Below are 123,124 nucleotides of genomic sequence, written 5' to 3' on the forward strand. Positions count from 1 at the left end.
TTGTATATAAAATGTCAATGTGGGGCCCTGTTTGCCCTGTCAGAATTATAGGGCCTTAAAAGCTGCAATACGGACCTAACTGTTTGCGAGAGCACTCGCATTTGCGGTGAGCGGAATCGAAGAGACCCTTTCCATTTCTACCTACATAAATAATGTAGACTTTGAGCACGTCTATTATACTTAACTCTATGGTTCTTTTGTTGAGTAAGTTGTATTAAGTACCTATAAGTACGTTGTGACATATTTTTTACCTTATATGTCAGTCTATAGTCGGAGTTATACGAATAACTATTTTAAAATTAGAATGAGAGCAGTGGACAACGATGTCGCCTGCACCCCAGACAGAATGAAAAAGAAAATGTCATATTTGTGGTGATGATATTTTTCGATTGAATGGGAAACTGTAAAATTATTAACACCTTGTTGCACCTGGACTGGGAAATTGGACTTTCTGTCTATATACACACACACGCTCGTAGGGTGGAAAATGACCTGAGAAAAGGGGCATGTCTCAGAAAAATCACCGGCTAATCTCAGGCATTGAAGTCTGACCGATAATTTAAAAAAAATATGTTATCAACAAAAAGATACCAAAATCTGGAAGCCTAGTCACCCAGACCTAACAAGGTAATAGCGCCACTATTTTTTTTTCATTAATTCACTATTGTCGTTTCACAAGGCATTTTCTTTTGCGAACTAGCAAACTGTGGAATCGACTCCCAGAGAGTTACAATGTTCAACTATTAAAGTTAGAGTATAGTCCTCGCTTAGAGGTCAGCAATGCACCCAGTAGAAATGGGTATCCATGAGCTACGACGACTACCCTATGGGTGTCCCGTAGGCTCGTTTGCCCCCAATTATATAATAAAAGATACAACTTATAAGGATAATATCTAACAACATGTCGTACTATACATAATAAAATTATATACAGTATAATAAAATACTATTTTAGTATTACATCCGGACACACAAATATAGTGTCAAAACATTATAAAACTGTTTATTAAATTATTAACAATTTGCATATAAATTTCATTCTAGTCATATTTAACTCCTAATAATATATATTTGAATGCAAAGATTTTGTAGCGTATCGTAGATAATTACCGTTGTTTGTGAAGAAATATATCAATTTAACAAAGATAAAAATGGGTTGTGATTTATATAAATATAGAACATCCCATAATTTCGTGATCATATATGGATTGCAGAAAATGGTAAGTAATTTAAATTTGGACTAAAGTGAGAGTGACTGAACTATATAAAAAAAAGAAACTGCCTAAATTCATTGTTATAAATACAAAATTAATTATTTTGGAGCAAAATTACGTAACATAATTTCGCTAAACGAGGATAGCGCTTCAGCATTTTGTAAGATAATTGAAATTATACTGACATTATAATTAAGAAAATACTGGCTGCTGCCTGCGACATCATTGTTAATTTGGATAAAATATTAAATAAATGTTTTGTACAAGTCCCAGAGGGATTCTTTATAATATAGACACGTATAATATTTTCTAATTTGTACAAACAATATTAAAGCTGATGAAAGCTTGCGCGACAATTGACCTCAAATCTCTAGTAACTCCAACTTATTTGGTGGACGTTTATGAAACTAAGTAATGCCGGCTTAAAATTTAGCTAGGTCCATTCACATTAAGAAATACCAAAAACATATATATTGTATATATGGTCCGCTAGAAACTGTTGTAGATGTGAAACGAGTCTACTATTGTTTTTTCATCTAGCGATAGTCGAATTCCCTTCTAGCTCTATTCTAAAGACCGATGTTATGCAGAGCAGCAAAACAAAAGCAGCCCCTGCATACGGGAAAAATTTGGTTTGGAATTTCTGGCATTACCGCGTCGCAACGAACCCCGTACCAAGATATAAACGACGCGAGAATATCAAAGTCAAAGTCAAAAATCGTTTATTCATATCAGTAACACAATAGTACACTTATGAACATTAAAAAAAAATAAATAAACAAGAAGGACTGGCAATAAACTCTCCGCCACTATTTTTAATAGTTTTCATTTTTATTTTACACAACGTTTGCAAGCATTACACCATGTTCTAAAAGACATCTAAAGTAATAATAATAATAACAATACTATAAATAATAATAATACTATAAATTAAAAATAAAGCTTTGTCTCAGATAATAAAAGATCCTCTATCAGCAGGAGGCATGCTGAAATAGGAGCACGCACTTACATTCTCGTGGGACACGCAAATACATAGTCGAAATAACTAAGATCACCGCAATCACGAATTCAAGTACGACCAGTCTCCACAGAGTACCCGTTCACGAGTATGACGCATGACTAGTCATCGGCCCCCTCACCATATTTTAGAAAGAGAGATAACCCGACGCATGGACGCCGATACAACTAATGACATGTAAGCGAGCATGACATGACATCCTTGAAATGTGAACTTGGCTACATAAGAAAATAATAATAATACTGAAATAATTTGATAAATCGCATAAAATTACGCAAATTCCACCCAACACCATTCCTTTATTATCAAAATCTATTAAGTGATTATTGCTCGTAATTGCTGGAGAAAACATGTATAGTGTAACAATATTCATCGGTACTTTAATGATTTTATTTTTCTAATTTACTTTTATTGAGTCCTAGGATAAAATATGTAAATAAGAGTGAAGACATTTTCTGTTTTTACAGCTGCAACTAACTATACATATATACATACATATAACTATGCCGGCTTTTTCTCTCGGCCTACACCCTCTGTCTTCTTTGCCGGTGAGTAGGGATGCCTACAAGTTCAAATTTAGTGACGTGGAATAAGTGATACCTTGATGATCTTATGTTCCAAAATAAACGTATTTTTTTTACAACAAATACTTATTACTTGACCTTCCACAATTGTTAAGTAGTTGTAGGTATATCAGTTAAAATATTTATATTAACTCTCTCGTTTTCGGTTTGAGGAAGGGTTTACAGTCTAGACTTGCAACGAATAGTATAGTCGGCAGTATACCGAATACCGAATATTCGGCGAGGCTCCTGACCGAAATGCCGAATATAAGGCAATTTGGCTGGATTTCAGCGCCAAAAACTTGTACAGACTTGTTTCGCGCTCCTTTTTTTTGTTCTAAATTAATTACTCATCGCCCGCGCGCTAGCTGTTATATTGCTAAAGCACCGCATGACTACTTAATGAATGATTATAAAAGAAATGAGAACCTTAATCCTTCTAAATTTTGTTAACCAAAATAATTCAAATACATAGAATCCTTCATTTTCCTCCAAATTTCTTCAGAAGATGATTATGTACCTGTGTTATGTAGCAATGACGACTCTAATGATTATAAAATAAATTAAAATATGAATACATACGAAATCAATCGACTTAAATTTTCATTTTACCAATTATTTCTCTATGACGAAATATTTATTTATGTATTCGGTAGTCGGCTGAATAAAAGCAGCCGAATTGGCCGAATACCGAATACTAACCAAAAATTCGTTGCAAGTCTAGTTTACACGTTTTTCAGTTAAACGTTAAAAATAATCACGTTATCATTTAAGAGGCATTATACATATATAGGCTCCAAACCTTGGATATTAATTAAGGGTTGCAGTAGTAAGTTGCTGTTAAATGTGTTTTCTATAAAAAATCCTTTTATTCTGTTTTAGTATACCTTTTTTTTATATAGAACAGGGGCAAACAAACGGGCAGGAGGCTCACCTGATGTTGACCTACACATCATATTCACGCATTAATAATTTATGCAGTTTATGCAATTCTGACTATGAGCTATATGTAATGAGGTCATTTTGCTTAAACGATTTTATATAACACTAGCGGATCCGACAGACGTTGTCCTGTCTATACGTCTTTAATTTGAAAATTTCAAACTTTTTTTAATAAGCTAAAACATTCTGGACCATTTTGATGAAAATTATTATTCAAATGTTATGACAATATCTAACGATCCAGCACATGGTCTACAATAACACAATGATAACAAAACTTTTTTTTAATTTGATCGCAGCGCTAACTGTCGGGACAGACTAAAATTAAAATTCGAATATTATTTAAAATTTGACAGTGCGATGGTAGCGCCGTCTGTCGGATCCAATGTAAAACATTCCAAAATCAACAACTTCTAATTAATTAAAAAAAACATTGTCCAGCGGCCAAAATTGTGAATCTAAACCATTCTCGAATCTTCACGAACACACACAAAAAATTTCATCAAAATTGGTCCAGTCGTTTAGGAGGAGTTCAGTCACATACACACGCACACAAGAAATATATATATTAAGATTAATAATGAAATTTTGATCGAAGAAGAAGTCCATGGGCGGCGGTATTACTTAACATCAGGTGAGCCTCCTGCCCGTTTGCCCCCTGTTCTATAAAAAAAAAAGTTTGACAGTTGGACTCAAAGTTCTATGATTAGCTACGACCCATAAACGAGTCCAAACAAATCTGTCTCGCTTTCACAGTTAAGAGCTGAAGCCAAAGTCACGATTGGATCCATAAAACAATTTAGAGGTTCATTTATTGCCGCTATAAGGAATATCGGCCTCGCGCACTGTTTTTTTATGGCATTCGAGTCGCGTGAAAGTTTTATTGGTGTTTTGGGAGTCGAACTGGCTGTGAGGGTCAGTGGAAAGGTTATAAATAGGATCTATATAGGCTATAAAAAAATATGAAGAGATTCATAAAAGTAGGGGTGGAAAATTATTGTATATTTTGGTGGTAATTATATGAAAAACTTAATTGTAATAATTTTACAAAAACATTAGCCCTGCAACCTTTTTCGGTCTGGGCTTTGGTATTTGTTTTGGGTTTTACTTATAAGGTGGTGAGCCTGTGCCTAACACAAGTTATTACTTTTTTGATTCTAAGGCATTCCAGTTTCCACAGGACATTTTCCTTTAAGATCGAGTGTTAAATGACAATAAGTCACAGACTATAAGTCATAGCCAAAAAGTCAATAAGTTAGTAAGACTTAGATTCCATTGTTGGTTAGCCAGGATTCGAATCTACGACCTCAGAGATAAACTTTGAAGTCTCGAGGCGAAACAAATCCATATACTAAAGCAAATCTATTAGCGAAAACAAGTGATGTTCATTTGTATATTATCTTTTAAAAACAGAACACGTAGGACAAGGACCAATTAAATTTATATAAACCATTAAAATCCATTTAAAATATTAAAAAGTTCGTAAAAATCACAAACTATCTTCTATAAGTACTTCCAACAATGTAAGTTTATTTTAAATTGTCATTTGAAAACAGACTAATTTAAGGTGGGTAGGGGTTAACTACCTGAACTTAAAGTTAGGTTATAACTTTAAGCATGCAACCCGTCCCTAACATACACCCAAGATTAAAAGAGTAAAACAAGCTTTTGTTGCTGCATATAAATTATTTATATTAAAGTAACTGTTTCATGAGCCATTGAGTATATATGTAAGACATAGACATAACAATTATTACTAACAAAACACACAAACAGAAATACACAAAATTACTTATTTATTTATAGCTTTATATCAGAATACAAAATATATACATTATTGTTTTTGTTAATCTACGATAATTGATTCTATGTGCCCACGGGTAAAGGCTTCCTCTATTTCCCTCCATTTGTCTTTATTGTATATCAATCTCGTCCAGGTATTTCCAGCCATTTCCACGATTTCGTCGGCCCACCTTTTAAATTGCCTACCTGGGTTGTTTATGGCCTCACACACAAAATAACAATAATGAATAAAAATGATACGCATTATGCTGAGGAGCAGACTGTTCCACAGCACTGGTCAATCTGCCAGACACCACAGTTAGACTGCTCTTCATTATACTTATGAATAATTTCTTAAAATATCGTGTAGCCATTAGCCTAATCGAATAGTTTGGCAGTCGGCGGAGTCAAGGTGAATGTCAGGGTTTTGGCACGCCTCGGTTTGTGTTAAAGGGAGTTCGAATAACACGTGCTAATGTCACAGAGTAGGGATTAGTAACCGGCTTGTAAACAAAACATGACCTCTACGAATGATACCATGATTTAATTTAGTTAAGAGCCACTATGCATTCGATTCGTCTTGGGTTTTTAGCTTTTATATAAGTTTTTTAGCAGATTCAAATGTATTAAAATGTTGCTATCCAAAACGATAAAGATGATACAAAATACGTACAGACTTTCGGCTGTAGAAACAATAACTAAATCAAAATCATCCTTCACCACCCTTCAACAATAGAAACTAGAAAATATATAAGGGCACTTTCGCAAATCAAGAAAAGCTTTTACTATATAAGCTCACACGTAGGTATTTAAGGAAATGAGAGCGCAAATTGGCGAAGCAAGCGATAATGCTTAAAATATTACAAATCCCCATTTTCTAACAAAAAATCCATCATACGCAGTAAAGCAGTAGAAGACAAGAAGATACAGACAAGCAGAAAATAGGTAAGTACAAAGTGTTTTATTGACTTAAGTTAGATATGATAAGCCACTAAAACATAATAGTTAAATCAATTCTTTAATAAATTTTAAATGTCTTGTCTATTTCCTATAAATCTTGTCTGTTCTTAGTTTACTTAAGTCTATTTCCATAGCTGGTGTACGCCCACGTTTGACATCCGTATAAAGCTAAGTGATATTCGATTCCAATCAGCCATAGCTCTTATACGGATTCAGCATAAACAAAATCAAAATATCGGCTTGATTCAATTTGAATAAAGTACCCCGCAATGGCCGTTGATACACACTTTGCTTAAACAATAATTATTCAGCTCTTCAGTCTTGATAAAACCTTGATTTAACTGAAAATCTCATAATACGTCGAGAACATAATAAATATTTTATTTAATCTTCAATACAAAACCAATTCTATTAGTGACTCTAACTAAACTTACGAATAATCTAGTTATTAAAGTATCTACATATCGCTTATATATAATAAGTTATTAGACACTAGATCAGTTGCAACTATGGCTAATTATAACCAAAGCGGAATTCCTTATCAATAAGTGTAAATCATTCACTGAGTTATAGTGAAATTGTGAATGAATGGCGCATGCGTGAAGTATTCGTGGCCAGTACCGAGATTGTCTTAGACTGGGGAAGGCGCTTTTCCGGCGATTTTCCGAATACGTAAACAATTCGAAGTTTCAGTGTAGTGAAGTGTGGTGTTAGTGATTATATATTTTAGAGTGACGTGGTGATTTTTGGTAAGGCTAAAATATACTTTGATGTAGTCTAATTTTAATAAACTTAATAGTATGATTTTAATGTAATTATTAATAATAGTAACAGTAAAGAAAAATAAAGTTATAATAAAGTTACTTTACTACATCTGATTTAAACAGGATTTTGCTAAATATAAACTATTAAGTGTAATTTTAGAAATAAAGCTTGAACATTATTGTTGAACACTTAAAATAATTATTTCATTCACTGGTCCATGGATTGCATATGAACTTTAAAACTAGCGTTATTTTCATAAATAAGAATATGAGCTGCCCCATCTTCAGGTATTTAAATATTTGTAGATGGCCTGGTCTTATTATGTGACTAAACCTGTTACGTTGACACTTAATTCATGTATAGTTCAACTGCAATGTCAAATATTTTGCAGTCTAAGATTTCGAAACTTATAACTTCATATTTTTATAATATACTTTATATTATGGGCATGTTTGGAGAGTACCTTTACAGATTCTTATGATAAAGTTTTAACTGTAACATATATACACTCTAAGTAGACACTCTTTTTATATATATATATGTACATATATAAAAAGAGTGTCTAGTCCTGTGTTAAATGAAAACTAATTAATATATACATTAGAGTTATAATAATTATTTGTAGTCTGTAGGGGAAGAGTTAGTTTAGCAAGGGAGTATCAAACTTGAGATCGTGCGTTCTAAACCCGGATGTGAAGGCTGATCACCTAATTAACCATAAAACAAATATAAATAGTTAAAAGAGAGGCAGAAATGTGTCTGTTCACACCATTCTTCTTCTTCAGGTGCTTTATTGCTAAAGGTTGGCTGTTAATAATTTAAATTGCCCGGTAATTTGTGCTAGTCTAAACAGTTCCTTGGTTCCTTGGCCGGTCACTTTCATATGTTCTACAACCAGGAATTCTCCCTTCGGAGTGATAACCCTTGCCTTGAATATTGCCCATCATTATGAGCGGCAACAAGTATCGATGATGACGTAAAACGTGTCTCGACGTGACTTTCCATATTTTAATAGTCTGCATATTCCATGCCCATTAGGGGTAGGTTTTTATGTATTCTTATTTATTATGCTGGAAAGCTCCGATAATATACGCGACATAAACCATATAGACATATACCATTACGGACTTTTCTGTAGACCTGTTTAGCCTGCGTTTGCAATGTAAGCGGGAAAAATGTAATTATTTACGACATCACATTAGAAACCTCAAAAATAACAGTACTTCTCCACTATTTAATGGATGTTATTATACATATGAACCTTCCTCTGGAATCACTCTATCTATTAAAAAAACCGCATCAAAATCCGTAGCGTAGTTTCAAAGATTTAAGCATACAAAGGGACATAGGGACAGAGAAAGCGACTTTGTTTTATACTATGTAGTGTTGATATTGTCTGTTACTTCGTCCAACTAGAGTAATGTTAGCGTAATGCTTGCGATTCTCATCCTGAGTGCAAAGCACCTAAAGGTCGACTACGTGTATCGGTCGACGAAGGCTGAGGCTTATTATTAAAGAATCAAATAATAACTAAATAGATACAGCAATCTATTCACACCCCAAATTTTATCAATACTTCTCCTTTATAGTAGATATATGTTTATTTCATGTATCCATGATTGATACTCTGAACCTGAAGGTTATGGAAAAATTGTATTTTAAATAGTTGCGCTTAGTGATTCTAAAATTGTTTTAAACAGAGATAAATATTTCTGAGTAGCGTTTTTATATGTGTATATATTTATTTCTTTTTTATCCCAATGTATAATGATACATTGGGATAAAAAAATATATATTTTAAAAACGTATATTTTTATATTACAAATATGAATTGACAGTTTAATGTAATAATTATTAATTAAAGCTAGCATAAACTAGACGGTTTTTGACCCGGGAAAAAATTGAACTTGCAATGTTTAATTAAATTTTAATAATGGATATCAAAAATTAATCTTTAAAATATCAAGCATAATAATAATCCTCTACAAACTGGACATATTTGTGTCAAATTCAAAACCTTGCAGTGATTTTGTATGAAAAATGACTGACTCGTTTCCCATACAGATTTCCCTCTATGGATCGAAGTCGTCACAAAAAATATAAATGTGAATTTCATTTCTGAATATTGTTCAGACATTAATCAATTGTGCCTTTTAAATGTCTTTTAGTACCCTCGGGGACTTTTTTCGGAAGTAACCATTAACTTTGAGCGCGGTATTTTTTTGAAATTCTATTTTCAACGACCCCAATACGCTATTTTTATCTCGAGTTTTTCTTTTCTATCGATTTTTTTACGAAGGGCAAATGCGCAGAGGTCTTAGGCTCATACTAATAAAGTTATCTTAAGTTAATCTAGTTTAGAAATTTATAAATAGAGCCTGCAGTAGAATAGTTTTAGCCTATTGGTTAAGTACACCCAAGGTCCTTTTAATCTTATATATGTAATAAATTTTTCTTTATACATGCCCGATTAATAACTAATAACGTTTGTTACCTTTATACCATGTTCCACATGACATCTTAAGTAATGAATAGTCAATTAATAATAATAAAATAATTTGACGTTGTTTATCACTTTATTCAAAGTAGTATCCGCAAGTGATATTTTTTGTCTCACTTATTTTTGTGTTCGATGTTGTAATTGTTAACAACTTAACTTAGAAAATAAATGTAATTAAATTTAAATTTATCTTGTGTAACATTAAGTATTTAGGTGGTAGACCTACATTAATAATTAAGTAATTGTATTACCTTGGGCTTTAGTTCAAGTAAGGCTACCTTTTTAACTTAAAACCGTTTATCTCAATTTAGCCACATTGTGTTTTGCGAAAAGTAAAACACGTGAAGGTTAATGAGTCATAAGGAACGAAATCCCAACACAGTTTAAACCCGACAGTAGGACATAAATATTTTAACACGCAAACGAAATGGTTGACTTGACCCATTGAAGTATTTCCGAACCAATTCGACTTAGGGTCCTTCAAGAAAAGAGCGTACCAATTCTTAAAAGGCCGACAATTCACTCGCGAGCCCTCTGGCATTGAGAGTGTCCATGGGCGGCGGTATAACTTAACGTCAGGTGAGCCTACTGCCCGTTTGCCCCTTGTTCTATAGAAAAAAAAGAAATGGTTCGTAAAAGTGGAGACAATAGATTAATAATTTCTTTAATTCAGATTATGTATACAGTTTCACAGTTAGTAACAATTTGGTCTGAGTTGCTATGTTATTATTAGTTAGTAAACAAAACATAAAATCTTCTGTCTATAGACAGCATACCAACTTTCTTTGTAAACAACATATTTAGGATACCATTGGTGCTACGCCTATAATAAGTGACTCTGAAAGCAAATAAAATCGACTATTTTAAATTAACAGTGCCGTGAAATAGCAACCCTGTACATGATAACAACGACATAGGGTGACCATAAAATCAAATCACAGAATCGAAATAAAGCGAGCCGCCGTACAAACATTAGTATCTATAGTTAAAACTGTTAGTACGTGCCGTTCCACTGTCTGTTCAAAGTGCAAGGGTCGTCAAATGTAAAACCTATCAAAACCAATTCAATACATGAATGGTGGAAATTTTATATGGAAAAGATATCTCTCTGTAAAACAAGAACTACAGGAAAACTGTTATAGTTTAGCAGAAAATTATTTAAGTTGTTATTAGAGAAAGCTGAGACTCCTTTTCTTGTCTTCTCAAAATATTAATGTATGTATTATTATGTATTATGAATAATATTCTTTTGTAAATTAAAATTTCTATATTTCCATTTTCAAATAATCTATCTTGCCTCTTCCATAACTTAAACGCTAAATTTTATAGTATCTACTCTTAATAGATTTCGTAATACGTCTTATAATAATGAGCAATTATTTTATAACACTAGCAAAATCGTAATTAATCAATAAAAAATACAGTAACAGTGGATAGCGGTAGTTTAAGAAATACATCACAACTTTTAACCGCATTTTTTGCGGATCAGGTAGTTTTTAAATTCTTATACATGTCTTTTTATCATATCATAGATTTAACATTGTGCTAATTACCCACTTGGAGTCTCAAAGCTTCGACTCGAGCATTCGACATGAACGGCTTTATTTTTGAAGATTTAATATTGCTTCCCATGGTTACCATTCTTTTACGTCGTACTTATACAACGCATGCTTTAGCTCATGTTTGTCTTGTAAAATACATAACTTCCCTAAAATCCATCTCAAATTGCCTTTTGATTACTGTAATTTGAACAACTGTTTAATTTGTTCTGTGCTTTAAGATAGAGAAATTCTTCGTTAAATAAGGTAACTCGTTGATTTACTATAAAAGTAAATGCTAGAATAGATTTAATCACCACAGACGCATTAACCTCAATTAAACTCACGGTGAGTCAGAGGTTTAGGATAAAAACTAGGCATAGGTCTGTAGTTTTTAACAACATTTTTGTATGGCGAAACAAATTACTTTTTACAGAGAGCTTCTATTTGTATAAAAAATTAAAAAAAAACGTAGTTGATTTTTTCGCAAAGGGACATAACAACTACATTTAATAATTAGATTTCTCGTCCGGAAATTTAGTTAGCAATATTCAGATGCTTAGACTTCGTTAAATAGTTGTTTTTAACAAAATTAAATCAAATTACAAACAAAATAATAATATTATATTCGACAACAATACATTTCCTCCACAGCTTTATCAGAAAATGACATATTTGGTTTATACGACCAGTTATATCCAAATTGATGCTGTGATCGCATTGTTTTAATACGTTGCAAGCTTTAATAAGGCATCACTTTTATTATTTAGTATGTCTAAATATGTATACAAAAAATATCATTTATGGAGACAATAATATACAGCTTTTGAATAAAAATATACAAATTTATATTATATATTCTCTACAGATCTTTATAGGCCACGCTATTTACTTTATTATAGTCACAATTATGTAAATAAACATCGCTATCTACTATTTCGTTCCTCGTCCCCATATACATCCGACCTGAACATTGCTGGCCTTGGCTAGGGCGAGCCACTCTCATCACTGAAATCGTGATGACAGTGGCTGAAGGTAGAAGTGCGCACTTAACACTCGCTCGTACGGTAAAGGAAAACATCGCGATCCCGTCGTTTGACGCAAAAGTCGACGTCGTGTGTCAAGAATAGAAACTGACCTTGCCTATTAGAAAAAACAACACGAAACGGACACACAAAGCTGAGAAAAAAGACAAAGTTGTAGCACAACTGCCTTTTATTCTATTCTAATTTGTAGTTGCAGAAGTTGATTGGTACTCTGCCTGGAGTTAAACTGAATGTTTGTATTGGATATTTAAAATCAAATCGATGAGAATTAAAAAAATGCCAACAAGAACCCCTCTTTTTATGTCACGCTAACTAAACATGTAAGTTATACGTTTCAATGAAAACTTTGTGTCGTGTTGTTTAGGTTGTATTTTTAGCTTCGAGGGAAAATTATCGGGTTTTATTGTGTGATGATTTTATCGAATTTATTATTAAAGGCGACCTTTCTTTGTAGCTCATTCAGTGAAATGTCGATAAGTCAACTTGTAGTCATTTTTGAATATTTAGTTTGTAGAAATATCCTAAAATATGAATATTTCTATCCCAGCGATACCCAGCTTATTTTCGAAATCTTACAGAAAATTCTGCTTTTTTAAGTTTTTACACTTTAAAAAAATTTCTGTTATTTAACAGAAAATTAGAAAGAGTAAATACTCTTCAATGTAAAAAACTCTTTTATATATAAAACTATTAGGAACTATTGTGTGTGCTGCCAGAACCACAATATGTTGTTATCTGCTAGTAAGTGCTCTACTAACTTGACAGACACAAATGTGTGATTGGGAAAGGCGTTCTGATTTTCCGAGTGCAAGAACTTTGGGTCGCTGCCGCAGCGGAAAAGTAGTTTTCTTTCAAACCTCACGAACTAATAGAAATAAGAGTAATATAAGTTCAGTGTAACGGATTGATATTGATATCGGAAATTATATAGATATATATCCGATCCGTACATCAAATTCACTATTTTTAATACTTCAGTTATTATTTTCGTCATTATACATATATGATGATATGCACAACGCCGCTGAATAACTTCAAATCAAAGTGACAATGGTATGCTTGTAAGTCTTCGAGGGCAATATAAAAAATCGATTATGATATACGTGTGTCGACACTAATAGCGCCTGATTCGTTAGGGTTGGCGATAGCTTTGAAATAATAATAGAAAACTTTCCGTTTCGTTTCGTTTCTCAAGCTTTGTAATAACAAAGTAATGACGAAACACAATATGTACATTGTTCGTAAAAAATGACTGGCTATAATTATAATATTTCCAGTAGCGCTATAACTTATAGGTCTAGGCCCAACATTTTCATATCTGTTTCGTGCCTACAGGCACAGGACAGCCAACATTAGAAAAACAAAACAAAACACGCCGTCGCCTTTGTAAGCATGCAGGCTTCCTGACTATGATTTATTTTATGGATTTTTTTATAGGAGGACCACGACAATATTAATATATTAACAGTAATATTATTATTCATAATTTTTCTACAAATAATATCAAGTATTGTTACAAAGCATTTTTTTCCGAATCAGCATCATTCCTAAATAATGGCATCGATTGCTGAAATAAAGAGTGATAAGATATTAACCTTTATATGTGTGTTCCAAATACGAATTAGTCTGTTATTGATGCTTTCACAGAAACCAGTTTAATACAGTTTCTATACGAACAATCAATCAAAGCTAATGTAATAATTGTAGTTTATATGTCAAAAATATATGTCATTCAAATAATCTATAATAAAAATTTACTCACGGAATATCGATATTTGATAAATAACCTTCCCCATCCCTGTTAGAATGAAATTCTCAGTCACGGACATCGTACACTCAACGAGAAAAGTTCTCCGATAACTTTTACCGCTGACTGTACTTAATTAAGGCTCGGATCCATACTAATATTATGATGCAAAGTCCATATTTTAACATTGATTTATATGCTACTGAAATGTTATTTTTCGTCACTCATACTTTACCACTGTAGCAAAGATAATATTTTTAACAATGACATTACAATTACGTCTAACTCCCAACCCTTCCCGATGAAAATAAGCATCTTGTAATTAAAGGTTTTAAGAACAATTATAGGCTAGGCCATCATTGATTTGAAGTCTCTATATATAAACTAACGTCTATGAGTTGTTACGAGGCTAGCCGAAAGAACTACTTATAAAATCTACTCAGGCCTTTGAATGGCCCTGAAACAAATTTTATAGTTTACATTTAAATAAATATAGTTATCAAGGTGGTTTCTTTGAATACTTGTATTTTGTTTAGTTTACGAAAGATTTTTTTAATGCGTAAGTATACATAATATAACACTGTTCCCTGTATCATTTGCTGACTGATGTCTACGCCATGCTACAGGCGTATTATTGGAGTTTTTTACTACCATTAACACGCCAACATCCAAACAATTCAACTCATAGAGAAAACTTGTCCGGTTCTAATTTTGAAACCATTCCCGCTGACCTACAACTGTCTACTTTTTCGCCGGTTACGTTGTCACTGGCTGACAATTTTGAAATAAGAATTTCTAACTGAATTTTTGATACATTTAAGATTCACACTGAATGAGGTTTCGACAGCCACGTTCTCGCTTGCCACGTGATCATTACGATGGCCACTACAAAATAGCAGGACAGTACGTTTGTGACCCTAAGACATAAAATAAAAAATCTCTAATGATATTTAGCTTGTTAAGCGACTGATTTATTATATGCCCAATATTTGACGTTGATTTACGTTTAATGCGGCTCTTAAAATAGGTTGTGACCATTATTCAAGTATGATGGATGGTGTTATAATACACTGTTTGTGGTTGTAACTTATTAGGGAAAAAATAGCCATAATAGCTTCGTGGTGCTGATAAAAGCCGTGAATCGTTTCAAGATTCCATGTCATAAAAAAAAGTGGGTAGATACATGAATGTGTTTAATTCATTGGTCTTATTTAAATTACAAATAAAATAAAGCAATAATCTAACCTAGCTGGAGGAATTCAATTGATGGAAAGAAAACAGGCAGTTTGATAATAAGAGATATCTTTCAGTTAACTCTTATATGTACTGTAAATAATAAATTTGTGCTGTCATGATTGCGCTGTTGGTTGGTGGATTGTAGACCGTCACTAGTACCAGCTTTCCTCATGAAGGTTCAGGAAGGTTCTAGCGACCTCAGATCACCTCAAAAGTAGTTTAGAGGTTAATTAAGTAAAACAAATAGTTGATAACAACTTTGAATTTAATTTTGAAAGGTATATTTTGGACTTTCATATATAATATATATATAAACGAAAATATGTCATATAAAGTTATATATATAATCTTGATCACATTTCTGTTTATTATGATTATTAATTAGGTTTAAGTTTTATTTCGGTTTAGTTTAAATTTCCGATTTTTTTTGCTTATGTATTTTTTTCTTGCTTCTTTGTAGTTTCTATGTTATCACCATCATCAATAATGAGATGTAGTATTTTTTAGATACGCAATTTATATTAGAACGTATATTTTTTCTTATTATTATTTATGTATTGTAAGAAAAACCCACCTGAACAAAACAAAGGGAAAGTAATGTACACGGTGTTATTTTGACATTTTAATCTATAATTAATTAGTAATACAGTGAATATATCCTTAAAATATACGAACAAATATTTCTAGATGAAAAATTTTCTCTTCCCCAAGCTTAAAAAGCTTCAAAGGCTCTAGTTGAATTTTAATAATAATTCAAAGCTTGTTAATGAGCTCCAAGTTTGATGGCGGAAGATTTCGTGTTTTGTCTGCAATTACTTGAAATTCCTAATTTCTTTGCAAACAGTGGTTTCATTATTGTATTATCTTAATTATCTTGGAGGTCATTAACTCAACTTTTGACAATGTTACATGGAAAAATACGTAACAAAAATTTTAATAAAAAACCACTTTGTTAAGTTTTATAGACTTGGCTATTGTCGAGATAATAATTTTTGACGTCTTCTTGAAGCACCTTAACTCGTGAATTTGGAATCACCTCCACAAGGAGCTGGTTAACAGCATTATGTAGTTAATTTGTAATTTGGAACAACCGACGCCATGCGGTTAATATTTCGTGTGTTTTTTTTATCGACTTTATATAGGGGCTCTAGGAATTTATATAGGGGAAAACGGGCAGGAGGCTCACCTGATGTTAAGTGATACCAGTGAGTGAGAGGGCTCGCGAGTGCGTTGCCGGCCTTTTAAGAATTTGTACGCTCTTTTCTTGAAGGACCCTAAGTCGAATTGATTCGGAAATACTTCGGTGTTGTATTTCGTAACCAATTTTATATTATGTTGCTGATGTTGCAATTTTAAGTCTGAAATAAACTATTTAGGTTGGAAGGTTGTTCTGAAAGCTTATATTATACAATATCTAGTGCTTATAAGTCTAATTTAATAAGTATAACATTGTCATCTAAACAATGTTAGAGTTATTGAACACAGATATCCTATATTATATAGATAAATTATAATTGTTTAGAACCTGTTAGGTTCCCAATTTTATATAGCTATACAAACATCAATCACTAATTAATTATCTGTCAAAACTAATGTACAAGAGTTTCCTTGTCAAATATGTCCAATAATATCTCAATAGAATGTAGCTAAGAATTCATTTCCGAAAAGTCCCCATGCAGTATATAGTTTCCGTTCAGAGCAATAAATTTGCATAAATTACCCAAAAAAACATTAATGCACCCATTACAATTGAAAGGTGGAACATTAAAGCTTGCAATTTAGATCAGATAGCAACATTTTGGCGCATTGCCTACTTTATACATGGCAACCCTGGTACATTCACCAGAGTTTGGCAAAAGGCTTGGGAACTTATTCTCGTTGATTAAAAGAAGGTACACGATACGACAGTTCAAATTAATAGAATTATTGAATCTTTTTTTTAAACTTTAATTATTAGTAGTACCTAGTAACACTGAAAATGTTTAGAAAATGAAAAACGGCTTAATGTAGAAAGTTGCCAATACTTTTATTGTTTCTCGAAGTAGTCTCCGTTCCACTATACACATCTTCGCATTTGATGAAAGCACTGAGAAAAGCAGTGGGCCCATTCTTCCATAGAGGTCTCTTCTATGACATTTTCATACGCTTTCATCGCATTTTCAGGGCTCGTAAAGCGAATACTTACAATTATATATTTAGTTCTTGGGAATAAATGAAAGTCGCAGTGCGCCAGGTCGGGACTGTTTGTTTGTTTTGGGTTCGTAGCAATATATCCAGCTTTCATCGCCTGTGACGATTTCAAATACAACATTTGAGTCACCGTTGAACTTATCTGACATTTGGCGACACCAGTCCAAGGTGTCTTCTGGTCGTCGGTTAAAGTATGGTGAATCCATCTGGTACAAAGCTTCCTGTCACCTAAATGTTCGTGTAATAATTTTCGAACTTGACTCAACTACATCATCACAACAAGAACTGCTGAAAGGTCACTCTCTTAGTGAGGTCAGTGCATGTATGTGTCGCACCGCACTGCGCGCATATCATCATTGTAATTGCTACGTTACCAAAGAGTTCTAAAATATATTTTTTTTTATTAGGAATGTTTCTTAATGGCCAGTGTTAAACATTCAGTGTTACCCATCTTTATTAGTCTAATGTAAGAAATTACATTATTACGTAACAAGGAAAAATTCTAATAATTTTAAATTTTAATCTTAATAATTTATTAAGAAAGCTTGAACTGAAAAATGAACAGGAAACGATGTTAAAGAGGCTGCGATATTATCATTGCTTGATCGCAACCTGAATAAGGCTTCTTAACTAGGTAAACAGCTGTATTTGCTCAGTAAATTTAACAAACGAGCAATTGGACGTAAAACTTACTGCATGATTTAATTTTTAATGCCTCGCCGCTTTTATAATTTAACACTCTAAGACGTTTTATATAACGTTTAAATACAAGAATATGTTTTTAATACAAGAACACCTCAAATAAAAAATTTCAACTTTAAAAAAATATAGCTAAACTATTTTCGAAACAATAAAACAAAAAACGTTAAGACTTAAAAGTTGTTTTAGCCGTTAAGAGGAGATCCATTACAACACAACACACAAATAGAAGATTTATTATTATTATTTGAATTTAAACATTAAATTATCATTGTTTTGAAATTTACCAGTACTCAAAATAACTTACAAACATGTTAGCGCGAGTGATGATGGACCGTGTAGGTTTTGTAATTGCGTTTGAATTCAAGTAATTCTCACGTATATTTATCATTTAGTTGGTTACTGGCTTAGCTTTTAGTTCAAAAATAATACTTCAAAATGAAAGTATTGGGGCTGAATTAGTATTGACGTAGTGGTTTCAGCAGGTGCGATCCCTGCACCAATGGAGTTTCATATCTATGTGCGCTTCTAAGACAGCGAGTGTTGCCGTCCATAATCCAAAAATCTACAACATGTGTCAGACAGTCTATGCAACAAAAATTGGCCAAGAATTGGATGTTATGCAGTGGCCAAGACGCATACAGGGTTTTATTAGTAGAAAGTATTATTGTCACGAAAACTTTTAATTTGTATGTAAAACTTAAAGTTTTACATTTTATTATTTAAATATTCCATGATACATTTATAGTATTAGTGTGTTTAGAAAACTTTATCTAGATCTATAAAAAATCATGAAATTATATTATATATATATAAATTATATATATATATATATATATATATATATAGATATAAAGGCCAACAACCTTAAATAGTGTTGTTCTCGTCACTGTCAACTAATAAAAATAAGTCAACTCCACACTAATTTCATCAAAATATAAACGTTGAAAAAGATTGCCAAAAAGATTAAAAGCCAAAGGCCAAAGCTAATTAGGGTTTTCCAGCGAATTTAAACAAAGGTCGTGACAAAAATTCAGAACCTCGAATTACCGAAACTAAATAAGAGTGAGTGATTACAAAAATAACGAACATTCGGGAAATTCGATATTTTTTAGAGCTCGTAATATAAGTTCTGATGGATCTTATCATATTATTACACTGGACGGCTATATTACAAATTGTAACGCAAATAATTGTTTTTGTGTTATTCGACAGAGATAATACAAATCGTACGTTTTATAAACAATTAAGCGCTGCCAAAGATCATGACATTGATAAGTGATATTTTCCAGTCGAGCCCTACCTCAAAACTGAACGCAGTTTCGTACAGTTTTTAATGTACATTAACTTAAAAACTGAAAACACAGTGTATTGATTGCATGAGTGTGTGTGACACAAGTAAGTATAAGACGGTATCATCTTATATCATGTAAGACGATTCCTAATTATTCTTTTATTCTTAGTGTGCGGTGATATTTCTATAATAATGATAATAATTTATTTACTTCAATGGAAAAACAAAAATCTTCTATTATTGTGTTAGTAAATAAAATAACTAGTAAGTAATTTTAGTAAATTTTGTCCTAAATTTTATATGAGTAAGTAGGTTAGTTTTAAAGTAGATTCAATCGTAAAAGAATATTTATAACACACTCATTTTATTTTTAAATAAATGATTAATTTAAACATTTAGAATAATCACATCTTAACCTGTTACTAATTAAGAGCATTAATATAACCACCCCAATACCCGAGTATAACTCAGTCCCCGCGTTAAATCAGACCCTACCGAAATTGATACCAATGAACGAGACGTTAATGACTCTATGTTTATGACTTTATGGGGAACACGCCATAAATTAAAGCATGTTATGAGGCAGTGACAAAAACTTGTTTTTAAACTAATAAAAACTTTATTTAAAATTATGCTTACAAAACTAGTGTTCAAATAGGAATATGGAATGGAAGTGTCTTTCAAAGGATCGGGGCTTGATACTTAAAGGTTTTGGTCTTGGCGTTTAGGAGTAGGGATACATTAAGTGGAACAACTAATTAATCTTAATTTATCGTAAACAGATGGTTAAAAGAAATTGTAACTTGACACTTAAAAGGTTTGAGTATTGTCGTTTAAAAATAGGGACACATTACATGGAACAACTAATAAATCTTAACTTATCGTTAACAGATGTTTAAAAAGGTTTGGGTTTTGTCTTTTAAGAATAAGGATAAATTACGTCGAACAAACTAATAAATCTTAAATTATATCGTAAACAGATGGTTAAAGAAATAGTAAATAGAAATATTAATAATATAGTGGGGACCACATAACACCTCCCCCCTTAAAATAAAGGTTGCGCCTGTTGGCGTGAACTTTTTGAGGAATTTGGTTGGGTGTTTTCTTCTGCGTCGTTCGAGCTGATAGAAACCGTCGTCGTCGTCGTCGTGTTGAATGCAGACATCGGGATTTCAATTTGTTGCCGTCTTCGGGATTGGTCGAAACAATTATTAAATATTTGAATGCATCCTTGTTTGTGAGAGTTTCTTCTTGGGTAAAACTTGTAAAGAGTATACATAAGAAGGATTGAGCCAAATAATAAACTCGTTAGAGTGAAAGTATATGGATGTTCTTGAATTATATATTTATCTTGATTTAGTATTTTAGAGTGATATTTGATCTCGTCTTTAATTGAGAGAGTCTAAAGAAATCGTTGATTTGGATAAGTACGAGTTCTGGATTATACAAATCTGGAGTCCCTTCGATGCAGGTATATTCCACGTCGACAGTAACAATGGGGACTTATGTTCTTCGATTCCGAGTCTTCAGCGATGAGTGTAACCATTGATGTATTAAATTTGCATGTAGGTTGTAGCAGAATTATTCCGTGTCCAAATATTTCGCCATGTGTGGTTTTTCTGTTGCATTCTATAGCATATGTAATTTCTTCGAAAGTATGAAAATCCATTTGTTATTTTTCTATTAATGAAATGTGTTGAAGTACGCGGAGAATGTGGATACCGCGCAATTTTGAGGTATGTCTTTAGAATTCGTCAACAAGATGGAAACTTCACAGATAGGTCGTGCGTTAGAATTGTAGACTGTGACCTTACTGCATACATGAAGGTTTGAAGAGTGTTCTTTACACTTGTCCACGGAGTTCGTCGTCAGGTATCGTTGACTGTTTTGCTCATGGCAAGATACATGTGCTCAGGTAGGATTGTGGAATAAAAGGAAGATGTATTATAGGAATTGAAATTAAAGTGTATAAAGTAAATATGTTATTTATGACTAAAGGAAAATTTAATATATATAATTTTGTTCATGTAAATGTATGATGTAATTGTAGCAGAGTTTAGAATTTTATTGATGTTTTGAAAAATCACGGTTACTACTAGATTACCTGATGTTTTAGGTGACTTGATGCTAATAATTATTTGTAAAGACTTACTAAAAATAAGACGAAGGATGAACTGCTGAATAAAATGCTTTCAACAATATTATCGATTTGTTTTTCTAGAGACGTGACGATTTCTAAAATTATTGTAGTGTATTAAAACAGTCGAGATTTGTAATAAATACACTAAAATTAAAGAGTAAAGTATCCTTGGAATATAATATAGGAATTAATTTCCATTAATTTTCGTTCATTATATGTTCATCGTATGAAATTTTTAAAATAGTATTGTTTTAATTATTAATTTAAGTAATTAATTAATTTAAGGTTATTGTTTTAAAATATCATTCGTAGAAATTTGTTGCTTTTCTAAGAGAAATACATTCATAATAGTATTCGGCATCTTTTACGTCTGGTGACAACACCTTAAATATGGAAATAACTACTTTATAAAATCTGATATAGAAATTATTCATAAAAATATTCAAGAATTAGGCTACGACTTCTTAAGAATTAAAATTAAACCTATTTGTCTTATCTCTTTATAATTCTTATATAAATTTTGTATAATACAATGTAAAATATTTTTCCATTATGAGACGTATATGATAAAACTAAAATAAGGATTATTCATTAGTGTATAAAACGAATATATATAATTAGGATGAGTATTCTCCTCTCTGTCGTATATAAAAATGAGAAATGCTATAGCAATTTGTAAACTGAAATAGAGTTAAAATTGGTTTGTAAAATATAATAAAAATAAATCTAATAATGGGAATTATTCTAAATGATTCATGATTCGTGCAACGGTCTTAAACGATTTGCATGAACTATTTAGTTTCTTCCATTAGTTATTAGGAGTCTTCACTTTGTTTTCACAGATAGTAATCTTACAATTATAAATGTCTGCTAAATAAGATGTAATTTGTAATTGTTCATTGCCTTTTAATTTACAAGTTGTGTCATCTTTTAAGTCAGGTACGTATAGTGATTTCAAATCGTTTTTCTGTAAACAGCTAAGAAGTGACTTAAAATAACTTTCAGAATCCCAAGGGTCGAAATATAAGTGTCGAGAATAATTAAAGTAGATGTTTTGTTCTTTATTAGAAATCAATAAGTCAGTTTCGTAGAGTGATTTAGACCTTTTTAAAAGTGGTTCCATTTGAGAACACATTGAAATAGCTTCGTTGAAAAGGTTGTTCTTATGGGAAATGTCACAAGATATAGGAATAAATATGTCTTTATGTCGTTCGTCTAACAGCTTATCTTGTGAAATATGTAGATTTGAAATTTCGAAACTAAAATCTGAAGTTCTCTGAACATCTGTAAAGTGTTGGTAGGTTAATTGTAAATAGTCGTCGTGAGAATCGATTTCGTTCTTATCAGTACTTTTGTCACAAGTTAAGTCAATAGTATTTGTGTTAAAAACTGGGGGCCTAGGGGTTTGAGTCACAGGTTTATCATTTATGTGGAATGTAGCATGTAGCACATTTTCTGGAGGAGGAGCATTTAAAGCGGAAATAGAAAAAGATTGAATATTCTTGTTTTTCAAATTCGCCTTTCGTTTATTTTCCATAGAATGGTATTTTGAATGCGATTTAGTAGTAGTTTGAGATACAGCGGGCTTATAAGATTCAGAGTTATTTTGAGATACAGTGGGGTTAGAAGATGTGATGAGATGCTTAGATTCAGAGGGTTTTGGAGATACATCGTTCTTATTAGATATAGTAGATTCAGTGAGATTCAAAGATACAGTGGGCTTATAAGAAATAGTAGAGTTTGTATTGAGACCTAAGGTTTGGGACTGGCTACCCTGTTTGTAGGTCTGTATAAAGCTAGCTTCAAAATCTGTCGGTGTGCAAGCTTCTTTGCATTGCCTCCGATAGGCTGGTTTATTATACAAGGATGCAGGCACAGTGCTTTGTAACACTCGACTTTGGTTGTCGGTCGCTTGTAAGTTTAAATTTAGGATTGGTGCAGGGATAGCGCGCTGTTTATTTTTTTCGTTGTATGCCCTCTTGCGACATTCGTTTATTGTATGCCCGATATTTTTACAATACGCACATGTAATTGAAGAAAATCTAGGGTTAGGAGGCTTAAATGGAATATTTGGGTCTCGAATAAATTGATAATTATTATGATAAGAACTACTCCTTATTGCTGGCCTAGGTGTTGGAACTGGCCTAAATAATGATTGCCTAGCTTTGTTCATAGCCCTAATTTGGTCTTCCTGCATTGCGAAACGACCTGCTTCTCTCAAAGTATTGAAACCTTTTGTTCTGAGCATTATACCCATGTCTGTAGAGAGACCGTTGAGAAATATACTTAAGGCGGTTTCCTCGGTAGTCGCTACACGTCCGTCTAATGTCGAATCACTAATTTCTGAATGTAGTTTCTCTAAAATTTTGCAACGACAAAGATCTACCCTATGATAAAATTGCGTTAAGGACTCATCGGGTCTCTGAAAAATGGATTGCAGTTCTAAATTTAAATGTTGAATTGTCTTAGTATTCGCGAATCTTTCAATAAGAAATATCTTTAGTTCATCCCACGTTTCATACGTTTTACACCGAACTTCTGAGGCCGCGACGCCTTTAATATTATTTAGAGCACAAATTAACAAAGTCTCCCTTTCGGACGGAGATGACAATTTAAACACAGTATCGCAGGACCGAATGTAACCGTATATTTCGTCATGATTGTTTGTGTCGAATAAAGGAATTAGATTTATAAGTGTCGTTATATTGACTGGTGATGCCTTCATTATGTTTTTGGTATTTACTGACATGATGATGATTAAAAATGTAGAATGCGTGTGTAGTTGTTAGTAGATATGAATAGTGTAAAAAAAAAAATATAGTAATATAGGATAGGATATATAACACACAAAATATAGAAAAGTAGGAAAAAGAATGAGCCACAAGTAAAATGCCACTTACCACAGTAACACGAACCACAAGAGCATAGTATCGGCGAAAACTATTAAAAGCCTAAGGCTACCGTACTAGGCGATGCTTGTCCTTTGTACGTTTTTTTTCGTCTTGCTACACAAGTAGATCCTACCGACTGCGCCAAATTTGTTATGAGGCAGTGACAAAAACTTGTTTTTAAACTAATAAAAACTTTATTTAAAATTATGCTTACAAAACTAGTGTTCAAATAGGAATATGGAATGGAAGTGTCTTTCAAAGGATCGGGGCTTGATACTTAAAGGTTTTGGTCTTGGCGTTTAGGAGTAGGGATACATTAAGTGGAACAACTAATTAATCTTAATTTATCGTAAACAGATGGTTAAAAGAAATTGTAACTTGACACTTAAAAGGTTTGAGTATTGTCGTTTAAAAATAGGGACACATTACATGGAACAACTAATAAATCTTAACTTATCGTTAACAGATGTTTAAAAAGGTTTGGGTTTTGTCTTTTAAGAATAAGGATAAATTACGTCGAACAAACTAATAAATCTTAAATTATATCGTAAACAGATGGTTAAAGAAATAGTAAATAGAAATATTAATAATATAGTGGGGACCACATAACAAGCAGATATTCGTACTTTTGACTGTATTCCATTAATTCCAAATTGTGTTAAACTGTATCATTTATACATATTTATACGGTTGGTTATAAAAATTATATACTTATACTAATATAAATATATTTAACGATTTTAGCGTTGAAACTTACGCGTCTATCTGCTTAGCTAGCAAAGTCTGTAGATAGTAATTATTATAGTTCATATGGTACATGATTTTTATACTTTAACATCACTTGGATAAAAAGAAACTTTTGATCAAATCAATAACCTCAATTTTTTAGATTATTTCAAAACTTTCGTACCAATTATGAATGTGTTAGTTTTCTCTTTATTTTTCATTTATACAAATGCTATTCGTATGAAAATATACGACAAACAAAATTTAAAAAAACATTTCAAACAAATCTAAGAAATCTTTACTTAATCTACAAATTATTGTATTCTTCGTATTAATAGGGTTTAACAATCTCAGAAATATTGGATAACTCATTTTATTGGAAAAGTATGGAAAATTTCGTGAATTTCATTTTGATATAACTCAAGACAGGTTATTTGGGTCATACACCTTATTTTTAGATGACTAGTGTCATTGCCCGTCTCTTAGATAATAATTTAATTATATACATCATAAGGCCTGGTTCAAACCAAGATTTTGGAACTAAGCTATACCTAAGGACCAATGGACTTTTATTTCTATGATCTTATCAACACTTGTTTTGTTTGTGCTTTGTACTTGTATATGTAATATCAAATTTTAACTTATAATTACGTGGCATATCTTGGAATCAGTGTCAGATACAAAACACCCTAGCCTTTTTCCCTATAACAAAATTATAATTGAATAAACTACAGGAATGTAGGCAAATAGTATCTTCGATCTTTAAGTAGTGTAGTGAATCTGTGGTTACATGATAGTAAATTGTATGAAAGATAAACAATGTATGCGCCGGTTATTACACTAGGTTTCATCAATGTATCTTCATAGTCATGAGTCACATGCCAAAAAGCTTAACTGACAATCCACGTAGGTGCGTTAGACTAGAATTACCACCTGAGGCAATTACTTTGTAATGTTACACGAATAATTTTATAAGCCTCCGACTGGAAGTAACTAGAAGTTGAACTATGAGTACTTATCTTCTAAAAATATGGGTGCTCCAGAATATTCTATGAATCGGTGTTGTAATATCGATTTATATCAAGCTGAATAACGCAGAATATACAACTCTATATATAGAAGAAGACATGCATTAAGTAAGATTTATTGTTTAAATAGTAGTTCGATAATATCTAAGCTTAAATAATTATTAATTAGTTGCTTAAATTCTCGATTAGTAGATGCTGATTTTAAATATCGTTGGCAAGCGCTAGACGTTTTCAGCTTCATAAAAGTAACTTCTAATGAACAATTGTGAGTACGGGTTGATAAATAATGCCTATATATGTGCTGCTATTTCGTTCAATACGAATAAGAAACTGATAAATAGGTCTGATAATGTTAGTTGATTGGGCTAGGTAAAAAAAATAATTGCAGGGACATTACGGTAATAAAATTATAACTCCAACGTTGTGTCGAATTATGCCTTTTTGAGTTTAATTAGTAATTATTCATTTTATATTCATACGATATTATTGGATTGTTTATAGCGAGAACGTGTTAAAAACTGTAATGTTTACTAGAGTGCAACCGAAGTACTCGTAATTTATCTGAAAATCTGTACACTATCATAACCATTCGACGAGTACAACCAGCTTATCAATTATTGTTCGAGCAAAGGGTTCCATCTGTGCCTGACATTGTGGTTTCAAATAATGTGTTTGTATAATAATTATCCGTGTATATATATACCCGTGTATAAAAGTCCTAATATGACCGCAAGTTACAACTTCGTTCAAACATTGACATTATTTTTAAAGAAACGCTTTGATAGCTTTACATGAGAATTAGGTATCATGTTCACCTAAAAACAATAAATCAGTTGCCTAACTGCCTTTTTAGGCCCAGACCCAGAGGATCAGGCTGGATTTCTGTATCTGTTTCATTATGATTTATCAATAATCTAATAGGCAAGTAGGTTATCGTCCTGTGACTGACACACGCTGTCGACTTTTTTGGTCTAAGTAAAACCTTTGTCCTTTCAAATTCCTCTCGATGTTTTCCTTCAACTTTCGAGCGAATGTTCAATGTACACATATTAAGTCCTGGTGCACAATCAGGGATTGAATTTACAAAGTGCTGAGATTCGCACACGGAAGCTACTAGGCCGAGACGACTCAATATTTAGTTGTTATACATACATAGTTGCTTTTGTTTTAGAAAGTATTTTCTGGAACAAAGTTCCTTATCGCGCATTGCGAAAGGGGGCTAGGCGGAAAAAATTAAGACGGAAAGTTGTTCTCGTCCGATCACCGAAGTAAGCAACGTCGGGTACTTGGATGGGTGACCGCCTGGGAACGCCTTTTTTTGTAGAATAAGAAATGAAAATTATTTTTGGAATCACTAACTAAATAAGTCTTATTTTTGTTTCGAAAGATCGAACGTACACCATAATCGATGTACAAAAATAGACAATGAAATCAAGTTTTTATCAACTTTCAAATGTATGAGTTAACTTCCATTTTTATGTATATTGGTATAACATAAAATAATAAGTATATATTTTAGACGCGTCCTATAAATAAGAAGACAAATACCACGGAGTTATCAAGGAACAATACAAAACTGTGTAACGAAGCATACAAAGGGAATTCAGGGTTTTCGGGATTCGTGTCAAGTGCCCTCTCATTTTTACATCTATTACAACCGTGTTATCGCTAGGCGAAGAATAAATTTGGCAGATAAGTATGCAGCTTAACAAGATTTTAACTACGGTCGGAAATAATTGAACTCAGGTAAAACCTTATGAAAGAAGACAGACCTTTAACTGCGCTTCTTTATGTCATTTGAATATGTTTACTGGGCTCATATTGATATATATATTGATCTAATAATATTATAATATATCCGATGTAGCGACAGGTAAAATCATATAGGTATATAGTTTATGCAAACATTATACCAAACTAAGTTATGTCGAAAGGTAAGTTAAGTTACATATATGTACATTGTACATGTATTATATAACAAAGATTAATAACAAATACACATTTATAGGTATATATGTATAGTATTTATAGGTACTTGAAAATACATGGGTTCATTATATTATTTATTCATCGGTAAAAAAGAACACAACACACACATCACTAGGTGTTTAGAGATCACCTAGTGATGGTCTCTGGTAAGTGGTCAACTGATTTAACTATAATTGTTTGTTTCAACTTCAACAATACGAAATAAAACAAAAATAATAGACGCGGCTAAATTGCTGTGCCGCCTGAAATGGCGTTGGGCGGGGCACACAGCAAGAAACTGCGACAACCGTTGGAGCGAGAGAGTGCTACACTGGTACCCGCACGACGCGCGCTGGCCTCAGGGTCGCCCGCGCCGCCCCCCAATGGATGAAATGATGGCGGATGAAATCACCGCCGTCACCGGGGTCACCTGGCCGCGCCTGGCCCACGACAGATGCGAGTGAAACCGGATGAAGGAGGCCAACGGTGGACAAACCAAAACCTAACAAGCAAATGATTATTCCTAAATGTTATACTGTATTTTTTTCTCAATTTCAAAATCAATCAAACTTATCATCTATTGTTATTAAGTTTTGGAAATAAAGGCTATTACTATTAGGTACTACTGTTTGTTTCAACTAACGATTGACGAATAAAAATTCCTGCCGGTTAAATAACAAAGAACTACCTTCACTTCGCTTATATTTTGGCTATAAAACGTTATGCATATACTACCAAAAAATAAGAACGCTAAATCCAAACGTGAATTTAAACCGTGTGATAAGCTAAGGCTTATCACGTTTATCCTGAGAAGCCTTTCGTTAAATACATACCTCGCAGAAAACAGTTTCCTCATCTTTTAATATTTATCATTTTTAATATTTTAACAAAACTAAATACACTATTATTGTGAAATATTACATATCCAATTTAAAATACAAATCACGTTTGTAATCTTTGAAAAAAGAAAGAACATAGAGTTTATGTTAAAACTAAACAAATCAGTATAAGTAGTAGTAAGATCTCGCGATCTTACTACTACTACTACTACGAAGTTTTTGACATACACATTGTTATATACACACTCAGTAAGAATCGAATCTGAATCTTATACATAATGTGATGCTAGATATGCATTTCATTTTTTTTTCCATGGGCGGCGGTATCACTTAACATCAGGTGAGCCTCCTGCCCGTTTGCCCCCTGTTCTATAAAAAAAATATACTAGCATTGACCAAGAAAATACTTGTCACATTTTCCAAAAATATCCAATGATCCTTAATTTGGTATATTGCTAAAGCACGAACTAAACAAACTTTTAACAATACCTATAAAACTTTTAACAGTGCTTCAGATTTTAGTTTCAAAGTATTGTTCAAAACTGCATTCAGAACTTATTTGAAGTGGCAATTATTTTAATTACATCTTTAGTTTATTAGTTACATGCAATCCTGCAATCAAAACTAAGTCCCGAGACAAAATATTAGTAAATTACTACTATTTCTTTCGTTATCTAACCAAAAAAAATATTATTTATTTATAACTGTTATGATTAGACAATACACATATTATATAATCTCCAGTTGGTACGACGGAGGGTGAAAATGTAAAATGAATAATGAAACGACGACGACTAGCGTTTAATTGTTGCCAACAGTATTTCTACTAGATAGAGCGAGAGAGAGGTGGCGATCAGAAAGTATAGGCCACAGATAAAGCTTCTCAATTCGCTACGCAATCATGGTAAGAACAACTGCGCATCAAAGCGCGTAGAGCCGTAGCAACGCGTCAAACTCGTCCTAATCGTAGCAGTCACTTCAGTAGTATGTTAATATTTTGTGTCTAACCTACGACGCGTCACAATTACTACTAATGTATCGTAATGGTTTATCGATCAAGATTGACCAAACTCGGAAATAATCGGCAAAGCAATCAAGACTGATTGTTAGGCTGGGGTTAAGTTCCAACAAAGGCTATGTCTAAGCATTACAGTTATATAGATGTTCGTAAATGGATTAGATTAACAACACTACAGGTGTTTAGATTACTTTGGAGAGAATAGTTGATGATTTTAGTTAATCTCTTTTTTAATATATTAAAGTCGATTAGGCGTTAGCAGTATGTAAACTTTTAGTTTGTATCGGTATTAAAAAAAAAAAAAAAAAAAAAAAGTATTTTATTGAATCACAAACATTAACATACATGTAAAATTGAGGTAGCCCCAGTAAGTTAAATAATACTTGTGATGGAGCAACCTCGCAACTTCCCTTAAATTATAGATTACAATGTTTGGACCAAAACAACTGAAATATGACTTGACAAACTTAGTTACAAAATATATTATTTTTCTATTTATTTATTTTTGAATTAAAAACTAACTAAATTAAACAAATAATAACGCACGGTCTTTGCGTGCGTGCGTGTGAGTGCGTGCATGTGTGTGTGTGTGTGTGTGTTTGTGTGTTTGTGTGTGTGTGTGTGTGTGTGTGTGTGCGCGTGCGTGCGTGTGTGTGTGTGTGTGTGTGTGTGTGTGTGTGTGTGTTTATCTGATTCTCGTCAAAATTAATTCTGTTTCTTCATATGTGATAGTTTTCAACCACCCAGTTACGGTATTCTTACAATTATATAATAACATCGGATATATATTTAATTTCTGATTCAGTTTATTATAGATGTAGGCAGCCTGTGTAGTATATTGACGTTGAGCAGAAACTGTGTGCACGCGTGGGGCGTATGCTACAATATCTTTACGTCTCTTCTTTAGTTTACCTGGACTAAATGGTAGTGTTTTGTGCATACGTAGGGTGATATGCAAAATGTATAATTTTCTAACGCTCAATAAGCCACTATTTCTGTAAAGGTCATCGGTAGAGTGGGTGTTATTTACCCCAGACTTTCTACTCTGGATTCTGTAAATATCTTTTATGTCTTGCTGGCTCATATTAAAATTTACAGATTTTGAGAGACACAATACCATATTAATTAAGTCGTCTCTATTTTCGTTTCCGTTCTTTGGCACATTTTTAATTTCAATACATGTCTTCCGAGTTGTCCTTTGCAGATCCTCTATTTTATCTTCTAGGATATTAATATACTCCCTATCTTTCTTAGTCTGTACCTCTAGTGATTCTATCTTCTTCTGAAACTCTTCTTGTTGAGCAAACAAACGCGTGATTGATGTTTCTATGTTACTGTTAGTTAATTGCATTTCCTTGAGATTGTTATTAATTTCTCTAAGTTCTTGTTGCTGAGTCTTCGTAAATGACGCGAACAATTCTTTCATGTATAATTTAAATTGAGAAAAATCCGAAGGTTCAGCGGGTGAAGTATGCATTTCCTGTTCTCTTTCTACTCTGCACCTTTTATTGACCCTACTATTTCGCATGGAATTAAAATTCGGTGGTGTACTTTCAATACCTGCTTCATTTATGTTACTGTCAGATAACGACTTATTTAACTGTGTTGCGGACATTGTACCAGGGAATAATGCACAGCAAAGTAACCACTAATGCGTATCTTACAACGGGCCAATTAGTCACAAGGTAATTAGCGAAAGGGGTGTCGCTAATTAGGTAATTATCCAGTGGCGCTTGTGAAAGGTGGAGCTTAGCGGTGAGTGGTCGCCTTCAAGGTCACGTATGACCAATAGTTAATAATTAGGTGTGTTACCCGTACTTCTTGTTCGCTGCGCAGGCGCTGGTTTGTTGTCGCCGATCTCAGGTACCAGGGTGGCAGGATCGTTTCTCTGTCTACGTAGTCTTCACACGTTGGGTATCTTCACACGCCGGTTACCTCTTGTGATTTTATGCGCTCCTATTTTCTTCTTTGAATTTAGTGTTACCAAATTTATTATTTAATATTTAAATAAACTTTTACAAGGGGTCCACTACACGTCTACACCTATCGGCGGTCCGGGGGAAGAGGAGAACGAGGGAATATATATAAGTATTGGATTATTATTATCCAATACTTATATATAATTACAACACAAATAATATCATTATTATTTCATAGATAAGTACGTTCTCTATACGACTCTAATATGGACACGGAGATTGAACCTACAACCAGGGATAAGATTCTCACGTTGAAGCTCCTAGTCGAACACTGCTTTCTTAGTTTGTATATTAAATAAACTTTTAAACAATTGGTTATTTAAAAAAAAATTACAATTTGTAATCGACACAAGCCTCATCTGATGTTAAGAATGAATACGAATCCATGATCACTCACATGGCCAAAAGGCTTCAAACAGAGTTGCCCTCCTTTTAAGAAATGGTTCACTCTTAAAGGACCTTTAGTCGTCGTAAGTCAAATTGGTTTGGAATTACTTCAGTGGGTAGCAGGTTGCTTATAGCATTGGTGCGCTACAGATTTTACTGTTATATATACCCTTTTCATATGTTAATTATCAGCTCATTATACTATATTAAAACAAATTTTAACTATTATTTACAATAGACGCTTAAGTGTATACATATAAAATTTGCGATATTATTTTGTACAAAAACACCGTGTGTGAATCTTTAGGCTCATTATGTTTAGTATTTTCTCACATCCATTGTCCACACCTGAGAGCGATAAATCCAATTTGACATTGATGTATGTACTAGTTTGAATATCACTTTGCATACCTATTTCAACTTTTCCGTCCTTAATTTCGTACTGTTGTGGAGGATTGACGTATCGATACACACGATATTGTATTGAAATTTAAGACGATAATTGTTAAAACTCTGTTTGGGCTGAGTGCTTAGTGTAATATTTTTTGTGATGATTAATGTCTAAGGGTATTTGTGTTCAATGTTAATTATTTTTGTTGGTAACCTTAAAAGGACAAATGTATGACAAACTACGCGAGATATTTTTTGTATGACATAAATAATTTTGTTAGAGCCTTAGCTTGTTTTGCCCACCGCATAGCCATATTTTTTTTCTTTGTCATTTTGCATTTGTCGTTCGTTATTATGTCATAAGGCCAAGTAATAATAATTAATTGCCACAAATTACATATTAAAAATGTGTCCAGGTTCCTTAATTATTGAGAACTGTATTTCAGGAATTACTTACGAGTTAAATTTATTATATATAAATTTAGTAAGTCAATTTAAAAATTAATACGTATCTAAACTCAATAAAACATTCAAAGTTATTTATAATTTAATATAAATTACAATACTTAATTTTCAAACTAATTCCATTTAATATTGAAAATTTTTCACATTTCTTATATTATTATAACATAATATAATATATAAAAACTTGTTTAAATTACATAACCTAACTTTTTCTAATACATAAGGTTTTGGTGATCAGCGTATCATAGGCCTCTTCCAGCTGCTTCCATTCTTATCTTATGTTACCTCTTCTCGTTTAAGTTGTGCCTTCATATCACCTGTACACCTTTTACTCTGTCTTTCTCTTTTTCTTTTTCCGTCTCGTGGTTGCCATCTACATATTCCACTTTGTCATATTTAAATGCTGGTAGCCATTCCATGATATAAAAGGCCTTATTTGCCTGACACAAAAGAGACCCTAAAAGACACTCTTTCAATGTTTTACTTAACCGTACGACCGAAAGCGCACATTTGAGAAAGCATAGGGAGCGGCTTTAGATTTTTAAATGTAAAAAAAACTGTGCCATGAACATACTCGAGCGCGTCAGATATTGATAGCATCGATGTCATGTATTTTTAATTATGTAAGTTAATCTGATTGTTTTTATGATAGGGGTGAAAATGGGAAAAACTCAGTATGTTTTGGTTAACAACCGGGATTCAAACCCTCAGGATTAAGCATGCGTAGCTATCGCTCGAACTTTTCGGTTACATATATAAAGGTAGTAATAACCTCATTAAATCCCAGAGGCTCCTAACTTTTGACTAGCGCGGAATGATGTAGTTCTAAATCAAAGTCACAAAAATTATGTAGCGATGTGGAAAGAGGACCAAGGTCTCGCGAATAATTTTGTAAATACGGAAATATTTGTATAGCAATAAATTCTAATTTAGAGGAATTTAATGTGGTACTTTGAACATCATCCCACTGTCTCCATGGGCTAAGAGTTAACGCAACCAATTTTTGTTCCTGGTGAAATAATGATTGAATAACACAACGAATCAAAAGCTTAAGACATTACCATCGTGGATTAAACTATTACATTTAAATTGAAGCAATATATTTTAAATTTACATAAATAAAGGTATGGTATTTTATTCGACCTTTACATTTAAAGACGAGAATCTAGGTACTTGGAAGTTCTATAGTTAAATAGTTAATGTTGGCTAGATAATAGACTAAAATTAATTTAAAAAATATGTGACAAATTGCGTAATAAATGTTACTGAACCCCTAACTATATAACGGTGTATCCATACCACCCTGAATGCCAATTTTTTAATATAGTAATTTAATTTAGAAATAGCTTACGTAACTATATTACTGTTTGAATATAGACTCTAACACAATTGATTGATAGGCTAAATTCTATTAAAATGACACCTAGATATAAATATTAGTGTCTGCTACTTTATTTCTGTCGTCATCTTAATATAATACCAGAGTAAATTATTTGGCCCTTCTAAAACATTTGAATTCATTTTGCAATAACAGAAATATGCTAAAAATGATTTCTTTTTATGTATATTAAAATGCACAGTTTGTAAAATGGGATAAACTTGGGATAAATTGTCATCCCTTGTAAGGAACATCGTGGGGTTAATAAAATTCTACTCAACTAATAATTTCAAGGATAGATTTTTTATCTCTCTAAGGCCTAAAAGTTTCTCCTATAAGTGTACTTTATAAAGAACAAAAGAAATATCGTTTAAGCTAAAGTTTTTCACTTTAAATAGTTTCGAACCACTGAAAGTTCGCAACTCGAGATTTAGTTTCCGGCCACTGAAATTTTGCTTTGAAACACTAGTTTTAAACTACCGGATAAAGTATTGAATAAAATATTAGGCTTTTACGGGTTTTAAATTCGTTAGCGTTATAATCTTCCTAATGAAAAATTAAGTAAATGAAGTTTATTGAAAGCTGGTAAAAGCTAGCAACTAGCGAGAAGTGGCAAAGGGAATGGTGAAAGTTTCTCGTTTCGAAGATACATTTTGGGTTACAGAGCTCGCAGAGTGAAGGTTTTAAGAATAATAAATTGTTATTCAAGACCATTAAGAGCATCCTCATAAATCATCATAAATTTCAAAAACACGTACATGGTAATAACATTTTGAAGAGTCTGATCTGGCGAGGAAAACATCGCCAGGAAACTGACTTGCCTTAGACCCAAAAACGTCGAGGGCGTGCGTCAGGCAAAGAAGGCTGATCACCATCTTGCCTAGATAAACAAATAATCATAAAACAGATACAGAAATTTGAGGCCCTAACCTAATAAAGATATAGCGCCATTGTTTTCTTTTTTAATATGGCATAACTGTTATGTAAAGTATCAACAGTTAGATAAAATCTATAATACCATAGTACCTTACGACTTTTGTGAAATACAAAATAGGTTTAAAGACTTTATTTTCTCAAAAAAGACACATAAAATTGTAGTCTTTCTCAAATAATCACAAATCGTACAAGGCAACAAATTTAAAAGTAAAGGTAACCAAAGACACGCGAATAAAAACCAATATAATAGCTTAAAGCAAAGCTTTCCGCATACGCTCAGGTACGTAACCATATCCTTAGAATATTATGTACGTGGCCTAGTTAGTAACAAGATACACCTAATACAATTTATCAGACGATGTTCAAAGCTAGAAAACTTAAAGCTAGCCTACATTCCTATGCAAATAGGATTTGATAAGCTTTTCGTTGCAAAATATAAGGTTGCAGTGAATGTTAATGTCACATACTGGGAAGAGGAATGTTATATATATTAGTATAGAGGTAGTTTTCTCTTTATTTATAAATTTTATACGTATTGTTATGTATCAACTCCACGCAATTTGTAACTTGTGATTTTTATAAGCCCCGAATTGATTCGGGGTGAAATGTAATTTTGGAGGATTTGTTTGTTTAAACGGGAGATCTCAAGATAGTAAACCTTCACTGAATGAATGAATGAATGAATGAAAATATGAATTACTTTTCTAATATGCATGGACATCAAAATTTCATACTATTTCATAAGAGATAAATATCAACCATATGCCGATTTATTCCTCCAGATATATTTGAAAGATAAAAGAATTAATTTAAATCAGTCCAATAGTTATTTGGCAAGTTGCCTTGAACGCCGTCCATTTTGGCGTATATTTGGTTTGTTAAATTTTTAAGTCTGAAATGGAGGGCCATAGAGTACAAATTACAGTATTCGAGGAGGCCTCATATAGAATGCACAAAAAAAACAAGAATAAACATAAAAAAAAACAAGATACCTATATAAGAATATTTTTGTGCTTTTCTCAGTATGAAAGAAAATATTTACAGTTGTTAACAATATACAGTATTGATTTCTTATATTTTTTATTATTTTTCTTGTTACTCGTTATCCTATCTTCCTTTAGTACCATTGACAGAAATCTCTTAACGGGAGCACGAGGACCTCTTCCAGCTTTTTCCAAATTTCTCTACCCATTCCTCTCTTTCTCCATTCGCTTCTGCTAATATATCTATATATTCTACCGATCGTATTATAGAGCGAGCTATTTTTCCTTCTCTTGTAAAATATCTACGCAAGGCAAATCCAATTAGACACACGAGGCCCTGATATATCGATTTGGACAGATGTGAGAAAAGGAGTCTCCCTCTCACTACCTTAACCAAATTAGATATTATTTTAAAAAACGTTTTAAATGACATAAGGTTTGTAATAGCGTCAGGTGGTACGGGATCATTGTATATGGCAATGTTACGATCAGCCTATATTTGTACTAAAGATTTGCCTTTACAAAATTATTTCATGCTAAATTATTTATTATATAATCTATAATTTACTTATATCTATTGATGGTTCACATGAAAATCTTACCTAAATTATCGAATTTCTACTGGCTCTATAAGTACATACAAATCTTTGGCAAACGTAAGAGGAATTTCCGCTGTCAAGATTACGTCATTTCCCTGACGTAATATCCTATGACGACACCCAGCCAAGTGGAATGGCAGATATGGGTGTCATTTAAGTGCCTGAAATATATTGAACCCGAAGTAGCATTAGAATATAGCCCTTTACTCGTGTCCAAAGAATGTAGAGGCACTGTATTATATGTGTTTGTGTTATCATGTGTTGGAAAAGAGGTCGACAATCCAGACACAGGATATATGCTTTACGATACATATCTTATTGTACCAAGTATATGCCGGTGGACCGGTTTTTTGAAACAATCTCCGTTCCTCTCTACACATTGTCGCATTCGATGGCACCACTGAAAAAAGCAGTAAACCCATTATTCGTTTATAAGAAGATGGAATGTATTATTTATTAAAAGTTACTATAGACAGTTACTGGACTAGGTACCTATAAGGTATTACTATATTTATTTTAAAGGAATAAATCGTGTGCAGAACAAAAACTATTTCGCAAGCGAGGTTTCTAACTTTCCACTCAAATTTACCGAGTTTCGAATAAATCTTAACTTAATTTGAGATCAAAGGAGGCGCATTTTGTCGACGAGTCCTTCATAAGCAAAAACTTGAGTTTTGAATCGGTGGAAGTATTAATCATATTTGCTTCGTAAAAATTCACTTAGTCCTTGTGGGACAGACACGCGTTTGCGTCTGTTTAAGTTTAAATGATAGCCAGTGAACGTATATATTCCAACGTCAAATCTGTGCTGCTCTATGGGTGTGAAACGTGGAAGGTCACCAAAGACATCTCGCATCAACTCCTAGTCTTCGTCAACTTCAACTTCGTCAACTGTATTCGCCGTATTCTGGGCATCCACCAACCGGAAAAGATCTCTAATAAGCAACTTTGGGAGGGCTGCCGAGATACCCCGATTCGCCAGCAGACCAAGGGATGCAAATGTAAGCGGAATATACTCCGAAAGGATCATAAGCAAGCGCTTGATTAGAACCCTTAAGGAAATCGGAAGTCCTTGGCCCAGCAAACTAGATCAGGCAAAAGAGCTTGAAAGAGTTGAAACGAGTGGAAACCCAAAGCTCAATACAGAAGGCGATGGAGACACACCGTGGACGCCCTCTGCCCCAGTCTAGGGGTTATAGGACATATATATATATATATATATATATATATATATATATATATATATATATATATAAAATTTTACATATAGAGTGTGTGTTTTACTTCACTATTTTATGCAACGCATTCAATATTATAAATACAATGTCAACATAGTAAACTGCGTTCTGTTCCTACAGTAATGTAACTGAAGTGATAGAGGTAAAACATTCGTTTTCTTATTTATTTATTTATTAACTACAAAAATGAACCACTTTAACGTGTTCAAGAAGCAGGAGATGTAAGCAGGTGCTTACAAATATTTTGTAAAAATAACTTGGACATTTGAAACAGTGACGGATAGTTAATTGCTATTTCTTCTCGTCCGTTGTATGCCCTTGATTTGAGAACTGAAAAATTAATGTTAATTTTTGGGACTTGTGTCCAATAAGTTGCCTATATACATACTTATATACAAATGAAATATTGATTTGATTTAAATGGCGCCTGATGAGCATGATCAGTTTAAATGGAATAAGACTATACATATTTCTATCAGAGTTGATCTGTCCGAGTCACTTGAATAGCCTCACCCCCAAAATTAATATAAATTCTGTGGTATATTAAATGTTGCCTGTTTTACTTCATAAGTAAACTTAATTAGCGTCGTACTATAGCTTAATCATAAAAAGTAAAAATAAGATAAATAAATAGTACTAACTGCACACTAAAGTAGTGAAAATGGTGCGTCACTTGAATAGCATCAGTGAAATAAAACACAAATAAATAAGGCTATAATTTGTTTTTAATACTTTGTATACTTTCCATTGCTTTTAATAACTTCAAAAATACGTTCGGGAATAGACCTATATAATGAATGAATGTAATTTTGATCCAAATTATTAAAATTTTATAAATTTCTTGTTCAAGATCTGCGCTGCTATTAAACTGGCGTCCACCGGCAAATATCTGGCGAGATAGATAGCCCTAAATATTTTCCATAATATTCAAGTCCGGAGAGTTCGATGGCCAATCTAAAACTTCAATTTTACTTTTTTGAAACCAAGCTTTTGTTTCCTGTGACGCATGTATAGAGGCATTATCGTGTTGGAAAATCCAGTTCCGGTGTTTTAAAATTTTAAAAATATTTTTTTCTTTTCTTCTAATAGATTAGTATACAATGCTGAATTTGTTTGCCTCGGAAAATTGAAATTGGAATAGGCCCCTTATAAGAAACCGCCATCCATACCATTACTGAGCGACCTCCCAAATGACGACGTGATAACACCCGCTCTTCTTTTCTTAGATCGTGAAAATAATATGAATAACCATCTGGACCATCTAAATTGAATTTTTTTTCATCACTAAAAACAACATTATGCCTTTGATTTTTCCAAGACATATGTATTTTAGCAAATAACAACGGGCTTTTTGATATTGATCGCGCAAATGAGGTTTCCTCTTGATTTTCTGCCGTTTAAGGTTTGGTGATGACTTTATAATGCATCGCACGGTAGACAGTGATGCGCTGGTGTTTACTTCATTCGCAATTTGTCGCGCTGTCTTGGAAGAATTAGATGCTGCACGTAAAATAAGCCGACGTTCACTTGACGAAGTAGCCAATTTTGTACGACCTTTATAGTTTTTCCCATAGTTTTCTTTATTTTTCACATAATTATTAACTACCTTAGGACTGCGACCAATTTTTATTGCAATTTCACGGTGAGATAGTTTTTGATCCAAATAAAAATTCACTTTTTCTCTTTCGGTTTTTTTTATTTTTCGACCACGACCCATGATAGCTAAACATTTGAATAAGACTTCGAAAAAAATATATACGTAATAGTCGACGCTTAAATAAAGAATTGCTACCAAAAAACCAAAACAAACGCACGCGAGTAATGTTCGAATAGCACTGAGGCTAATCATGTGACGCGGACGAAATGTCGCACCGACGCGGGGCGCGGTATTCCAGTGCAGGTTCGTACGTGTTTTGTTTTGTATCGTAATGCACTGCGCATGAAGTCTAATTAATACTAGTATGAAAATAATATTCGTTCATATTTATACAGAAATTCCAAAATTTAGGGGTGAGGCTATTCAAGTGACTCGGACTGTATATATATAGCTAGAGCATGCGTCAACCCTGATGATGAGCATTGGAATCTATTGGGCATTTCTAGGCTATATATTTCTAACGTAGAAAATACAATGTGTTAGTGTTAGAAAGCATCGTGAGAAAACTTAAATAATAGTATTTATTTATAGAAATTAGGATTAGTTAGGCAAGGTTCGATGTTAGATTTTTTTAATGTTGCGCTCCTCTTATCAACAGTGAAAACTAAGAAGATTTTACCAAGGTGTAATACAAACTTCTTGGAACTGACCTTTGACTTGTATTTTAATTAACATAATTGAACGATAATTTTATATTTCTATTAATTTAAACATTATGTGTAAAAAGCACTTCATTATGTTTTGACGTATAATTGAACTATTACGATTTCAGATTTCCACGATTTTTTTCTTCAATAAATGGCGTTTTTCAAGTATGTATATCATTCAATACAGAAATGAGATCTTACATTAGGCCGGAGGCGTTTAATAAGAATCGATTGAAGGAAACGAATGGTTTTGACACTTAATGGAATGATAATGAATTTTAAAGGAGCTTAATTTAATGCTAATTTTCTTTTGCGCTGGTTGCCTTTGACAATGATATAGTAAGTAATTATGAAATTAATAATACTCATTCAGTAGGGTTGGACTGCAAAACTAAGTAATTCAATTTATTGTGTATTTTTTAATCAATTACAGTTTTCTTTGTGTAGTCATTATCTTATTTAATTATTGAAAAATATCACATCATGTATTAATATATGTATATAAAATTGTATACAATATTAATTATTTTGAAGTGAAACTTCTTTAGAATCGTTGTGATTTCAAACCGGATGCAACGGAATAGCGACAGTAAAAAGAGACAGAAACATTAATTCATATGATTTAACGTGGGAGAAAATGAGATAGATAAACTTCTTTAGAATCGTCGTGATTTCAAACCGGATGCAGTGGTAAAGAGAGACAGAAACATTAATTCATAAGATTTAACGTGGGAGAAAATGAAACAGGAAGATACAGCCTCTTTTTACTGCCGCTTTTTCATTTGATCGAATTTAAAACTTTCGTTGTTTTAGTTTTTACCAAATTAAAGATTTATATTAAAATGTATCATTAAAATATACTGTTTTTGAAGAACACACACATTTAGATAGTGGAAAATGATTAATTTATATTTGATTATAAAAACTTTGTTTTTGAAGGTTTCACTTCTACCATGTGTGAATTGCACATATGTTTTTTTTATTATAAATTAAGTAGTATTTATTCTATTATACTCGCGAAGTACTTCTAAGGATAATCAACAAATATCACTTATTCAGACCTAAGATACATTTACTTACTTGCTATTAAATATAACAGTGCAGTACATCGTAGTAGTTCACCATAATACACTGAAACAATTCCACAATACTTTAACACTGCTAATATACAAATAGAAACTAGACAACATGTAAATGATACAAGCTCTAAGTAATAATTGTATGTACTTTATACTTTGAAAGTCGTCCATTCCGCGGCAAAGTTTCAAGTGCTCAGGCCATTTGCTGACTCAGCGTAATTACAGTAATCTGTAGATAATGTAAAACGACATTCAAGAACTGTTTACTGAAATAAAAACAAAATGGGTCGTAGCTAATGAACTTATAATAATAAATCTTTAATACAGACTAAATCAAAAACAGATAAGGTAGGAACAAATGTGATCAATAAAAAAATATAACCAGTTTCTTTATTATTATTTTTACTTCCTATGCAAGCTGTGTCGCAAGTTAACTAAGATATATTTTACCCCTAGATTAACCAAACTTTCCATAGATGATAGCTCACCTACTACTACACCTATAACTCACCTATTTAAATCAGAAGCACACTAACACCTAATGATCCATTTGTCATGATGATCCTTGGCGACTTTCTTCTAGTCCGAACTTCTAGTTCTACTTTCTCAAAAATTCCTTTAAGCGTTCATACATTTGTCCCTAGGTTCTTTCTGCTATAGTGATTGTTCCTGTGGTGTTGCCCAGCATTTGTTTGTTTTTTTTTAATGATTATTTTTCCACATCTACATTTTATCTTTACATCATGGCTAATTGTTCCAAAATCTACCTTTATTATAGCAAATATAAATTAACAAGAATAAGGACATTTTTATGCCGACGGACTTAAACGAGAAACAAATAGTGTTTTGTATTAACTTCATATAGTCAAGTCACTGACTCAAGAGGTAGCTGACATCAATGTCACACTCTCGAAAGGTCGAAAGCACTGTCAATAAGTTGAAAGTTTACAAAACATTAAACGAGGGAGGTATTGTGCGCTTTAATTGATTATATTTTACATAAGCAAACACAAGCTCTTTATCGCTGAAGATTGCTTGGATGAGTATAGCAATAATAATAATAATGGTTTTTATATGAAAATTTATTAATGTATAACTTTTGGAACGTTGGTAAGGGTTAAATATCTTACTAATAATAAGAGAATTTTTGTCTCAAAATTATAGGTAATTGAGGCGTGTAATCAACAAAATTTGTCAGCTCACGGAAAGAGGAATCATATTATAAAATTATTAAATTCACGTTTAAAACCTGTACAACTAATTTATTAAGTTATTTTTAAACGACCACTATTTAAGCCTTGCCTTGTTTAGGCTATCACGTGATGTGTTTAAAATGTGTATTCAAAATATCCATAGCGCAAAATCACTTGCATCATGAGCAGACCCCACATACACACACACCTTACCCTCACTTTTACACCATCACATAACACAACCAAACTAGGTATCTCATAGTTAAATGTATTGAATTATATTTGTTTGTTTGTCCCCTTTTGTTAATTTTTGAACCTTTTTGTAGTAAAATGTATGATGTATTCCATCTCTGGCTATATTTTCAGTGTATTTCTTGTTATTAAATATCATTTATGTTAGCTGTAGGATTACCAAATAAATAAATAAATATAGTATTTACGCAAAGAGTTATGTTCGCGTACGTTGAGCCTTTAATTACCTGTTTTTTAACTACAGTGTATGTTTAGTATACGTGGGGGCTTTTGTAGCAATAAATTCAAGGGTTTCTAAATTCTTATATTTATGGTCAACTATTTTATGATATAATAACCACGAGGCACATACCATAAGTAGGTATTTTGATCTCCGATATATATTGGAAAATATATACATATACATATGGAAAATATATCAAGTAAAATTCTTTTGAGCAGTAAAACTCGAAACATTCACAATATTTACAGCCGGATCAAATTATCATATTGTCTTTGATATTTAAAGGGCTTTGTTACGGTAATGTTAATTAGATTGTTGTCATGGCATTTATATTATGATTAAGTTACAAAACTTCGACTACATTGTTTAAAGTTTTCATAAGCCTGTGTTGTCACAGGTGATTGTTACTGTTTGTGTAAGAATCTTATTATTTAATTTTACAAATAATAAATTTTAGGTAGATCTGTTAATTAAAGCCGCTTTCTTCCTTTGAATATTTACAATAGTAAATGTTGAAGTTTCATCCAGAGTCGAAGCAACACCCAAACTGTCCCTATTTATCAATGTTTTAGTTTCCGTAACTCCCGATGGCTGAAGAGACGGACACATCTCTGCGTCTTTCATTGCTTGTTAAATACAATGTACAAGTAGTAAATACGGCTCCTCCGGGCGGACATCGGCCAGCTCGGGCAGACCCCCTACTGGTAGGGGTTTTTCGTAACCTGCTGATGTAGGACGGTACTGGGACGGGCGTATAGCCCTTGGTGTCGTGGAGAGGAGGAGCGTCGTCTCGACTCCTGTCGATCTTCTGCTTCTGTTACAAACGCATGATTGTATAGCACCCTGATTAGCAATGTTATCCTAGTGATTTAGGGTGCGGCCCCCAATGTATGACACGTTCAAAACCCGATTTTACACCTGATTTATATATAAAAAAACTGGTATGTCATAGACATTTAAATTAGTCTCCGCATTGCATTAGTTGCAAAAGAAGTTTAATGAAACAGAAATCACATTAAAAAAGGGTAGGATTGAAAAATTATTCAAGTTATATCTATTTATCCCCCTGATCTGTTTTTCTAGGAAACAAACTTAAAATCTCCGAGTTACCATGTACCATGGAAGCAAATAACTCTCAGAGATCCAAAAACTCTAGAAAAACTCGAACCCTCGAGGCCAATCCCCTACTTGCTGGACTTAACAAGTAAATGCCAATACGGGTCTTATCATCACCCAGGTGCAGAGGCTAGCCGAAGAATGGGGAGAGTGGAGTAAGTTGTGTGGCGCCAGTAACGCAACCTTCAGAAGAGAGGAGTGCGACTGACACTACAATTATAACTTTATAAAAAGTGACAATTTAAAAAAAATACTATTATCAAAACGTTATATGAGTTTGATATTATTCCGAGATGGTATAAATATCGTAACACATAAAAGCCGAACTAAACCACAATAACAGAGCGAGAATTTGCAGAATAAAAGAAAATCTGATATGGCTTATCAAGTTACCAGTTAACAATACTTGGCATATTTTTTGGAAGCATTTTCAGAAGAAAATATGTATTCGCTTTGGCAGAATTATTTTTGCTGATAATAGTCGTACTTAGAGTCGACTATTGATATCGAAATCTAGCTCCTATTGTGATAAATTAAGCGTGCGGCAATATTGTCGGGAACATTTTGATTTTTACATCCTACAAATTGAATTTTAGTATCAGAATTATGTATTTCCTAAATAAAATTACTTCTATATATATTTAAAAAATAAAATTGTAAGCAACATGTGGTGTGTTAGCCGACTCTCATTCTTGAGGTCGTAGGTTCGATGCCCGGCTGTGCACTAATGGACTTTCTTTCTATATGGGCATTTAACAACTATCTACATATTTGTATGTTCACAGAGTGAATTCACAGTACCAATATTGTGTATATTATGTGTTGAATTTTAAATGTGTACGTGTTTCTAAATGTTTCTCGTCATTATCGTACTGGCATAGGTTGTAATAATAATGTGTGTATTTCTGTAATAAATAAATTAATAAATATTGGCTCGAACGGTGAAGGAAAACATCGTGATTAATTAAACCAGCGTACCTTAGCCATAAAGGCGACGGCATACGTAAGGCAGAAGAGACGGCAGCCTCATGATCAAGGCAAGTGATCATGAAACAGATACAGAAATCTAAGGCCCGACCTAAAAAAGTCGAAAGGCCACGGATTTTTTGTTTGTGGCTATTTGAATCTACCTACTATTACTACAGTAGATAGACATTTATTTTTTAATAAACAAACTGAAACAATATGCCCACCACCGCGTCGAAAGGCGTTCTTAGTATTTGTAATTCATAAAGTCGTGGTCTTTAGTACCAATAATACATTAAAATTATAATTATAACTAATTAAAATTCTTTTGCGAAGTACGTAGCAATCGTCCAGATGTTTTATAATATATACCAATACCAATTGAACTGTTTCAAAACAAGGTGGTGCTTGTGTGTGTGTTGTGATAAGAAGACTTTAAAGTTTTTAAGAAATATTTGTTCTGTGAATTTACATTCAGAGCCAGTGCGTCCTTTCTGGGAGATGTAAATAAAACATGAGACATGTCGGATTATTCTAAGTAATCATTAAATATTCCTGTAAGCTTCGTTTATTTTATTATTAATAATATACGTTTTATTGAGAGAAGAAGTATATAATTAAGTAACCCACATTACACTTTCACTAAATAACAGTATTGCTACTACGAATATGACTGAACAACGAACTAGCGATGCTAAGAATTGAGAAAAATCTAACGTCGAATAGCTCTGCATATTGATTTAACGATAAGATTAAAAAATGGGGAAAAAATTACTTTAAACTTTATACTAATATTAATTTAAACAATTTAGTTCCAGTTAAAAAACGACTTAGAATTGACGGTCCATATGTCGTAGATAATATACGTAGAAAAAGATCAGCAGCTTTGACGATTTAAAGAGGATTATGAAAAACATTTTAAACTGAAACTTTTATAACACCGTCTCAAACTTTTTGGCCTGTGTGGCGCATGTCGCGTGACAGTCAGCCGCGGAGTAGGGATAAAGTGAAAAGCGCTCGTCTTAGCAGCCAAGGGAAATATAGCGGCGCCTGACCGTGTAGTGTTTACACTATTATTCATTTGTGCCAGTGGTCCACGCTATTTCGTATGTTTTTGTCAGTATTCGTTTATTTAATATGTGTATATAATCTTAATAATTGTTAAGTATTTTGTATGTCGTACTCTCAAAGACACTGAGTTCAAAAAAAATATTCGTTTGAGACTTAGTCTACTTTTATTATTTCCCATTATAATTCCAATTTACCAAGTATAAAATATAGATTGATAAAACGATTTTTATACCCTTAATGGATTATTATTCTAAATTTTTTTAGTTAAATGTCTATAATGTGAAAAAAGTTTCACTTTTACCGGGGGTTCACAAAACCACACTATTATTTTTTAAGTACCTTTATCACGAATTGGATAGACTGACGATGAAAATTTTACTGGTAGATATTGTTCATATAACTACGATTAGTCTTTCACGAAAATGCTTTTCAATATTACAGACATTCTTTCCCCGTATCCAGGCTCAAAGAAACGTAAAGTAAGGCTAAATTCTATTTGCTCGCTATGTGTTAGTAGGCGAGCTATTTCACACTCCGCCGGCTCTAATATCATCGACCACATCATTTATTTGCTCGCGGCTGAACTGTGCTACTTTCAAAAAGAGCTGGGTAACTTTTTTATATCAAGCAAGCATAAAAATAGGCGACGCATGATATAATTGTTGCAGGTTGTTTAGGATATTGCTTTAAATTATGCTTTCATCACTAGGACCATTGTGCGTAAAGTCCAGGGTAACTTAGCCGGCCTAGCTTCTTCCAGAAGCACATAAGTCTCCTGGGCATGTCGAAGTCTTCACGGGGCTATGCACGGGGAATGGCTTATGCCATTCATACGATACGAGCAATTATTTGGCAGAAAAGCAGAGAAATTACCTTGTATACCTATTATTAAATTTCCTTTTGAAGTTAAAGAATAAATATTTGATTTAATTTTTTTATTCAACGTCATTTCATTAGAATTGAAATACAATGCAGAGGAGTAAGCACTCACAACACAGATCATTGGTTCGAATAACAGCTGTGGATCAATCGAATTTCTTTTCTTCGAATTGCGTTTTTTTTATATTTCCAATATGCACTTGTTGCTACGATCAAAGCGAAATGTTATAAGGAAACGTGTAAATCTTAGGGCAAAAATAATTTAGTATCAGTTAGTGCCTAAAATAACTAATGATACAAACGTAGAACGTACATACGCGCGTATTTTTTTGATCTTTTTTTTAAATCGTATTCTCTCTGTCGTGGGTAAGAAATTCGAGAATATTCTGTTTTTAAGACGCTTTATATATGCTAGTTATAAATCTAGCACGTAAAGTGGACATCCTCGAAGCATTTTTTCCCGCTGGACCCTCGTTACAACCCTCATTATAACAAAAACGAAGTCTTAGGTACAAAACAATTTTATTTTACATGAAATTTCTTTTACAAAGTATCACTCATAAATAACACTTGAAATTTTTATTATAAAATGACGGTGGAGATAATGGAATTTCTGATTATGTAGGAAGGAACTCTAGGCCTAAAATTATTAAACGGTATACATTTTTCAATTAACATAACGTATATATTATGTTATGTTAATAAGATAACTAAGTATTTCGTTTTGAATGTTAGGTTACAAATGTAAGCTAAATAATTTATTTGTTTATTAAAAACTACGGGATTTATTGAATTGTTGTTGAAATTGAAAATATATTTTTGTGTTTAATATTACATTTATCAACAGGTAAAACACGCTACTACGGAGTAGAGTTCCAATGATAGGTGTTAAAAAAACTCAGTACGAGCTTCCGGTGTGTGGACCGAGCAAATTATCTTTGGCAGAAATGTGTCTCTTGAAAAAGATGTTACATTGCATTGATTTATTTACATATTTTTAAGGATCACTAACTTTTTTATAGTAATTGATTTTATACTAAATTTTGTACAAAATTGGTGAAGGCATATTTAATAACGCCTTATCCAAATGAACTTATGCATTACAAGCATTTTGAATAAAATAACCCTTCTCGTTCAAATAATATCATTGTATATTAAATTTTAAAATAACTCCTGAATGACATTGTAGAATTAGTTGACGCACGCATTTATAATTTCTTAAAAGAACGCAGGTATCTATAAGGTAGCTAGGAAGTAGCAGGTTCTAAAAAAATCTGGATTAGATAATAAGATTGTCTTTTATCAAAATTATATACAAGTGACGTGTGAATTGATCCAATTGCCTACCGAAAAAAACCATTTCATACTTAGTTTTACAGTTACATTCATTTGGATAGTCTACTAAAAATATTTACAACGAAAAAGCTAGAAAAAGCTGTTAAGGCCTTTCCCAATATGTACATAGTTTCAAATTTGTTTTTGTTATTCCATTAGTACTGTATTTCTCTACGAAAAGCATTTCACTGAATGTTTATTTAGAGGCTTCAGGCAGTCCATTCGAACCTTTATTTACGAATGCAAAGTTTCTTATAAAATGAGACTATTGTCCATGGCACAGAATATTTATGGGCAGTTATATTTAAATTATAAATTTTAAACAATTTTAATGTTGCCATTTCATTTAAAACGAAACATTTGTTAACACATTAAGTGCTCTTTTCTCGGACCCGCGTGGAGCGGGGTCATAGTAGCGAAACCGTCCACTCGTACCCGTCCGAGCGTCCCGTCCATTTTTATGAACCATTGCCATCCTTAGCTCTCAGATCCGAGTATTCGGCACCCAATGTGCTGTATGCCGACTATTTCATAGTTACTTAATCAAATTCGCCAAAAAAATTTTTGGTTCCCGGCTATTAATTTGTATCCATTCCTTAAGCATTAAATGTGTTAAGCAGGGTTGGTATTAAGAAATAGGTCTTTCTGGGGTAATATGACATTCAGATACGTAAAAAATTCAGAGCCTCCTACTACCCTTTTTTGTCGTGGAGGCGTAATAGTTGTACTGGTACGTGGTGTACGGGTTGGGATATTGTATTAGCATTGTCAAAGTGGCGTGTAGACTCCAACTACATCCATTGGGCTATGGTAGGGAGTGAAATATTACAAAGAAAGGCACTCGTATTTATAGATTACATAAGTAAATCCCCATCGGTAAAGTTTCGCTAGGAAAGTCCCTAGTCGCCCAATTAAATATTTACATTAGTTAGAACATACATGTAAAGATAAAGCTGTATTGATAGGCAACATAATATAAAAGTTTGTCCATGAGTCGATCTCGTAAATATTTAATTTACTTTGGCAAATTTGAAAAGATCTAGTCAAGAAATTACGTAATTATTATCAACTTTAATGTTTTTTTTCGACTATATTAATTATTTACTATATTTATAATTTAATTAAAACGTGGCATTCTCTCTCGCTTCATCTCACCTAATAAAAAGTCACACATCAATTTCTAAATGAAATATAACTAATTAAGAAATGTAAGAAATTAAAAAGTTTCTTATTGTTTACATATTTTTGTTTGAATTTCTCAATATAAATAATAAATCAGTGGCACTACAACCTCTTTAGGTCATGGCCTCAGATTTCTGAATCTGCTTTCATGATCAATTTTTAAACGTAATAGGCAAGTAGGTGATCAGCCTCCAATGCCTGACAAACGTCGTCGACTTTTGGGTCTAAGACAAGTCGGTTTCCTCACGATGTTTTCCTTTACCGTTCAGGCAAATGTTAAATACGCACATAGAAAGAAAGTCCATTGGTGCACAGCCGGGGATCGAACCTACGACCTCAGGGATGAGAGTCGCACGCTGAAGCCACTAGGCTAACACTGCTCCAATTTATTAAGATACTGTTACTAATATTACTGTGCCACAGTCCAGTCCACTTCCACAACACAATGGCATGCCTGTTAACGTTGAGAGCACGCAATTCTAACTTCTGACCTACTACAATTAAATGCGTTATTTGCTTGAATTGTCCCATTAAAGCAGTTTTAAAGGTATTATCATATTAGTTCAAGCTTTCAATTTTTTATTACATTACCAGCGTCTGTTATCATAACTGGGTCACCTTCTGAAAAAAATGTTCCACATATCCAGTTCCAGGTACATATAAACTTTCGGTATGCGAATTTTCATTGTATTTTACAATTTTTCATGATTTAGTATTATAATATAATATATATAATTCACTGCAATATTAAAGAATACAAACCACGGAATGTTAACAATGTGAGTTTAGAGTGAGTTCGTACCCACTCTGAGGACTTGCGTGGACTTGAATAGACTTTTTTATGTGCGTATACATAGAATAGTCGCTCGTACAGTGTTTATATGTAACCGGAATGTGTCAAATCCAAATCACAAAACAGATACTAAACATCGGAGGCCCAATTATTAAAAGGTTGTAGCGACAGTGTTTTAGTGTTACTGTGCGCTATGTGATTTATATAAAAATTTAAAATACTATATTTCTATTTTTGATCATACTATATTTATTGATCAAGTACAAAATTAGTTTTAGTTCTGTCATTCTATCTTCTGGTTAAGACGCATAGACTGAAAGCATAGCCATACATGGCACAATTGTAATTTTGAGGTGTAACAATGCACATAGCAAAGGCACCGAATATCCTTAACTCACCTTGAGTTTCTATGAAACGAAAATAATTAACCTTATTAGAGAAACTGTTTAAGGAAATTATTATGTAGGCCGTTGAGTACTTTTCGTCCCACATAAATTCGTTTGCTATCTGAATACCTTGACAAATGTTTTAATTAAGCTTTGTATAACTAACGCTATTACAACATCGTCCACGGCCTGTGTGCATACAGACGCATCCTGACCGAGACTATAAGTATCCTAACTCAGGTTCTGGGGATGTCTGATCTATCAGAGTTGGTTCCGCATCTTACTCCGATTTTTATATATTTGTAAGTTAAAGTGCATATATATCCTGCCCTCTGTGCTAAAAAAATGTCTTTGGTTTTGAGCGAGTAAACATAGAAATTATATGAATAGGTTTCGTCATTAGATGACGTCACTGGCTCTTTGCTAGGGAGAGCCAATGTCAGCTAATAGTTGAAGAATAACTGAAATCGTAATTCGTGTAACGTAGTAAGCTTTACAACACAGTCATAATAAAATGTTGGGATTGTAATAAATACTGTTTTGACTTAACTCGTTTTTTGTATAACACCTTTTAATGTGTTAAGAAATACTTTTTGTTGCCAAAGGCTTAATAATAAATTTCTTAGGCGATTATTAAATTACGTGATTTGCGTTTTTGTAGCTAAGAATTATATTGAAATCGAAATAGGTCAGAAATATCATAAAAAGGAAAATACTTTGGGAAAGCAATTTGGGTGTTTTGTGAGGGGAAACGTTAGCCGGTATAGGTTAGGGATGAAACACCATAATGATTTACTAGCTTTAGCTTGCGGGTTTTGGCAGAAAATTATAAATTTTTGCCTATATCCATATTTTAGATGCACTGTTTTTTTTTGTTATATGAAAAAGGCGCAGCTGTAAGGTTGAGACTCACAAATAAAACTTGATTCCCGTAGGTATATAATTTTGTGTCTTACTTAGTGCTAAGTTTTGATTTCTAAATATATTTCATGTCAAAAACTAAAGACATAATTTCCTCTGATAAAATCAAACACATAGTTTCAAAGCTTTTGAATTAAGTTCGTGTCTTACAGCATATATCCACATCCTATACAATACTTGGCTAGCTGAACACGCGATAGGTTCTACATAAACGATAACTGCTCGCTTTCATACAATTTCGGTTTGACAATTGTTCTAATAAATCGATACATTTGAATTAACAATGATTTCATGCTTTACATATTCCGCTATATTGTTAATGTAATATGCACATATCAGAATATCGACATTGTATAAAAAAAACTACAATTTGGTGTATGATTTGGTATCCTTGGAGTATTTATTATATTTTATTATTTTGATTGATAGATGTTTTGTATGGATATAGCGAAGGAGGTAAATGGAAACCACAATTGAATTGATCAAGATATATCTATTTCTACTCATTTATATCACATTTTTAACGAACGAACGTTGCCGAACGCGGAAACCGATTGTGCCTCTTTGTCGCTCGTTCCGCGCTCTCGCTTGCACTTCGTCTTAAATGGAACGCCTCGAAGCGAGGTAACGCCGTCATTGTTTTTCAATTATAGGACGTCTTCAAGTCAAAAAACATTTAATTATGTAGGTAAAAAGGTAAAATAATGAACACCTATGAACGTCACAAAAGAAATATAAATATATTTAATGCTTCTAAATTGACATTTACTGCCAGTTCTCAAATCAAGGGGGTAGAACGGAGGAGAAGAACTAGCAATAAACTCTCCACCACTCTTTTATATCGCCAAGTTTTTTGTTTTACACAATGTTCGAAGCTGCAACCGTATCGTGTTCCACTCGACATCTTAAGTAATGAATACTTAGTAATAATAATAAAATAAATTAAAAACAAAGATTTTTCCTCTATCAGCAAGAGGCATGGTCAAATAGGAGCACACACTTATATTCTCGTTGGAATGTAAAGGATCGAAGACTTCAAGGCTATTACCATATATGTGTTAAAAATTAAAATTTAAGATACTCGACAGTTAACAATGCGAAAAGATATAATGATGAATGATATAATGATATATAAGGGTATCGTACGATGACGAAAGCCAAATATTTAATCCAACAAGAAAAACCTATAAATTAAGATGAACTACAAGTTTTTTCAGAAAATATTATATGCATTTGTTGCACTTTACCTTTAGTATTCACTTTTTTATTACTTCGGTTGCCTGGAAACGTAGTTATCGCTTGTTAAAAAAGCCACCGTTGCTTTCCTAATAATTGATGTTATCTGCTTAACACCTGAAAAAAATATATAATGAAAACCCCATTCCTATCTCCGGGAAGAGGATATAATCACGCACACAAAAACAAACTCAGTTCCACGTGATTTCTTATTACCGACGGGCAATATATGGGCCAATATGAATATCTGTGAATATAATCAATTCAATACAACTGAACACGTAATGTTATTTCAATTACATACAATTTTAGGTGAGTTTCGGATTGATTAAGTAGTTTATTTTAGTATGTTTAGTTTAGGTCGTTTAGTTAAACGGCAAGACTGTTAAACATGACATTTGAAAATTTGTTAAATACATGTCTTGATCTAGGGTTTAAAGTGCAATTCTAGTCTTATTCTGTAAAAAATATCGCCATTAGGTCATAATAAAATAATGCCAATTCCCAAATGTCATCCTATTAAGGCAAAGGCTAATGGGTGTATGGAGTTTTCAATTAAAGCCGCAGTTAATAGACGCGACGCTCCAGTGAGTCCGCCATTCATATATTTTGTTTGATTTCATTTGATACAAAATTGACTTGCGATTCCGTAAGCCCAATTCAACGTTTATTTTTTATTGAAAATACTTTTATACTGTGATTTAATAGTAAGCTGAAAAAAAATCCTATTTAAAATACACAGTGACCAGATTTATAATATATACACTAGTTGAACTGCGGTTTCACCCACTTTAGTTTGGTCAGTGTGACGTTATATGCCTCATGAAAATTCAGTTTTTTTTTCACCAATTATTTTCATCCAACTTATTTAAAAACAATCAATATTTTAGAATTATCACTGTGTTTTTTAACAAAAAAGTACATATATCCCCCTACCTACATATAATTACATATTCAAAATATTTCGTAATCTTTTGATCTTTGATCTTTCATCTGTTTTATTTTACTTCATAGGCAACCCAAGACAATTATTACACCAGGAAACGTGTTAACCAACGCATCGATCCAAACTAGTAAATTGATAATTTCAAATAATACTGGCATAATTATCAGAAATAAATTAGGTTTCTAAAATAATTTGAATATACTAATTGCATTTGCGTATTAGGTTGCAATGACCAAGTATTTAAAAAGCTATACAAATTGTATGTACAAACAACGTACTTCTCTAATTCATAGACGTGTCATCCACTCTGAATTATTATAGCAAAGAACAGCTAAATTTGTTGTTTGAATAGGTCCCAAGGGATCTGAATATAACTTCCCCTTAATTAACGGATCTTGCATACAAGACAAATGTTTATTGTTCGTACAACACATGTTTATCGCTTTATTTTATTGTTGGCTTATTAAGTTAATTAGCACGCTGTTAGCTGTGATTAATCTGGCCTTTGGGTTGTTATAATATGTTACCTTGTAAAAACATAAATATTTTAGGTGATTTTGAAGTTATACTTCTTTTTGAGCGTTAGAAAAATTATGATAATATTTTTTTATGCACACCGTCACAAAAAACCAACACCCTGAAGTTATTTATCTATAATCAAAATATTTTTATCTTGTTATAACTTCTTAGACGCGCAAAAGCGAAATTATACTTCTTTGGCGTGGCTAAGTACACACACGTTCGTATAAGTAAAGTCTATAAACGCGATTTATTAATTTGTTACATTATTTACAATTAATGTTTAAAGTACAAATTTTGTATAATTTTTACGATATAAAATTTGTCTTGGCTTCCGAAACGAGAAATTTCCACGTGCACCTGACAACTCCAACTAATTACAAAACTCAACAAATTTATTTACAAAAAATTAACATAGTCATCGATTGTTCCAAGTGACATATCGAATTGAATGTTCAATGTAACCCAGTAATAAAGTTATATAGTACGTAGGCACCTATCAGACGATAACAATGATTGTAAAACCATTTCAAAATTGGATTGACCGCACACTGCGCCTGACTTAATCATTACTAGAAACCACACAATGGCTATGACTTCTGGCAGCATAGATAAAACTCATTCCGTAATATTATGAATACAATACAATAAATATGTTTATTAAAAAATTACTTTTACTAGTATTTAAAAGAACATAGATGTAAATAAGACATTGATCGCTATAATTTTTTATGGTTTTAGATTCAACAAGTATATTTTATCCAAATAACTAGAAACTAGAACTTCGAAAACCTTGTTATAAAAAATATTATTTGAATATCCTTGAGTTTATTGTTGTTCCTCGGTTAGGGAAAGTATAGATTTATAGATTTTCTGTAAATTACCTTAAATACAAGAATTAAAAGTTCACAGATAATGCTAATTAAAATTCTGAATGGAATGCCGACTCTTGCCAATTCTCTCGTGATGAAACAATCGCGCTTATAGAACAAATCTTTCCAATTTAATAAAATATTACTTATAGTAATACTTGTTGACAGGTGCTAAACAAAATGAAGGCAACGTAACGAAGACTGGGCGATGCGCGCGTTACGTGCCCTGCGCGTAACATGCGCTCACTAAACGTGACCGCTTGCGCGGCGCTTCTCGATGACGTACGCTGGGACGAACCAACCAGCGTTGCAAGCCTTGCTGTCCTCGCTCTGATAGATGTCCTTGTTATCACAGGTAAAAAAAAAACCACCACTGCAAACCCTCTCAACTCTCACTGATCACGATTACTGAAACGAACTCGAAACGTGTTACAGTGTAATGAATTCAATTTTATATCCGACAAAGAAGTTTTTTTTTCAATGTAGAATCATACGTACAACAATATCGAACTTTTATTATATAATTAGTTTCATAGTTGTATTGAATTTAGCGTGTAACATAATTCGGGACTGATTGTAATATTGTGGCACACGTTTTAATCTGATAGTGTTTTATTGTGTTTTATTTTGAATTTATTTATTTTTACCCTTATATTTCAATCAATACATACATATCAATATATACATTATAGCTGTTTTTTTGTTGAACTACGATAACTGATTCTGTGTGCCCACGGGCAAAGGCCTCCCACATTTTTTTTTATTTGGGTTGGTTGTGGTCTAATTCCCCACGGGGACTAGCCGGGTTGGGGAATGCTTTTAGATAATAAGCAGTTTATTAAGATCTACGTTTCGTAGCATTATTATGACAAGCTATTGCTAGCGTGACGTTATTAAAACGTACACAACACAAGCGTGGATTCGCAATCTCTATTTTCCTTCAACCACTTGTCATAGTTAACATGAGACCCGTTATGTAACCACAAAACTCCTTGTAATATTTTTGTATTTATGTTAATAATGTTTTTGCTAAAATATTATATTACATTTCTATTGCAATCACGTACTTAAATAATTGAACTTTTATGTATTATAATATAATATTACTATCGATAATAATGTTTACAAATAATTTTGCTTGATTTGCTTTCCAAATTGTTATTTAAATACCCAGTCCCATCATTGAACGTAAAATGCTACATTTAATCGACACACTATACGATATTTCTCTAGGGTATTGAAATAACAATTAGTTACGACAAATTCAATTTCTGCCAACGTTCAATAAAGTAAACTGTACGAGCACTTTGAAATGTACTTTGCCACTTCAAATCAAATTAAATAAATTACGAGACGGTATTTTATCATACTGATGCAATATTAATTTTATTTTATGCTTCAAGAGATATTTTGTAACTGATACATATAAAATAAAGATACATTTTTGTGTCAGAAAAAGTGGTACATAAGTTTAATTTTTAGTAGTAATCTAGTAGGATAATTGGTGTGGGTATTATTTTGGAGTTCTATCGAATTAGTAGTAACTGTTAAGGTAGAATAATCTAGTGGAATAAATAAATAAATTCGTTCCTTTGCAAAAGACTGTGGTGTGGAACTCTTGATGTTGGCATTCTGGATCTGATAGCAATTAATCAATAATCATATTATGCTAGCCTATTAAAATATCAATGTATCTATTATATATCAATGTTGAGTAAATGTTTCTGTAAGTATCTCACAGAAGTCGCGAGAAATAGAATAGAGAGTAGGCAACTATTCAAACATTATTCTATTTTTATAAAACTGCGTTTTAAAACTCTGAACTAAACGCCAATCGTCGAGTGGGCGTTTGAATCAAAGCTATTCTAAGCATATTCATTTATTCCAAAGTGAGAGAACCATTAGCAAATTACATTACAGCTTGTGCCGAAGCGTAGTTTTTATACATACAAAGTAGACGTAGAATATTGGGAAAAATGTTACTATAATTTCGGAGCACTTAAAGGCCATTTTTAAACCGTGCATGAATGAAGGCACATTATACTTTGAATTATATTGGTGTCCGATGTGGAAGCCTGTTTTATTAGTTTATGACCTTCTAAATACTGTTGATCGTGAATCGAACCCAGAACATGTAAACCGGAATCGAAGCTATATTTCCTAACACGTGCTGTATACATAAGGAGGATATTACGGCCCTTATTTAAATATAAGGGATTTTTATTTAAATATAATTAAAAAAAATCACTTAATTTACATCAAAATAAAAAAACAGGAAAATAAGATTAAATAAATAAAGATAAAAGACGTAAATGGACGGTCTTACTGTTAAAAACAGTTTCTTACAAAACAAACTTAAATAATGTAAACATGAAATAAATACAATTATGTACTTACTTTCTGTGAAATAGAATTTTCTCGGAACACTCAATAAATAAATTCAAATCTTTTATGTATTTCTAAAGTCTTTACAAAGTTAGAAATCTCAAATTCGGAAGCTACTTCTAATATCATAATATCAGGAGTTATAAATCATAAACTTTGGCGAAGTCGGTAAATTCAAGTTTCTGGGCCACTCTTACAAACTTTTCAACTACCCACGTATATTTATGGAAATTCCTTTGCGATGGTTCCTATTTTTAGCAAAACTTATGTTTACATATATTGTCGTACATATTAGATAGAAGATTTTATAAAATTATCAGTAGATTTCGTATCATGTATGATGTTGTAGACTTAATAAATAAATAAATGATGAAAAGAGATTATGCTAAGACCGATACGACCATATGTTTAATCTATAGGAGAATTTCGCACATCAGGACTCCGTGGCTTCAGAAGCTCTTTTTCAATGTTAGCTGTGTATAAAGCGTTCCGTGACGAATCATACTATATTCCAATTACTACCTTAAATTCTACAGAGTAAGACCGTGATATTGTCGCACCAAATGTGTAGGACAAATAAATTGTACTGAATTTTATAAAACATTGTTGCACTGGAGATGCAATGTTTAAGACTTCAATGCCTATCAACTCAAATTGATTCTTAGCCGGGACAATTTTCAGTTGCTAAATTATGCAATAAATAAATTAAATTTTGTTAAAATAAAACTTTTTTATATTTTAACTAGAATTATATGGGTTATAATCTACATTGTATTCTAGATACATAACTTATGGCACGTTATTGTATATGTATTTATTTTATAGTATAAATACAAAAATACATGTGATTGAAATATCCTTAATTTCCTTTTCTTGTCACATAGTTTCGTAAAAATCAGCAATAAAATTGTGCGACAGGTGACGCGTAAAATTGCGATCCATAGCTTTCAAACCTTTTTCTGTTTGCTCTGGTTATATTTAGATGGGTTTTTGTTTATTCGACGCACGAAAAAGGTTGTTGATAAATGGCTTTATTTTTCTAGATTTATTAGTTATGAGAAAAACAATGTTGATTGACGTATAAGCTAGGCTCAGCTCCGCCGCAGGAATTAAATTGTTTTTTATGTGAATGGTACTACTAATAGGTATGGTAATAAGCTACGTACATATTATCCAAATATTTTTAACGATGGATGTATGTATGTAAGAAACTGCATTATACTTTTCTGAATTAAGTGTTGATTATGGTTACTATAAAAAAAACCACAGATATTTTTGGATGTTGACATAAAACAAACATATAATTAGGAACGTACTTTTTGAACTCCATTTAGATATATATCAAAACCCTCAAATAAGCAATAATTTTATTTCAATTTTAACTTAATTTAATTGAGTTTCTTATTACATTTACATTTTAACATGTATCCTTTTTTTTTGAGAAAGGCTTCCTCCAAGTCCCACCATTCCTCTCTGTCTACCTCTCACCAGTTTCTTTAATTTGGTCAATCCACCTTCTAAGTTTCCCTCTCTTTCGTTTTGGGCACCAGTCTAGTAATTTTTTGCTCTACTCTTTTGTTCCTTGCCATGTACCTCACTTAGACTAGTCTATATATAGATCTAGACTATAATATATTAAATAGGCTGCTTAACGTCTACTTGATCACCAAATACAATAATTCCACAGTTAAGGGACTGGCTTATGCAGAGTTGGAAATGCTACTGAGACCTAGCATGTATGAATGTGTAAGTTACGCATTCAAACACATTACACTCACTCATTTCAAATGCCCCTATACAATTCCGCGAATTACGCAGCGCTTAAAAAATAAAGATAAGAAATTGTCGTAAATAGTTTTAAAATGTAGTAATAAGTAGAATGTTAAGTGTTAAGAAAGAAAAAATATTTTATTTAAATTTCTACATACTAAGATTAATATGAGATTTTTTTTATTCATATACACATTTACTGTTTACGAGTGAAGTCGGTAAGGATAGAATCTAAACTTATTTTGAACCTAGGAAATTGTACGAACTTAAAGCTCTCGGAATCTTTTAGACAAAGCGAATACTTTAAATACCTTTAAAATGTAAGCGCAAAAACTACACGAAGGATGATTTCATTGTTAATTAAGATTTTTTTAAACTATTACTTATAACAAAGAGTTATGTAATATTATATATAACAAAGAGTATGTTAGATAAAAAAAAGATATTCATAGTATGCTTGGACTAAAGCCTATCACTGCAGAATAATGTAGTCTGCTATGGACTCCAAAACTACTTAACCGAATCCAATAAAATTTAGACACCGTAAGTATGATCTGACTTAAAAGATAGGGTAGCTTACATATACTACTGTACGTGTGTATTTTACTGAACTTCTGTTTTGATTGCGTTTTGCCCTGGATGATTTAGATTCGCAAATCAGCCCGGCAGATAGCGCGGCTGTCGGTACTTTCATACTTTGTTTAATAACCTAAGGACCACATATGTTGGGTCCGTTAGTATTGTTATATGTATATACATGTTCATATCATAAGTTGTCAACAGTAAAATTATTGCTTTAGCGTATCCTGTACCACCAGTACACTATCAAAGATAAAAAAGGGCAATGAATTGTCCAGATCTAAGTAGACTTAGAAATAATTTTATTTGTTCTACTACTAAATAATTATAATAAATTTACTTTATATAATATTCATAAATTTACTTTAACTGTGCAGTAAATTGTAGTCTATAAACTATACAAATTGCTCCCTATTAGAACGAATCAGCGAAACGAAGAAGCGAATTATCACTTTAATTTGTATCGAAGGAACCAGGGCGTTCTTCTTAGTTAAGGAACACCCCAAAACATTTTCATAAATGACTCCACAAGTACATATATAATTTAAACCTACTTTACATTCATCCGAACTGTAATTAAATTCAACAAAAGGGGATACAACAAAGCGAAGTAATCAAAATGTTTTGTTTGGACAGCACTTCTGAAACGCACTTTTTTCTCTTAACAGTAATGGCTTATGTGCGGCTTATTTTCAATTAGGGTTCTTGTTAACCAGCGTTTGATGCTGCATTATCTCGTAGACAAAGTGGATATTAGCTTCGAAACTATGGTTTTAATAGAGTACCGACAATTAAACTTACCTGCGAAAATAAAACAAATGATAGCGTCTTTCATGTTCCCTTTCTTTGATTGGACTAATAGACTAGAGAGGACAAATCGACAATCTAATCATCTACATAAAGATCACATTTGAAGGATCGTCATGCTCGCTTAAATGTTGCTGCGTCCTAGCTTCGGATTGTCTCTCTCCATAAAATATGGCGAGGAAGATGGTGCTACTTGTGCAAATTGGTCGTATTGAATTCTTACATAATAGAAATAACTGATGTTATAGTTATTGCTTTGCGAAATGGTGCGTGCTATACTTACGACTGGGCAGTTTTTTTTATGAACAACAAGTTTCAAATAAACATTATCTCTTTTAATTTGTACGCACAGTATGCTTATTAATAAAAGCCTCAATCAGGCTAGTTTGTTTTAAGTGATTCATGTTACCAAAGTATAATATTGCAGTGAAAAATATGACTTCCTAACTAAAACCATCGAGTCTCCATCGCGTTCGGTCTTGAGCCGAGGCTTTTTATTTCTCTTTGGTCCAAGTATTTCCGACTCTCTTTGCCTTGTCTGCAGTAATAAATATAATAAACGTTAGCGCTACATTCTATATTTTTTACAGCATGAACATTATGGGTATGGTTCAGAAACAAGTCTTAGCGAGAAGACTATCATTATACATCGTACGTCAAAAACGTCCCTAGCTAGCTAGCTTTTTTACTAACGAATAACAAAAATAAGAAACGCCGCGTAAAGCACGTTCGTCTTTAAGCAGCCTATTTCTATTTTATTTAAAGCATAATAATGGAGCCTAGTATCTGTTGTTTTTGCACTCAGACAGTTTTCAAGAGGACTTTGTTTTGAAAGTTATTATTATTTATGTAATTATAGCATCAAATCAACGTAAAATACCACTAGTATGTATTTCAAAAGGCACATGTACTTGTTTATAAATATAGTAGCGAAATTTTCGGTAGACTGAGGCTGTGTTGGGATGAAATTATCAAGGAGCTCGAAACAATAAGTGTTTCATATTAGACGCAAGCACGAGATATGTATTGGTATGGCGAAAGATATTGTGGAGGCTACGATCCATCAGAGGCTGTACAGTCATTGAAGATGAATAACCTTATAGAACCTGAACGTGAATGTATATTGGTTTTTTTAATTGATAGCGCAAATCCACAGAGAAGAAGAAATCTACAGTGGATATTAACATGTTTCGTATTAAAATAGTTTCAATACGAATCCTATGCGCGGTAAAAACAAGGTCTATTATTTATATAATCTGAGTAAAATAGCAGTGTGAAACCCTGATCTGGGTGAAAAAAAGGTGTTTCTAGATTAAGTAATAACTTTGATGTCTAGATCCGCTTTTCAAGATAATCCAATAAGCGAATTTCATTACAATTATTATTGCAACTTCACAATTAGCCTTTATTTCTTTCAGGAAACTGCCTAGTAATAGCTGCGGTCCTTTGCTCGTCAAAGTTGCGCAGTGTCACAAATCTTTTCATCGTATCGCTGGCAGTGGCTGACTTATTGGTCGGGCTTGCAGTGCTGCCTTTCTCGGCTACCAGGGAGGTGTTTAAGGTATTTAATAAGTACAGTAAAAAGCGACAATAAGCCCTTCGATACTTCTTGACTCACGTATTTAACTGATTATTTTCTCACGTTTTAGCCGCAAGTAGCTATTACTTATAGTAGGGTAAAAGCATAGTCCCCAATGGCTCAAATGTACAGTAGATTATACATTGAACTAGCACTTTGTAGTAAGATAATGAGGTAAATAACAGCTTCTAGACTCTAAGTATACATTTTGGCTTGGTCCTGGGAATAGCTTTGCATGCTTCAGAGTTACCTACCGTCTATCAATAAGTAACTAGTCTCTATATCCAAATTTGTTGTGGATAACATTTTATCGCTGTTTATTATATTTTTATTTTGAACAATATAAGGTACCATTACAGGTAAATGGAGTAAGTATTTAAATATATCACATACAAAATAATACAACCCCAATAAAACAGCAACCACCTACATCACCTCGATGGCTGCATGTCTTCCACAGTCCGTTTCACAAGGCATTTTCTTTTGCGAACTAGCGAACTGTGGAATCGACTACCGGTGGGGGTCACCTGAGAGATATGACCTCCAACTGTTCAAAATTCTAGTGTACTTCTCCAAAGGCCGGTAATGCACCTACTAAAAATGGGTGTCTATGGGTGATGACTGCCCCTTTTGGGCGTCCCGCAGGCTCGTTTGCCCCCCTATTATATAAAAAAACACAACAGTAAACCACAATAGATTTAAAAAATTACCAGAGGGGGAACTGATATGAAGCAAACCTTTTGTCAGTTCGCTTAACGTCTATTATTATCGCCTCCTAACGATCAGGAACCCTGAGGTGTAGACACTGGAGAACTGCCGAATTGGTTTCCTTATCACGAGTTAAGTTCGATGGTGGATGCTTTATGGAGATGTTTAAATAAAACTCTCGGTATGAAGCTGGGTAACAATTGACTTTAAAATATAAGTTTATAACTAACACAAAATTATTGCGACACTATCAAAAACAAGCTTAACTTATCGAAAAGTTCATAAATCTATACATACAATGGATAGTCCATTATCGGAAACAAAAATTTTAAAATACAATGTACAAGTGTGCTTAAAACTAAAGGGCTCCTATTGGCTTCAAGTTTAATGATTGTTTACATTTTGTTTTCGCTTCTAATTAGTAACAGTTGGGTTGCCTGGAAAAGATCGCTTGTTAGCGATAAGGCCGCCCGTTGCATCCCTTGTAATTTATATATATATTGTGTTATTTGTGTTTCTTTCTAGCAACGAAGTGTGTATAAATAAATAAATAAAATAACTAAAATATTTATATGTAATTTAACTAAAGTAGGGTTAAAAAAACACAAGTTTAAAAGATACAATATGATAAGCCCACAGTTATGGCGGCGTTAAATTATAACAGTTTTTTACTCCATTCCTCCTTCATTATTAAATGTTGTACGTTGAAGCAATAAGTAGTAAAAATTATATAGGCACTGGCTGAAAGTTGTGTATGGTGTACTTGTCATACGAATTTGGTAAGATTTTCGTTTATCATTTTGTTAATACTTGAGTGACAGATGTAGTATACATTAATTGTCACTCGAATATGACAATTATTCCTTTAATTATAAAGCATTATGTAAAATCTATGGATGCCATGTTTGTAAATATGTGGATATTTTGTATCTAAATGCGCCTATTTTAATTTAGTTGGTAGGTTTTTTTTGTTCTAGGTACATGGTTTTCACATATAATTAACAAATCAATGTATACGAAAATATTGTAAAACATTTAAAAGAGTAAGTATACAGTTTCTTGCCCATTCCTTTGCGTTTAATAGGCCTAATTGAAATAATTGATTTGACTAACATTGAATAGGTAGAAATGCAAACGTATAATTAATCTGACAACGAATAGGTGGTATATAATGTATACCTCTAGCTTTGTAATTTAGTAAATAATTAATTATTTCTAACAGAGTATGAAAGATGAAGTAAGAATTCTTTGTAAAGATACTTTCCAACTTTTACTTCTTTATTGGAAGACTTAATTATGCCATCAGTCAAGTTATTTGTATCAACGTCAGATAACGACTCTTGGAATTGAGAGCTAGGAAATAGAACCACAATCTTGTAGAAGTTTATTTAGTTCTATAACAAGCTGCAATCTTGTTTTAAAATGAGATATTTTTAGATCGAGTAAATGCACTGATTGACGGACGATAATTTTATAGTTTTTTCTCAGTGCAAATATGTACTTATTTCAAAATATTTTTTATTATAATATCGATGTGATGACAATCTATCGTAAGACAAGACGTGTCAGTAGTATATTTATTTGGATAAGAAATGATCACATGAACATCATGTTTATATTAAAACCTTAGCAATTATTAAATAACCATAGCATAACCCAACCAATAAATATAGAATATGCTTTGAATCTTATTAAGATGAAAAAATCCGTGCGTATCTTTTATTGTATATAAAGCGCATGAAACTTATATAAATATAAATTAGTTTTAGTTAGTTATTAATATTCTGTTTTTTATTTTTATTTTCTCTAGATTAAGGATCAAGTTTAGATTAACATAAATATGTGTATTTATATATATTTTTTATATAACTTCTGGTTCTTCTGGCACTTCTTGCACTCATCATTTTTATTTATTGTTGTCTTTTCTTACTAGGGTTGCCTGGAAGAGATCGCTTGTTAGCGATAAGGCCGCCCGTTGCATCCCTTGTAATTGTTATGTATTGTTTTATTTGTGTTTCTTTACAACGAAGTGTAAATAAATAAATAAATATATCATTGATATTGCGAAAAAGGAGCGAAATGTTAATTAGCGCTATATTAAACATAACGCTTCAATTGTTTTTCTATAACAAATGACAAGATCAAATCTCTCTATTAGATTGACCAAGTTTTTATTGGCAATATCAACTATAATTTTCGTTCCGTATATTTTTTATATGAACGTAAATCAAAGCAGAGTTTTCATTATGACTCTTAGATTTTACACATAATAAATGAAATATGAATCACTCTGTGAGTCAACTGTCAAACGACACGTAAAATATTACATCTGAATAAGCGATGGGCTTTATAACACTGCTATTTTTGATCGCGTGAATAAGCAAGGGATTAGCATCCACGAGACCGAAAATCTTTTAAACCCCTTGTATTTTGTAATAAAGTATTTAAAAAATGAAAAACATTGTCGTTACTAACAATAGGCTGGCCGCCATCTGGAGATCCTTTATGATATGTCATTGAATTGTGTGGTTTTAATCTTTACTGGTAATAATCAAAGAATATTTTCGTATAAGCACAATTGTCTTGACGTTCATAAGTGTACATTATGTTACCTATATTAATAAATGATTTTTTTACTTTGACTATTGTTTAGGCGGCAACAACATGAGTTGTTGGACAACTTACCAAATATGATTATAAAAAAATCGTGAATTAGATTAATTTATTGCGTGAAAGAAATATAGACCAATAATAATAATAAAATGATAACCTATGTTCTAAATTTAAATAAATCAAAAAAATGTAATTATTTTAAGGAATTTAGGATCAAGTTTGTTATAAGAGCTGGGAACCTGGGTGACACAGGTATTTTTACTTAAAAACGGTTCCCAAACCTTACACATAGGAATGCAAATGTACTTAAAATGTATAAACACTTTTTTATTTTACGATACATGTCCCAATATTAGGCATGTACATTACAGAAACATATATACAGAATAATATAAGTATATACTGAAATAATGAATACCATGAAATTATTCTACATGAAAAATTTCCACTGTGTTTTAAACTAATTAGACAGAAGGGCGTCGATATTTTTGCCTAATTAGTGCCGCTTATATCAATTCATTGGTGTAAAGTTCTTGTGAATTTATTTCTCACCAAAAAACGTTTAGTATAAGAATAATTTCTTTGACATTAATTGAACTTAGCATTGTCTATTATTAACGTAACTTTTACACATTAAAAGAAAAACACTTTTTTAACGGATTAAAGTTATATATTTTTGTATTTAAACCTATAATTTAAAATTGTGTTTAAATAATTATAATTAAAAGTGTTTTTCATTAATTGAACTTTGAAATTTGGTTATATTGTCAATTGCTATAGTTTCCATTTTTTCCCAATTCCTTTCAACTTCCATTAAGATTCAATTGAATCTATGAGGTTGCTTGAGCCATTTCAATTATTTTGTTCAAAAATAGATCTGATAGAATTCAGATTCAAGACACGAACTATTTGAGATAATCGTTTAAATATTTAAACTGAAAATATAAACTCACAATTATCGATAAAAATGAAGCCATTAATGGCTTAAGAACTTTAGTTCTATAAATCATTTATTAATGAAGATTGTTTTTTGAGATGAACATATCTATCTGTTCGTCTTGCAAGCTGTTGCTTCAAGTATGTAAGTTATAAGTCTCCTGACATGATTCCAAAAATTCTGGATAGTTCTAGTTCCAAAGTTCTGGTCGTATTCTAAATGTATTTTAAAACTACGATCGACATATCATGACAACAAGGCACTGTGTACTGTGTACGTCTCAAAACACACTTTCATTTACAAAGAAGGAACCAGTATCAAAATCATGATAAAAGACATAAATAGTGCGTGGATTCCCTCCGCGCGGAAGAAGTGAAACTTCGTAATGTGGACATGAAAAAAGAAAAGGGTCGAAATAGATTTTCTGTGAAATCAAAGTGTTTTTTTAAGACTAACTTTATTAACATTTCTTACAATTCACGAACAATTGTGAATCTTTGTAAATGAAATAATGAATATTATGAATAAAAATAGATCAACAAGTACGCATTTCAGCTTATTTTACGACGTTTACGCTGTTTACTTCGCTGCATAGCAATCCATGCGCATGTGCTTGAGATCTACCAACTAACTCTCTTTCTCTCTCCTTCTTTCTATCTTTTTGTATATTTCTTTCTCTCTCCCTCTTGCGTTGAATTCGCGTTGCTAACGCTCACGCTATACCTGTAACAGTAAACTAAGCGCATGCGTTCGAGTGCCACGCATTTCAGATTTCAGTCTCTATCTGTCTCTTTCTATTTTCCCTCCACAGGAGCGTTAAACGTTAAACGCAACCTTGTTGGAAGTTGCATTAGAAGTTTCACTTCAACAAGAATAATAAACTTACTTTCAGAAAATACTTAAAACTATGATATTATTAACACCGAGTTATTTTCCATATTAGCTATTAAACTAAAACGAAAAATGTATGTACATCTTAAGACTTGTACCACATATTACCATTTGCATTGTCACAGACAGATAGAGCAAAACGTTTCCGCCTGTGAGAATCAGCTCTTTGTTGGTGAGATGGGACTTGTATATTTATATTACGTCTTCTGTAGTAAGCGGTGAAAATAATGTTATGGTGAAAACCGGAAGCAGAATAACAAAAGCTACCTTTTCGACGTAGATTATTGTATATTCAATGATGGTTTTTACTTCTAAACGAGTAGGTGATTAACCTTCCACACCTGATTATCGCAATCCATAAGAAATGTTCAGATGTGATCGGGTAGCTGGCAAATCAATTAACGATTTAAAAAATATATATATCTGGTATTAAACGTCTAAATTACTCTGTAAAATCTATTAGGGACTATATAACTATTGTTTGACGAGAAATCAATTTTTTTTGCTCTGCTTACATTAAAAAAACCAACGCTTGTCAGTTATGGAATAGAGAATGTACTCTGTGTACACACTTATACACTACATACGTGGCATCTCTCAATATGCATAAGCCGCCATAGTCGAATAACCCTTAATACAAAACTAGGACAGAATACTCATTTATGACGATAAAACGTACCTATAATGCACATTGCTAGACTACGATATGATTTTTACTTAAACAATAGATACCTAACTATCAACAAAACTATTATCTTCAATTCAGTCAATACTAAGCTATAGAGATCTTTTAATTTTAACAGACTGTAAACGAAACTGTCATATCAAACTTACAGCATTTGTGAAGACATTTTTAAGTGAAATTAAAAAAATAAGCTAGATTATTTTGTCAGACATAGTTTTTTGACATTTTGTATATATTAAAAAGTACCTTAAACGTTTTGTTATCCAAATAATTAGTTTTTAATTTAAGGAGCTATCTATCTTAACCCCCGACTAAAGTAAAGTAACCCTTAATAAATCTCTGAGAATTTATAGTTTTAGAAGACAAAGGGTCTTTTGGACCCGTACGATTTTCTTATACCTAATGTTATGTCAAAAATGTATTTGTGTAACCTATTTCACTGTAGGTAAATTTTATTAACGTTATTGCGTTGTATATTAGCTTACAGACGTCAAACTTGATTTTTAATCGGCTTAGGAAATCTATTTTGTATCCTATATACAAAACTTACTTACTACGTTTTTTGCCGCCGGCTTTTGTATGTTATTTGATGATTCATTCTATTTTATTTTTATAACATGGAGTGTTAAAATGTATACTAAGAAATATGCAATGTCAAAAAAAATCGTTCCTCATACAATCAGTGCTCAATATTAAATCTAGAACATGCTTGATTTAACATAATTTTATATCAAAAAAGACTTAGGCGTTCGTAGGAAACTCGCCACAGGTTTAAGCAATAATACTCTCCAAATGGTTTCAAAATTATAACGCTAAACATGGCACGTATTAATATTCATTCATTACTGCGATAGAATTAAATCATGGTAACAGCTGTTAATTCGTAAGCCCGTACCATGTTATTTCGATTTTAACAAATGCAACCACAATTCTAGACTCATTGGCGCCAGACAGTCGTCCGCCTTAAAAAGGGTTCCAACGAGAATATTTGCTGCTCAGGTGTTATCACAGAAAAGATTATTACTTATTTCATTTTGGTCATAGATTATACTAAAACGACTAGATTTTTTTGACGAGAATATTTGCTGCTCAGGTGTTATCACAGAAAAGATTATTACTTATTTCATTTTGGTCATAGATTATACTAAAACGACTAGATTGATTTCCTAAAAAATCTATTACTATATATAAGTATCATAAAAATTATAGGTACTTAAAAGTATTTAAATTATATAGGTATTCTTGATTTATAGATAGATATATTTTATCTTTATACTGGCTGACCCGGTTAACTTCGTTGAGCCATACTGTGTAATAATATCTTTGTTACTTTAGTTAAACTTATTTTAAAATCTCATTAAGGCAATAATATTATTACAACGTTTTTTGCAAATACGGAAATGTTTTATTGCTTGCACATTGCGAAAGAAGAATGGCAGTTTTACACATCAGGCCTCTTCTATTTAGAGCCAATATGGCGATACTGCAAGTTAAAGCGCTTTCTGATATACATCAATTTTTGGGTATAACATACCTACATTCGATCACGATCAAAGCTTGGTTATGCATCTCGTTTTACTTTATTCACTTCAAGATCAGAGTTTCTTGAACTGACACGAATTCGACGGAAAATGATGCGTAGTTTCAACAGATTCTGTTCGTATTCGAAAAATTAATATATTTATGAATTGTTATTTGATAACTTATCCCATCATTTTATGACATATTCTGTTATTCGGACAGGAGAATAATGCACCAAAAAAGATAAAAATAATATCGGTCCAGCCGATCTTGCTATTCTACTCAATTACAGTAAGATAAATCAAGTTGAAAGTAATTCTTAAACGCGCTTTTAGAATAATTATTTACAATTAATGATTAACCAACACTTATCGCGAAAAAATAAATGTTTAATGGTTAAAATTTTAAAAATAAGGTTACAAGCAGTATTGACATAACTAATTCTTTTTTTAATCTAATATGTACTTAGTAGACTGTTTTCCTTGTATTTACATTTAAGTAAGAATTCAAAACTTTGACGTTATTTTGATGGCCTAGTGAAAATATTGAAAAGGACAAAATCAGTCGAATTAGTGATTTATTGTGAGTGCACGTTTCTTATGTTAAATAGTGATACATGAATAAAAAAGTACACAAAAACAGCGCTAGAAAAAAGACACTTCTTGGACACTTTATTTTATTAAATTAGGTTACATTTAAAATACTTATTTATATGTCTTTGTGTAGAGACAATTTATGAAAAACAAAAAATATTGATAGCTTATGTAAAACATTAGTTGTACTTAAATTATGTCACAGCAAATGTTACTAAAATCTACCAATCGCGTACCAATAACTCAAACTTACCATTCGTTCGAGTTACGATAGTAAGGTAAATCTGATTAAATTGTTAAGCTCAATGTTTACCCATGCTCTGCCGTGCCATTCTGACTTCAGCGTACGGTAAATTTATAAATTATGTAATAAGAGGGTAGACTGAGCGCGTTTGTACATTAAAAATATTGCTCGTTATAGAGAAGACATTGAAACTTTAAAATTGTTTATCTCTCAGTTCAATACTCTAAAAACCTTGGCTCTAACAACAGCAATGGCTGTATGTATTTTACGTTTATAGTAAAAGGTGTAGATTCACTTCATTTAAACTACGTACTCGAGTGGCGTTTTGCAATTCTAACAGACAAAAGACACTAAAAATATTGCAATGGCTCCTTTTTTGATGCATTTGGGAATACAATAGTTATAAAACTACATACAATGTATTGTGGTACGAATAGAAGACTGACCACGGTCTTGCCTTCAAATTTATAACTGTTTACACGGGGATTTCAAACACACAATATGTTTCTAAAAATAGATTTTTATTTATGAGCATGGTTTAAATTTCAGGTATGGATTTTCGGAGACGTCTGGTGTTCAGTCTGGCTGGCTGTCGACGTCTGGATGTGTACTGCATCCATTCTAAACCTATGCGCTATATCTCTGGACAGATATGTAGCTGTGACCAGACCAGTCAGCTATCCATCCATTATGAGCAAGAAACGCGCCAAAGCGTTAATAGCTGGCGTCTGGGTTCTCTCCTTTGTAATTTGCTTCCCTCCGCTGGTTGGATGGAAAGATAAGAGAGTGAGTATTGACTTTGTCCCGCCTAAAAAACAATCATTTCTTATTGAAGGGTTTTTAAATCTGACATTTATATTGCCTATAAAGTTATATTACAATGGAAAAGTAAAGGGATAATTTAGGCTTCAAGTGTGCGATGATTGCTGAGATTTGGTTTACGCTTCTAATTATTTACTAATATATATATGTAACTAAACTAAAGTAAGGTTACATAACCAGTGCTACAACCTTTCTTGGCCTCAGATTTCTGTATGTGTTTCACGATCATTTGTCAATCTAATAGGCAAGTAGGTAATCAGCCTTTTTGGGTCTAAGGCAAGATGGTTTGGTTAAATACCCACGAAAGTGCACAGTCGGGGTTCGAATCAACGGATGAGAGTCCCACGTAGCCACTAGGCTAACACTTCTCATAATCATAGGAGTTAAAATAGTTCGAATATATAAAATCTTTTTGAGCTATATTAGTTCTTATATCGAATACGTTAATATACTTCTTATATAACGTCATGCTACGTACGACTACATGGCTGATCTTCTAAGTTTTTAGAGTTCACAGTATTTTTCAAATCTTTTCCAAATACATCCTAAAAATTATGTTAAGTATTATGATTTATTAGTAATAATGAAATAATTGAAAGAACTAAACCCATTCTGTAACGAGTAAATTTGTAACTAAAAGTTATTAATATTTAATCGCTTATAAGACGTTAATAAATTGTATAGTAGAAAATTAAATTAGGATAACATTACCTAATACGGGTAGTATTATATGACTGCAATTATATATTGACTAGAATGAAATTCATATACCTAAAGTCTCCATATTGTTATATAAACCTATCATAAAATTAGGTTTGCACTGTTAGATTTGGATATTTCTGGAAATCGTAATACGCCGATTTATCTTGTTTTCATTGTGATTTCACGAAAATCTGGGATAATCTGTTCTTTTGTGTTTAAATGGCCGTTAATAATACTTAACGTTAGCTGAAATCTTTTTAGATGGTTTATTCATTTTTCCTTAAAATACCAAATTTATAGCTAAGAAAAAAATCATATGACACGATCTACTTCACAACGATGCCGTAGGTAATAGAAAACATTTTCCACATTCTATGTATACTTTGACTTTACATTATAAAATAAAAAAAATATATATAGTTAGTTTAAATTGTAAGTTCTTTCAACTATTATTCTAGCGTTTATTGCATTTTCTTATTAAAACCTTTGAAAATCCCTCGTATTGTAACTTTTTACATAAAACATGCATCTTAAAAATAATAATTAAAAGCGACCAGTATGTTTTCTTTTGTCTACAAAGAAAAAGATGCTGAAAAGAACTGTGACATAACAATAGCTTACAACAAACAAAAGCGTCTAAGTTTTAATCGGAATAGTGAAAATTAATTTTAATAAGAAAAAGAACGCCTGCTTTAATAACAAATTTATATTTGCTCTTTGAAACAAACAGTGGCTCGACTTTGCAAATACTTATATGCATTACCCGTTTTACTAATACTCGTATACCTACTCGTAGATTAAGTCAAGACTCGCATACTCATTGTATAGAATAATAGTGAGTATATTACTTTAAGCATAGATGGTACCAAAATAAGAAAACGTATTCGAGTTTATATTAAATTTTATTCATGAAAACAATTCGTGACAGTTATTATGATTGTTCCATCAACCATGTAGAAACGTTAGTGGGTCAATTTCAAATCTAAGAATCTTGATCATTATTATAGGTAATATAAAGAAATATATAAATTAAAGATGCTTTATTAATTTCTTCTGAATAGTTTTTTATTTAATAAATTGTCTCTTCACACGTAAGTTTACAGTAAGTAACTTCACAAGTAAGTTTACAGTCTCTATTACGTTGAAGACACTCTGATCTTGTGTACTATTTTTTCCAAGCATATCTAATGTAGATATTGTATAAAAAGTAACCAAATTTAGGGGTTTAAAAGGTTGACATGTGCGATCTACGAATCCCAATTGTTAGCAGGCTTTATTTGAAACAGTTTCAATGTGTTCATGTCAATTCAATGTTCAAAATGAAGTCACATACGTCTTTTATTTCCTTCATTTTATGGTTTATTTTCTATGTATTGTCATTTCGCGATTTTTTTTATATCTATTTATTATTTGCATTAATTATTATTGTTAGATTTATACAAGATCAATTAGTTAAGGTTAGCGAAACCCCATCAAGGTATTCCATGGTAGCTAATATTTTAACAGACTTAATAATAATATTACTAATTTCAGCCAGCGGATGCTTTGAATTCCCAAGAGATACATCCTCCCTGCCCTTGGACCTGTGAGCTGACTAATGACGCAGGGTACGTGGTTTACTCTGCGCTGGGTTCCTTCTATATACCAATGTTTGTGATGCTATTCTTCTACTGGAGAATTTATAAGGCTGCTGTAAGAACGACAAAGGCCATTAATCAAGGTTTTAGGACCACCAAAGGTAAGTGTTCTACGTTAAAGTAAATTTTTATTAATTCTAAAATTTATAACTAGACGATTATTATGAATATTTAAAGTTTGGAAAATTGTTTGCTATTAATAATTTAACGTATTATTATCTGGTAAATAAAAACTTCTGATAGTCAATGAACGGGCTTGCTCAAAGGATACCTACAGCAGTTCATATCAGTGTACTGCGTGATATCTGAAGCTTTCTTATATTTTTTTATAAAACAAAATACATATTACTATTTCAGGATTAGGAAACCGTTTTGATGATAATCGTCTTACTCTGCGAATACACCGAGGCCGAGGTTCTGCAAGACCCCATGGCTCACCGCTTTCTACAGCATCTAATCACTCAACCAGTACTTCATTGAGTGCTTCCCCAGAGAGGTTACGAAGGTAAACTATTAAATAACATAAAATATCCCCTTTAATACTCCAAGCGATGTACTTTACTAGATCCTGCAGTTCTGGATTTATTGGTCAGTTTTTTATAAATTTTAAATCTACAACCTTATCAATTGTTACAAATATTAAGCAAAAAAGCAATTTTATCAATGTTTAGTATTACTATACTAAACATTGATAAAATTGCTTTTTTAATTATTAAATATTCTAATTATTTCAGGCATTCCAGCGCTCGCCGGGCACACGAAAAGATCAAGATTTCCATTTCATACCCGTCATCGGAACAGATATGTCCATTGGAGAACTCCAGGTCCCCCAGCAGATCTCCTAGTCCTTCATTATATGCTGTACACTATGAGAGAGATGGAAGAGAGCTCACGGAGAGCAGACTGAGGGTTAGACCTCATCTTACACCGGGAACCCTGTATGATGAATTAGAGGACAAGCCTAGAACGAGACGAATGGGAAAAAGAAATATTAAAGCGCAGGTAAACACTGAAGACCATGTAGGAACTTTAATACTTAATCTTCTGAGTCTTTTTGAAATTTTATTTAATTTTTTGAAACTTTATTTCAATGTATTATTGACGATGGAGGATACATTGAATTTACGCGTAATATAACTATTATTATATAAGTGCTTATGAATGTTATACTGCTTATTTTTTAAATAATTTTATATTTATATTATATGTTTAAGGTGAAAAGATTCCGAATGGAGACGAAAGCAGCAAAGACACTGGGCATCATTGTAGGAGGTTTTGTATTTTGCTGGCTGCCATTCTTCAGTGTGTATGTAGTGCGAGCGTTTTGCGGTGACTGTGTAACACCAATCATTTTCGCAATACTATTTTGGCTGGGTTACTGCAACTCGGCAATAAATCCTCTTATTTACGCACTGTTTTCTAAAGATTTTAGGTGAGTAGGAATTTTATTATTATGTAGCAATCATTTAATTTACATGTCTAAAACTCTAAGCCACTTGTTGATAAAATAAGATATTTAAAATCCTTACAGCGTTTTACGTCTTTCCAAATTGGTTTCATAACAGGTTTTTTTTTTTATAAAGTACCTACCACACATTTATTTTTCTCAAAATGATGCTGCCTCCTCTCAATGTTAAATGGTTTATTTATGAGGATTACTTTTATTAATAATATAATATAATATTATTTTCAGATTCGCCTTCAAGAGGATAATATGTAAGTGTTTCTGTGCTGGCGGCGGCTCGAGGCGGGAGTCAGATGGCGCTGACGCCACAGTAACGGTCCGAAGGACCAGACCTGCGCATGGCCATTCGCACTCATTAGATGAAGACGCGCCCATGGCTAACAATAATAGGTACAATACATATTATACTAATTGTATGTCAAGTTATTGCTATGTAAATTTAAAAAAGATTCAATTTATAAGTCTGAATAAGTATTGCTTATGAATGTTAACCCTTGAAGAAAAAAAGAGTCTGAACTTCGATGTGTCGGCATCATGGCTTCTGATCGAGGTTGAATTGAACCAAGTAGTTCTTAGACATAGTTTTCGAAAACCAGATCAGTCGTTTCGGGATTTACTGAAATAAAGTGGTGGTGGTGGAAAAATCAGTGGTGTTGTTTGTTTCAGGTGACGTCAACCATTGCGACGGCAAAATGCTCATTTCCAAACGACCGTCGCGTGTGTATAGACTACTATAGATAGACTTTAGTTAGTAGTTTTTTTGTAGGTATAAGAAAAATATATGTGAATTGTAATTAATGTTAAATAAACTATGTAAAGATGTAAAGCACCATTCTAAATGTTGTAGTATAGATAAATTGTATGATTATAGTACGTATTTATATGTATTCCTGTCAGTGTAAATCTCAAAACACATCGGACGCATCTATGGGACGAACAAAGAATTTAAAATGAAGGATATATAATTCGGTACTACGCTCATACGTCCCACTCCTTTAGAGTTTAGGCTCTGCAGAGTACTAACTCTGTAACTTCTTTAGCGACAGCAATACCGACTTTTTTGTATGAAAATTAGCTGTATTTACGCAAATATCATTATGGGAATAAGAGAAAAGCCCAAATCATGTAGGTACAAATGACTATCAGACTCCAAATAGTTACGAAATGGGACGGAATATAGATAACTATTTGACGGTTTAAGTATGATTATAAATAGCACTACTACTTTATTTGATGTTAAATGTTGTTAAAAGGTTGTATAATTAAATTTTTTGTACAAACAGGGATCTAGTCAAATTTATGACAAGCATTATAGTCATAAGTAAAAAATACCTATAGTTAAGAAAGAGATATTAAAATATCTTGTTTTTTGTTACAATATTAATCTAGTCTTGATATAAGCATATAAAATAATGTTTAGGTAATTATAACACCTCATCTATTTTTTTCAAAAGAATATTTAAACACTTTCTACAATATTGTCTCTTAAGACAATATTTTTATTTGAAATTGCAATAAAAGACTTTCATGATATTATTATTTGACTGAAATTCAACTGAAGTTCAACTTTTATACTGATTTGGTCTTAAGATGTAGTTAAAATAATTAGTAAATAATACAAGTAATTAAAAACAGGTGTCTATATCAATCAAAGCAATACAATTTATACCTTACTTCAGTTTGTAAATATTAGTAAATATAATATTTAGCATAAAATTAAACATATTCAATATAAACAGTCCCACCATTTAAAATTAAAGGTTAAAATAACTTTAAGCAACATTTTTTCTTTAAGCAGCCTCATTTAATGAGAAACTTACATATAATATGTATACCCAGAATCCTCTTTCTCTATTGTTATATTCCAAAAGTTAATGGCAGATTTGAAAACTAAATGATCAGACTAGTAATAATATTAGCTAATTTCCCAAATCTGAAATTGACTTGTTTCTCGTTGCTCTTAGGGTGGGATTAATAGACTTTAAGCACATAATGACTCATGTAAGACAAAATCCTGAATTTCAAAAGATTACTTTATTTAAATTCTGACTTATCTGCATGTACAGACAGCTATTTTACACTTTTTATAATTTTAGAAATATTAGAATCGTCTATAATATTAAACTAAAAGACTGTTGTGATGTAATCATTAACTTACTTACCTATAGTTGATAAAATAATAATTGTATATGTTAATATGAAATATAGGCAGAAAATAGTCCTACATAAATATCTGAGTTTTTTTGTGTAAAGACATAGCCATTTTATTAGGTAACTGTTAGAAATTTTATATTGCTTTTTCTAAATCAGGTTTCTTATGCATAAGCAAATTGTTTCAATGTTAAGAAAAATACTTTTTCAATTTCAATAACAGGTATTAATTGTTATGGAAGTTCTGCAAGTACAATAATATATTTAGTTCCCTACCTTTTATTGAATTATTTCAATACAAGTGTCCATAAAAAATGTAAAAAATAAATGACTATCTGGTGTTATTACTCTGCTGTTTTATTTTTCCGACTGTTTATTCCAAACACCTTGTGTATGCCTGTCAATTATAATAATGTTGTATCTTATTTTAATTACATGACGAAGTTAAAAGTAATAAACTTTATTTTATGTTTATTAAATATGCTTGAAAATATAAGCATATCATGAAGCCACATATTATTACTATTAAATTTTTCACATATTTAAATCTCTAATTCATCAAATCAACCAATTACCCGACTTTAGTGTTCACTATTTACTAATTACTATTACTAGAATAAGAAATTAGAAAATAGATATAGAAATTTAAATAAACAAGATGACTAACAGACTGTTCAGACTGTACAAATGTGTGTCTGTGAAATCGACATTAACATTCGAGTATTGAGTTATCTGTCTCTTTTAAGACAACTGTCAAATGTTTCAACGTCAGAAGGGAAAAGTTAACACACGTTAAATATTTCTATTTTTAGAATTTAGTTTATTTTGACATCGTGTTCGTGGCAAGTTGTGTGATCGCGAATAATTTATTGTTGTTTTATTTTCTAAAAGAAATAATCATATTTACTCGTTTGCAAGCCATGCACACTTTAAGGCTTTTCGGGGGTGTAGAAGGGTAAGTAAGTTACAGTATCGTAGGAATAACTTAATTTAATCTAAATGTGGAAAGGAGAAAGGCTGCCTTGAATTCATAGGAATTTCGAAATTAAATATATTTTAATTACCTAAATGATCGTGATGATACTTTACTCCCATTATTGCTACTTACTTCTTAGTAAAAATTCTTAAATATTAAATGCCCGCCACTACTAAAAGTAGTTATTAAAATAAATATTACCAGGTAAAATGTCATCAATATAACTTTAATCTTTATTTTCATGTTTTTAAATTCTAAAATAGGTAGTAAGTAGATAAGAATGCGATGAATGTGCTGCATTCAATGGCCTTCATTTTTCGCGCTTTTAGTTCTGTATTAATTAATGGTGTATATCCGTGATCTATAATAATCCGGTAACCAGATTATTAATAAGCCTACAATACTATAGTATAAATGTTTAAATAAATATTTTATAAGAAATTAGGCTTAATGTCTTTGCCAACTTTTAAGATTAAATCGATGCAACGATTAGTATGAAAATGGAATAAAATCAACTTCAACAATCTGGTCTTGTAGTTGACCATAGAACTGTATATTATATTACAATTTCAATTTATTATAACAAGAAAATTCGCCCTCGTAAATTCGCTTAAATATATATTTCGAATAACAAAACAGCATCTTCGGTCCATATAAAAAACTAGATAAATGCAATTAATAACATTGACCACACTTGTAAGGTCATTAGAACATCCTTGCCCTATGAACCAGTTCTCCTCCTTAAATTAAAAGCACCACAAAGCATGGAAAGTAACGGAAAAGATAATAATACCCCAGGAGGGTCAAATCCCTCCCATGACCAAGAGGTCATGGCATCCGGTCCGCATCGTATTCTGGGGGCGGACCACGACCATGCGACAGAACCCAAAAACTCACGACCTGGCAATAATACGGAAATACTGATCAAGCTTACGGATCGTAGCGGGCCGTTGGAGGGGTGCTCAGGCGCCTCTAAAACGCCCTCTACACAAGGAGAGATCGCAAAAAGGGAGAACAATGAGACCGTCCAGCGCACTCGATGTCAATCACCGGTGCAAAGTGCAACCTGGTCCTACGCGATGGCTGACGATATGGGCTCAGACTCAACCGGCTCCATGTTGAGCATAAGCTCGACACACACTCAACAGCGTCCTCGAGGCTTAGGTGAGGCCCCTTGCACCCCAGGGGAGAAGTCGCGCTTTTGGCGTCCCCGAAAGAGAACGAGACAGGACGACGAGGAGAGTAGCTGCAGCGACACCCCTACTCTTTCGCGTGAACGCACGAAACCGGGGTACCAAAGAGCCCGAAGAGTGGAGAGAGAAAGTGAAGCCGAGGCGGAACTCGCGGTTCTTAACGAGAAACCCACCGAGACGGGTACGGTCGGAAACGCCAGAAAACGCATCGAAGAAAACCTGGCTGCCGTAGATAAAGTGGCCAGGTGTTCTATGAACCTAAAAGGTACCTTTGTCGCCGCTCTCAAAAAGGCAGTTGCAGCAATCAGAAAGGATGCTGACAGTCTGGCGGAGAAAACGCTTTCGGATGAAACTCGAGCTTTGCAGCTAGAAAATGAACGCCTCCGTGCACAACTTAATTTACTACAAGGCGAGATGCGCGAGTTGAGGCTGATCTTGAAGGGGGCCCCGAAGGACCACCCAACTGTCAATGTAGAAGAAATGGAGGCTCGTATCCTCCGCCAGGTAGGTGAGCATATTAATGCTCAACTAAAGGATCTCGGCTCAATACCTAACCTGGAGCCGCCACTCCTTCCCTTCCAACTGTAGATAGTAAAAAAAGCAAAAAAGGGAAGCCCCCTCTCAAATCACCGAGGTCAAGGGATCCCCTCACTTCCTCAGCAGCACCGAAGACAAAGCGGAAGAAGGCAACCGTGCAGGCGCAAGCTACTAGAAAGGAAGAGCAAAACAGCTTGGCAAAAGTGCCGAGAAAGGAAATGTTTGGAGGAAATACCCCTGCCTCCTCTCCTGCAAGTGCCATTGTATTACCACCCACTCGACCCTCTTTGGCTACCAACAATGAAGAAGGTTGGACGATGGTTACCAAAAAAAGGCGAAAACCGGCAACGGTAACACAAAAAAATGTGACAGCTTCAAAGTCTGAAAAGCCCCCGGCCAGCTCGCTGCCCAAGCTTAAAGTACCTCGCACCGCTGCAATTGTGCTGACTCTGCCTAAAGACGCCGAAGCTAAGGGTGTAACCTATGCCGCTGCCCTTAAAGAAGCGCGCGCTCAAATAGATCTGAAAGAGGCTGGCATTGAGGGTGTTAAGTTTCGCCGAGCGGCAACCGGAGCCACTATAATTCAGATCCCTGGAGCTGGTAGCGGGGAAAAGGCTGACATTCTTGCCAAGCGCCTCAAAACAGTACTGAGTGACAGTGGAGTCAAGATTAGTCGGCCCATCCGATGCGCCGATGTCCGAATCTCTGGCCTGGACGACTCTATCACAGCGGACGAACTGCGCGAAGCGATTGCGGCAAAAGGAGAGTGCCTGGCTGATCAAATTAGGATCAGCAACATACGGCAGGACAGATCGGGTCTTGGTGCAGCCTGGGTTAACTGCCCCATAACGGCCACTAAGAAACTCTTAGCGGGGAGATTCCTCGTCGGCTGGGTAGCGGCAAATATTAGTGTTGCAAAGCCAAGAGAGCTACGGTGCTTTCGATGCCTACAAGTCGGGCACGTAGCTAGCCGCTGCATGTCCGACACTGATCGTAGCCAACTATGTTTTCGCTGCGGTCAAGCAGACCATAGAGCAGCCTCCTGCAGTGCAAAACCCAAGTGCCTACTCTGCGACGAGGCCGGTAGGAAAGCGGATCACAGGCTAGGGGGAAATAGTTGCACGGCTCCCAGTGTGAAATTTTCCAGACGCCACCCTTCACTTAAAAAGAAGTCGCCCGCAAAGTCTCCGCGTAACAATGCGCGCATGGAGATTATTTAAACCGCAGTAAATTATCATGGCCTTACGGATTCTCCAGAGCAACTTAAACCATTGCGCTGCTGCGCAAGACCTACTGTACCAGAGTCTGGCGCAGTGGAATATCAACATTGGCATTTAAAGAAAAACACTTTTTTAACGGATTATAGATATGTATTATTATATTTTTTAAAATTATGTAAAAATAATTATAAGTTTAAATATAATAATACATATCTATAATCCGTTAAAAAAGTGTTTTTCTTTAAATGTGTAAAAGTTATGTAAATAAAAGACAATACTATGAACATTGGCATTATTTCCGAGCCTTACTCAATACCCGAAAAAACGAACTGCATTGGCGACCTCGACGGTCTGGCCGCAATTATCGTTACTCCGGCAGACAGCTCGCCCTGCATTGGCCCAGTCCGAAAAGGCCACGGCTATGTGGCAGCAAAGTTGGGTAGCGACATGTGTATCGTGAGCACTTACTTCTCCCCCAATCGCTCCCTAGCTGAATTTGAGGCCTTCCTAAACGAACTGGAAACCCTGGTGCAATGGAGTCACCCGAGACATTTAGTCATCGCTGGGGATCTGAACGCGAAGTCCGCGGCCTGGGGTTCGCCGGTGACCAGGCCACGGGGAAATGCGTTGATGGATTGGGCAGCAGCGCACTGTATGGTAGTGGCTAACAAAGGCTCTGATGCTACGTGTGTTCGAGCAAATGGTGAGTCGATTGTGGATGTCACGTTCACGAGCACCCAACTCTCATGCTGTATCCAGGACTGGGAGGTCCTGACGGAGGTTGAGACGCTTTCGGACCACCGGTATATCCGTTTCTGCATCCTCCCTCCGTCGGCAAATCCTGTTCCGGTTTCGACAGAACTGGGCCCAAAATGGGCACTTAAGAGTCTGAACAAGGAGCAGGCGGAGTTGGCAACGATTGTGCAGGCCTGGTGCCCCAGCCCAGCCTCCGTAGAGCCTGAAAAAGAAGCAGAGTGGTTTCGTGGCGCACTGACGAACATCGCGGATGCTGCGATGCGAAGAAGCCGCCCTGGACCTCACCGGACCAGTGTATTCTGGTGGTCGGCAGAACTCGCCCAGTTGCGGTTTGCTTGTGTTGCAGCTCGTCGAGGCTACACGAGGACTCGCAGAAGGCGACCCATTCGCGCAGTAGAGGAACGGCAAGCATATAGCGCATACCGAACTGCAAAACTGGCGCTGCGAACAGGTATCGCCGAAGCAAAAAAGAAAGCATGGCAAGAACTGCTGGACACTCTCGAGCGGGATCCATGGGGGCGCCCGTACCAAATAGTTACAAACAAGCTACGCTCGCGAGCCCCACCCCTCACGACACACATGGAGCCGGAACTGCTCAGTACAGTGGTGACAGAACTCTTTCCTAAACGTGACGCCTCGAGCACCCCACATGATACGACTTTGGACCACGGAGAAATAGTGTCTGAAGTGTCTCCTTCGGAGCTTAAGACGGCAATAGCACGCATGTCCTCTAAGAAGACCGCACCCGGCCCCGATGGCATGCACGGACGAGTGTTGGCTCTGGCACTCGACGCTGGTCTTGACATGCGCTTTCGAAACCTCCTCACGGAATGTCTTAAAAGGGGCCTTTTTCCGTCGACATGGAAGACAGGTCTGTTAGTTCTTCTAAAAAAGGGTGGAAAACCTCCGGAGTCACCATCAGCGTATCGTCCTATAGTTCTTCTAGATGAAGCCGGTAAGCTTTTCGAGCGTATCATTGCCGGCCGAATTTATAACCATTTGGAAACTATAGGACCGAACATACATGAGGCTCAATTCGGTTTCCGAAAAAACAGGTCAACGATCGATGCAATTGCGCAACTGCGAGGAGTGTGCGAGGAGCAGGTGTCACGGGGCAGAGTAGTTCTAGCGGTGTCGTTAGACATTGCGAACGCCTTCAATTCCTTGCCCTGGGACTGTATCCTGGATGGCCTGCGCCACCACGGCTTACCGGCCCATATAAGAAGATGTGTAGCATCGTACCTTAACGGCCGTCGTGTCATCTTCACGAAACAAAATAGCATAGGGAGCCACCTCATCAAGTGCGGCGTTCCACAAGGTTCGGTTCTTGGCCCACTCCTTTGGAACATAGGTTACGATAGAGTGCTGCGAGGGGAACTAGTTCCGGGAGTGTCAACGATATGCTATGCAGACGACACCCTCGTGGTCGCTATTGGACAAGATTTTAAGGAGGCGCGCCTTCGAGCGACAGCTGGAGTAGCTCGGGTGGTTTCTGAAATCAAAAAGATCGGCCTCGAGGTCGCCCTTCAGAAATCAGAAGCTATATGCTTCTACGGACACAGAAAAGCTCCACCCCAAGGCGCAGACATAATTGTCAGTGGAGTAGTCATCCGGGTTGGTACCACGCTTAAATACCTAGGGCTGATTCTCGACCCACGGTGGACTTTCAGACCACATTTCGCAGCACTTGCCCCTAAGCTCACCGCCACCGCAAACATGCTCTCGCGCATAATGCCGAACCTCGGCGGGCCGAATGGGGGGTGTCGCCACCTTTACGCAAATGCGATCCGGGCGAAAGCACTCTACGGGTGCCCAATATGGGCCGACAAACTTACCAGGCACAATCGCACGATTCTCAGGCAGTCGCAGCGAGTGATCGCAGCCAGGGTTGCGAGGGCGTACCGCACTGTGTCCTATGACGCAGTGTGTGTCATAGCCGGTACCGCACCCTGGCATCTCGACGCGGTTGCTTTTAGCGAAGTATATTGGCGGAGAGCCGAAACCAGGGAAAGAGGAAGCAACCCCACACTGGAAGAAATAAACGCTTGGCGAGCCCTGGAAGCCCAAGAAATGCTAGCAGAGTGGGAAAAGGAGCTGGCGGGAGCGACTGCCGGTAAATATACTATAGAAGCCCTCAGACCCCTGCTCCAACACTGGGTAAGGAGGCGCTGGGGCCAGCTCAGCTATCGTCTTGTGCAGATCCTGTCCGGACACGGATGTTTCGGTAGTTATCTGCACAGAGTAGTAGGGTGTGAAGAGGCACCAACCTGCCACCACTGTGCCGGAGACAGCCCGGATGACGCCCAGCATACGCTGAGAGACTGCCCAGCATGGGACGTGGAAAGGGGACCGTTGCTGGATGCACTCCAGGGCGAGGACGCAACACTTCCAAATGTATTGAAGGTTTTAGTGAGCGCGAGAAATGACGGCCCGTGGAAAATATTTTATAATTTCTGCGAGGCGGTCATGAAAATAAAAGAAGAGGCGGAAAGGACCAGGGAGCTTTGTCCCGATGCCCATCCGCGACGGCGAAGAAAACCGCAGGCCCGTCGCATAAACGCGCGACGCGCTCACCAAATTCTCGCCGCCTAAAAAGTGCCTAAGCGGGGAGCAGGGGTCCATGCGTCTAAAAGAAGGGATGATGACCCATCCCTGCAAGTACTGGACCCGATCTCCCCTAGCTATTTGTAAATGCGTATGGCCCGGTCTGTGAAAGATGCTTGCTGTGTCAAGCATCCTCACAAATCAACAATGGGCGGGAAGAGGCGGACGCAACCGCCGCATCGCGTGTTGGGAAGCGGATAAGGCTCTGCTGTTACCGCATCCCGCATAAGGCGATTGTTGGTGGCACCTTGGGGTTTTAGTGGGTATGCACAATGGCGAGTCCCACATAATCCTTCTGCACCAAGCAGTCGCGCCGCGGAAGGGTATGCGCAAAGCATTTCCCCAAGAAAAAAAAAAAAAAAAAAAAAAAAAAATGAACCAGTTTTGACCTAAACTGGAAATACCTAGTGTGAAAATACTAGTTACTGGAGATATTCCACAGTCTTGTTGACCCATTTAAATGTTGAAAATTCACTATAATTTTGCAAATCCTAACTATTTGAAGGAAATTATAAATACTACATATTTATTTGCACACGAAACGTATATTAGTATTTCACTCTACTCTATCTATTTAGCCATTATTAAATACCAAAGAATCAGCGTCATTCAGTTGGTTCCATAATTAGAAGCATAGACTATAGACCAAACTATATAAGGGTGATATTTTGAACAATACAGCACGAATTATGACTTCTGAATGTCAGAAGTCACTTACGTTTAGTAAAGTATGCTAATCGGATAGACTACCTATAAGGTGCCATAAAGTGCACATATTTCGCAGTATAACATTATCTTTATAATACTCTTGCGATAAACAAAAATCCCCTTATGTATGTCACGAACTTATCTACTAATTCCTGAACAGTCCATAAAATGCATATGCGCACATTGTGATGGTAGAGGTCATATGAACTTTTGCACATCTACTATATAAACAAACAACTCAATCTAAACAAAACATTAATGTAAATTTTCCATCATGATATACTCGAAACCTCGAGTTCAAATGTCTCTAATAAACATGTAAGTATTGAGTATCGAATTTAAGAAAAAAAATTGAAATCTCAGGTATAAAGCGAATAATATATCGTCAAGATGTCTTCCATCACGGTGAATGCACTCTTCTAAGCGGACCAGTTAATTTGCAGGACACGCCTTAGGGACGTCAACTAATATAGCTCCCACTTCTGTGGTTATTTTAGTATTCAACTGCTCAAACTTCGCAAGAGGGTATCATAATTTAATTATTTATCACCACTGATCACCGTTTCTGCTCTAAATTTTAACATTCTTGCAAGCTTTCGATTCCCGAATATAGTTAATAATTCCACCATATCAGATGAAGGCCTTAATCTATGCTTATCGTTTCTTATAGTTTTTCGTATAAAATTATGAAATACGGTGAATAATCTAAGCAATTTGTCACGCTTTCACTACTTCAATACGTTTAAAGTCAAAATAATTAGTATATATAATATGCAACATTTAGAATAATTTCTTAAATAATTTTAATTAGATTATGGCTACTATCTTCTATCTATATAAAAATGACTAAATCATTATGATTTTTGAAATCAAATTCAAAATTCTTCTATATAAGTTTCACAAGTTATTCTACGAAAAGCTAATTATTGATTTAATTTTAAATTTAATTCAATAATAAATAAAGAACTTTCTTTATTGTTTATGTAAAAATAAAAATAAACATATCAAAACATTATTATGGGTAGGTACATAATTAAGAATACTGGCTAAATAGAATTTAATTACAAAATCTTCTAGCAAGTGCAAAAGTATAAAATCGAAAGCATGTGTTCAATTTTAATGCATTACAATGCATGCCTCTGCGCACTTGTTTATGGATAGAATACGAATTGTAATTCAACTCGTCGTTATCATGGAGTGGAATGCTCGCCTGCGCGACCTTTATCGTGACACACCCACACGTCAATGAAAGGGAGTTTTTATTTACAAACAACTTTTCGCTTGCATTGTCTATGTAAAACTTAAGTAGATCAACAGGTATATTGCAAAACTAAATACCACTACACTACACCACTTATGCTTCCTGTCCCTCTTTTCTATAAAAATGAAATGATATGAAATTTAATATGTACTTTACATACAATATTTTACACAAAAATACTATGAATATTACTTGTTCATCAATATTATAAAGATAAAATTCAATCAACAACTCTTTATCTTCCGCACTCGATGGATCGCCTAAAAATATTGACTGCAGGTATTAGTAACTTTTCAATGTTAAATTTTAGGTCATATTTTATCTAAATCTCATCAAAAATAATCCGTATTTTTTATATAATACATAGTTGATATGAAAATGTTTGAATGGATGAAAATTTATCTGGGGGTTTTAAGTATTATATTCTATGTATAATCGCGATAGTTATAAAATAAATAATGTTCTCTGATCATTATTTTCTTATATAATTGATAATAGCACAAGACACTCATCATTTGGTTATCGGTCCTCATTGACTGACTATTTGCGTCGCCGTTACCACAGACACAGACAGGCCGAAATAAACATGTATTCTTTTTAACATCAAAATAAGTTCTCAATTATGATCGTATGAGGTGAAGGTATAAAAAAATCTTATTAATGCGTGTCTGATTTATAGACTTGTTTGTTATGTAGGAGCTGAGAACTCTTACACATCTTTTGCTTAAAAGGGTCGCCGAGTCTGAAAATTGTAATGCCTATAACGCACAAAACAATGTATTTTTTGAAAATTGGGTAAAATAAATAGGCATACAAACACAAACAATATGTTAGCTTTACCTTCTTTTTGTTTTCAGTGGCGCAACACACTCAAACCTGGTGATTTGCGATGAAAAAGGCAAAGTTATTAGTAAATCTAAAGGCCCCGGAACAAATCACTGGAATCTAGGTATAGACGAATGTGCAAAACGAATTATTCAAATGGTCCACACTGCGAAGGATGAAGCTGGTATACCAAGAGACAAACCTCTTGATTCATTGGTAAGATCTAGTTTGAAGGAATACAAATGTCTTGCAAGTTTTTTGTTGATGTATTTTATGAAACAGCATCTTTACAAGTATTAAAAATTTCACCACAGTAATAGTAAAATCTGTAAGGAAAGCATAGTTTTTTTTTTTTTTGAAATTAGCGATTTAACTTAACATGAAAATGTATTTGCTTAAGGGTTTGACGCTGTCCGGTTGTGAGCAAGAGAGCAGTAATGCTGATTTAGCAAGACGGGTCAAAGAGTTGGATGGATACAGCGCAGATGCCGTCTATGTAGCTTCAGACACAGCCGGATCTCTCTTCACCGGCGCTCCAAATGGTGGAATGGTTCTTATTGCTGGTAAGTCAATATTCTCATGCGAGTATGACATAAGAAAAGGTATTATCATACGATTATTGCGGTAGAGTATTTCACAGCATGAATCCATATCCATATTATTTCTACGCGTATCTTTGAAATTAAAAAAAATGGAAGTAAGTCTAATCTAACGATCTTAAAAGGCCGGCAACACTCGCGAGCCCTCTAGCATCGAGAGTGTCTATGTATTAAGGAGAATTAAAATTAAATCATATAAGTCATATTTTGCTTCCTAAAACTTCCGCTGCACATGTACGGTACATGTGCAGCAGAAGTTTTAGGCTACTCCAATTTAAGTACAATCCAATTCTGGTTGCTATCCTGCACGCTCATAACTCCAAATATCTCTCGGGGCCACATTTGATAAGATATTGAGTTATACTTCCATTATAAGGCATCACGTCCTGTCCAAACTCAATTGAATTGATTGCTTCTAAAGTTTATAAATTGACCAATTTTATGATTGACGAATTAGTTTGGCTTCCATTTGACCTTGAGAGTTAAGTTTTGGCTATTTCGTGGTAAACGCTGACGAACTTCAGTTCTCAAAATGAGTTATAATTTTCTATGTTTTCTGAATAAAAACTTTCTAAATCCTTGTAATACATATATGAGTAAACATTGTGTACCAAAGTTACGACAGCTATAGCCAACGTATATATAGTTATGTGGTCCCCACTGTATTATTAATATTTCTATTTACCTAATTACTATTTCTTTACCTTGTATAAGTTAAACATCTGTTTACGTAGTTATAAGTTAAGATTAATTAGTTTATTCCACTTAATGTATCCCTACTCTTAAATCACAAAACCCAAACCTTTAAGTATCAAGTCCCGATCCTTTGAAACTCACTGCAACTGTTTAATTCCCTAATTGTGACTTTATGCTTGACAAACGCCGTCGATATTTTGGCCCAAAAGGTATCCTCGCAATATTTTTCTTCACCTTACGAGCGGCAGTTACGCGCACATAGACTGTTAGTCCGTTGGTGCCGGGGTTCGGACGTACGTCCTCATGGACGATAGTCGCACGCTGAAGCCATTTGTGACTAGGCCAACACGGCTCGTTAATTATTTAAAATTGTTAAAAATAATACTGGGCTATAAAAACGATCTGTTGTTTTTATAGGAAGGGCAAAGAGTAAGCCTTGATAGGATGTGACATGATCTCATTTAAATGTAGGACATCTGATAACCTTTTGCGCTTTGAATTTGTAATATGAGGGCTAGAGGTTACTTGCAAAAAAATCTAGAATTAAACCTAAGCTTAATTAACTCGGTGATTCTATGTTTAGTCCTACGGGATAATTAAACAATTTGTGTGGGGTAAAAATTTTAGAAAAAACGCTTCTAATTTTTTTTTGACCACATGTTTTTTGTAAAATCCTTTTATAAAACTTAGTAATATAGGTGTAAAGGTTTACATATTGTTCGTTAGGTATGCAAGTACTATTAAGTACTAAAAGCAATCTTATGGAATAACTTTCTAATCTAATATTGTTATAGTAATCTTATTATGTTACATGGGTACGTGTCAATCACAATCACATGAAGACTAATTATTTATATGAAATAAAAGAGAGTAGAAATACGATAATCGATGAAACGACAGTAGTACATTAGGACCGTAGCAATTAGCCCCTATAAAATGTATTGTAAAATGGAATATTAGTATTTTTAAATAATTCTTTCTTATAGTAAGACACTGAAATTATTGATCTAAAAATTTTATTGTGTTTTTTTTCGACACTTATTCCGCGGTAGGTACTAGGGACCTTACCATGAAATTATTAGTCTATTTTAATAGAAAATAGGTTCCGTTACACTGTCACATTGTCATATGTAAAAACGTAGGGTAGATTACCATAGTGCAGTAAATTTGGGACTTCCTCAAGACTGTTTTGACCTTAGCTTTCGACATTTTGTCTATGAATATTAATAAAACGCGGCCTTATCAAACGAGTTTGTTATCTGTTACATATTTGTATAAACATTAGTTTGTTTTTGTTCAAGAGTTTAAAACGAAATGTATAGGTTTAAATGTATAGAAATAGATAGCATTTCACATATTATAAATATGTTTGTAATATGGATGTTTAATAATCAATTAACGGATAACAGAACTCTAAATTAATTTGATTTGACCAGTTCCGGCATATTTGTAAGTATGTGTATTTACTTCATAATACTGTGAAAGAAAGCATATTCCTTAGAGTTTAAACTACAATGACTATGGCATATGAATATTGAAATTATCTCTATTTATTTATGTATCCAATTATATAATACACATATATTACGTATAAAGCGCATTTGATTAAAACTCCTAGTATTATCACTTCACATATAGATATGACATGATAAAATGTTTTTATAAAATATTAAATGAAAGACAAGAATAAAGGTTTATGTACATAAACATATAGAATATTTATTTATGTTTTGATTTGCCGGTTTCGTTGGAGAGATGCGTGCTTACCCAAGCACGGGCTGTGTTTGTATTAGACGATTTAGGTGACATTTCATTCTCTTTTACTCACTCATTAACGGCGTCGGCTATCTATAAGGAAGATTTCTTATCAGTTATAATTAAACAATTGAACCTAGAACAACCTGTCAAACTCACAGAAAATATCAAAAAATCGTTCGTAAATTCCATGGGAGTTTACTTTTAAATGTGAACCGAAATCGTTAGTTCCAACTAATTGTTATTTAATCTCGAGTGGTTATTGTACCTACAACATTGGAGAGATAGAATGTGCGCTATACCTGTATGACGCAGTTTGCCATGATTTAATAGTTGTTTATCGCATAATAACAGATGTTCGAGATTAATATATGGATGGTAACATTTGCTTTGTAATACATTTTTTGTCGGTTCAGAATGTTTACGAATACTTAAAATTTTTATTATTTTTTGGGTACAAAATATTGTATTTAAACGAATTTTTAATATAAACGTACGCCCGCGCCGGTACTCTGTAACTTTCAATACCTATCCCGATGCAACGTAGTTCTCGGAGTGCACGAATGTGCGATTGCTTGGTACAAACCTCGGGACCATAAGACATACATACATACATTACATCCTCTGTCTTCTTTGCCGATGAGTAGGGATGCCTACAGGTTCGAAATTAATGACGTGGAATAAGTGATACTTTGATGATCTTATGTTCTAAAATAAAGGTATTTTTATTTTCATTCCGTTTTTAAATAGGAAAACATAATTACTAATAAATCTCAAGACAGTTCTTGAGAATTAAATTAAAGGTAATCATTATTGTGTTGTTTTTATGGTCTTAAACACAGGAATAATGCTATTTCAGGCACGGGATCAAACGCGTTGTTAAGAACACCAGATGGTCAACAATTTGGTTGCGGTGGCTGGGGTTACCTTCTCGGTGACGAAGGCGGTGGTAATATATATTACTATAATTTATTTAAAAGTACTTAAAGAAATAAAAACAATAAAGCGTAATATTAGTGTAACTTCTAGAAACAATGGCAAAAAACACCCATGTCGTAATGGATACAGTTCCTAGTAAACCAAAAACTAGGCGATTAATTACTTCGATGGGAAGTTTCTTACCAGTTCTTGATTTGGGAAATGATATTAAATGTAAATTTAGGTCCTGCTTTTTCTGAAATAGTGATTTTCATTATAACCAATATAAATAAATTTCGATGTATATTATAAGAAATATATAAATAATATATATAATTTTGCAGCGTATTGGATTGCCCACCGCGCTATTAAAATAATATTCGACGATTGTGATGGTTTTCGACCAGCTCCTCACTCGACAACAAGGCTTTGGGAGGCAATAAAAAATTACTTCAAGGCAGATTCGCGAGCAGATATATTGCCTCATGCGTACAAACATTTCGAGAAGTCATTTTTTGCTGGTAAGTTTCAATGAACTAGGTATATAGGTATTCATTCTTTAACAGATTTATTGTATTTTATCCTCCTCTTGTTAGCAAAAGTAAGCAAAGGTCTCAAAAATATTAGTACATAAACGTATTAATTTTTTGTAGGAATCCTCGAAAATGCATTTCGTTTTGAAACATAGACAATGTGTGGGTTAAAGTGTACAAAGAATAAAGATAATTAAAGACCCCTTCCTCTCTCCTATAGTGCTTACATAATACTCGAACGGCCCCTTATCTTATCTGTATATTACAACATTCAAAATATATCATTTTACATAGTGTTAACAGTAAAATGTATGCCAATTTAAATCGTAGTAATTATCTTGACGTTTCATTCCAGGTCTAACAGCAGAACTGTCAACTCTCGCAGATGACGGCGACGCTCTATCCCAGCATATATTTGCTGATGCGGGCGCAGCACTAGCATCGCACGTGGCTGCGCTCGCTTCTCGTAGCCAGAATGGAACGAGGCCCTTCGAAAATGGCTTGAGGATTGTCTGCGTGGGTTCCGTATGGAAAAGCTGGCATGCGCTTGCGCCGGGCGCGTTAACTGCGCTTGCTGCGAGACGGGTGAGTTTAGTAATTTTGAACTATAGGATACATGTTATCTATTTAAATATTGAATATTAAAACAACAAATATGTGAGAAAGGAATGTTATATATTTTTCTTTAAATTGGAGTTGCAAATACAACTAATATAAACAAGAACTAAATGAATAGTTCCTACCAAATCATGATAATACAAACTTAATTTCGACTTGTATGTAAGACAGACATTAAAAAAAGAAATATTGCCATTATGTAATTTGTTTTACATTTATTATTTTGAAGTGTTACCTAATGCTTGATTCCAAATACTAAGACCATTTCTAATAATCTTTCACAATAGGCATAAGTGTGCTCCAGTTCATTCAGAATGAGAGTACTTTTTAGGATTATCGTAATTGGGGAAAATAAATATCGTATACTGCATATATTCAGAAATAAATTTACTTGTGGAAATTAGTTTTAAAATTTATTTGTAGTCTTTTGACGTAATCTCTGACTGACGTAATGTGTATAATCTTTATCGTATCGTTGTGAATTATGGCTAATTCTTGATGTATTCTTTAAAACCGATGTACACGGTCAAACAATAAGTGATCGGCAATAATTCCCTCCCCCCCCCCCCCCCCCAATCTTACGTAATAACGTGAACTGCCCCTTAGACAAATCTTATGTACGATACGTCCGCACAAGTCGATTTATATATATAGATTTCGATAAAATTACGATTGTATTATTATTATTAAATTCATTTGTTTTCCAGCTAAGAATAGACTTGGAGCTAGTTCGCCTACGCGTCTCAAGTGCGATGGGTGCAGCCTGGTTGGCCGCTAAACACGTGAACTACAATTTACCGCGAGATGACTCTGCTTTCTGCGAAGTTTTCTACACACACCGGCAGAACGGCCAAACAAATATTGATGGTTATGGATGCGGTTGTAGCGAATTTTGGAGCTAAAACACTTATTTTAAAAAAATACCATATGTGACTAATGGAACAAATAAATAAGGGTATAACTATATTCTTAATAGATTTCAGATATGAAAGTGGGTACCAACGTGTCAAAACTGGTTCTAATGCAAAATTTAACCGACCTTGTTTATCTATTCCGTGGGACGTTGTTAACCGACTTTAAAAGAAGTTTATCTATATTTAAAAAAATCATATTTTAATATATATTCAGGCTTCCAATAATATGTTTAATAACGTATGAAGATCCACAAATTTGTAGGAAATGAATTATGAATATACCTATTCCAACTCAGATAAAAGTGTAAGTTCTAACAAAATCGGTTCAGTAGTTTTTGAGGTACCCGCGTATTTCTGGATTTATAAAATGAAAAGTCGGTTTCATATTTCAAAGTTATTTGACACCGATACTGCATTGATCTTGTGATATTTAAACATGATACTAAAAACGTATATTATTTAGCATGTGTAAGACCTATATGCTCTCGTTATTTCGTTAACAGAGTACTTAGTCAGGCTATCTAATGTATTATATACTTTTATGTATTATAATTCAAAACACATAGGAGCTGGCCTCCACAAATTTATTTCGAAAATCTATTAATCTTTTTTTAAATACTATTTTACATATTAAATGAAATTTATAATAAGAATCAAATTTAATTTTTGCGGACATAATTATTATTGTTATTACATTTTTTTAGATTTAAATACTTTGTGCGCCAAAACGACGAAGTATCAGGCTATATTAAATAAGGTTTAGTGAATAATCAATTGAAAAGTGTATAAAATTTCATTTATAAGATTCAAAATTATAATCTATATTTTTATTATTATAAGATACATTCGTTAGATTTAAATATTGCATATTTGGACATGTTTTGCCAAATAAGGTCTGAATTAAGGATCTGATATCGAATTATTGTAAAATATATTAGAATATTGTATAGAAATATAGTTCCTATTTCTAATAGTATTGGAATAAGAATTATCATTTGAAATTGTTATATTGTCAATTTATAGGGACCAATATTTTTTTACATATCATATTTTATTTTGGACCTCACTTAGCGTTAGATATATAAGTATTCCTTTTATAGATTTATAAGTAGTGTGTTGTATAAGTATCATCGAAATAAATATATTTAAACAATGGCATTAATTATTTATCACATAATAATAATTACATAAAATAATTTTAGAACGTAAATATCTGAGACACTACGTTTTGTTCTCTATCCTTTATTTTTTTTAATTTTCAAAGTTTTAATATAGCAAGTGAAGCGAGGGTAACCATATCCTTGCCAACCAATCACTTGGCTTCTAAAGGTCGGCTTAACCTGTCATTAAAAATGGACACAGAGACTATACAAAATAAAATACAATGTTACAATAACACTTTACTGTAAAAATAGTTTTTTTTTTAATTATAATTCTGCAACATCCATGACAAATATAATTGCATTATAATAAATACCAATAATTAAATAACTATAAACATTCTATGTAGAGAATTTATCTCCGCGATTTCAAGGTAAATAAAACTAAAAAGCAAAGGTTTTCAATGTATTTCGGGTGCAATAACAATAGTTGTGCGCAATCTACCGCGTACAATCTGCACAGTAAGTTTGCCTGTGGAGTTTTCTAGAACCGAATAAAGGTCTGTTGCACTTGTCACGGGTGTACCATTTATGTGGGTCACTATATCACCTGGTTGGAGACCACCGCTGAAAAAAAAACATGTGTGCAATTCAAACGTGGTAGAAGTGAAACCTTCAAAAACCAAGTTTTTATAATTAATAATATGTCAATAAGACTATTTTCACTATCTAAATGTAGGATTAAACTTCTCTTTAAAATAATATTTTAATGTTAAATTTTAATTTATAAGTTTGATATCAATGTTTAATTTAGTTAACTAAAACAACTAAAGTTTGAAATCATCATCAATAAAAAAAAAGTTGATAGTAACGAGAGACAAGACATATACAACAAATAACAAGATAGCATTATACAATGGATAAATTAAGAAGTTTTCAGTAGTAAAAAGTAAGTTTTCACATAGATCTATGTTTTTTTAGTTCAAAAATTGATCAAATACTAGGGTATTATGCATCCTTTGTCACTCTCTCCCATGCCAAATCTTATGAATTTCTGTCTAACTCTTTCTACTGTCGCTCTTACCGTTGCATCCGGTTTGAAATCACAACGATTTAAAATTTACGAAATAATTGCACTTATTTGTATAACTTCTGTGACTTTAATAATTAACTTATATTTTCTAAATTAAAAGGCTTAGAATTTAGATTGTCGAAACTCACTTGTAAGCAGGTGATCCTATAATGACTTTCCAAACAAGAATTCCGTGATCTATATCAGTTGGCATCTGAAAAATATAGTTTTTTATATATTCCTATTTTCAATATTGTTTTATACACATTGATATATGTATAAAAAAATAAATTACTGTTTGTCTTGCTAATTCTCAAGAATAGATGGACCAATTTGGCTAATTTTAATCTTGAAATACTTCTGGAAGTTCAGGGAAGCCTATAAGGTAGATATCAAGAGTTTGATAAATAGTCAAGAGATAATTGTTTATTTAAAAAAAGGTTTGATTAAAATAAGTTGTAAAGTTTACCTCAGGATTCCTCATTCGCAACTCCAAAAGGATGTTGGGTGTCAATGATAACATTGTTATACCAAGGTAACGTCTTGATACTTGAGGTGACTTGGTTTTTCCTAGAAATAAAAAAAAACCATGAAAACTGTATGCTAAGAAAAATTATTGTCAACAAAAAACATACAAGTATGTTATTTTTTTCTTTGAGTGTTAAAATTTAAATGTTTAGAAGAAGGACTTTATCTAAGAGCGATAGCGACTTTATCATAGGTGACTTATATTTAGCTATAAGTAAATACTAACAACATTTGAAAAGTAAATTAAGGACATAGATATAAAGGATTTATTCGTATTATTATTTATCTAACATATTAAACAAAGATTTTAGCCATCTCACACAAATCATTTTGTGTAAAATAACCCTTCAATGCAAAAACATCCTCTAGAAAAACTTTATAATCCAATTGAAGAGAAATGATTATGCCAGTAATTATTGCATCATAAACAAATTGATAAACACTTACGCTTAGCCAAAAATTCTTTAACATAGTCAATTGGTATTGCAAAAGATATCCCTGAGGTTACTTTCATACTGTTAATACCGATTGCTTCACCATCCAAGTTGACTAGAGGCCCTCCACTATTACCAAAAGTAATAGGTGCATCTGTTTGTATGTAGACCATGTCTTTTCCTGAAAATTAAAAAGACTGATCAATATTTGGACTTGAGGCTTGGACAGTGTGTTATGTTTAAGAATCCTTCACATTCTAACAATCAATTATAGCTATAAAAATTTACTTTAAAATTGATCTTGGGTTAAAATTTCATATAATATAGTTACAGTAGGCATTATAACCTTAGATTAGTTGTGCGGAGTACTTAAGGTGTAATTTGCAGGGATACAATAATTAATAGAGGTTTGAACTTCAAACTGGCACACTTAACAAGTAATTGCAAGTCAAAAGAATAAGAATATTGCTATTATACCTTGCAATCCTAGTTCTTTACTATCTCTTTGAGTTGAACTGACTACACCTGCTGTAACGGTATTGCTCAATGCTAGAGGACTTCCCATTGCCACCACCTGTAAAAGTACAATAACAATTAGAAATATTTCAGGTTGTAAGTTGTGGTCTAATGTACCCAAGATGAGTAGATAGAAACTATATTTAAATTTTAGTTATATAGAAAAGTTTCAGTTTGAGATAAGAAAAATATCTGTATTATTAATGAAGACCCAATAGTTCGAAGCTAACTTAAATAACTAAGAACAATTTTATTGCTACTTAAAATTAAATTACAAACCCACTCGCCAGGTCGTAAATCTGCTGATGATCCCAATTTCATGACTGGCAAATTTTTTACTGGTATTCTCAATGTTGCTAAGTCTGATTTAATATCAAAATCCTCTACAAACCCTAAGTGAGTGGAACCATCCTGTAATTGTATTAATTACATGAAAACATTTTATAGTAAAAATAACTGCAAATAAAAAAATGATATGAAGTATTTTATGGCAGCCCGCATAGTATATATTTTATGATATATAACCATCCTTTCATTTAGAATTACAATATTAATTGGTGCATCTATGATATTACAGCATGTGGTTCAAATTATGTATTGTTAATGGTAACTAATAGATCCTTATCAGGAAGAGGTAAGGGGAGTAATAGGGTACTGTCAACACTAATCAAAATATAGTAATTTAAGGATTAAAAATCAATAAGAAAGAATTATAAGTGATGATAGTTTTCCTACAAGATTTTGCATCTATGTGCCCCAATAAGCATCAAGTAAAATTTTATAACTTACCATCAGTCGAACATTTACCACGGCATTAGGCTTATTCACGACGACATGAGCATTGGTTAAAATCAGACCATCTTCATTTACAATGAACCCAGACCCATTTGATATTGTGATAGGTCGTCCAGAAAATAGGTCAAGGCGTCTTCCATCCTGGATCTCAATATATACAACAGACGGTGCTGACACGTCTACCACATCAGCTATGAAGTTATACTTCTCCCGTCTACCCGATAAAGTTATAGTGGCAGCATTAATTTTCTCTTTGAGAGATACGTAACCAAAAACACCAGCAGCAATCGCTATAGTACCTCCAAAATAACGTTTACGCGAAAAATTCTCATCATCTTTATGGTTAGAGTACTTAAATGTAGATAAAAAACGACTAGAACATCTTAAACTATAATGTTTTAGTGAATTTTTAGCTAAAAATCGCGATACATCACAAGTTTTTATCATTTTGTTGACAAAATGAGAACTTTTCTTGTTGACATTTGCATAACCAATAACATTTAGCGATTAATGATGATATTATTTTATCCCTAATAGGAAAGGCAAAGGACTTTAGTCCACATTTAGCGATTGATGATGATGATGATATTAATTTATCCCTGATGGAAAATGCAAAGGGACTTTAAGTTAAGGATGGCGATCTGAGATCGATTAATCGAAGAATCGATTTTTCGAGCAGAAAATATCGATTTTTTAAATCGATATGAAGTACTGTGTCGATTCACTGAATCGATATATCACCCTTGAAAATCGACATTCGATTTTTTCTGTTTTGGTATAAACCATACAATTATTTGCATTTAGTTGAATGTGCCTGAATTATAAGAGTGCTGCCGGTTAAAGAGTTAACTACTCATAAACTCGCGAGATGGCTGTATGTTTAGTATCCTTTACTCGCCTCTCTTTAATAAAAAAGTTACGTTTGTAGTCTTTGACTTTATGTATTTATAATCTGTGACGATTGATATTGCATTATCCATTTGTTGTTGTCGTTTAATGAATACTGTTATTAGCGTAATATGAGTATTTTCATGATTGATTTTCATCAGATTTTCATGTAGTGTTTGTTGCGAAATAAAAACTAATTGAGAGTAGGTAAGTAAATAAGTAAAGCGCTTCTTATTTTTTACTTTGACGCTATTATTTTCAGTTTGTTCTGTTAGTTGTGATTATCATTTAAATTTACTTTTACACAGGAATAATCAGCATTGAAATAACTAATAAGTAATATGTGGAATTCTTATTGATGGAAGTGTTCATACTTCATTCACGATTACTTTATGTCCAATTATCTATTTAACGTCAAAGCATCAAATTATTCATCTTGTTTACAGAAAAAATAGTAAAGCTCCCATTATCATTTTAAAAATAAACTATCGCTTTTACTCTAATTTTATTTTAATCAAGTAATCGCCAGGCTAGGGATGGCGATGCTTTCCGAAAAATATCAATTTTTAAAGCAATTCGTATCTTAATTAATCGATTCACATTTATTTACCAGTTATAATTCCCAATGCTTAATATTTAAACTTTTAACTCTTACCTTATTTTTTACTTTTTTGCAATCAATAAAAACATTCAGTATATAAATACTTATTTTTTTTTTATAGTTGATCTTATAGTTTGATACGGTAATAAAAATAATTGTTATTTTTGAATTCCCTGATTTTATTGATAAGATATCGTTAATTGCAATATTAATCTTGTTTTTAGTAAAATTGATACAAATTTACATTGTAAACGCAAACTTGAAAAAAAGATCGATTTTTTAAGAATCGATTTTGTAGGCCTCGATTTTTTCGTGAATCGATTCATTAGACTACGATTCGAATCGATTTAAAAATCGATCTTTTTCGTAAAGAATCGCCATCCCTACTTTAAGTTAGCGATTGATCTTAAACGACAATGGACAGCTTAGCTTACCATATGCTACAGATAATAAGAAGTCGATTCAAAATAATAACAATAATATTATCTAAGCTTGCTTTATTATTTAAAATAATCTTATTTAAACATGTAATAGTTATTTCATTATTTAAAACGCTCGTTCTTATTACGTCCTCTTTGATCTTGGAGATTTTCTTTCTGAAATTATTATGAATCACCAGTCATTATTTTATATTTACATTGTTATACAATATGGAGGACATCTTCAACGTCGGTATTTTATGTGACTGTTCATTATATATGATTGGTGTTAGCGGAACACGCCCTTTTATATTATATTGTTATAGAAAAAACAACGAGAGAGAGAACAAAAGTGCTTGGATCTTTCAAAGCTCTAAGATTTGAATGATGATGTATGATGGTGAACTTATTGTTCTATTGTAAAAAAAGTATTCACGAGTATTCTAGCGAAAAATAAAAAACATAAGTTTACTTTTTTACTTAACTTTAGTTTTTCTTATGATATTAAAAAGTCTGCTAATATCTATCTTGGCAATACGTGAAGTGATCTTAAAGTGATCGTGAAGTGATCCTCACGCATTGCCAAGGCCCGAGCAACCTTTGCACAACTTCGGCCTGTATGTCACGGATATTGACACGTCGAATCAAGATTAAATTATTCGGATCCAACGTCAAGTCTATGCTGCTCTATGGGTATGAAACGTGGAAGGTCACCAAAGACATCTCGCACCGACTCCAAGTCTTCGTCAACCGTTGTCTTCGCCATATTCTGGGCATCTACTGGCCTGAAATCTGTAATTTGTAACGAGCAACTTTGGGAGCGCTGCCGAGAAACCCCGATCAGTCAGCTGATCAAGAGACGCTTCGAAGGGATCCCAATCATATTCCCAAGCAGGCGTTTGATTGGTACCCTGATACCCACAAGGAAAGCGAAAGCGTGGCCGTCCCAAGCAAACCTGGCGCCGTACAGTAGCAGACGAGGCAAAGAGAGTTGGTAGGACTTGGACCGAGTTGAAATATGAGGCCCAAGACCGAACGCGATGGAGACTCACTGTGGACGCCCTCTGCCCGACCTAGGGGCTATAAGACATTAACTAACTAATGTCTATCTTATTTCAATGAATAAATATATACTTACTTTTATTTTTGCGTGCTCTTCTCGTAGTCCCTAAAACGGTAACGTTTATGTATGTTACTTTTGGGCGTTTAGCCTTATTAGCTTATTAATAGAAGTGTTGTAATATATGAATCGCTATTGATAAAATATAGTAGAAGATCCTTAGATACCCTTCGTACACAGAGCACATTCATACAGTCAAAGAAAACGAACGAAACGAAGTATGGTCTTGCTTTTGTATGTGTTATGTACTCGAGGTACCAACTTTATTTAAACGAAGCTTCGCGACATTCGCACCGATGACTCATGAGAGTGAAATGATAGAAATGGACGTGTTTTGACACATATATATATATATAGTAATTTTGCTATTTACATAATATATATATGTATATAGTAGATTGATTTGAATAAAAAAAATATATACTTTTTTTCTATTCAAATCAATCTACTTAAGGTTTCTATTATGTATTCAAAAATATGTTGAAGAGCTATTATTATGCTTATTTAGGTTTGCATAACATCCAAATATGCATAACTTACCTAATATATTAGCTTCTTCTACTTCGTAGTAATTCACAATTACTTCACCTAACATGAGAATCATATTATTATAGACGGAAAATCATTATTTAAATTGTTTACCACTCATATAAAATTTAAAGTTTTTTTTCACTTTAGTTCGATAATATAGCTTTTTTTAATTCAACAGTAGAATATACATTATTACCCTACATTTAACTTTTACTGTACGCAGTTTCATAGAAATTCCACTGCACCGTTCTGCAACTGATAAGACTTCAGCTTCCGAAGTATTACAGTAAATGCATTTGAAATATAATATTTTAATATTACCGTAGACGATTTTACGATTTTTTTTTTAGATTGATTTTTTTATTCTATTTATTATAGCAATAATAAAAAGAATAATTAGGAAAAAAAAAGGTATTGATTTACACATAACAATTGTCTTAGATCAAGCAAAGCATTTTGGCTTTTTAAAAAGATCATTCTTTAAATTTACCACTACGATTAATCATTTTAATTTATAGAGCTTGGAAGATAAAGCGCACTTCCCTAGACCTAAAGGGAGCACCAGCCAAACCAGTGGCCAGCGCCGAAGAAGTTTTTTCATCGTCATCATATCATTTTGTAGCGGAAGATTGTAGGTCTCGCTACAAGAGTTACATCAATTACATCTTATATCTCGAATGAATTATTTTTAAAGTATTACAAATATTTACCCGATTGATCGACTGAAAACAAAAAGTGACGAATTTACTTTTTTGGATAATGTAAAGCGACGAACGAAATTTGATGAAATGATGCATATTATGTTCTTTTGGATAGTAAGGGAAGGAAAGGCAAACATTGAAAAATTATAATGTTTTAATCTGGTCTCTTACTTCCGTCTGTGAACGAAACGTCGTCTTCGTCTTTAACCTCTACACTTTCAAATACATACGAGAACACACCCATGCATTCCCGCATTGTTAATTTATTATAATATTATGTTTATGAACCATGAACCACTAAATACTTGCAATCTGGTCACCAACAACACAAGAGCTACCTATTGTGGGAGGTTTAGTTGAATTTTGTCGCTACCATTTTTCTGTCATGAATAAATGATTTATATTAAATATTATTGTTTTGTTTTTAAGAATAACCTACCATCGATGTCAGTTATTTTGACGTTATTCATATATTCAGTAGCTGAAAAAACATACATATTAAATTAAATAGAACCCTTCTGATTATTTCTTTATAATTGAAATTAATTATACTGCAGCTTCTGAATTAAATTAATAATATTATACCTAAAACACGGTAAAAAAACTACAAAAGGATTTTGTATTAGAATGACATTAGCGCATGGTTTGTCACGTGACAATTTTGATACAAATTCGTTTATCGTTAGTGGGTCACGCTTGTCGTTGTGTGATGTGTCAATCTCCAGGTCTAATGGTACATTATTACGTGGTCTTTTTAAATCAGACAACGACAATGATATATATATAGACTTGGCATAAAATTTTTTAAAATAATTTTACGTGGCAATAATTTTAAATACTTACCTAAGACGATCGGTATCAGTATATAGGAGGCTGTTTCCCTGCCCAGCATTTTAATTAAGACTTTGACATTATCTTTAAGATCTTTTAACCAATCCGGATCAGGATTTTCTAAAAAAAAATGTTACATTTTTAATAATATCGTTAAATTGTATAATGCCTACGATTGATTCTTGCTTGTTTTGTGTATTGACGAAATGTATCAAGATATAAATATACTGTATTGATGAGAGAAACTTCGGTTGTCTTGTTAAAGAAAAATTTAAAACTAAAAACTTTAAAGAGCATCGATATGTGCTTGTTTGTTCTATGTCCTACTTTTCAATATAAGATAAGTTATGTTCTTGAGTGGTCTGTACAACTAGCCTCATCATGTCCGCCATTTTGTTAGACTAGTTTCTGTGGAAGCACTCAAATGTTTTACACAAATATCGAGGCTATAACATAAAGAGAGCCTACAAATATTCAGACTCTAAGTAAACAGGAAGTAGGTACTGTTTATTAACCGATTCCGTCAGTTATAGTTTTTAAACTGTAGTGTTGTTTTCAAATACTTCGATCAACGATCTATATTAACCAAAAAATACGCTTTCATTTTTTAGGGTTTTATAATATCTCTAATTATTATTTATGTTGTAATTTTGGTGGTAATATTTTTTATGTAAATTTTATCTATTATTTTTTTATATTGCCTTTCAAACAACAAAATTAGAGTTTTTAAAAAATGGAATGAAAAGTATCTAAATAATATGATACCACGGTATATAACAAACAAGCAGTCACGCGGCTAAGTCTAAATAAATACAATTTATTTCGAAATAAGCTAGAAGAAGAATTAATATTACCCAGATTTTGCAGGAAGTATATACAATATATTGAGTGACTACGGTTTTTATTTTCCTTGAATTAATCCAAGGTATAGTGGCAGGTAGAAGAAGACCTGGCCGCAGACGCACGTTTCGGGTTAAAAATTCTTCGGCAATGGTTTGGTCAAAGCACTACGGCACTGTTCACAAGCTTTAACTCTATTAGTACCTACTCATCCGTTTTGTTTTATTATTAATAGTATCATCTATTGTAACGTAACATGTAAAGTTTATATTAAAGTAAATATATACCTATCCAATATTTATGCGAAACCATTTCTCACTTATCTGATCCAAGTCTCAGTCAGGGTTTTTAAACCAAACAAACCTTACTTATTCAGTTATCCCTGTTTCGTTATTTTTTAGTCAGCTTTTTATGGCAAATAATGAACTTCTTGGGATTACTTATTAACACCATCTATATTAGTATATGTAGTAATAAATTTACATGAAGCTTATACACAAAGTAACATTCATGTTTAAATTTCAGCGTTATTAGAAGTTTAAAACGTGCTTTATCTTAATTAAAACCATCTCTGTCAATCTTTCACCTCGTCTGATAAACTGACCCACTCTTGAAATACTTATTTTTTATTTTTGAAATGTATTTTTAAACTGATGACTTGTACATAAAAACCTATTTATTTTTCTGTTTATATTGGTAATATATACGACATTAAATTATTTACAATCCATACCTACGTAGTTATAAAATTTAAATAGATTAATAAAATACGGGGTTTGGCTGTATCATGGAGACGGTCGTCTGTTGTGTGTGAATACGTTTATCTATACTAATATTATAAAGAGGAAAGGTTTGATTTTTTGTTTGTTTGTATGAATTGAATAGGCTCCGAAACTACTTGGCAGATTTGAAAAATTCTTTCACTGTTGGAAAGCTACATCATTCCTGAGTGACATAGGCTATATTTCATTTTCAAAAAAATAGGCATCCTTACTAAAATTACGATAACATTAACATTTGTTTATTATTTGATACAATTCTAACAGATGGCGCTGAGTTAAAGGTAGTAGTTTGGCAAGACGACGTTTGCCAGGTCAGCTAGTGTAACATAAACGCAGATCGTAACTTCTACTCAATTAACAACAAAATGGCGGTACTTCCCCTCCACGTCGCGCGATGCCTTACTGTTTTTGCATTAGCAATTATATTAACAGTGAATTATTTAATTCTTTAGGTAATCATACAGTACAATTTTGGATATATAGAATATTATTCGTTCTGCAGCGCCAAACTTCATCCCATGATTTTTATACCATTTTAAAGATTCATCAAAACTAAAAAAAAATTTCTTCCTGTTGTTGATTTTCTTAAATGTATTTTATTATCTGGGATGTCACGATATTGTTTTATATCAATTAAATATAATTTAATGACGTTTATAAATTACTTACCGTAGTCTCCGGAAATCCCGGATTTCAATACGGGCTTATGTTCCACACTGGCTAACCCTGAAATAAAATAGGATAGAAAAAACTGTGTAAATAAGATCTTATAAATATCACAAAATCAATAGTTTTGGTTATGTCTAAGTTATACTTAGCCAATATGTATAAAAAGCATCTTAATCTCAGCAAAATAATCTGAGCCATATTATCTTTCTATATAAATCGAAATTAAATTTATAAATAACTGAGATTTTTGTGAAACTTCTGTAAAGAGTTCGTACATCCGTTGGAGATTTGATTGAAGTTTTAATCTCTAAGCTTACAAAGATAAAACAAAGAATTTAATATTGTCTACAATTTTTTTTACCTTTGGAGTTTACTGAAAATAGGAAAAATATTGTAAATAAACGATCTCAGGGATGAGGGATGCACAAGACACTTTTTTACTAGGAAATAATATTGAGATAAGAATATTTAATGGAATTTAACCTGACATTCGGAACTAGGCGAAACACCAATTATTGTAAATCGTAAATTATTTATATAGAAACCCATATAATTCGTCAAGGCGTACCTTTTACATGGAGCAAAAGTTTTGCATTCTTCTCTATTTCTGAAAATTAACTATAAATTTTATTATTAAATAAATTAAGCATATTAATAAATATGTAAAATTCTTACCGTCTACATATTTTGCAATATATCGCTTCGCGTCTTCGTAGCCGTAACTATTAATAGCTTCATTTATTTTCTGACGAAGACCAGTTAACCATTGAGGTTCAAAAGTACCTAAAAAGTTATAAAATTTAATTGTTTCCGCCCGGGATCGAACCGGGGACCTTGTGCGTGTGAAGCACACGTGATAACCGCTACACTACGGAAACTTGATGTAAAATGGTAAAAAAATACGAATACTTCGTATCGGACCAAGTATAAAAAAATAAACAAAATGTGATAAGTTTCTCCGATAATTTTAAAAACCATTTCAATTTGCTAATAAAATTATAGGCTATGAAGTTTATACAATTATATATTTTTTAATTTGGCTTTAACATTTCAAATGATTTATTCATCATCTGAAGGACCCACGAAAATGCGTCTCTAAGCAAGATGGCGTTGCACCCGCTCGTATGACGCTATGAAAACATCGCAACGCCAACATTTAAAATTACTCAAAATCCATCTCCGACGATATTAAACTCTAGGGTAATATTAGGATTAGACAGGCAGACGACATATTGTTAACTGTCATGGTACGTTATCATAAATTCACCTGTAACTGAGTCATGTGACTAACGTATAAAAATCAATATGTTTATATAAATTAGTGATTATTTACAAAGAATTTTCTCTCCATAAGGCTTTTAAAAGGTTGTATGTTTTATTGTTTACTTGTATCCTTATTAATTACCTCCGGTGTATTGTGATCTAAAAATTGGTTCGCTTGCTTCTGTTTTGTCTACAAAAAAAAAACAATCAATTTGAATTTTGTTGATTATGTTAGGAATAGTTAAAAAAATTTCGACGTAAATTACTTGTCACTAAAATGTTCCCACATATTATGTTGTAATTGACAGCGAAAATCTGAAACAAAAATTGGTCTGTATCTATTGGATTTTTCCTCTTTGGCCAAAATCAAAAACAAAAGGGGCGTAATCCTATTTTAAGATAACTAGTAAAAAATGCAACTTATTATTCGAGTCGTTTTTTATTGAAAATTTAATGCTTAAGCTAAGATTTCCTTGAAGAAGATGGTTTTATTTTGCTTTAATTACTAAATTTCTCACAGAAATTTGATCCTTATTAAGAAATGTTTCAATGCTATTTTAAATTGTCTTTAATATACTGGCTCATATAATACTTCAGATTGAAAAGGGCAGTTATTGATTATTAATAGCCATGAAGGAACGAGTGAAGAAAAGTCATATAAAATTTTTTCAAAACAGACCAAGCCTTTAATTGTCCTTTACATTACGAAATATTTTACGAGTTTAACATTATAGATCGTTCGTTTTAATTCGATGGGTCTTCAGATGAGGCCTGGTGACGTTACATTTACTCAATAGAACATTAATAACGCATTTAAATAAAGCAATTTATCTGTAGGTAGGTACTTACGAAATAAAAGAAACAATTTTTATAATACATTTTCGTAAACTAACAATTTTCAATGCAATTTTACGAGCAAAGATTTAATTAAATCACATAGGTAGGTATAATTATTTTAAGATTATGATTCTAGTTTTTAGTATTATGTATTTACATTTAACTGATATCTAAAATAGCAATAAAGTCGATTTATCAGAATTCTTTATTTTTTCGAAATACGCAACACGTGAACCGAAACACTTGATAGACTGTTTTATTTGAAGAGGGCTGATGATATCAAGGACTCAAAGCTCACTTTGGAGTAGTTTAACCGATAACGAAGACTACAGATGACCTCCATTGTATATGTATACGCTAGGCATATTATGGAACAACTAAATGAAACTCCAAGTAAATACAAGTTAGAGAAGATAGTATCAGCAATTACATCACTGCCACGAAAACAGAATATACTTTGTCGAGGCCAAAGCACTGCATTACTGGCGGTATTAATTTCCAAAAGACGGTATAGGTTGATTTAAAAGAAATGTGTGAGCCCCTGTTTTAGAAAAGCAGTATATTAATTTTACGTGAATAACCATCAATCAGGCTCATTTATCGGGGTCTGTGAACAGGTCCTATATTAAATGCAGTAGCAAAGTCATCCATTCTTATTTGCTACCTGCGGTTAATAAAACTTTCCACGTCTTTTGCAAAGTCAGAAAGTCTGAAACTAAACCTATTTCGGTTAGTCTATGTAAATATCTAAGGCTTAAATGTGATTTTAGTTGTAAATATTATTTTATTTGAAATATTTACTAACAATTCATCGTAGGTTTTTATTTATTTATGTCCTGTCACCCCAAAATGACAATATATAACAGGGTATATTTTGGTCGACCATTTATGAGGTAAGAGGTGATCAGTATCATGTGTGTACCAGGGACTTGAGATAAAATTACTTTTCAACAGGCGTGACCACCTACGCCAAATTAATTTGTATGAAAATGGTCTAGTGGCGAAGCATGAGACAATGTCTTTCCCATACAAATTAGTTAACCATGTTCAAAAGTTATTTTGTTTTAAACTACAGATATTCTTTGACATATTAAATAGAAAATACTCCAAAAACTTTCAGTGACCATCGTTCTGTATACAGTGCTATTCAAAATACAAATTGTAATGTTAATGACGAAAATGTAATATTAATTATTTAACTAATTACCAAACTGTCTCTGAATAGCAGCAGATATTTTGACACGTGATTAATTATTCATAACTTAATATGTGTATGAGATAGGTAAAGCAATACAATTTATTTTGATATAAAGTAAATTTGGAGGTTTCACTACCATTAACTTGTCTGTTATACTTACTGACTTACTTTCCTGACTATGCGATTTACATTTACATTGTGTAATTTACTGTCCCAAGAAAATTTTGTGTGTCAATAAAGAGTGATCTATTTTTTATGTGCTTAAAATTGCGTTTAATTTTTTTTTAAATGGACAGTGGCCGTATTAATTTTTTATTTGTTTCTTGAAAAATAACTATTTTGTACACGTAAAAAGAAGTACATCTTTGCACGTGTAAGCAAGACTCTTAAACGTTCTTAGGTAAAACACACATAAACAAGGGTCATTTGTATCCAAATCACGTAGAGATCCTTTGAAAAGTACCCTTTGATCTATCCCTTACTCAAAAGAATATTAACTCGATGTATTATTTACTTAAGAAAATGTTTATTTAGTATTATTGTTTGTTCAGTTGCCTAAGAACGTAAACAGTTTTTGCGTAACTGAATAATAAAATAGGAATATTTTTCAGGTTTTTCATTACTTAAATAGGCGAAGGAAAATAGTGTGCGATACGACTTAAAAAACATTATGTAAGATTATACTTGCGAGGCGGATTACGTATGCAAAAACCCGAGACGCGATAATATACGCGTTGGGTATTTTAAATTTTGGTATAATTTAATAAGTATATATTTTTTAGTCTAATAACATGTCTAAAGCGTGTGAAGCGAGGAAGTAGGTTCTATACCCGGCGGTTCTCTAAAGGATTCCTTCATGTTCCTATGTACGACAGGGGAAAACATAAGTATAAACCGGCATGTGGCACCTGAAAGACTTGGGTATAAGACACAAAGTATAGAGCTTTTGTCAGGTGAAGTTAGCTGATTACCTACTTGCTTATTGGAAAATAAAGTTATCATCAGACATGTACAGAAACCTTCTTTTAACAACAATTATCATATCTTTTAACATAAATTGCACACACACAATCCTTTACATCCCGTTATTAAACACAATTTAAAAGAAAAGTTCGATTGTTTGAGCTATTAGTTACACGAATTCTATTGCGAAGCATACAGACGACGAGATACGACTTTTTGCAATATATTTTGCTCTACATAGATTCTCAACGTCCGTTGCGTCACGTCTAATCGTTTTGAAGGGAGGTTTTGGTGCGCACCATCATTTTAAAGCACTAAAGTATTTCCAAACCAATTCAACTCAGGGTCCTTCAGGGTAAGAGTGTACCAATTCTCAAAATACTCTTACTTGCGAGCAGTGTGTGTATTATTTTATGTGTTGATAACCCTGTTAAAATGCGTATGTTAAAACATCTAAGCGAACGTCTGTGCTCAGTATTGTGCTTATGATATTATTTACATGGACGTTAAAGAGTGTGAGTGTGTGTGTTAAAGAGTAGGAAGTTTATATTAGTTCAGTGACACGAAACTAGTCGGATTCGAGAGCATTCGATTACAACTATAAATGAAGGTCCATACGATCTTGCTTTCGAATGTAATTTCCGCTAAAGTCAGTCCAGACATCTTGATGAGCATTTACTAACTTGTCGACGAAAATTTGATTTCATATCTCGCAGAAACCAATGTATTAACAGACGCCCGGTCTAAGTTAGTAAATTGCGATTTGCATTTGCATAGAAACTGCATTTAATAGCCGTAGAAAAATCAACGACTCGTAGCAATTACGATTGGGTTTGAGACTCTAGACTTTAGTTTGCGAAATTTATTTTTTCGCTTGTAGAATCGGAATAAGTATAAGAATAAAAAGAAAATATTTTTTTTAATTAAAAATACTGACTCACGATGTTCCTTCACCATACGAACGAGCGTTAAATGCTCATATAGAAGAACAACAGGGGTTCGAACCTGCGATCTTAGAGATGAAAGGCGACCAATGATCTGTGCCTACCAAATACAATAGATAAATCAAATAATTGCATCCTCTACCGAATTCAACTTTTACTCCTATATATATATATATATATATATAAAAAGATTTTACTTTAATATAATTACGGTTATTTGTGTTCTATACTGTCACAGTTTAACAATACTTGCTCGCATAGAAAACTCATACATTTCGCTGATTAAAGTGATATTTGATGCAACGTGAATACATTAATTCCAGGCTTTGCTTCCTAACGATGTTGCGGATGCCTTTCAATCGTTGGGACTTGGGAATCGTACACATTGACTACCCTTTGAGTAGATTTGTGGAGCACCATCTGGTGAGTGCATTGCTATACAGCAATAGCTGTACTAAACTAATTACTGCATTATGTTATTATTATTATTACAAATTATAGGTGAATTCGTATATGACCAATGATTTACTTTAAGACGTTTGGTTGTATATTGTTAACAGCACAAACAAATATTTATTTTAATAATTTCTCAAAGATATAATAGATCAATTTATTTTGTTATATTCTAAAACTTTATTAAAATATTATATTTTAAAGTCTTAGCAACCTGATGTTATATATTGTTAGTTATGAGATTTAGGCATCTAAGTTTAATTTTTAATGTTTTTATGTAGGATAATTGGTATGGGAATTATTTTGGAGTTCTATCGAATTAGTAGTAACTGTTAAGGTAAACAAATGTAGTGGAATAAATAAATAAAAAAAAAATGTTGTCAATAATTTTAATCACATCTTTTGATGATGGATAAGGATTTAGTTCGGATTATTTAATGCTAATTATGTTATTATATCATAAGATAACCAGTTGCAGAATTTCATTTCATGATGGCGCCATAATATCAATTCTACTTTCTATATTTTCGATACAGATGAAAGTTTTAAGATCCAATGTCTTGTCGATTTAAACATAAAAACATAAAGTGCACCTCAAATAGATAGATATTACTCTATATTTACTAATTTAACCTACAATAGCATTTATAGAACAGGGAGCACACGGCTGGGAGGCTCACCTGATGTTAAGTGGATAGCCCATGGACACTTTAAACTAGAGAGTTTGGTCTGCGTTGCCGGTTGCTTCGGAAATACTTCATTCCATACCGTGGTTGTGCGAGGCGAAACATTTAGTAAATTTATTTATTTATTTATTTATTCGGAAACCAAACAGAAACATCCTTATAATAAAAACAAAGTCAAAAATAAAACACAAAACAAACACACTGGATGCATCCACAATAGGTTACACTTATACAACCATGTGATACAAAAAAAAAACATGACAACAACACACATAATAATAGAGTTAAGACATTAACAGTTGCTTTATTTTATTCTTAAACAAAGCAGTAGTGGAGTGCGAAAAGGGTCAATCAATGTTTTTGATAGAATCTAGAGTAAAACCTAACCGTTTTGTGTGCAATATCCCTAACGTAAATCCCTTAATTACACCGTCTATTTTGTACGGTTGCATTGGCCCTTATCACAAGCTTTTGCTGTGTTAGGTAATACTTTAGGCAAAAGCAGGTTTTACGAAATTAACTGAGATAAGATTTATGGGCAAACATGTTAATGTCTATGTTTCAGTTAAGGAACAAAATTACTAATACTATTCAGAGAATAGTTTTATTATTTAATCGTATAAGTTTCTTCTTTGATACTTTCTTAGTGCTTAGCACACACTTAGGTACCTAAATTCCTGGATTATCCTAGACTCCTGATATGACATTGAGCAAGAGCATTAGTACATAGCACCATTATAAACTTTTTGTATATAAATTGTTGATTAAAAATTGATAGATTTGATTTGGTACAGTTTTAAGCTATCTAAACTGTATGATAACTGTGATGACACCACATGACGATCTATGACATTTAATTATATAATGCAATTTAATCTGGTATATACTCATAGTCATGTTGGACAAATCCCTAATTGTATTTACTGATACCCAATAAAAATCTCTACTACATCATTCGAATTGACTCAAAGGTGAAAACCAAAATGCATTGAGCCCTGACACCCCTTTCATTCACATACTAATTGGGGAATGTGGGAACACTGGACAAGTTAAGCGGATCAAGGTATATTTTCTGTACTTAGCAACTTCCAGTGTTGCCAGCTGTAATCTACGCTGATCTAGGGAAATTTGAGAGTTGATAATTCTTGATATCGTCCTGTTAATGTTATACTTTTTAATAATGTAAGGATGAATAATTGGATTTGTGTGTACCTTTAAAAGTAGAATTAAATTAACTTAATAATTTTATTTTAACGTTAATTTTATTTATCTAAAAAGCAACAGCCTGACAACTATTTAGTTAAGTTAAGTAAACATAAAAGTGATTCTGTTTTTTTTACTTGGGCGACATTTAAGTAAAATTAACCCTTGAATGTCGCCACACTGTAACTTTCATTGCTTTTCATCCGGCATTCTATGATTCCAGTATTGCTAAGTTGGCGGGACGAGTGCACGTCCCTGAAGTGTCCGTTGTAGTAGAACGTAGTCGTAACTTTCGTTGTTCAAGAAGTTTTAAAAGTGTGCAATTTCGTTCTTTGACCGCGAAATATTATTGGTAAGTTAAATACTTTGTCAAGCGATTTTACTTCGTAATAAATTCAATAATTACATATTTGTTTTCGAACCTGTAAATAATATAATCTTATCTAACAAAAATATTATGAAATATGTCACTTTTAGGATTAAAAACAACATATTGAGAACATAGATATGTCATTGCGATTATAGTTTGACATAGGGCCTCTATGCAAGTTTAAGTGACAAATTTTACATATATTAATTGATTTGAAAGTCTAATCGCAGATAGCTGTATCTCTATCAATACTTTTAAATACAAATTGGAAAGCCTTTTTATTTAAACTTTAAATATCTTTTAATTTATAATTACGTAATTTGACTAAGGTTTACATATGATATCCGTTAAGTATCGATTGTTAAACTAATTATATAACAGTGCGAATCAAATACGAAATTTAATGAACAATAAATACACAACTTTTAAGCTTTCGATTGGTTTTCTAAGTGAAGTTATTTGATAAGTACGTAATTATCCATTATCGCCTCAGGAAGTTGTGCTCAGTCTAGTATGTGAAATTCTAAACAGTACAGTTTAGAATTAAGCAAAATGTCCTTGTTTTGCTTAATTCTGTTCTCTATTGTTCATCTGAAGATGAACGGTATTTTCTGTCTTGAACGACTTTACAATGCATAGCTACGAAAGGTACAACACTGAACAAATTACAAAGAAATAACATTGAGCATAATATGCTCATCTTATCATTATTAAATAAATAAATAATTAATCTTTCTAAAGTTTTCTGTAAATATAACAAAAAAGTTGTGAACAAAAATAAGAAGTATAATAATATAATAGGAAATCAGCTAAAGAAAATATAAATATGAAAAAACGTGTATTTTTCAAAAATCCTACCTATATAACTATGTATAACCAAAAATACACGGTGTATGTTATCTTCTAACAGTATTATTATCACAGAGGGAAAGCCTGCTTGTATTAATTTTTAATAAATGTGTTTCACGCAGAAATGTGTTTTATTCGTGTCCTGGCGCGTCACCAGACTTCATTGGTTTTCACGGTACTTAAGCAATTATGATAACTTTTCGTTTCGAATTCGAATCTATAGAGGTTTTACTACGTATCTTAGTATGACTCTGAAATCTCAAAAACTAACACAGACACACTGCATGATCATAACAACTTTCAGCTACATGTGCATACCCATGTACACACTCCCTCGTTCACTCATGCTTGATTTGTAACACTAAAATAAATATTTTTTTTATTTCTTTAAACTCTTTTTACCACGCAATAATTGTTTTCTAGTTACCCACGACACATGGGGCTATGAATTTGGTCACAACCCCTTTGTCAAATTTAATTTTTCATAAAGAAAGTCAAACAAAATTAAATCTATTTTGAGGAACTGCCAAAAAATTTTTTCCGTACGAAGTGTACAGACGGCGCTCAAGACGAGATTGTGACTTGAGGCGCTAATTAGAATACGGATGCTAAGCTTTTACTAAGTTTCGTTTATATGTATACTAATAACAAGAACATACAAAGGTGAATTAACGTGTATGGTTTAACGACGACTACTTCCGTCTACCTCCATATGCAAGAACAGAACGCTAATTCAAATGCCTCTTCAATCAAGCAAGATTTCGTCCCCGCAACGTATTTATTAGTTTAGTCCACCAATCTAGAAGTCTCTACTATAAAAATAATGGTACGGGTTGACCTTGTCTGTAAAGAAAATCTTTTGATGAAAAAATAAATCCAGGGCCGCTATAACATTTTACGTCTGGGCCTCAGCTTTCTGTGATCATTTTGCGTTTCCTTATTGGCTAGTAGGTAATCGGCCTTATTTGTCTGACATCGAATTTTTGGGTCTAAAACATGCTGGTTTCCTCACGGTGAACCTGTTCATAGATGAAAAAAAAACAATTCACTAACTATTTATTTTGCTTATCAATATCAATATTGTTTGTTTGTTTGTTCCTTTTTGTAAATCTTTTTAGTTATAACATATCATGTATTCCATCTGTGGCTATGTTCTCGGTGTATTTGTTTGATATTATATGTATTTTGTGTTAGCTGTAGGAGTAGAAAAAATAAAATATTACAAATGCAGAAATGTTTATTATGGTAATGCATGTTCAGAACGATTCGTTGACCGGCTATTTTATACAAGTATTAATATAAATTAGTATAATAATGGTAAACTACCATAGACCTAATCTGAAGATAAAAACAGAAGAACCTAGCTTAGATCTTAAATTATAAAAAATCAGGTATATAAATATATCTAATAGGCTAATCGAAATTTAACATGTACCGGGCATAAACACCGGGCACAGAGTGATTACCTATATGCCCATATATGTATGGCGTATTAATTTGAAAACTTGTGAATTTGCCAAAGTAGAAAAAGCAATGTTGTCAGTCTTACCAATAATATTATTTTAGACGACTGTTATTGTTTCATTGTAAGTCAATTATGTGATTTTTCTGGTTACAGAGGACCAATTGGACTAGCCGGGTTTATTTTCCTTCAATTTTCTAAAAAAATATGAATGAATAAAACGGAAGGGAAAACTGATTTCTTAAAAAAATAGTTAATATTTGTCTAATATAGAGTAATTAAATTTAAAAAGTTCAAATTTCACAATAATTAAATCCGGAAGATTTTTACACTGAATATTTGTAAAATTTACGGTATATTTACAATGAGCAAATATGACGTGTATCGATTTAGAAACGTACTTGGAAAAGATTGTTGTATGCTGTGAATAAATAAATTATCAATGATGCTATATCATACTTTTCGGTTAAGACCCATGTTAGATGAGACACCTGCCCAATGATATAAAAGTCCTTAGACGAATCGATTTGTTTATTTAAATAATTTAAAACAAAAGTAGATCCTTATTCACATAAAATGTTTGATATAAATATTTAGTTAAGATGTAGCTAATTATGTAAGGTCGACAATTTATGCTCCATTACTCAGTAGTATCATAAAATCCGTGCGAGAGGCAGCGAATCTTGCAAATCGAATTCGTCATTATCTTAACTGAACGATGATTTCCAAAATCACTGACTTTTAACAGCACGTTTTCTTAGTCGAATGGTTGGTGAGTAATTACGTTTTATTAAACAATTTTTTATTATCAGCCTAAATACATTATTGTGAATAATTTTTAATATAGTATAAGTGTTATCAGGACGTAATGCAGACAAATAGCATCATTCGTTTTCACGTCCAACAGTACAAATATGAACTATATAAATATGAACATGATTATTATCAAAGTAACTTGAATTGTGGGATCACTTGTTGGTATAAACAGTAAGTTCCTTGGCTGATGTGATGCTGGTTCAAATATGTTTCACAACAATGACTTGTTCCAGCCTGTCTTGCTTAGAATATTTACCAACCAACCAGCCAGACAACAAGTCGTATCCACGATGTCGTATATGGTGTCCGAGATATGCGACTTTCCGTATTTTAACAACCCGCATAAAGTTTTGTGTCCTTACTATCCGTTGAATGACTCTGGGATATAGGTGATTACATATTCATTCGCCATTTTCCCCTTACCCAAATTAGTTATCTATATAAAAAAATATACTAAAAAAACATACATACCCCATATATTTTTATGGTTCCAGCAAATCGAAAAGTTAACTGATTTTATCAATATTTTTGATAGAAAAGCGCATCGTGGATACAACTTCTAAAATGTATTCTAGACGGTGTTTTAATTAGAAACATTAGAAACTTTCTTGGTACGTGGGTAACACAGAAAATGTTTAGAACTGTCCAGTTAGAAACATTGATAATGAAAACTTTTTTTGAATTTCATTTTTAAGAACATTTATTTCCAAGAACTAAAGATAAAATTCGAGGTATTCGCTTTATGAGCCCTGAAGATGCTGTACAAAAATGCCATAGAAGAGACTTTTCTCAGTGGCTCCATCAAATGCGACGATGTGTAGAGAGGAACGGACATTACTTCGAGAAACAACGAAGTATTGGGAACTTTCTACATTCAGCCATTTTTCATTTTCTAAACATTTTCAGTGTTACCTAGGTATTAACTTAGAAGCTACATTGCAATTCGCATCAAAAGTACCTATATTTTTTAATAAATATGTTGTACAAATAACTAATTACTAATACTATAGATTACCTCCATTCAAAATAAACCTCAAAACGTTCCCAAAACGGTAAAATGAAGCCGAATATAACCCGAAGCGATGTTCTTTGTAGCATACATAAAATATTCAATCCGGAGGCACCCTGCATTTTGTCTGGCCCAGATCTTGAAGTTTGTCTAAGATAAATTTCGTGACTCGAAAATTTCGGTGAATGGAGCTTTGATACTGTTTCTCGATATAACGTATGAGTTAATTCAGATTTTTTATTCGTATATTTTTGATAAAATTAAACCATACTGGAACCTCATACGCACGGTATGTTAATTAATAAATAATTTTTATTTCATAAACGATTAATTATAAAAAGAACTTCTTTTTTTATCTTAACCAATCTTTTAAATTATATATCATTTTTCATTACAATATTAATTCAAAAATTGCTTATGACCGGCTACAAATTTAAACAAAGAGATAAATCTACGTATGCGTCTTAAATATTTAATATAAAACTTACGTTAGCATGTATAAGAATAAATTTATACTTTAAATTTTTGGCAGTATTCCAGGTGTATCACTCATTCATTAAAGTCTGAATATCTTTGGCAAAACAAAGCTTATACAGTCATACAACTTAGCATAAAATATTTGCAAACTTCTAAAACTTATGCAATACGAAACTTGTAGATAATTTATTCTTTAGCGTCTATATACTTAGTTCGACAGAAAGCTTATTTTGGGAAAAGTTCATGTTAAAGATAACTCGTATTCATAAAGAACAATGTAATTATTTTATTGCACGATTCATACTTTGAAAGTATGACGTTCTGTATTTTTTTCAAGTCCCAAATGAATAAACTTTATATAATTCCTACAATAAGGAACAAATATTTGTTGACATTGATTTGGCCTTGGTATCTGAAACACTAGGACACTGAAGCCTTGTAGTCTCATTTGTTGACTGCATCGCTCGGGGTATCGGGTTCGAGTCCCGATCGAAACCTCTTTTTATATAAATTTACATTTGCCTTAGGTAGGGCTGTAGGATGCCGGCCGAATGGTGAAACTGTACATGGAGGAGATTGTGAAATTATGGCTAGTGGCCCATAGAAGTGGCCCACTGTAAGGCTGAAAAATGTATGTATCAATATAGCTGTGTAATCAAGCGGTGAGGCAATTCAAGATTTATTCTTGTATTTCTGTATTTAAATAATATCGTTTATTTTTTGTTCTTTAAATCTTTTCTTTTTACAGTTTCTTATTTTCTACATAGAAACAATCTAATAGTCCATAGCTGGTGTCCGAGTTCATGCCCTTAATGTTGAGGCAGATATATGTCAAAATCGTTAAGCCTTAACAGCTAAAACTTTTTTTTTCGTGGGAAAATGCGTTACGATTACCCTCCCGCGGCACGGTTGCCTGTGAAGGGTTATGTGGGACTCGCCACTGTGCATACCCACTAAAACCCCACGAAGCCACCAACAATCGCTCAAGGCAGGACACGGTAACAGCTTAGCCTTGTCCGCATTAACAGCTAGAACTAGACTAATCTGCTCCAACACTAATTAACAAAATAAACATAATTTTAACTATATTTGACATTTGAATGTAACTTCAACTTAACGTCAACTTTATAAATAAAGCCTCACCTTTGACACTTACCTTAAAATGTATGAGTTTGCCAATTTCAGTTGAATCTGACACTTGTCTCTTTGAACGACCACAAAATGTCAACGAGTTATAGTCGTATGCAGAGTCTTTATTAGCCACTGAATGAAGATTTAATAAATTCACTTGAGGTTGGGGAACTAAAACCTACTTTCATCCAATATTATAATTATATTTTAAAAGGTATTTTTATATCATACTTTATTTTGTATAATTTATTTAATTCCGAATATACAAATATAGAAATAAAATAAAAAGTAAATCAGTGGCGCTACAACCTCTTTTAGGTCTTGGTCTCAGATTTTTGAATCTGTTTCATGATCATTTTTAAATCTAATAGGCAAGTAGGTCATCAGCCAGTGTCTGAAATACGCAGGTCGAACCTACGACCTCAGGTATGAGAGTCGCACGCTGAAGCCACTAGGCCAACACTGCTCAAGAGAAATATAGAGTATTTACAATATTCTTGACTAACATAGTAGTAATAAGATTAAAAATAATTGTATTTACGAAATGTATTATTTTGTCAACCACTAAAATATAATTAAACCAATAAATTGATATTTATTTTGTATCTTATTGCTATAATCGCTCGCTAATGCGATAATTATTTTTCATTACGTTCGCTGGGTTTTTATAAAAAGCTACCGATGTACTGTTATTTGTTACTGTTATTACAAAACCTGTAGGAATTCTGTCAAAATATATTTCGTGGCACGCGAAATTAATTTTAGCAGCACCTGGTTTATTGTTCATAAAAAATATTACCACAGATAAATGTCAACATCATGGGGGCTTTACGGGCGCCGTAAATAAGAAATAAAGCCAGCTAATATTAATTTCCATTAACTTTTGCGTAATAAAATCAACATTTTAACGAGCTATATGCCCCAGCTTCTCTTAAGCTTTGTATATGAAGTTAACACGGACCATAGGCGGTACGCTTATTAACATTAATCTAGTTACATATTTTCATTTAGCCCACAATAATTACGGTTAGATTTAAAGTATACCTGCATCAACTACGGAAGGGTAAAACTTGCTGAGTTTCTTGCCCGTTCTTCTCAAGACCTCCTGGTAGTTTTGCGAAACGATGGCGTAGTTTTGCTCTTTCGCGAATTTTGTAAATGTTTGTTTATTTAAATTCATAAACATGCCCTAATACGCATCTAAACTGAATAAACTAATTTTGATTTGATTGATTTGATTTGCTAAATAGTAATTTATTAAAAATCCTTTCGTCGCTCTTTTTAATTGAGTATTAGGAGTATTATATGGATTTTATAATAATTCAAGGCTTATGTACGTTAGTTTCTGTTTTATTGCTTTACTATTATACGGAAATAAATGAGATTGGAGTTAGGATGATGCCCGTATTCGGTTCGTTGAATAAGTACATCGCCATACACCAACTCGTCCAAAGTAATTTCAGCAATTTCAAACTTCTATTTAATAATATATCTGTGCGTTTGTCGTGATGTGATTTACGCCAATTTGAATAAACATTAGGTGTGGTTAGGTTTGCCTATATTTTATACAATTCATATGAAATAAACAATGTGAGACTGTAATAATAAAACTTTATTACATTGTAATAGACATATTATCGTATGTAAAATAAACAAACAATTGGAATATCTATCAGCACTTCCCCTCAAACTTGAGTAGAAACAATTGTAAAGAATGAAATTCGCTTGCGTAGTAACTCTACTTTTGAACGATTTCCCTCAATTTGCTGCGCTAAAAGCAAATACGGTTTCGTGCAAATAAAAGTTGAAAATGGAAACGTCCATATGGGGTTTCCTACTATGGGTTTTTTTTTCTCTTTCGAAGGAAATGCGAATGCTGGGATCAATTTTCAATCGAATATATAAAATATTATATTTGAAAGACATGTTTTACTCCACTTAGCCCTATTTTCGGTTATCTTTATATATAAAAATGAATTGCTGTTCGTCAGTCTCGCTAAAACTCGAGAACGGCTGGACCGATTTGTCTAATATTGGTGTTGAATTATTTGAAGGCCAGATACGGTTTAAAAGGTGGGAAACATAAATAACAAGTAAAGAAAAATACTAAAAACGACAATTGAATTTTCCAATAAAAATTGCTTCTAGCTGCGAAATATTAGGTGTCTTTTGTCTCTTTAGAAATAGAACATTTTTCACTTGGTTGTCATATATATATATAGCTATCAGATAAATGTGACTTTATAGCTTGTAGTATGAGGTCGGAACTCATTGGTCTGTTTTAAAAAAACATTATTAAGTTTCGACACAAAGGTCCGTAGGTGACATGATCACCGGGTCATCTAGTCAATAAATAAAATTCCTTTTTTTATAGAACAGGGGGCAAACGGGCAGGAGGCTCAGCTGATGTAAAGTGATACCGCCGCCCATGGACACTCTCTATGCTAGAGGGCTCGCGAGTGCGTTGCCGGCCTTTTATGAATTGGTACGCTCTTTTCTTTAAGGACAATTGTTTCAGATATACTTCAGTGGGCAGCTGGATCCACAAAGTGGTGGTGCGGGGCAAAAACTGCCTAGAAAAAGCGCAGTTGTGGAACGGCGGACGTCGAAGTCCCTTTGAATACGAGTCAATTCAGATGTACTATAGTATTTTTTAATCACATCGCTTCGCGTTTACTAATGAATCGAGAGCCTAACTCACATTTTTCTTTACGATACGAAAATTCTAAATGCGTATTAAATGCACAGTTAATTTTGTGCGTTCACTTCAGCTGACGCTGCATTATCGTGCCAATTAGTCACTGTATCCAACTTTTGGAGCTGGCTTAATCCGGTAGTTAGGTACGGTCATTTATTGTTAAGAGCTTTTTGAAATCGGGCCAAATCCTATCGAAAACACCTTACATAACTGGGCCAGCAGTCTCGAATCGACATTCTTTGAAAGATATAATTCTGGTTCAGGTTAGAGTTCTTGTGATGTTTCTAATAGTATTTTATCGCTATGGTAAATATTTAAATGGGATTCGTTTCTTGAAAATATTACCTTAATTGCCAACTTTATTTTAACCTTTCAGTAGACAAGCTTGTTGTTCTAATCATTTGCATGTTATACTAGAAATAATGTAAGTGATATATAACTGGTCGGATGTTTTAACAATACCTAGAGTGATAGAGGAGGTTTTAGTATTATAATCTTTATTATTTGATTTTTATTTAATCGCTTATGAAAGCCGTGTTAAAAGGATGTGATATTAATAGATTTTTATAATTTGTTTGATACCTGGGTGTAGACAAATGATTGCAATATACTACATTAGGATACCAAAGAGTTCTAAAATTAAAATTAAAAAAAGGTTTCATTAGCAATGTTTCTAACTAGCCAGTTCTAAACATTTTCATTGTTACCCACGTATACAACTTATTTAAGTTAAGTTGTACAAGTTTTAAAAATATACATACCTATATTTAATGTATGTTTTATGAAGTAAAGCAATTGGTTCGTACACATGTACGTTTTAAATATTTCGCATTCAATGCACAAAATTTATTACGCTTTTTAATTTTTGAAGTTTTATTCTGCATTTAGTATTTTGAAGCTATACACGATCATCCACCTTAAATATTCGCTTCACTGGAAATACGAATTTTCTTTTTAATTGATTTCAAATTGAATGCGCGAATCGGTTTTTTATTTTAATCAAA

The 123,124-nt window shown here is 32.9% G+C and overlaps 3 protein-coding genes and 1 non-coding gene across 4 annotated transcripts; 2 read left to right on the forward strand and 2 right to left on the reverse strand.

The window, feature by feature from the left end:
* The first annotated feature begins 7,115 nt into the window (after positions 1 to 7,115).
* Positions 7,116 to 77,053, forward strand: LOC110994140 (octopamine receptor Oamb). Its single transcript, XM_022260651.2, has 10 exons — positions 7,116 to 7,228; positions 55,901 to 56,087; positions 62,692 to 62,834; positions 71,594 to 71,830; positions 74,102 to 74,306; positions 74,563 to 74,710; positions 74,940 to 75,207; positions 75,420 to 75,637; positions 75,899 to 76,060; positions 76,337 to 77,053. Exons 2-10 carry the CDS (start codon positions 55,970 to 55,972, stop codon positions 76,338 to 76,340), a joined length of 1,503 nt encoding a protein of 500 aa, XP_022116343.1. The 5' UTR covers positions 7,116 to 7,228; positions 55,901 to 55,969; the 3' UTR covers positions 76,341 to 77,053.
* Positions 77,054 to 78,631: 1,578 nt separating this feature from the next.
* LOC110994141 (N-acetyl-D-glucosamine kinase) lies at positions 78,632 to 95,289 on the forward strand. The gene is made up of 7 exons (XM_022260652.2): positions 78,632 to 78,776; positions 87,934 to 88,117; positions 88,302 to 88,464; positions 91,811 to 91,900; positions 92,214 to 92,390; positions 92,758 to 92,987; positions 93,728 to 95,289. The coding sequence occupies exons 1-7, from the start codon at positions 78,742 to 78,744 to the stop codon at positions 93,920 to 93,922; spliced, it is 1,074 nt and encodes a 357-aa protein (XP_022116344.2). The 5' UTR covers positions 78,632 to 78,741; the 3' UTR covers positions 93,923 to 95,289.
* Positions 95,290 to 95,486: 197 nt separating this feature from the next.
* LOC110994139 (serine protease HTRA2, mitochondrial) lies at positions 95,487 to 99,008 on the reverse strand. Its single transcript, XM_022260650.2, has 7 exons — positions 98,374 to 99,008; positions 97,864 to 97,995; positions 97,546 to 97,642; positions 97,082 to 97,249; positions 96,576 to 96,676; positions 96,256 to 96,320; positions 95,487 to 95,661 (listed from the first exon to the last, which is right to left on the reverse strand). Exons 1-7 carry the CDS (start codon positions 98,824 to 98,826, stop codon positions 95,496 to 95,498), a joined length of 1,182 nt encoding a protein of 393 aa, XP_022116342.1. The 5' UTR covers positions 98,827 to 99,008; the 3' UTR covers positions 95,487 to 95,495.
* Positions 99,009 to 106,566: 7,558 nt separating this feature from the next.
* On the reverse strand, positions 106,567 to 106,639 carry Trnav-cac. Its single transcript has one exon. It is a non-coding gene; the product is annotated as a tRNA-Val (tRNA).
* Between the last annotated feature and the right edge of the window lie 16,485 nt (positions 106,640 to 123,124).

Source organism: Pieris rapae, chromosome 11, assembly GCF_905147795.1.
Source record: "Pieris rapae chromosome 11, ilPieRapa1.1, whole genome shotgun sequence".
In the NCBI taxonomy this organism is placed as follows: domain Eukaryota; kingdom Metazoa; phylum Arthropoda; class Insecta; order Lepidoptera; family Pieridae; genus Pieris; species Pieris rapae.

Coding starts and splice junctions, on each gene's coding strand:
- LOC110994140 (XM_022260651.2), top strand. CDS start 55,970: ATGCGCTCACTAAACGTGACCGCTTGCGCGGCGCTTCTCGATGACGTA. Junction 56,088..62,691: donor AGATGTCCTTGTTATCACAG/GTAAAAAAAAAA, acceptor TATTTCTTTCAG/GAAACTGCCTAGTAATAGCT. Junction 75,208..75,419: donor AAAGAAATATTAAAGCGCAG/GTAAACACTGAA, acceptor TATATGTTTAAG/GTGAAAAGATTCCGAATGGA.
- LOC110994141 (XM_022260652.2), top strand. CDS start 78,742: ATGCACACTTTAAGGCTTTTCGGGGGTGTAGAAGG. Junction 92,391..92,757: donor CGAGAAGTCATTTTTTGCTG/GTAAGTTTCAAT, acceptor GTTTCATTCCAG/GTCTAACAGCAGAACTGTCA. Junction 92,988..93,727: donor CTGCGCTTGCTGCGAGACGG/GTGAGTTTAGTA, acceptor TTTGTTTTCCAG/CTAAGAATAGACTTGGAGCT.
- LOC110994139 (XM_022260650.2), bottom strand. CDS start 98,826: ATGATAAAAACTTGTGATGTATCGCGATTTTTAGCTAAAAATTCACTA. Junction 97,643..97,863: donor ATTTACGACCTGGCGAGTGG/GTTTGTAATTTA, acceptor GTACTTTTACAG/GTGGTGGCAATGGGAAGTCC. Junction 96,677..97,081: donor TAAAGAATTTTTGGCTAAGC/GTAAGTGTTTAT, acceptor TTTTATTTCTAG/GAAAAACCAAGTCACCTCAA.